Source organism: Bubalus bubalis, chromosome 5 (genome assembly GCF_019923935.1).
Source record: "Bubalus bubalis isolate 160015118507 breed Murrah chromosome 5, NDDB_SH_1, whole genome shotgun sequence".
NCBI lineage: Eukaryota > Metazoa > Chordata > Mammalia > Artiodactyla > Bovidae > Bubalus > Bubalus bubalis.
This window is the reverse complement of record NC_059161.1, coordinates 108,158,073-108,288,377: the sequence shown is the minus strand read 5'-3', so window position 1 is coordinate 108,288,377 and position 130,305 is coordinate 108,158,073. Positions and strand designations below refer to the sequence as shown.

At 37.8% G+C, this 130,305-nt stretch overlaps 6 protein-coding genes, 1 non-coding gene and 3 pseudogenes across 7 annotated transcripts; 6 read left to right on the top strand and 4 right to left on the bottom strand.

Annotated features, from left to right (window-relative positions):
• Positions 1-2,799: 2,799 nt before the first annotated feature.
• Positions 2,800-3,700, top strand: LOC102394309 (annotated as a pseudogene).
• Positions 3,701-11,748: 8,048 nt separating this feature from the next.
• On the top strand, positions 11,749-16,838 carry LOC102392685 (olfactory receptor 147-like). The gene is made up of 2 exons (XM_006046946.3): positions 11,749-11,760; positions 15,903-16,838. Exons 1-2 carry the CDS (start codon positions 11,749-11,751, stop codon positions 16,836-16,838), a joined length of 948 nt encoding a protein of 315 aa, XP_006047008.3.
• Positions 16,839-28,885: 12,047 nt separating this feature from the next.
• On the top strand, positions 28,886-28,991 carry LOC112585291. Its single transcript, XR_003109767.3, has one exon. It is a non-coding gene; the product is annotated as a U6 spliceosomal RNA (small nuclear RNA).
• A 22,494-nt stretch (positions 28,992-51,485) lies between these two features.
• LOC102389320 (olfactory receptor 145-like) lies at positions 51,486-52,473 on the top strand. The gene has a single exon (XM_006056077.4). The coding sequence runs from the start codon at positions 51,541-51,543 to the stop codon at positions 52,471-52,473; it is 933 nt and encodes a 310-aa protein (XP_006056139.4). The 5' UTR covers positions 51,486-51,540.
• Positions 52,474-60,029: 7,556 nt separating this feature from the next.
• On the top strand, positions 60,030-60,973 carry LOC102394867 (olfactory receptor 8B3-like). The gene has a single exon (XM_045165631.1). The coding sequence runs from the start codon at positions 60,041-60,043 to the stop codon at positions 60,971-60,973; it is 933 nt and encodes a 310-aa protein (XP_045021566.1). The 5' UTR covers positions 60,030-60,040.
• A 16,894-nt stretch (positions 60,974-77,867) lies between these two features.
• Positions 77,868-78,797, top strand: LOC102390300 (olfactory receptor 8D2). The gene has a single exon (XM_006056079.4). It carries the CDS (start codon positions 77,871-77,873, stop codon positions 78,795-78,797), a length of 927 nt encoding a protein of 308 aa, XP_006056141.4. The 5' UTR covers positions 77,868-77,870.
• A 4,189-nt stretch (positions 78,798-82,986) lies between these two features.
• On the bottom strand, positions 82,987-83,883 carry LOC102390635 (annotated as a pseudogene).
• A 24,828-nt stretch (positions 83,884-108,711) lies between these two features.
• On the bottom strand, positions 108,712-109,676 carry LOC102401714 (annotated as a pseudogene).
• An 8,632-nt stretch (positions 109,677-118,308) lies between these two features.
• Positions 118,309-119,247, bottom strand: LOC102390964 (olfactory receptor 8G1-like). Its single transcript, XM_006056080.4, has one exon. The coding sequence runs from the start codon at positions 119,242-119,244 to the stop codon at positions 118,309-118,311; it is 936 nt and encodes a 311-aa protein (XP_006056142.3). The 5' UTR covers positions 119,245-119,247.
• A 6,156-nt stretch (positions 119,248-125,403) lies between these two features.
• On the bottom strand, positions 125,404-126,345 carry LOC102399773 (olfactory receptor 8G1-like). Its single transcript, XM_006056028.4, has one exon. It carries the CDS (start codon positions 126,343-126,345, stop codon positions 125,404-125,406), a length of 942 nt encoding a protein of 313 aa, XP_006056090.4.
• Between the last annotated feature and the right edge of the window lie 3,960 nt (positions 126,346-130,305).

Sequence of the window (130,305 nt, the reverse complement as noted above, 5' to 3'; positions counted from 1 at the left end):
TGGATGGCCCCTAGAAAAGTTGGAGCTTTGGATATATTGTGCATCTCTTTCTCTCCCCAGGGAGAATCTATGAACTGGGGAATTTTGTCTCAATCACATGGTTTTGGATCACCATAGGTACACAGCAAGATGTATCTTGCATTTTCTTAACAGCTTCAACATAACTTGTGTCATGCTTGAAGTGTGTGCAGGAAACTTTTAACTAAGTTTTGGATTTTTTACAGAGGGAATCTGTACATAAATTGTTTGAATCAGTGTGTTCATGCAGGGAAGGAGATTGTAGGGCTTGCTCTTCTGTCATCTTGCTGATGGGAAATGGTCATTAATTTTGGCTGTTCCTTGGAGGATGAACAATCCCTACAGCAAAGGGAAAACTTGAGTAAAGTATTGAGTCTATAAGAAACTAAAGACAGATTATATATACAATCCCCTTAGTTCCCTATTACACATAGAAACTGTTCCCTGGGGAATAGATGGAACAAGTTGCCATATCTATATTGGAGTACGTTATATCATTACATTCACATTAAATCCTCTGTGATTTCAATAACCTCAGATATTCAGATAACACCACATTTATGGCATAAAGAGAAAAAGAACTAAAGAGCCTGTTGATGAAAGTGAAAATTGAGAGTGAAAATGTTGGCTTAAAGCTCAATGTTCAGAAAACTAAGATCATGCATCTGGTCCCATCACTTCATGGCAAATAGATGGGGAAACAATGGAAACAGTGACAGACTTTATTTTGGGGGGCTCCAAAATCACTGCAGATGGTGACTGCAGCCATGAAATCAAAAGACGCTTGCTTTTAGAGGAAAAGCTATGACCAAACTAGACAGCATATTAAAAAGCAAAGACAATACTTTGCGAACAGAGGTCCGTCTAGTCAAATCTATGGTTTTTCCTGTAGTCATGTATGGACGTGAGAGCTGGACTCTAAAGAAAGCTGAGCGCCAAAGAATTGATGCTTTTGAACTGCAGTGTTGGAGAAGACTCTTGAGAGTCCCTTGGACTGCAAGGAGATCCAACCAGTCCTTCCTAAAGGAAATCAGTCCTGAATATTCATTGGAAGGACTGATGCTGAAGCTGAAACTCCAATACTTTGGCCACCTGATGTGAAGAGCTGACTCATTGGCAAAGACCGTGATGCTGGGAAAGATTGAAGATGGGAGGAGAAGGGGACAACAGAGGTTGAGCTGGTTGGATGGCATCACCAATTTGTTGGATGTAAGTTTGAGTAAGCTCTGGGAGTTGGTGATGGACAGGGAAGCCTGGCGTGCAGTTGTCCATGGAGTCGCAAGCAGTCAGACACAACTGAATGACTGAACTGAACTGAACTGAATTCCTAGGTGGCCAAAGTGATAATAGTGACCATTTATTTATTTATTTTTTGCTGCTTGATAGGACTGAAAATCATAATCAAAATTATGATCTCTAATTCTGAAAGAATTCTAGGGCACATAAAACATTAGTCACAGATGGCATTTTCTTTGAATCAATGAACAAACTCCTCAGAATCTGAAATTGCCCTTCCAGGACCATTGAGTAAAAACAAGAAGAAAGCCCTGGGATATTCTACCTTAAGAGGGTAAGTTTCTGAATTCCAATTTATATTTGTGTTTTCCTTGTTTGAGATGGAGACTGAAAACCTAAGATATGACAGTTCAGTTCTTATTTGTGCAGTCCAGAGACTCAACTGAATCTTGCAGAGAAATCTTTTTGAGGGAAGAGCAGGGAACGTTTAGAATCATTTACAGACACAAGAGATGCAGTTTCTTAGTAAGTTCCCTCTACGTGGATGAAACTCTCTTTCTTCTACTTTTAAGCCTTTACTCTGTGATATATGGAAGGACTGAGGTTGAAGCTGAAACTTCAATACTTTGGACACCTGATGAGAAGAACTGACTTATTGGAAAAGACCCCGATGCTGGGGAAGATTGAAGGTGGGAGTAGAAGGGGAGGACAGAGGATTAGATGGCTGGATGGCATCACCAACTCGATGGGCATGAGTTTGAGTAAATTCCGGGAGTTGGTGATGGACAGGGAAGCCTGGCGTGTTGCAGTCCATGGGGTCACAAAGAGTCAGACATGACTGAGAGACTGAACTGATATGGAATAGCTTAAGCTCTCCTAGACTTTAGTTCCTCTTGCCTTTTAAAAAAAAAATTAATTGGAAGCAATATTCTTGATTCCTACCATGTATAGTCTCATGTACACTAGAGGCAAAAACCAGGCTTTTGGGGTTGCTGCCAAAAGAAGAGGAGAGGTGAGAAGAGGGTCCAAGTGAATGAAATAATGGTGAGATGAGAGAAGGAAAACTATGTCCTGGTTCACACTTGTTTTCCTTTGTTGTTCAGTTGCTCAGTCGTTTTTGACTCTTTGCAGCCCTATGGACAGTAGCCTGCCGGACTCTTCTGTCCATAGGATTTTCCACAGGCAAGAATACTGGAGTGGGTTGCCATTCCCTTCTCCAAGGGATCTTCCCAACCCACGGGTCAAACCTGCCTCTCCTGTGTCTCCTGCATTGCAGGCCGATTCTTTACCCTGAGTCACCATTATCTTTTTGTATAAAAGGCTAAATTTTGATGCTTTTTGCTACTTAGTTTGTAAAGCGTTTACAAGGGAAATTTATGCCATACATTTCCATAGCAATGGTAAGTAAATTCTATGGGTTCCGTTTGGGCCATCCCAGTGCATACATCACTTTATGTGAGGAGATGTGAGAAATACTCTTTTTTCTCTATGTAAGCGTTCTCCCCTGTTTTCGCAGATCCCTTTAGAGAAGAATGGCTCCAGGGAATGACTTTCATGATTCAGTTCATTTTAGTGGGATTAACAGACCAATCCCTTCTTCAGCTCCCCCTGTTTTTCCTGTTTCTGGTAATGTATATGGTCACTGTGATGGGAAATTTGAGCTTGATCATCCTAATTGGGCTGAGTTCACACCTGCACATCCCTATGCTCTTTTTCCTCTTTAATTTGTCCTTCATAGATCTCTGTTATTATTCTGTTTTTGCACCTAAAATGCTGATCAACATCATATCAAAGAAGATTATCTCCTACATGGGATGCATGGCCCAGCTCTTCACTTTTTGGTATTTCTGAATGCTATGTGTTGACATCAATGGCCTATGATGACTATGTAGCCACCTGTAACCCACTGTTGTAAACATTGCCATGTCCCCTAAAGTGTGTTCCAGCCTTATGCTTGATTCCTACTTGATGGCATTTTCTGGTGCCGTGGTTCACACTCGATACATGCTGAGTCTGACCTTCTGTGATGCAAATACTATCAACCATTATTTGTGTGACACCTGCCCTCTGCTCCAGCTCTCCTGCACAAGTACCTGCATCCTTGAGCTGGAAATTATCATCGTGTCAGGAATCAATATCATTGTGTGCAGTCTCACCATCCTATCTCTTATGGCCTCATTCTCTCCAATATCCTTTACATCAAGTCCACAGAGGGCAGGTCTAAAGCCTTCAGCACCCGCAGTTCCCACATCTTTGCTGTTTCTTTGTTCTTTGGATCAAGTGCATTTGTGTACTCAAACCATCTTCTATGCCCATGAATAAGGGAAAAGTCTCTTCTGTCTTTTACACCAGTGTGGTTCCCATGGTGAACCCCTTAATTTACAGCTTAAGGAACAAAGATGTTAAACTTGCTCTGAGAGAAACCCTGAGGATGGTGAAGTTTTGATCAGAAACATTATCTGTCTGTGCATGTAGTTATAGGACAAGGAGATTCTGTGTGTTTATTTAAATATTTATAGTTAGAATCTTATTTCTCTCATTTTTTTAAAAACATGAATTAAAGAATATTTGAGCCTTCCCTCAATAATTTATTTCTGGTTTTTCTGTCTGTTGCTTCTTTTTCCCTAATCATTTGCATGAGATCTGCTGCAGTTTTCCTTCTTACTAGTAATTTTAAATTAAAAATGTAGTATCTCTGTTATTTTTATTGTCATTTCACACTTTCAGTTTTTACTGAAAAGGAAAATGGTCCCCAAGTGATCAAATTTGAGACACCTCTGATATAATGACAGACCAATGATGAAAATCAGCTAGATAAGACTAAAGTAACATTGTTTCACTGGGGTTGTGCTTATCTGCCACCTGCTGTTAGGAGCATGCATCAGATATTCTGTTTCTACACCCATCTTTCCATTTTCTGACCTGGAAGAGTATGTCTCCTTTAAATGTCAGAGATTTAGGTTTCCATAAAGGCTTTGACTGTAATTTATTTTGTATCTGGTAAGTATTTTACATCAAACTTATTTGGGCTGGAGTGTACTCTTTACTTTTGTACAATGAACTCAGCAAATGACAGATCATCTAAATATATTTTTTTCATGGAAAGTAAAACGAAACTCTGAGTGGCTAATGATTAAACATCACAGGTTCATAAAGCAATCCCACTGCTGGGCATACATACCGAGGAAACCAGAATTGAAAGAGACACGTGTACCCCAATGTTCATCTCAGCACTGTTTATAATAGCCAGGACATGGAAGCAACCTAGATGTCCATCAGCAGATGAATGGATAAGAAAGTTGTGGTACATATACACAATGGAGTATTACTCAGCCATTAAAAAGAATACATTTGAATCAGTTCTAATGAGATGGATGAAACTGGAGCCTATTATACAGAGTGAAGTAAGCCAGAAAGAAAAACACCAATACTGTATACTAATGCATATATATATAGAATTTAAAAAGATGGTAATGACAACCCTGTATGCGAGACAGCAAAAGAGACACAGATGTATAGAACAGTCTTTTGGACTCTGTGGGAGAGGGAGAGGGTGGGATGATTTGGGAGAATGGCATTAAAACATGTATAATATCATATAAGAAACGAATCGCCAGTCCAGGTTCGATGCAGGATACAGGAAGCTTGGGGCTGGTGCACTGGGATGACCCAAAGGTATGGTATAGGGAGGGAGGTGGGAGGGGGGTTCAGGATGGGGAACACATGTACACTCGTGGCGGATGCATTGTAAAAAAAAAAAATTAATTAATTAAAAAAAATCTAGACTAAACAGTTAGCCTTCTAATTTCAAGTCTGCTACTTGTGCAGTCTACCTACATCTACTTCATTCTATTCTATTTGTTTCAGTATGATCATTAATGAGAAGATATTTTTAACTTGAAGCTTAACTGTTGTTTATTCCAGGGGATGTATGAATTTCTCTCATGGTGCATGCTGCTTTTTTGTTGTTTGTTTGCTTATTTAGGCAAAGTGTTTCATGGTTTTCTTTGGGTGGAAAAGGAAGGTTTTTGGACTAGTGTATTGGTGAGATGGGGCTTCCCAGGTGGTGCTGTGATGAGGAAACTGCCTGTCAATGCAGGAGACGTAAGAGATGTGGGTTTGATCTCTGGGTCTGGATGATTCCCTGGAGGAGGGCACGGCACTCCCACTTCAGTGTTCTTGCCTGGAGAATCCCATGGACAGAGGAGCCTGGAAGGCTACAGTCCATAGGGTCGCAAAGTCAGACACAACTAAATGACTTAGCACACACATTGATGAAATGATGGACTCAAATAGGAGGGCATTTTGTGTGTGTCTAAAATTAAGAAAATTGAATTTCAGGTGTTTGAATTTTTTTTTTTTTTTTAAGAGAACAGGATGTGGTAAAGAAAGGAGTCCAGAATCACGTCATGAAGACGGACCTCTACAAGACACATGGCCAGGAAGTAAGAAGTCGCTGTGTGGGAAGTGGTCATAAGGCTTAGGAAACAGATTTTATTCTGATATTGTATTCTTCGATGCTGGACTGTATATGTATTTCATATTATATAAACCTTTGATAAAGTTATAATGTACATGACTGTAAGGTAGTAGGGCATTGGGAAATGATGGTGAAAAAGCTGTGGCCACATTTGGAACCAGGGAGAAAGAGGGCAGCTACAGGTGAGAAAATAGTTAAGAGCATTTGAAATTCAAGTTAGGAAGAAGGAATTTAGAGAGTAAATTGATGGATTTCAAAGCCCCTACCTATGACTCTGCTCTCCTTTCAATAAGGCCCTAGAAATATTATTGAGCTCACAGTGTTTCTCTGAATAGGCTATCAGCTTAAGTTATTTGATTTTTGACAGTTTTTTTGTGGAGCTTAATGTGCTACTTCCATACAGATTTTAAATTACTCAACCTCAAAGTGCAACTGGCAGTATAATGACATCTTGAAAGAAATTCTTGGAGGATACACATATTTTTGCACTGTGTATACTGAAAAAGATGTTGCCTTTTTAATTTTTTAAAGGCAAAAATGCAACCTATAAAAGCCTCAGTATGAAGTGTCAAGGGTTAATGTAAATATTTTCTATGGATGTCAGGCATGCACATGTCTGGGAGAGGCTTCGACAAAGCTTATGGAACCGAAGGTCAGATAGTAGGACCTTTCCCCTCCAATATCCAGTGTCTGTGCTCTGATTACTGATTGTTGCTTCTGAACCAGACCTGCAGACACAGGGGGAGCAGCCACTGTTGGCGCATCTCCCCACCCTGGCTGTAATCCCCTCCTGATCCAGCTGAAGTGACTTCCAGGGAATTTAAAGGCCTGTACCCTTTCCCCTCCCATCCTGTTTTTCTTCTTGGAGCCAGACATTAAAGACTAGGACTTTTGTAAAGTAAGAAGCATATACAGAGATAATAAGAAGATCTCCATATATGTACCTGGAATGATACAGACTCAAAAAGACCAGAGAAGAATTTAATTTTTTTACCTAAACCTGATCCTCTGCACAGAGATGGCCTATAACAATCTAAACTGCAAAAATGAGAAGGGAGTTCTAGATGGCAGGTTGGTAGAATGCTAAGCTCACCCATCCTCTGGAACACATCACATTACCACTATATATAGAGAAACTCTTGCTGAAATCCATGTGGGCAAGAGCAGAACAGCTGTTCTACAACCAAGGTTGTGAAGAATAATCCATATGAGTCTGCCAGGAAGGGGAGACAAGCGATATGGTTGGGACCTTTACCTCTCACCGGGGATAGAGAAGAGGAAGGGGATGTCACAGGCTGGGGAATCCTGCAGGAGCAAGGATTTGGGGCCAGATTTTAGGCACACCAGCCCTGGGGTTTAACAACAGGAAATAAGCCCCCTTTCTGGCTTGAAAACCAGTGGAGATTTACCTGAATGCTGCAAGTAACTGAGACCCTGCTCTTGAAGAGCATGTGGCAGACCTGCTCACTCCCAATCACAGCAGGGAGGCTGCAGATTGAAAACTGCCTGGGATTCCATCCAGCTGGCAAGGATCACCTCAGCATCCCCTCTCCCCAGTCCTAACTGAGCTCCTGCCCCAACCTCTGATGCTCCTGTGGGTGCTTCCCACTAAAGGGGAGGATGGATTCCATTGCTAACAAAAGTGTGCACACTTGGAAGGATGGGCGGTGACTTGGACACTGAGCCTGCAACTGAGCCAGTGTCAACTCATATGTCTCTGCAGGCACTCCAGGAGGAGTGAAGTTGGGTCCAGGGAAGAGAACACTATCACCAGAGTGCACAACCTTGTCAATTTTGGGAGGGGGCAGGGTCAGCTCTGTGCTGTGGCACCAACCCCTCACCACTACTCAGCCACTAACTGAGATGAGGTTGTTGTTATTTAGTTGTTAAGTCGTGTCTGACTCTTTTGTGACCCCATGGACTGTAGCCCACAAGGCTCCTCTGTTCATGGCATTTCCCAGGCAAGAGTACTGGAGTGGGTTGCTATTTCCTGCTTCAGAGGACTTTCCTGACCCAGGAGTCAAACCTGGGTCTCCTGCCCCTGGTAGATTTTTTTTACCACTGAGTCACCAAGGAAGCCTTTAGCACACTACAGAAAAAGCAAAACCAGCTGAGAAGTGCAACCCCAAGCTCTGATACCTTGACCATGGCCTAGAAAAATTAGAAATTGCCATCACATATAGGAGAAATCCACTTTCTCAAGGCTCTATTCCAGCTCCTCAGGCCACACGCCTACCCCTGATAAGGTGGTGAAAGCCACTGAGAACAGGGAAGCCCTTGCTCACACCTGACTCTGGCTCTGGTCCCACCAGCTCCAGCCCTACATCCCACCAGTGCAGGGGCTGCCATCACACCCCAGGAGAAGACACGGTCCTTGCTCACTTCAGATCCAGTTCTCCCACCAAAGCCATTGGACATACATAGACTTCATAGGGACACTCCCATACAAGAAACCACTTTCAAGACTGGAATATGTAATTGCTTTACCTAATGTAAGAGAGACAGAAAAAGTTAAGATAAATCAGAAGTTATAAGAATTTGTTTCAGACTAAAGAGTGAGAACAAGTAAAATCCTGATTAAAACCCTAATGAAAAGTAGATAACTAATTTACCTGATAAAGAATTCAAAGCAATAGTAGTAAGAATGCTAATGAAACCAGGGGAAATAATAGATGAACACCATGAGTATTTTAACAAGGAACTGGAAAAAAACTGTTATAGCTCAAGTATACAATAACTGTAGTGAAAAACACACTAGCAGGAATTAGCAGCATCTTAGTGATAAAGAAGAATGCTTAAGTGATATAGATGACAGAATAATGGAAATCATGTAATCAGAATAGCAAAAAAGAACAACAAATTAAAAAAAAATGAGTAGTTTAATCTCTGTGACAACATCAAGCTTATTAACATTCATGTTCTAGTGGAAGCAGCAGGAAAAAAGAGAAAATGTAAAAGATGTATTTAATGAAATTTTGGCTAAACACTTGAAGGAAACAGCTATCCAGGTTTGGGAATTACGGAGAGTCTCAAACAAGATAAACCCAAAATGAAATACACTATGGCATATCATAATTAAAGTGGCAAAAGTTAAAGATCAAAATAGAATTTTAAAGTCAGCCATAGGAAAACAAAGAATCTCATTTGAGGTAACCCACATAAATCTATTATAAGTTGATTTTTCTGAAGGGCTTCTGCAGGGCAGAAGGGAGTAGCACAATATTTAAAGTGCTAAAGGGAAAAACAAAAAAAAACCCAAAAAACCCTGCAGCCTAGGATACTCTTCCAAGCCAAGACTATCATTCAGAATTGAAGTAAAAATAAAGAGCATCTCCAACAGCAAACACTAAAAGGGTTCACCAGTACTAAGCCAACTACAGAAGAAATGTTAAAAAGTCTTCATTATTGAAAAAGACTACAAGAAGAATAAGAAATTAGAGGAAGGGAAAATTCTATTGGTAAAGACAAGTATATAGTAAAGGCTGTGGATCAACCACTTTAAGCTAATATAGTGGTTAAAAATGAAAATTGTAAAGTCATGCCAAGACATGGAAGAAACCTAAATGTCCATGAAGGACCAAATTGATAAAGATGTGGTAAATACACACAATAGAATACTGCTCAGCTGTTAAAAAGAATGAAGTTTTGCCATTAGCAATAAGTGAATGAACTTGGAGGATATTATACTAAATGAAATAAGTCACTGAGAAAGACAAACACTACATAAAATCATTTATATTTGAATCTAAAAAACACAACAAACTAGTAAATATAAAAATGAATCAGACTTACAGATATAACAAACAAACTAATGGTTATCAATGAGGAATTAGAAAAGGGAGGGGTAAGAAAAGGGTAGAGGACTAAGAGATATAGTTCAGTTCAGTCGCTCAGTTGTGTCTGACTCTTTGGGACCCCATGAATCGCAGCACGCCAGGCCTCTCTGTCCATTACCAACTTCCGGAGTTTACCCAAACTCGTGTCCATTGATCTGTGATGCCATCCAGCCATCTCATCCTCTGTCATCCCCTTCTTCTCCTGCCCCCAATCCCTCCCAGCATCAAGGTCTTTTCCAATGAGTCAACTCTTTGCATGAGGTGGCCAAAGTATTGGAGTTTCAGCTTCAGCATCAGTCCTTCCAATGAACACCCATGACTGGTCTCCTTTAGGATGGACTGGTTGGATCTCCTTGCAGTCCAAGGGACTCTCAAGAGTCTTCTTCAACACCACAGTTCAAAAGCATCAATTCTTTGGCACTCAGCTTGCTTCACAGTCCAAATCTCACATCTATACATGACCACTGGAAGAACCATAGCCTTGAAAGATGGATCTTTATTGGCAAAGTAATGTCTCTGCTTTGTAATATGCTATCTAGGTTGGTAATAACTTTTCTCCCAATGAGGAAGTGTCTTTTAATTTCATGGCTGCAGTCACCATCTGCAGTGATTTTGGTGATTCCCAAAATAAAGTTTGACACTGTTTCCACTGTTTCCCCATCTATTTGACATGAAGTGATGGGACCAGATGCCATAATCTTAGTTTTCTGAATGCTGAACTTTAAGCCAACATTTTCACTCTCCACTTTCACTTTCATCAAGAGTCTTTTTAGTTCCTCTTCACGTTCTGCCATAAGGTTGGTGTCATCTGCATATCTGAGGTCATTGATATTTCTCCCGGCAATCTTGATTCCAGCTTGTGTTTCTTCCAGTCCAGCATTTCTCATGATGTACTCTGCATATAAGTTAAATAAGCAGGATGACAATATACAGCCTTGATGTACTCCTTTTCCTGTTTGGAACCAGTCTGTTGTTCCATGTCCAGTTCTAACTGTTGCTTCCTGACCTGCATATAGGTTTCTCAAGAGGCAGGTAAGGTGGTCTGGTATTCCCATCTCTTTCAGAATTTTCCACAGTTTATTGTGATCCACACAGTCAACGGTTTTGGCATAGTCAATAAAGCAGAAATAGATGTTTTTCTGGAACTCTCTTGCTTTTTTAATGATCCAGCGGATGCTGGCAATTTGATCTCTGGTTCCTCTGCCTTTTCTAAAGCCAGCTTGAACATCTGGAAGTTCATGGTTCACGTATTGCTGAAGCCTGGCTTGGAGAATTTTGAGCATTACTTTACTAGCATGTGAGATGAGTGCAGTTGTGCAGTAGTTTGAGCATTCTTTGGCATTGCCTTTCTTTGGGATTGGAATGAAAACTGACCTTTTCCAGTCCTGTGGCCACTGCTGAGTTTTCCAAATTTGCTGGCATATTGAGTGCAACACCTTCACAGCATCAACTCTTAGGATTTGAAATAGCTCAACTGGAATTCCATCACCTCCACTAGCTTTGTTCATAGTGATACTTTCTAAGGTCCACTTGACTTCATATTCCAGGATGTCTGGCTCTAGGTGAGTGATCACACCATCGTGATTATCTGGGTCATGAAGATCTTTTTGTACAGTTCTTCTGTGTATTCTTGCCACCTCTTTTTAATATCTTCTGCTTCTGTTAGGTCCATACCATTTCTGTACTTTATTGAGCCCATCTTTGCATGAAATGTTCCCTTGGTATCTCTAATTTTCTTGACGAGATCTCTAGTCTTTCCCATTCTGTTGTTTTCCTCTATTTCTTTGCATTGATCGCTGAGGAAGTCTTTCTTATCTCTAAGAGATATAGCTACTATGTATAAAGTAAATAAGCTATAAGAATATCCTGTACACACAGGGACTATAACCAATGTTGTTTAATAAATATATAAAAAAATATAACCTGTAAAATTTGAATCACTCTGTGGTACACCTGAAACTTTTATAATATTGTAGATAGATATCAACCTCCATAAAAAGGTGAAAATTATAAATTCAGTCAGAACTACAACAAATGGGATAGACATGAAAATGTAAAATACAACATCTAAAATAAAAAATGTGGGGGAAGCTAGTAAAAATGTAAATATACTAGAATTTGTTTGAACTTAAATTACTAGAATTTAAAATGAGTGGCTATAGATAAAGGTCAAAGTATATGAAACTAGTGGTAATCATAATAAACAACCTTCAGTAGATATTATAAAAACTAGAGAGAAGGAAGCACAAACATAACACTACAGAAATCATCAAACCACAATGGAAGAGAGCAATAGAAAAAGAGCAGAGGAGACATTCAGAAACATCCAGAAAACAAATAACAAAAGATAGTAAGTAGATACATATTTAGGTGTCAATATACTAAATGCTCCAATAGGAAGACATAGGGTGGCTAAATGGATTTAAAAAACCAAAACAAAGATACAAATAAAAAAGCCTTCTCTGCCTACAAGAGATTCACTTCAGATCTAAAGACACACACAGACTAAAATGAGGGACAGTAAAAGATATTCAAGTCAAGTGGAAAAAAAAGAAATTGGGGAATTCAATACCCATATCAGACAAAGTCATTACAACAAAGTCAGTAGTAAAAGACAAGAAGGACATTAAAAGGATCAATGCAAGAAGAGAATATAACATTCAGAAACGTATATGGACCTATTATGTTTATGTGCTAAGTTGCTTCAGTCGTGTCTGAATTTTTGCGACCTTATAGACTGTAGCCAGCCAGGCTCCTCTGTCTCTGGGATTCTCCAGGCAAGAATACTGGTGTGGGTAGCCATTCTCTTCTCCAGGAGATATTCGTGAACCAGGGATTGAACCCAGATCTCCTGCATTATGGGTAGATTCTTTACCTTCTGAGCCAGCAGAGAAGCCCTTGGAAAAAGGTACAGAGGTTCATCACAAAACTAAAAATAAAACTGCCTTATGATTTAACAATCAGTATATATCTGAAGAAAACGAAACCAGTAATGTGAAAAAATATATGTGACCAGTGTTCACAGCAGCGTTATTTTCAACAGCAAAGATGTGAAAGCCCCTAAATGTGTATCAGCAGATTAATTATGTATATATATATGGATATATACACATACATCATAACTTTTAATGGCTCAATTATACATTTACATTTAATGTAAATGGCTCAATTATATATATATTATATTTGTCATGAAAAAGAATGAAATCTTACCATTTGCAGTCATGTATCTGGTCCTAGAGAATAGTATATTCAGGGAACTAACACAAAGATCAATATGGTATGTTATTAGTTATATGTGTAATATTAAAAAATACAAGAAAAAAATGAATATATCAGAACAGAAGCATTCTCACAGATACAGAGACCAAACTGGTGGTTATCAATGAGGAGAGGGAAGGGGTAAATATATAAATAAGACCTATATATAAAATATATAAAGAAGGATATACAATGAAGAGTATAGCCAATATTTTTATATAGCTTTAAGTGAACTATAAGCTATAAAAATATTGAATCACTATGTTGTACACCTAAAATTGACATAGTATTTTATTTATTTTTATTATTTTTAAAATATAAATTTATTTATTTTAATTGGAGGTAAATTATTTTACAATATTATATTGGTTTTAAATCAAATATACTTCAATAAAAAATCTTTCTTTGACTTCTGATAACTTAATTATAATGTTCCTTGTAGTGGATTTCTTTGGGATCATCTTATTTGGAATATTTTGTTTCCTGGTTCGACATGTCCAGTTCCTTGTACAGATTTGGGAATTTTTTTCAGCTAGTTTTTCTTTGGGAAATCTTTTAGACTATTACATTTTTCTCTTTTGGTGATCCCTGTAATGCCTGTGTGTCATGTGATATAATACATTCCATAAATCTTAGACTTTTGACATTATTTTTCATTCTTTTATCTATTCACTCCATTTACTGAATTGTTTCAATTGTCCTTTTTTCCAAATTCTATAATCCTTTTCTTTGTCTGTTTAGCCTGTGATTTTGACCTTCTACTGAATTTTTCTTTTCAATTATCATGTTTTTGGCTTCATGACTTCTGTTTGGTACTCTTTGAAGAAAAAAGTCACACTTTGTTCATGTATTGTTCTGTGACTACATCGAGCATCTTTATGACAGTTAAAGGAATTCTCTGTCACATAAGCAATATATCTCCATATCTTTTTTCTTTTTTGTACTTAAATACATTTTTTTTAATTTAAATTTATTTATTTTAATTATATCTCCATTTCTTTAGGTCCACTTTGTATGCTCATTTTCTAGGAATGTTTCTTTTTTTAATGTAATTGAACTTTTCTTTATTTTCCCTTGACTTTTTGCACTCATGTCTGCACACAGACAAAAATAGAAAACTATTTTAATCCTCATGAACTGGCCTTGTACCGGAGCTGACCCTATTAATAAGCCTGGTTAGAGAAGGCAGACCTCTCAAACTTGTGATAGTACAATCCACTTTCCTAGTTTTTAGTAGCTCCCAGGAGTCAGGAGAATGTCAGGATCCCATTAGACTCTTAACATGGGAGATTAAAGTCAATTCCTCTGGCAGCCCCTAGGTAAGTTGCGTTAATGGCTGCACAGTGCACCTTTTCCTTTATAAGGAGAAGCTGTAGGAAAAGTATTTTCTACTTCTAGCTGCGTTAAACCAAAGTGAGGTGGGTGGCTACAGAGAGTTTTAGCATAAACTGCTGTCTCTCTTCTCTCTCATCTCAGGCAGCTAGATTATGCCATATCCTGTGCCTGTCCTGCTTTCTGACACAGGCTACACAGAAGCCAGTCTTCTGGATGGCCCCTAGAAAAGTTGAAGCTTTGGATGTATTGTGCATCTCTTTCTCTTCCCAGGGAGAACCTGGGAAATGGCGATTTTGTCCCATTCACGTGGTTCTGGACCGCCATAGGTATATGGAAGACGTATCTTGAATTTTCTTAACAGCTTCAATGTAACTAGTATCATGATTGAACTGTGTTCAGGATCCTTTTAACTAAGTTTTGGATTTCTTACAGACAGAATCTGTACATAAATTGTTTTTAGTCAGTATGTTCATGCAGGGAAAGAGATTCTAGGGCTTGCTGTACTGTAGTCTTGTTGATGGGAAATTGTTGTTAATTTTGCTGTTCCTTGGGTGATGCACTATCCCGATAGTGAAGGATAAAACTGTGTAAAATATTGAAGATATAAGGAACTAAAGACAGATTGTAAAGACAAACCCCTTAGTTCCCTATTACATGTAGAAACTGTTCCCTAGGGAAGAGACTGAACAAGCTGCTTCCATGTCTATAACTGAGTGTGTTGTATCATCACATGCACACTAAAATCCTCTGTGACTTAGTATGCACCAAAAATGATTTTAGAGTCCATTTATTGTTTTCTGCTGCTGGATAGGACAAAAATCATAATCAAAATTATGATCTATAATTCTGAAAAATTTCTAAGGTATATCAGAAATTGTTTACAGGTGACATTTTCTTAGAAAAAATAAAACCAAAGCCCGAGAACCTGAAATTGCCATTCCAGGACCATGGGGTAAAATCACTAAGAAGAAAGGCCTGGGATATTCTGGCTTACAAGAGTGAGTTTCTGAATTACATTTATGTTCATGTTTTCTTTGTCCAAGATGCAGACTGAGATATGACATGATTGAGACTCAGATATGACAGTTCATTTCCTATTTGTGCAGTCTTGAGATTCAACTGAATCTTGCAGAGAAAACTGTTTGAAGGGAGAGCGGGGAATGTTCAGAAATATTAAAGGATACAGGTGATACAGTTTCTTAATAAGTTCCCTCTCCATGGATAGAACACTCTTTCTTCTACTTTTATAGCTTTTACTCTGTGATATATGGAGTAACTTAACCTTTCCTAGACTTTGGTTGCTCTTGTGTTTCTTTTTCTTTTTTTAATTAGAAGCAATATTCTTGGTTCCTAACCTGTAAATTCCTATCTGCGCTAGAGACAAAAGCCAGGCTTTGGAGGTTGCTGCCAAAAGAAGAGGAGAAGTAAGAAGAGGGTCCAAGTGAATGAAATAATGGTGAGATGAGAGAATGAAAATTCTGTCCTGGTTCAAACTTCTTTTCCATTATCCTTTTGGGTGAAAGGCTAAATTTTGATGCTTTTTGCTACTTAGTTTATAAAGCATTTATAAAGGAAATTCTTGTCACTCATTTCCATGGTAATGGTAAATAAATTGTATGGGTTCAGTATGGGCTACCCACAGTCATTCCTAGTACATATGTCAGTTATGTGAGGAGATGTGAGAAATCCTTTTTCCTCTATGTAAGCCTTCTCCTTGTTTTCACAGATCCCCTTAGAGAAGAATGGCTCCAGGGAATGACTCTTTCATGACTCAGTTTATTTTAGCAGGATTAACAGACCAATCAGTTCTTCAACTCCCCCTGTTTTTCCTGTTTTTAGTAATGTATATGGTCACTGTGATGGGAAATTTGAGCTTGATCATCCTAATTGGATTGAGTTCACACCTGCACATACCTATGTACTTTTTCCTCTTTAATTTGTCCTTCATAGATCTCTGTTATTCTTCTGTTTTTACACCTAAAATTCTGATCAACATCATATCAGAGAAGAAGACTATCTCCTATATGGGGTGCATGACCCAGCTTTACTTTTTGTGTTTTTTTGGTATTTCTGAAAGTTATATGCTGACATCAATGGCCTATGATCGCTATGTGGCCATCTGTAACCCACTATTGTATAACACTGCCATGTCCCCTAAAGTGTGTTTCAGCCTTATGTTTGGTTCCTACCTGATGGCATTTTTTGAGGCAACAACCCTCATTGGATGCATGCTGAGACTGACCTTCTGTGATGCAAACACCATCAACCATTATTTATGTGACATCTACCCTCTCCTCCAGCTCTCCTGCACAAGTACCCACATCATTGAGCTGGAAGTTATCATTGTGTCAGGCATCAATATCACTGTGCCCAGTCTCACCATCTTTGTCTCTTATGGTCTCATCCTCTCCAACATCCTCCACATCAAGTCCACAGAAGGCAGGTCCAAAGCCTTCAGCACCTGCAGTTCCCACATCATTGGTGTTTCTCTGTTCTTTGGATCAAGTGCATTTGTGTATCTCAAACCATCTTCTGTGTCTGCAGATGATGGGAAAATATCCTCTGTCTTTTACACGAATGTGATTCCCATGATGAATCCCTTAATTTACAGCTTGAGGAACAAAGATGTTAAGCTTGCTTTGAGAAAAACCCTATGTGTGGAAGAGTTTTGATCAGAGACATTATCTGTCTGCACATATAGTTATAGGACAAGGAGATTCTGTATGTTCAAGTAAATATTTTTAGTCATGGCCTTATTTTTCTATTTTTTAAAATAACATGCCTAAGAAAATTTAATCCTTCTTGTAATAATGTATTTCCAATTTTTCTGTCTGGACTTCTTTTTTCCCTAAGTGATTTGTGAAATATCTCCTCTGGTTTTCCTTTTAGCTAATAGTATTAAATTATAAATGTAACTGTTATTTTCTAGCTTCATTTCAAAGTTTTAATTTTTACTGAAGAAAAATGGTCTCCAAGTGATAAAATTTGAAATACCTTTGATATAATGAGACAGCAATGATGAAAATCAGCTAGATACCGCTAGAGTAGCATCATTTTATTGGAGTTGTGCGTATCTTCCACATGATTTAGAAGCATGTATCAGATGTTTTTTCTGTTTTTACTCCCATTTTTCTATTATCTGACTAGGAAGACTGTCTCTTTTAAAAGATGAAAAGAGATTGAAGCCTTCATTAAGATGTTGATTATAAATTTATTTTGCATCTCTAAATATTTTACACCAAGCTTCTTTGGGCAAGTGTTTTCTTTTTTACTTTTATTCAATGAAACCAGCAAGTGATAGATCATATATATTTATTTCATAGATGGTGAAATGAAGCTCAGAATGGTTGATGATTTAATGTCACAGCTTCATAAAGAAAAATCTAGACTAAAATGTTAGCCTTCTAATTTCAAGTCTGCTACTTTTGTAGTCTGCTTACATCCACTTAATTCTACTTTATTTCCTTCAGTATGATCATTAATGAGAAGACATTTTAAATTTGAAGCTTAACTTTTGTTTATTCGAGGGAAATACATGAATATCTCTCATGATGTTTGTTGCTTTTTTATTGTTGGCTTGTTTAGGCAAAGAGTTTCATGGGTTTATTTGAGTGGGTAAAGAGACCTTTTGGGCTAGTGTATTGGTAAGATGATTGACTCAAATAGGGAGCTTATTTTTTTTTTTTTGAAAAATTAAGAAAATTGAATTTGAGATTTTTTTTTATTAAGAGAATATGACATGGGTGAGAAGAGTCCAGAATCATGTCCTTATGACAGACATCAACAAGACACATGTTCAACAAATAAGAGGTCTTGTGTGGGAAGTATTCATGCACATTAGGAGACAAATAGTGTGAATCTGTATGCTTTCTGTACAGGACTGTAAATGTATTTCACTGTTTATAGGTCTTTGATAAAGCTATGATGTTGACTCATTAGAAAAGACTCTGATGCTGGGAGGGATTGGGGGCAAGAGGAGAAGGGGACGACAGAGGATGAGATGGATGGATGGCATCACTGACTTGATGGATGTGAGTCTCAGTGAACTCTGGGAGTTGGTGATGGACAGGGAGGCCTGGCGTGCTGCCATTCATGGGGTTGCAAAGAGTCGGACATGACTGAGTGACTGATCTGATCTGATGATGTACATGACTGTAAATTAATAGTGCTTTGGGAAATGAAAGTGAAAAAGCTGTGGTCACATTTGGAACCAGGAAAGAAGAAGGCAGCAGGTACAAGTAATAAAATTGTTAAGAGCATTGAAACTCAGTGAGGAAATAGGAATTTAGAGAAGAAAAATGATGGATAAAGAAAGTCCATACCTATGACTCACCTCCCCTTCCCGGAAGGGCCTAGATATTTTATGGATTTCACAGGGCTTCTCTGGATAGGATGAAAGCTCAAGTTATTGGACTTCTTTGAAGCAGTTAAATCAATAGAATTGGAGAGCCTGAGAACAACTAAATCACTCCTGTTTCTGTGGACTTCCAAATGCTACTTCCATATGCATTTTATGGTGCTAAGCCTCAAAGTCCTGCTGGTTAGTATAATGATAACTTGAAAAAAACTTTGGTTAATACACTAAATTTTGGCACTGACTTTATAGAAAAGCATGTTGGATTTTTTTTTTAAATGAAAAATACTACCTTAAAACTCCTCAATATGATATGTGAAGATATAATGAAAATAATTTCCAAGATACTTTAACAATATTATTATATATCATTTTCCTAATCTCCACTCAATATTTGGGTGTTGTGAAATTTAGCATAGCTGATATGTTGAATTTTTTTAAATTTTTAGTTTTTCAGCATGGCTAAATCCCTGTTTTATGGTTAAAATGACCACTCATCTCCTATCTCCTGACCTCTAATATCAACATGCTTCTTTTTCACTGAAAAGATAATATTTATTTAAAATAGTTGATCTTGGTTGGAGTTTCTTTTTTTTTTTTTTTTTCTGTTTCTAGCTTGTTTCCCCTATAATAACAAATGTGTGTCTAAGCAAGTTCATGTGTTGAGCCATTTGGAAATGTTTCATATTTCCATCCACTCACTCTATTAGGTATTTTATAAATATTTGAGGTTTTCCAAAGGTACAACTTCCCTGGTGGCTCAGTATAAAGAAACCACCTGACAATGCAGGAGACTCGAGTTCAATCCCTGGGTTGGGAAGATACCCTGAAGGAAGAAATGGCAACCCACTCCAGTATTCTTGTCTGAAGAATGTCATGGACAGAGGAGCCTGGCGGGCTCCTCTGTGTGGTTGCAAAACAGTTGGCACAACTTAGCAACTGAGCAACAATAAAAACAAAGGGTGGGTTAGTGTGGTCACTAATGTTTAATTTCATGAGCCTAAAAATTCAGAGAAAATGTGTTCATTTTCAGAGAAGATAAACTGTCTTCACAGTTAATTTTATATTTTACTTATTTGAAAAAATTAATAAATATATTTAAAAATACAGTGTGTAATAGTTAAGGGTGGCAATTTAAATTTAAGAGAGGCAAGTTTGCTGATAGTTTATTAATTTAAGCACTTTTTATTTACAATAAGCCTGTCTATCATTTAGATTTCCTTCAAAAGGAGGGAAATCAAGTCAGTATTTCACATGCACAGCACAGTTTTTCTTAATCATTTTTGCTTTTGTGACACAGTATATGAATGACACTGACATCTTTTGAAGGAAGGAATTGAAAGGTTGCTCCTGAGCCATTAAAAATTCTGGGATTCTTGGCCTCCAGAGGAGAAGAATTCAATCCAGGGCCAGTGATGAGGCTAGATGACTCAGAGCATTTATTTAATAAAGTTTTATTAAAGTATTAAGGATATAGAGAAAGCTTCTGACATAGACATCAGAAGGGGGCAGAAAGAGTGCTACCCTGCTAGTCTTAGCCAGATGTTATATAGCTACTAGCAGTCTGCTAATTGGAGAAAGGAAATGTCTCAAAACTCAGAGACTAGCACCAGTCCCCTCATCCACAACATGCATTTTGAGATAACATTGGCAGAAGGTGAGTTGTCCTGGGCCATAAAATGATTGGCATGAATCTTGAAGAAAGGCAGGTTTCCAAGCAAATACAGTCTCATTAACATAGCTTAAGAGAACATTTGCATGAGTAAAACATACTGGTTTGTCAAGTAGGTTTTGAGTCTTAGGTGAACTCACTTGAAGACAGAGTCTAGGGTAAATACATAGTTCATTCAGTTCAGTTCAGTTTAGTCGCTCAGTCGTGTCCGACTCTTTGTGACCCCATGAATCGCAGCACGCCAGGTCTCCCTGTCCATCACCAACTCCTGGAGTTCACTCAGACTCACGTCCATTGAGTCAGTGATGCCATCCAGCCATCTCATCCTCTGTCGTCCCCTTCTCCTCCTGCCCCCAATCCCTCCCAGCATCAGAGTCTTTTCCAATGAGTCAATTCTTTGCATGAGGTGGCCAAAGTACTGGAGTTTCACCTTTAGCATCATTCCTTCCAAAGAAATCCCAGGGCTGATCTCCTTCAGAATGGACTGGTTGGATCTCCTTGCAGTCCAAGGGACTCTCAAGAGTCTTCTCCAACACCACAGTTCAAAAACATCAATTCTTCAGCGCTCAGCCTTCTTCACAGTCCAACTCTCACATCCATACATGACTACTGGAAAAACCATAGCCTTGACTAGATGGACCTTTGTTGGCAAAGTAATGTCTCTGCTTTTGAATATGCTATCTAGGTTGGTCATAGCTTTCCTTCCAAGGAGTAAGCGTCTTTTAATTTCATGGCTGCAGTCACCATCTGTAGTGATTTTGGAGCCCCCCAAAATAAAGTCTGACCCTGTTTCCACTGTTTCCCCATCTATTTCCCATGAAGTGATGGGACCAGATGCCATGATCTTTGTTTTCTGAATGTTTAGTTTTAAGCCAACTTTTTCACCCTCCTCTTTCACCTTCATCAAGAGGCTTTTGAGTTCCTCTTCACTTTCTGCCATAAGGGTGGTGTCATCTGCATATCTGAGGTTATTGGTATTTCTCCCGGCAATCTTGATTCCAGCTTGTGCTTCTTCCAGCCCAGCGTTTCTCATGATGTACTCTGCATATAAGTTAAATAAGCAGGGTGACAATATACAGCCTTGACATACTCCTTTTCCTATTTGGAACCAGTGTTGTTCCATGCGACGGGCACATTTAGCGTGGGCGGCTGCGACCGGCGCAGCACTTAGCACGGCTGAGAGGAGGTACCCCGCGTCCGAGGTCAGGGGCAGAAACCGGGAGGACCCCATGCCCGAAAGGAGGCAGCCAAGAGGAGTTACCTCTTGGTAACGTAGGAGTTACCCTACGTCCGACGTCAGGGGCAGCAGCCGAGAGTGCCAGGCTGCGACGGCACAAGAACGGCCAAGAGGAGCTACCCCATGCCCGAGGCCAGGGGAGGCGGCTGGGAGGAGCAACCCCACCTCCAAGGAGTGGTGGCTGCGCAGGCGCAGGAGGGCCTAGAGGAGCTATTCCACGTTCAAGGTCAGAAGGGGCGGCGGTGAGGAGATACCCTTCGTCCAAGGTAAGGAGCAGCAGCTGCGCTTGGCTGGAGCAGCCGTGAAGAGATACCCCACGTCCAAGGTAAGAGAAACCCAAGTGAAACGGTAGGTGTTGCAAGAGGGCATCAGAGGGCAGACACACTGAAACCCTACTCACAGAAAACTAGTCAATCTAATCACACTAGGATCATAGCTTGTCTAACTCAATGAAACTAAGCCATGCCCATGGGACCCCCCAAGATGGGCAGGTCATGGTGGAGAGGTCTGACAGAATGTGGTCCACTGGAGAAGGGAATGGCAAATACTGGAGTTTCACCTTTAGCATCATTCCTTCCAAAGAAATCCCAGGGCTGATCTCCTTCAGAATGGACTGGTTGGATCTCCTTGCAGTCCAAGGGACTCTCAAGAGTCTTCTCCAACACCACATTTCAAAAGCATCAATTCTTCGGTGCTCAGCTTTCTTCACAGTCCAACTCTCACATCCATATATGACCACTGGAAAAACCATAGCCTTGACTAGATGGACCTTTGTTGGCAAAGTAATGTCTCTGGTATTCTTCAGTATTCTTGCCTTGACAACCCCATGAACAGTATGAAAAGGCAAAATGATAGGATACTTAAAAAGGAACTCCCCAGGTCAGTAGGTGCCCAATGTGCTACTGGAGATCAGTGGAGAAATAACTCCAGAAAGAATGAAGGGATGGAGCCAAAGCAAAAACAATACCCAGTTTTGGATGTGACTGGTGATAGAAGCAAGGTCCGATGCTGTAAAGAGAAATATTGCATAGGAACCTGGAATGTCAGGTCCATGAATCAAGGCAAATTGGAAGTGGTCAAACAAGAGATGGCAAGAGTGAATGTCGACATTCTAGGAATCAGGGAACTCAAATAGACTGGAATGGGTGAATTTAACTCAGATGACCATTATATCTACTACTGCAGGCAGGAATCCCTCAGAAGAAATGGAGTAGCCATCATGGTCAACAAAAGAGTTCGAAATGCAGAACTTGGATGCAATCTCAAAAATGACAGAATGATCTCTGTTCGTTTCCAAGGCAAACCATTCAATATCACAGTAATCCAAGTCTATGCCCCAACCAGTAACGCTGAAGAAGCTGAAGTTGAACGGTTCTTTGAAGACCTACAAGACCTTTTAGAACTAACACCCAAAAAAGATGTCCTTTTCGTTATAGGGGACTGGAATGCAAAAGTAGGAAGTCAAGAAACACCTGGAGTAACAGGCCAATTTGGCCTTGGAATACGGAATGAAGCAGGGCAAAGACTAATAGAGCTTTGCCAAGAAAATGCACTGGTCATAGCAAACACATAGTTCATTAACATATATTAAAATAAACATTTCCATAGAAAAATGCACTGGTTAAGTCAAGGCTTAAGAAAAGTTCAGGTGGAACAAGGTGTCATCATGGCAACACAGAACTTTAAAAGAAACCTCTTTTAAAATTTGTATAGAGAAGGGGAAAAACATCTAACATTTATAGTTTGTTTCCACCTGCTGCTTAAGAGTGGAGAAGGAAATGGCAACCCACTCCAGTATTCTCGCCTGGAGAATCCCAGGGAGGGAGGAGCCTGGTGGGCTGCCGTCTATTGGGTCGCACAGAGTTGGAAATGACTGAAGCGACTTAGCAGGAGCAACAGCTGCTGCTTAAGAAGGAGAGAAAAAAATGTCTGACACTTGCACCCTATTTCCTCCATTTGGAGACACCTGGCCTTCCTGTTACCCTCTCAGAATGGCTCTATTGAAGTTACCACAGCTGATAAGCCATGGGATTCCCCTTTGCTGCTGTGAAAGGACAGAGCTGTACCTGAGACACTGTGAAAACTTCATGTTTGTAAGTTTAACAGAAAATGGTCCTCCAAGTTAAAGAGCAGAAAGAAAATTCCCTGGTTACATTCCAAATTTGTTCAATGTAAATGTTCTCTGAGAGAGCTGATATTATTAATTACTCAAGATCAGGTTTGGAATGAGTGTGATAAGGGTCACTGTGGTTAAGGGTTGATGGAAACGAGAAGTAAAAGGAATTTTAAGTTGTTTATCGGTTTATTTCCTGAAACTGCACTATATTGAATTTCATCCTCTATTTTTCCTTTACAGGGATTACACACACACACACACACACAGTGTCTTCAAGTCTTGTATTTGATGAGATCACTGTCTATTATTGCATGGTGTGCAGCCCACTTTTAATCTTTTCAAGCACGTTCAGGTAGATGGTTCCTGCTCCAGCTCCCAGACTGAGTGAGAAGTACTTACTGAATCTAACCAGAAGGTATAGTTATTGCTTCAGACATTAATTTGCTTAGATAAAAACCCAACAACAGCAATTTTTTTTTTTTTACCCACTGAGTCCCTGGTAATGTGTTGCAATATGCTGTATTTGACAGACATTAAAATGACCATGTAAGAGACTGATAAATGACAGATTTTGATAATGCAACACAATAGAATAGTATCTTACACAGAAATGAATTATAAAATTCACCTTACATAATCAGCATTGCTCCTGACATTTGATTATCTGTTTTATGACCAGAGTTCCTTGGACAGCAATATCAAACCAGTCAATCTTAAAGGAAATAAACCCTGAATATTCCTTGGAAGGACTGATCCTAAACCTGAAGTTTCAATAATTTGACCACCTGATGTGAAGAGCCAACTCACTTGAAAAAACCCTGATCCTAAGAAAGATTGAGGGCAGGTGGAGAGGGGCAAGAGAGGATGAGATTGTTGGACGGTATCATCCACTCAATGAACATGAGTTTGAGCAAGCTCTGGGAACTAGTGAAGGACCGGGAAGCCTGACGTGCTGCAGTCCGTGGGGTTGCAAAGAGTCGGATATTACTGAGGGGCTGAACAACAAAAATGACCATACATTTTCCTCAAATTTCAAAAGAAAAATATGTCATTAATTTTAAAAGGAATTATTAATTAATTGTTTGGAATCATTAAAGGTTGTTAGAAAAATTTGTCATTATTTTAAAAAGGAATTATTAAAGGCTGTTAAAGGAATTATTCTACTAGAATATTTTCACTCACTTCAGAATATTTTAAAGTGAGTCAAATTAACCGTGCATTTTAAGAGATCCTCACAGTAACCCCGGAGAAGGCAATGGCACCCCACTCCAGTACTCTTGCCTGGAAAAGCCCATGGAGGGAGGAGCCTGGTAGGCTGCAGTCCATGGGGTTGCTGAGGGTTGGACACGACTAAGCAACTTCATTTTCACTTTTCACTTTTATGCATTGGAGAAGGAAATGGCAACCCACTCCAGTGTTCTTGCCTGGAGAATCCCAGGGACGGGGGAGCCTGGTGGGCTGCCGTCTATGGGGTTGCACAGAGTCGGACATGACTGAAGTGACTTAGCAGTAACAGTAACAGACTATGGTTCTCTAATCAAGGTGGTGGTGTCATAGATGTGATATACAGGATGTTTTTGTTGTGTAAATGTTGTGTTAGTCGTTCATTCATGTCTGACTCTCTTCAACTCCGTGGACTATAGCCAGCCAAGCACCTCTGTCCATGGAATTCTCCAGGCAAAATATACTGGCGTGGTTAGCCATTTGCTTCTCCAGGGGCTCTTCCTGACCCAGGGACTGAACCTGGGTCTCCCACATTGCAGACAGATTCTTTACCACCTGAGCCTAATTTTATGTACATATATAAAATAAATATAAATGTAGTCATGTTTTACTGAGTTAAATTTAATTTTTTTGTCAAAATATATCCTAAGTAAATTAGTGGGCAATAGTACATTAGGAAGAAATTGAATTTAACTGCAAGTAACAAGTATAGCCAAAGCCTTTGACTGTGTGGTTCACAATAAACTGTGGAAAATTCTGAAAGAGATGGGAATACCAGACCACCTGACCTGCCTCTTGAGAAACCTGTATGCAGGTCAGGAAGCAACAGTTAGAACTGGACATGGAACAACAGACTGGTTCCAAATAGGAAAAGGAGTACGTCAAGGCTGTATATTGTCACCCTGCTTATTTAACTTATATGCAGAGTACATCATGAGAAACGCTGGACTGGAAGAAGCATAGGCTGGAATCAAGATTGCTGGGAGAAATATCAATCACCTCAGATATGCAGATGACACCACCCTTATGGCAGAAAGTGAAGAGGAACTCAAAAGCCTCTTGAAAGTGAAAGTGGAGAGTGAAAAAGTTGGCTTAAAGCTCAACATTTCAGAAAACTAAGATCATGGCATCCGGTCCCATCACTTCATGGCAAATAGATGGGGAAACAGTGGAAACAGTGTCAGACTTTATTTTTTTGGGCTCCAAAATCACTGCAGATGGTGATTGCAGCCATGAAATTAAAAGATGCTTACTCCTTGGATGGAAAGTTATGACCAACCTAGGTAGCATATTAACAAGCAGAGACATTACTTTGCCAACAAAGGTCCGTCTAGTCAAGGTTATGGTATTTCCAGTGGTCATGTATGGATGTGAGAGTATGACTGTGAAGAAATTGATGCTTTTGAACTGTGGTGTTGGAGAAGACTCTTCAGAGTCCCTTGGACTGCAAGAAGATCCAACCAGTTCATCCTAAAGGAGGTCAGTCCTGGGTGTTCATTGGAAGGACTGATGTTGAAGCTGAAACTGCAATATTTTGGCCACCTGAAGCGAAGAGCTGACTCATTGGAAAAGACCCTGATGCTGGGAAAGATTGAGGGCAGGAGGAGAAAGGAACGACAGAGGATGAGATGGTTGGATGGCATCACTGACTCAATGGACATGAGTTTGGGTGGACTCTGGTAGTTGGTGATGGACAGGGATGCCTGGCGTGCTGGGGTTCATGGGGTCGCAAAGAGTCAGACATGTCTGAGCAACTGAACAGAACTGAACAGTGATTATATTACTTTTTTGAGGAGCCTCCATAATATTTCACATAATGGCTGCATTGGTTTACATTCCAACCAGACTCCATGTGGATGTCTCTTTACAGCCTTGATTGTGAACAGGTGTTCTGCTAGTCCCCAGGTTGATTTAGAAATTAATGAAAAGATTCTCAATTTGAATAATAGAGAAATGCAATTCAGAAATATTTGGAGAAGACATAAATGTTTCATTTATTCCCTGTGATAATGGAATTGTTATAGCCTTTGAGAAAACGGTGAAGAGTTCTGACAAAACGTAGTCCACGGCAGAAGAGAAAGGCAAACCACTTCAGTATTCTTGCGTCGAGAACCCCATGAACAGTACGAAAAGACAAAAAGATATGACACTTGAAGATGAACTCCCCAGGTTGGTAGGTGCTCAATATGCTACTGGAGAAGAGTGGAGAAATAACTCCAGAAAGAATGAAAAGACAGAGCCAAAGTCAAAACAGTGCCCAGTTGTGGATGTGACTGGTGATGGAAGTGAAGTCTGATGCTATAAAGAACAATATTGCATAGGAACCTGGAATGCTAGGTCCATGAATCAAGGTAAATTGGCAGTGGTCAAACAGGAGATGGCAAAAGTGAACATAGACATTTTAGTAATCAGTGAAGTAAAATGGACTGGGATAGGTAAATATAACTCGGATGACCATTATATCTATTACTGCTGGCAAGAATCCCTTACAAGAACTGGAATAGCCCTCATAGTCATGAAAAGAGTCCAAAATGCAGTACTTGGATGCAATCTAAAAAATTACAGAATGATCTTGTTCGTTTCCAAGGCAAACCACTCAATATCACAGTATTCCAAGTCATGCCCCAAGCAGTAATGCTGGAGAAGCTGAAGTTGAATGGTTCTATGAAGACCTACAAGACCTTCTAGAACTAACATCCCAAAAAGATGTCCTTTTCATTATAGGGGACTGGAATGCAGAAGTAGGAAGTCAAGAAACACCTGGAGTAACAGGCAGATTTGGCCTTGGAATACAGAATGAAGCAGGCCCAAGGCTAACAGATATTTGCCAAAAGAATGCACTGGTCATAGCAAACACCCTCTTCCAACAACACAAGAGAAGACCCTACACATGGACATCACCAGATGGTCAACACTGAAATCAGATTGATTATATTCTTTGCAGCCAAAGATGGAGAAGCTCTATAGAGTCAGCAAAAACAAGACCAGGAGCTGACAGTGGCTCAGATCATGAACTCCTTATTGCCAAATTCAGACTTAAGTTGAAGAAAGTAGGGAAAACCACTAGGCCATTCAGGTATGACCTAAATCAAATCCCTTACTATTATACAGTGGAAGTGACAAATCATTTCATGGGATTAGATCTAATACACAGAGTGCCTGAAGAACTTTGGATAGAGGTTCATGACACTGAACAAGAGGCAGTGGTCAAAAAAAGTACCCAAGAAAAAGAAATGCAAAAAGGTAAAATGGTTGTCTGAGGTGGTCTTTCAAATAGCTGAGAAAAGAAGAGTAGCTAAAGGCAAAGGAGAAAAGGAAAGACATAAGTATCTGAATGCATAGTTCCAAAGAATATCAAGGAGAGCTAAGAAAGTCTTCCTCAGTGATCAGTGCAAAGAAATAGAGGAAAACAATAGAATGGGAAAGACCAGAGTTTTCTTCAAGAAAATTCGAGATACTAAGGGAAAATTTCATGCAAGGATAGGCACAATAGAGGACAGAAACAGTATGGACCTAACAGAAGCAGAAGATATTAATAACAGGTGGCAAGAATACACAGAAGAACTATACAAAAAGATTTTCATTACCCAGATAATCACGATGGTATGATCACTCACCTAGAGCCAGACATCCTGGAATGCAAAGTCAAGTGGGCTTTAGGAAGCTTCATGATGAGCAAAGCTAGTGGAGGTGATGGAATTCCAGTTGAAATTCAGTTTGAAATTCCAGTATTTCAATCCTAAAAGATGATGCTATGAAAGTGCTGCACTCAATATGCCATCAAATTTGGAAGACTCAGCAGTGGCCACAGGACTGGAAAAGGTCAGTTTTCATTCCAACCCCAAAGAAAGGCAAGGCCAAAGAATCTTCAAACTACTGTGCAATTGAACTGATCTCACATGCTAGTAAACTAATACTCAAAATTCTCCAAGCCAGGCTTCAACTGTATGTGAACTGTGAACTTCCAGATGTTCAAGCTGGATTTGGAAAAGGCAGAGGAACCAGAGATCAAATTACCAACATCTGTTGGATCATCAAAAAGCTAGAGAACTAAAAGAGACTTTTGATGAAATTGAAGAAGGAGAGTCTAATAGCTGGCTTAAAATTCAATCTTCAGTGCTCACTTCAGTAGCTCATATACTAAAATTGGAACCTTACAGAGAAGATAGCATGGCCATTGTGCTAGGATGGCTTGCAAAGTAGTGAAGTGTTCCATATATTAAAAAAAAAATTATTATTTGCCTGATTTTTTAACTGCCACTTGTCTGGGATTTGTCTTTGGTTTCTCATTTTTTGGTTGTTTGTTTTAATCTCACTTAATGACATAGCAAACCACTAGTGGAATCTTCATTCCTGACCAGAGATCAAGCCCTGCGCCTTTGGAGTGGGAGCACTGACTCCAAGACCCTATCAGATCAGATCAGTCGCTCAGTTGTGTCCGACTCTTTGCGACCCCATGAATTGCAGCACGCCAGGCCTCCCTGTCCATCACCAACTCCCGGAGTTCACTCAAACTCATGTCCATCCAGTCGGTGATGACATCCAGCTATCTCATCCTCTGTCGTCCCCTTCTCCTCCTGCCCCCAATCCCTCCCAGCATCAGAGTCTTTTCCAATGAGTCACCTCTTCGCATGAGGTGGCCAAAGTACTGGAGTTTCACCTTTAGCATCAGTCCTTCCAAAGAACACCCAGGACTGATCTCCTTTAGAATGGACTGGTTGGATCTCCTTGCAGTCCATGGGAATCTCAAGAGTCTTCTCCAACACCACAGTTCAAAAACATCAATTCTTCGGCACTCAGCTTTCTTCACAGTTTAACTCTCACACCCATACATGACTACTGGAAAGACCATAGCCTTGACTAGACGGACATTTGTTGGCAAAGTAATGTCTCTGCTTTTCAATATGCTATCTAAGTTGGTCATAACTTTCCTTCCAAGGAGTAAGCATCTTTTAATTTCATGGCTGCAGTCACCATCTGCAGTGATTTTGGAGCCCCCCCAAATAAAGTCTGACACTGTTTCCCCACCTATTTCCCATGAAGTGATGGGACCAGATACCATCATCTTCATTTCCTGAATGTTGAGCTTTAAGCCAACTTTTTCACTCTCCTCTTTCACTTTCATCAAGAGGCTTTTTAGTTCCTCTTCACTTTCTTTCATAAGGATGATGTCATCTGCATATCTGAGGTTATTGATATTTCTCCTGGCAATCTTGATTCCAGCTTGTCCTTCTTCCAGCCCAGCGTTTCTCATGATGTAATAAAACTAAAAGCTGGTTCTTGGAGAAGATAAACAAAATTAACAAACATTTAGCCAAACTCATCAAGAAAAAAAGAGAGAAGAATTAAATCAACAAAATTAGAAATGAAAAAGGAGAGGTTACAAGAGACAATACAGAAATACAAAGAATTATAAGAGACTAATATGAACAACTATATGGCAATAAAATGTATAGCCTGGAAGAAATGGACAGATTCTTAGAAAAGTTCAATCCTTAAAGACTGAATCAGGAAGAAATATAAATTATTAACAAGCCAATTACAAGCAGTGTAATTGAAGCTGTGATCAAAATGTTCAAAAAAAACAAAACAAACAAACAAAAACAAAACAAAACAAAAGCCCAGGACAAGAGGGCTTCACAGTAGAATTCTATCAAACATTTAGAGAAGATCTAATGCCTATCCTTCTAAAAACTCTTTCAAAAAATTGAAGAAAAAGGAGCACTTCCAAACTAATTTTACGAGTGCACCATCATCCTGATAACTAAACCAGACAAAGACAACTCAAAAAAAGAAAACTACAGGCCAATATCACTTTTGAACATTGATGCAAAAATCCTCAACAAAATTTTAGCAAACAAAACTCAGCAGTACATCACAAAGCTCATAAGCCATGATCAAGTTTGTTTTTTTCCAGGGAAGCAAGCATTCTTCAATATACACAAATCAATCAATGTGATACACCACATTAACAAACTGAAAGATAAAAACCATATGATAATCTCAACAGATGCAGAAAAAGCCTTTGACAATATTCAGCACCCATTTATGATCAAAACTTCAAAAATAGTCATAGAAGGAACCTACCTCAACATAGTAAAGGCCATATATGATAAGCCTACAGCAAACATTATTCTCAATGGTGAAAAAATGAAAGCATTCCCCCTAAGATCAGAAACAAGACAAGGGTGCCCAGTTTCACCACTATTATTCAACACATTTCTGGAAGTCCTAGCTACAGCAATCAGAGAAGAAAAAGAAATAAAAGGAATCTAGATCAGAAAAGAAGACACAAAGTTCTCAGTGTTTGCAGATGACATGATACTGTACATAGAAACCCCTAAAGATAGTATCAGAAAATTACTAGAGCTAATCAATGAATTTAACAACCTTTCAGGGTATAAAATCAATACACAGAAATAACCTGCATTTCTACATACTAACAATGAAAAATCAGAAAGAGAAATTAAGAAATCAATCCCATTCACCATTGCAACAAAAAGAATAAACTATCCAGGAAGAAACTTACGTAAGAGGACAAAAGAACTGTACACAGAAAATTATAAGACACTGATGAAAGAAATCAAAGACGACATAAACGGTTGGAGAGATATTCCATATTCCTGGGTAGGAAGAATCAATATTGTGAAAATGACTGTTCTACCAAAGACAATCTACAGGTTCAATGCAATCCCTATCAAATTACCAATGGCATTTTCACAGAACTAGAGCAAAAATTTTCACAATTCATATAGAAGCACAAAACCCCTGAATAGCCAAAGGAGCCTTGAGAAAGAAGAATGGATGGATCAACTTTCCTGACTTCAGATTATACTACAAAGCCACCGTCATCAAGGCAGGATGGTACTGGCACAAAACAGAAATATAGATTAGTGGAACAAAATAGAAAGCCCAGAAATAAACCCATGCACCTATGGGTACCTTATTTTGACAAAGAGGCAAGAATATAAAATGGGGCAAAGACAGCCTCTTCAATAAATGGTGCTGGGAAAACTGGACAGCTACATGTAAAATAATGAAATTAGAAAAATTCCCAATACCATACACAAAGATAAACTCAAAATGGATTACAGGCAGAGATGTAAGACCGGAAGCTATGAAACTCTTAGAGGAAAACATAGGCAGAACACTTCATGACATAAGTCAAACGAAGATCCTCTATGACCCACCTCCTAGAGCAACAGAAATAAAAACAAAACTAAACAAGTGGGACCTGATTAAACTTAAAAGCTTTTGCACAGCAAAGGAAACTATACACAAGGTGAAAAGACAACCCTCAGAATGGGAGAAAATAATAGCAAATGAAACAACTGACAAAGGATTAACTTCCAAAATACACAAGCAGCTCATAAAACTCAACACCAGAAAAACAAACAACCCAATCAAAAAATAGGGGAAATACCTAAACAGACATTTCTCCAAAGAAAACATGGAGATGGCTAACAAACACATGAAAAGATTCTCAACATCTCTCATTATTAGAGAAATGCAAAGCAAAACTACAATGAGATATCACCTGACACTAGTCAGAATGGCCACTGTCAAAAAAGTCTACAAACAATAAATGCTGGAGAGAGTGTGGAGAAAAGGGAATGCTCTTGCACTGTTGGTGGGAATGTAAATTGATACAGCTACTATGAAAGATGGCATGGAGATTCTTTTAAAAACTAGGAATAAAACCACCTTATGACCCAGCTCCTAAGCATACACCCTAAAGAAACCAAAATTGAAAAGCACACATATATTCCATTGTTCATTACAGCCCTATTTACAATAGCTAGAACATGGAAGCAACCTAGATGTTCATCAACAGGTGAATGGGTAAAGAAGTATGATATATATGCAAAATGCAATATTACTCAGCCATAAAAAGGAACACATTAGTCAGTTCTAATGAGGTGGATGAACCTATTATGCAGAGTGAAGTAAGTCAGAGAGAAAGATAAATATTGTATTCTAACACATATATACAGAATCTAGAAAAAATGGTACTGAAGAATTTATTTACAGGGCAGCAATGGAAAAACAGACATAAAGAATAGACTTATGGACATGGGGAGGGGGAGGAGAGGGTGAGATGTATGGAAACAGTAACATGGAAACTTACATTACCATATGTAAAATAGATAGCCAATGGTAATTTGGCTCAGGAAACTAAAACAGGGGCTCTGAATCAACCTAGAGGGTTGGGATGAGGAGGAAGATGGGAGGGAGTTTCAGAAGGGAGGGGATATATGTATACCTATGACTTCCCTGGTGGCTCAGATGGTGAAGCATCTGCCTACAATGCGGGAGACCCGGGTTCAATCCCTGGGTCAGGAATATCTCCTGGAGAAGGAAATGGCAACCCACTCCACTATTCTTGCCTGGAAAATCCCATGGAATTTCAGACAGAAGAGCCTGGTAGGCTACAGTCCATGGGGTCACAAAGAGTCAGACACGACTGAGCAACTTTCTTTCTTTTCTTTCTTATGGCTGATTCATGTTGAGGTTTGACAGAAAACAACAAAATTCTATAAAGCAATTATCCTTCAATTGAATATAAATTAAAAACAAAAAACACCTCAACATTCAGAAAGCTAAGATCATGACATCTGGTCCCATCAGTTTATGGCAAATATTTGGGAGACACTGGAAACAGTGATAGACTTTATTTTTTTGGGCTCCAAAATCACTGCATCTGGTGTTTGCAGCCATGAAATTAAAGGACGCTTGCTCCTTGGAAGAAAAGCTATGACCAACCATGACAGCATATTAAAATGCAGAGACATTACTTTGCCTACAAATGTCCGTCTAGTCAAAGCTATGATTTTTCTAGTAGTCATGTATGGATGTGAGAGTTGGACTATAAAGAAAGCTGAGTGCTGAAGAACTGATACTTTTGAACTGTGGTGTTAGAGAAGACATTTGAGAGTCCCTTGGACTGCAAGGAGATCCAACCAGTCAACCCTAAAGGAAATCAGTCCTGTATATTAATTGGAAGGACCTGATACTGAAGCTGAAACTCCAATACTTTGGCCACCTGATGTGAAGGACTGACTTATTTGAAAAGGCCCTGATGCTGGGAAAGATTGAAGGCAGGAGGAAAAGGGGACACAGAGGATGAGATGGTTGGATGGCATCACTGACTCTATGGACATGAGTTTGAGCACACTCTGGGAGTTGGTGATGGACAGGGAAGACTCGTGTGCTGCCATCCATGGGTTTCCAAAGAGTCAGACAAGGCTTAGCGACTGAACTGACTGACTCACTTCAGAGAAATATTTGATTTATATAACACACAGAAAGACAACCTTCTGGGATGTTATTGAAGTAAAAGTAGTGGCATAAAATGATGTATGTATACTGGTGTTTATTTTGTCATTGATTTTGATGATAAAAACTGGAAGTATATAAAATCTCTATCTATGTGAGATGGTTGGATAAATTACATTTACAGCCTAGATCACTGAAGAGGTTTTGATGAAGTTGTTTTAAATGGTCAGAAATTCTCTTCAAAAACAAGAGGTCAGATGCTCTTTTAAATAATATTTCTTTTAAATCAAGGACATAGCCCCTGTAAATGTATTTGAGTATATCAAACAAGTAAGAAAATATGAGAGGGTATGCTAGGTTTAAACATGTATAATTGGGTTGATGAGCTGGAGGGTAGCTGTGAAAGGAAACAGACTGCTATGTAAAAGGGGAAGGAGGAGGATCCTGGGAAGAGGGCAAATAGGAAGCACTGCAAATATGTCCCCACTTAAAAACAATTGCACTGCCAGAATCTATCTTATATAACTATTTTGGAGCTGTGTAGTCTATTGAAGCCTCCCAACTTCCAGGACACTTGGACAGTTAATTGTGGTTGATTTCAGTCATTTTCACTGCAGTGCAGCTAACCATGCCCAATCACAACTCTCTGGCTAACCCACCTGCATAAGTTCCAGTTGAACTTTGCAAGAATGCTTAAGGGAGCCAAGTGGTAAATAGGAAGTTTTCCTCCAAATATCCACTGTCTGTTCTCTGATTATTGATGGTTGCTTCTGAATCAGAGGTGCAGAGAGGAGAGCAGCCATAATTGGTGCATCTCCCCACCATGGCTTTGCCCCTCCCTAACCCCTCCGCAGCCCAGCTGAACTGAGTTTGGAATTTAAAGACCAGTACCTTTATCCCTCCAATCTTCTTCTTCTTCTTTTTTTTCTTTTTGGTGTTTTGGGAGCCCGGCATTAAAGACTAGGACTTTTAAGAAGCATACACACAAAAAATTAGAAAGTCTTCATGCATGTACAGTGAGAGGTGCAGGCTTAAACAGACCAGAGAAGAACTTGTTTTGCCCGAGACTGACCCTCAGCACAGAGATTGCCTATAACAATCAAAACTGCAAATATGAAAAGGGAGATCAAGATAGCAGAGTAGGAAGACAGTGGGTTCACCTTCCCTGAAGAACATATCAGACTACAACCACACATAGAGCAACTTTTGCTGAAATCAGCCTGGGGAAGGCAGAACAGCTGTTCACCACCAAGGCTGTAAAGAGAGACACACATGGAGTCTGGTTGGAATGTAAACTGATACAATCATTATGCGAAGCATTATGGAGGTTCCTCAGAAAAGTAAAAATGGAATCACTGTACGATCCAGCAACTCCTACTCTGGGTATATATCTGAAGAAAATGAAAACATTAATTCCAACCCCGTTGTTCATAGTAGCATTATTTATAACTGCCAAGATGTGGATTCAACCTAAGTGTCCATTAGTAAATGAATGGGATGAAGCAGATTTGGAATATATATGCAATAGATACTAATCAGTAAAAAAAAAAAACAAAAAACAAAAAAAAAAACACCAAACTTTGCTATTTGGAAGACTGGTGGACTTAGAAAGTTATTATGCTTAGTGAAATAAGTCATATCAGTTCAGTTCACTTCAGTTGCTCAGTCGTGTCAGACTCTTTGTGACCCCATGAATCGCAGCACGCCAGGCCTCCCTATCCATCACCAACTCCCGGAGTTCACCCAGACTCACGTCCATCGAGTCAGTGATGCCATCCAGCCATCTCATCCTCTGTCGTCCCCTTCTCCTCCTGCACCCAATCCCTCCCAGCATCAGAGTGTTTTCCAATGAGTCAACTCTTTGCAGGAGGTGGCCAAAGTACTGGAGTTTCAGCTTTAGCATCATTCCTTCCAAAGAAATCCCAGGGCTGATCTCCTTCAGAATGGACTGGTTGGATCTCCTTGCAGTCCAAAGGACTCTCAAGAGTTTTCTCCAACACCACAGTTGATAAGCATCAGTTTTTCGGCACTCAGCCTTCTTCACAGTCCAACTCTCACATCCATATATGACTCCAGGAAAACTTGACTAGACAAACCTTTGTTGGCAAAGTAATGTCTCTGCTTTTGAACATGCTATCTAGGTTGGTCATAACTTCCGTTCCAAGGAGTAAGCGTCTTTTAATTTCATGGCTGCAGTCACTATCTGCAGTGATTTTGGAGCCCCAAAAAATAAAGTCTGACACTCTTTCCACTGTTTCCCCATCTATTTCCCATGAAGTGATGGAACCAGATGCCATGATCTTCATTTTCTGAATGTTGAGCTTTAAGCCAACTTTTTCACTCTCCACTTTCACTTTCATCAAGAGGCTTTTGAGTTCCTCTTCACTTTCTGCCATAAGGGTGGTGTCATCTGCATATCTGAGGTTATTGATATTTCTCCCAGCAATCTTGATTCCAGCTTGTGTTTCTTCCAGTCCAGTGTTTCTCGTGATGTACTCTGCATATAAGTTAAATAAGCAGGATGACAATATACAGCCTTGATGTACTCCTTTTCCTATTTGGAACCAGTCTGTTGTTCCATGTCCAGTTCTAACTGTTGCTTCCTGACCTGCATACAAATTTCTCAAGAGGCAGATCAGGTGGTCTGGTATTCCCATCTCTTGAAGAATTTTCCACAGTTTACTGTGATCCACACAGTCAAAGGCTTTGGCATAGTCAATAAAGCAGAAATAGATGTTTTGCTGGAACTCTCTTGCTTTTTCCATGATCCATCGGATGTTGGCAATTTGATCTCTGGTTCCTCTGCCTTTTCTAAAACCAGCTTGAACATCAGGAAGTTCACGGTTCACATATTGCTGGAGCCTGGCTTGGAGAATTTTGAGCATTACTTTACTAGCGTGTGAGATGAGTGCAATTGTGCGGTAGTTTGAGCATTCTTTGGCATTGCCTTTCTTTGGGACTGGAATGAAAACTAACCTTTTCCAGTCCTCTGGCCACTACTGAGTTTTCCAAATTTGCTGGCATATTGAGTGCAGCACTTTCACAGTACCATCTTTCAGGATTTGAAATAGCTCAACTGGAATTCCATCACCTCCACTAGCTTTGTTCATAGTGATGCTTTCTAAGGCCCACTTGGCTTCACATTCCAGGATGTCTGGCTCTAGGTGAGTGATCACACCATCGTGATTATCTAGGTCTTGAAGACCTTTTTTGTACAGTTCTTCTGTGTATTCTTGCCATGTCTTCTTAATATCTTCTGCTTCTGTTAGGTCCATACCATTTCTGTCCTTTATGGAGCCCATCTTTGTATGAAATGTTCCTTTGGTATCTCTAATTTTCTTGAAGAGATCTCTAGTCTTTCCCATTCTGTTGTTTTCCTCTATTTCTTTGCATTGATCGCTGAAGAAGGCTTTCTTATCTCTTCCTGCTAGTCTTTGGAACTCTGCATTAAGATGCTTATATCTTTCCTTTTCTCCTTTGCTTTTTGCTTCTCTTCTTTTCACAGCTATTTGTAAGGCCTCTCCAGACAGCCATTTTGCTTTTTTTTTTTTTATATAGAGAAAGATAAAATGTACATTTTTCCTTATAAATGAAATATAAACATTTAAATGAATGAATAACTATGCTGTTAATGTAACTAATATGAGACTAATATAACAATGTAAATCAACTATGCTTTCATTAAAAATTAATTAATTAAATATATTTCTAGAATTAATGTTAAGGAGGTTACCAACTGTGTTTTCTTCTAGAAATTTTATGGTTTCATGTCTTTCACTTACTTCTTCAGTCCATTTTGAATTAATTTTGTGTTTGGTGTAAGATAATGGTCTAATTTTACTCTTTTGCTTGCCACAGATCTTTATTTGATTTGTTTTTGGTAGGTTGTGTTTCTAGGAAAATCTCATCTATACTCTTGGTATAGTTCTTACAGCAATTTTTTTTTTTTTTTCTCTTAAGTTAGTTCCAATATTATTTAAGACAGAAGTCCCCATCAGAGGGAGCTGTTTACTTAGATTTTTGCTGAAACAATTTCCAATTGAGAGTAATTCTCTTCACTGATAGGGACTGTTTCATACCTCATAACTCTATTCCTTAATACACAGGGACAATTAACACATTATTTTTTTTTCACACAAGGTTGTAGTTCTGATACAGAATAAAAGCTTATGTTGAGATACTTGAAATTTTAAGAAATCTGTCCCCTAAAACCTGGTGTTCTTTCTTTCCTTTGCCAAGAGTTATGTTTTAGACTATGTAGATAATTTATCTATATGAACTAGTAAATCTAAGAGAAAACCTTTTTCCTACAAGTCATTGATAGGACTGTTGATATGCATAGTAGGGTAAACCCCAGATAACTGCACTTCTCTTCTAATAATACATGTACGGTAACACTGTGGGATTTGCTAGGACACATTTCTAAGTTCTGTTGCCCAGAAATGCAATTATGCATTGCCTTTGCCCCCAGGATTTCTATTCTTTTTGTCTGTTTAAAAATTCAAAATATGACAAGATTTGACTAAAAGAATATCTCTCAATCATGGCTACTTGCTTTGAAATGTGGAGTTTTGGTTGTTAAAGTGATTCTTGTGAAGAGAGTCTGGTGTCTCTTTTTAATATCACAAACATTTCTGGAGTTTCCTAGCAGAATATCTAATCGCAATTCACATAATTAATAATTGTCTATTTATTTGGATTTTTTTTCCAAAATAGTACATCATGAATTTCCCCTTTCTACCTAATTGTGTGAGTATAGCATTTTCAAAATCCAATGCGATATACTGGAATGATCCTAAACACAGATCTTAGGTTGTTGATACAAAGAATGAAGGAAAAAATTCAAAGTGAAACCTAAAATTAAAATGTCAAACTGTGTAATCTTTGAGTGAAGATTACTATAGACTAACTTTTGTGTCCTCCTGAAATTCATATGCTGAAACCTAAACCTCAATGTGATGGCCTTAGCAGGTGAGAACTGTGGTAGTTGATTACATCATAAGGATAGAGCTCTCATGGATGGGATCAGTGCTTTGTAAAAGAGACAGCAGAGAGGTCTCCTTTCTCTTTGGTCCTGAGAGGACATAGCAAGAAATGACAGGCTGTGAACCAGGAAGAGGGACCTCACCAGACACTGAATCTTCCAAGGCCTTGATCTTGGATTTCCCTGGATCCAGACTTTGAGAAATAAACTTTACTTTTCTATAAATCTCCCCAATCTGTAGATTTTACTCTGTGCGTGCGTGTGTGTGTGTGCACATGTGTGTATTAGTTTTCAGTTATGTCTGACTCTTTGCCACCCTTTGGGCTGTAACCCACCAGGCTTCTCTGTCCTGAATTCCCATGGAATTCTCCAGGCAAGAATGCTGGAGTGGGTTGCCATTCCATTCTCCAGGGGATCTTCCCAACCCAAGGATTGAACATGGGTTTCCTGCATTGTAGGCAGATACTTTAACATGTGAGCCACCAGGGAAGCCCCAGATTTTATTGTAGCAGCCAAAATGGAATCATACAATGTCTTTTAATCTTTTCAATATTTCTCCCTTTAGAGTTGCCTTGCAAAAAATATCCCATATTTGTGGTAGCACAGGTCATTGTTCTGGGTTTTGAATTGTGACCACTTCTTATTCTCTGCAGTTTGACAAATTTCAGAGTCTGGTACTTTCTTTTACTACTAAGGGGACCCCTGCTATATAGGTTAAAATGATACTGTTTTTCCCTACTAAATGTTGTTTATTCGCTAGGTTGTGTCTGACTCTTCTGTGACCCCATGGACTCTAACCAGCAGACTCCTCTGTCCATGGGATTTCTCAGGAAAGAATGCTGGAGTGGGTTGCCAGTTTGTTCTCCAGTGTATCTTCCTGACCCAGGGATTGAACCCACGTCTCCTTTGCAGGTGGATTCTTTTCCACTGAGCCCCTAGGGAAGCCCTACTAAATATGTGTGTGTGTGTGTGTGTGTAAATAAATACATACTTATGTGTTCTTTAGGCTTCCCTGGTGGCTCAGACAGTAAAGAATTCTGCAGTGAAAGAGGTGCGGGTTCAATCCCTAGGTTGGTAAGATACCCTGGAGAAGGAGCAACTTATTCCAGTATTCTTGTCTGGAGAATTCCACAGACAGAAGGGCCTGGCGGACTATAGTCAATGGGGTCACAAAGAGTCGGACATGACTGAGTGACATTCTACATTCTCTCTATTCTAATTTTTAGCTCTATGATTTCTGCTTAGTATTTTTAAGTTTTCTGTATCTTTGTGAAATTCTCACTTTGTTTATGTATTATCTTCTGATTACAGTAAGCGTGATACTTTTTTGAATTCTATGTCAGGTAATTTACATATCCATTCCATTAAATTCAGTTTGGAGTACTTTATCTTAATCTCTTTTAGAAAATATTTCAACTAGTTTTCATCTTCATTGACTCTGCTTTGGTGTCTGCATGTTACACCAAACACTCACCTGTCCTAATTTTCATGGGCTAGCCTTGTGCTGGAGAGAGCACTAATAAGCCTGGCCAGTGTGGACCACTCAGCCTTTGTGTTAGTTCAGCCTTCTCTCTTTGTTCTTGGTGGACTTCCAGGTATTCCAAGTGTGCGTGGTCCGCTCAGTGCTCTAAAACAAGCAAGACCGAAGCCAAGTCCACGTGCAGCCCCCAGATATGCTGTGTCCTGAGATGTATGGTGCACTTCCTTCCTCTCCAGGGAAAGCTGTAAGAGAAGGGTTTTCAGTACTTTGTTCTCTGCTGATCTGGTGAGGGGGAGCTATAGTGGCTTCCAGCCCCAGGTGGTTCTCTCTCATCCAGGATAGCTACTAATTCTTTATCCTGGGTCCCCTATGCTTTCTGACACACAGGCTGTCTTGAAGCCAGTCTCCTGGGCAGCCCGAAGAAAAGTTGGGGCATTGGCCACATAGTGCATACCTTTCCTTCCCCAGGGAGAAGCTAGAGCTGGGGAGTTGGTCCCAACCTGAAGGTTCTTTGGAAGAATAAGTACTATGAAAAGAGGAGTTCCTGAATTTCCCCAACAGTTTCTGTATAACTGGTTTCATACATTACTAGGAGCTGGACCTTTTTAATGACTCTCTGGATTTCTTACAAAGGAAATCTGTACTTGAAATGTTTCTGAATCAGTGTGTTCATGGTGGGTAGATAGTTCTAGGGCTTCCTTTTCTATCATCTTGCTGAATAGGTAATAGGAATTTATTTTCAGCTTTTCCTTGGGGGATGTATAATCTCTATGAAAGTGAAAGTCACTCAGTTGTGTCTGACTCTTTTCAACTCCATGAAGTACACAGTCCATGGAATTCGCCAGGGCAGAATACTGGAATGGGTAGCCGTTCCCTCCTCCAGGGGATCTTCCCCACCCAGGGATCGAACCTAGGTCTCCCGCACTGCAGGCAAATTCTTTACCAGCTGAACCACCAGAGAAGCCCCAAATGTATTTTGTCTGTACCACGTGGCATGTGGGATCTTAGTTCCCCAAGCAGGACTGAACCTGGCTGCCTGCAATGGAAGCTCAGAGTCTTAACCACTGGACTGCCAGAGAAGACAATAATACCTATAGTGAAGGGAAAACTTGAGTAAACATTTGAATCCCTAAGCGACGAAAAACACATAATGGTCATATTTGTAAATAAAATCCCCTCAGGTCCTTATTACACATAGAATGTTTTCCTGAGTAAGTGTCTGAGTAAGCGTCTGCCCTGGGATAACTGAGTGTATGACACCATTACACTCACATGAAATCTTCTGTGGCTTACCAAGTGGCAAAGATGATAATAATAAAAACTAAATTTTGCTTAAAAATTATGAGCTGTAGTTCTGAAAGATTTATGGGGCATATCAGACATTAAGTGTAGGGTGCATCCTCTTAGAAACAAAGGAAAGAAAGCCTCAGAGCCTGAAGTTGCTCTTCTAAGACATGGGGTTAGAAGTCAGATAAGGAAATTGCATGGTTTGATGGCCTAATAAGGTGAGTTTCTGAATCCCACTTATATTAATACCCTCCTTTTGTGATGAGTGTTCAGGGAGCTAAGATAGATGGCTTTCTCTTTCATTTTTAGCCCTGGGATTCAGCAAAACTGGCAGAAGAATATGTTAAAGGAAGGGTGCTGGGAAAGTTTAAAGACGTTATTTCGCTCAGAGAATGCGTTATCTCAATCAGTTCCATCAAAGCACATCTTACTCTTCTATATTTATGGTTTTTACTTTGTGACATGGAGCAGTAACTTAATCCCTCCTAGATTCTGGCCCCTTAGTTTTGGTTTAGAAAATCCTCTTGATTCTCCCTCAACCAAGTGTAATCTGTGTTCTAGACAAGTACCAGGTTAGTGGGGTTGCTGCCTCCGATTTTACTGTGAAGAGAAGGGTCATGTGAAGGAAGAATTGATGAAAGAGAGAAGGGTAACTATGTCCTTGTCCAAACTTCTACACAATACTGTGGATTTTACAGCAGTCATGTTTGCATCTGGAAGTAAAGTGCTTCATGCTGTAGGCTGTTTTGATACTTTTTGCTCATGTAGCTTATAAAGACTAACAAGGTTATGTCCATGTCACTCAGTTTCATGATAATGATAAAATAGGCAACGGTCCACATTGGTCAGGTCTCAGATCTTGCCAGTGCATGCAGCATTTTTTTGAGAACAAATGTTGTGTGAAAGTTGAATTTTGCTCTGTGTAATTCTTTCTCTTCTGTCCACAGATTCTCTTAGAAAAGAATGGCTTCTGGAAATGGTTCATTTGTGACTGAATTCCTTCTATTGGGATTAACAGACCAACCAGATCTCCAACCCCCTTGTTCTTCCTGTTCCTAGTAACATAAAACAGTCACTGTGTTGGGAAACTTGGGCATGGCAACTTTAATTGGGATGAGTTCACATCTGCACACCTCCATGTGCTTTTCCCTCTTTAGCTCGTCCTTCATAGATCTCAGTTATTCTTCTGTGTTTATACCAAAAATGCTGGTTACCTTCATATCAAAGAATAACATTATTTCTTCCATGGGGTTCATGACCCAACTTAACTTTTTGTGTTTTTTTGGTCTTTCTGAAATCTCTGTGCTGACATCAATGGCCTATGTGGCCATCTGTAACCCACTTTTGTATAATGCTGCCGTGTCCCCTAAAGTGTGTTCCAGCCTTGTCCTTGGTTCCTACTTGATGGCATTTTCTGGTGCCATGGCTCACACTCTATGCTGACACTGACTTTCTGTGATGCAAATATCATCTGCCATTTTTTCTGTGACATGCTCCCTCTTCTCGGCTCTCCTGTACAATTACCACATCAATAAGCTGGTACTTTTCATTCTGATGGGCATCAATATCATTGTGCCCAGTCTCACCATCTTTATCTTTTATGGTCTCATCTTCTCCAGCATCCTCCATATCAAGTCAATGGAAGGAATATCCAAAGCCCTCAGCATCTGCAGTTCCCACATAATTGCTGTTTCCTTGTTCTTTGGATCAGGTGCATTTGTATATCTCAAACCATCTTCTGCTGGGTCCAAGGATGAGGGAAAAATCTCTTCTGTATTTTATACCAACACTGTTCCCTTGCTATACCCCTTAATTTATAGCTTGAGGAACAAAGACATTATACTTGCTCTGAAAAATACCCTGAGTATGAGATAGTTTTGATCAAAGAGTATCTGTCTGTGCAGTTGGTTATGTGACAAGGAGATTCTGTGCTGCAATTATATATTATTTATGGCAGCCTTCTAATCCTATTTTTTTCCTTAACCTGATAAAGGAAATTTGAGTCTTTTTTCATAAGTAATTTCTAGTCTTTTTGGAGTGGGTCTCTTTTTTTCTCCCGATTATCAAAATATCTTCTCTACCCTTTTTTTTTTCCTGTTTAGTAATAGCATTAATTAAATCATAACATTATCTCCATCTTTTTATTTCATTGTCACTTTTGAACTTTTTTTCTTTGGAACATTATGCATGGTCTTCAAATAATGGCATTCTACAACAATAGAGTGACATTGTATCATTGAGGGTGTTTTTATCTGCCACTTGCTATTAAAAGCATGAATTAAATATTTCTACTGTTTTCACGCTCTTTTCAAGAATGCCAGAGTTTGAAAGTTCTATGATGACTATCAAGGATAATCCATTTTACACATATAAATGTTATGCTTCAAGCTTCTTTTGGCAAAGAGTTTTTTTTTTTTTTTTAACCTTTGTACAGTCAAGCATAGACATAACAGTTCATCAAACTATATTTATTGTATGCATGCAAAAGTTAAGGTTAGAGTGGTTAGATTTACTTAAGTCACCTAACTTTACAAAGAAAACCTGAAAACAAAAAAACAAAAAAACAAAGAAAACCTGATTTCATATTTGCTACTTTGTAATCTATTTTGCTGTTATACTCTTCTATTACTTTTATTTCAGTAATGGTGGAATATGAGAAAACACTGTTAATTTCAAAGGTGTCTCTGCCTTGTCCCAAGATGATAAATGAATTTCCCTCAGTGTGGCTATCATTTTTAAAAATTATTTTGTAAAAAAAAAGCTTGATTTTTTTTTGTTGTTGTTGTTGGGACCTAGGACAACTTTGGGGCTAATATATTGGGGAGCAGATAGGTTCAAACAAGGAAGTTACTTTTTCTGAAAAAAAAAAAAAATTAAAGACTTGAATTTAGAAAGTTTGTAACTATCTGTAATTCAGGAACAGTACATGTGGGAAAAGGGAGCCTAAATCATGCAATATGTCAGGACTCAGAGAGACACATGGGCGGTAAATAAGAGGCTCCCCTTGGGAGTGGTCATGATACAGTTTCAATGTGAATTTATATCCCATTGAGTATCATAAATACATTCCAGTGTCCATAAAGCCTTGATTAAAATTATAATGCACAATGTCCATATATTGGTGGTTGGAAATGAAGATGGAAAAGTTATAGTCATGTTTGGGGAAGCAGGTAGAGAGAGGACAGCTCTTCAGGAGATAAAATTGTTGTTCAGTAGCTTAAGTCACATTCAGCTCTGTGAGCTGACGGACTCTAGCCTGCCAGGCACCTCTGTCCATGGGATTTTCCAGGCAAGAATACTGGAGTGGGTAGCCACTTCCTTCTTCAGGGGATCTTCCAACCTGGGGATGGAACCTTTATCTCCTGCATTGACAGGCAGATTCTTTACCACTGAGCCACCTGGGAAGCCCCAGGAGATAAAATAGCTAGGGATAACTGGAACTCAATTTAAGAAAAAGGAATTTAGAACAAAGAATGGTAGAAAATGGAAGCCCTTACCTATTGCTTTCTCCATTCTGGAAGGCCCTAGATATATTGTGGAGGTCACATAATTTATTTGGATGATAAAAGCATAATTTACTTGAAGTAAAAGAAAAAATAAACTAAACTCACAGGACTGGAGGACTTGGAAATTACTAAATAACACCTTCTTGTTGGCTCCCACATGATATTTCCATTTGGATATTTAGGTATGAAAACCTTGAACTGCAGTTGGTATGGCAATGAGAAATTAAAGAAATTAAAAAAAAAATATTGGATGAATGAACCAAGTTGTGACCATGACTTCTGGAAAGGATCCTGAATTATTATCATTTTGGGGAAAAAAGGTTAAAAAAGGCAACTCTAAAAGCCCTCAACTCAATGTGTCAAGTGAGAATTTAAATATTTTCTAAGATACCTTTGATGATATTCACCATTTGTCACATTCCTAGTCTCCACTCACTATTCAGTTATTTTAAAATTCAGCATAACTGGTTTGTCTGTTAGTTTTTTGGATGTTGTGATTGATAAATCCTGTCTTAGTTTAAAAAGACCACTCATCCCCTCCCCTGATTCCAATATTAACACAATTTATTTTAACTTTACAAGTTCTAATTATGTGAAATAGTTGATCTTGGCTGCAGCTTTTTGCTTTTTTCCCTTTCTTTTACTTACTCTTCATTTTGAAAAACTTGTTTTCTTTGCTGAAAAAAAAAGTATATATAAACAGGCATAAATAATATCAGTGTTATTTAGAAATCTGTGGACATCACAGAGGTGTGTCCACTAAGTTATATGTTCTATCATAATTTGAGGTGGTCACAAGAGTGGCTGAAACCCAGTTACTAATCTTTCATGAACATCAAAATGCAAATGAAATGTGCTTCATTTACAGAAGATGTTTCCTTGAAAGTAATTTGTCTTTGACTGATTGTAAAAAATTAATAAAATAGTTTAAATAGTATTTGTTATAATAAAGAGTGGTGACATTTCTAAAGAGATAACTTAGCAGAGAGTTGAGCAATTTGAACACATTTTAGTTAGAAATAAGTACAGCGTCTGTCTATTTGAACTTCTTTCAAAAGAGGGTCAGGGTATTTTGCTTGCACAGCATAGTTATTCTTAGTTGGTTTTGCTTTTTTAATGTATGTGAATGGAGGTAAACTATGGAATGTGACTATACTTATGTACTAAACAGAGCTGGAAGGTCTGGTTTTCTAGTTTTTCAAAAATGGTTCTCTGAATCACAGACCAGAAAGTTCTTAAATTACCTCCTGAATAATGGTAGAGATTAACTACCATTAGTTAAAACGGTAAAGAAGAAATAAAGTCACAGATGTAGAGAACAAACTTATGGGTACTAAGAAGGGAAGAGGCTTCCTTGGTGGCTCAGATAGGTAAGGAATCATCCTATAACATGGAAGACCTGGGTTCGATCCTTGGGTCGGGAAGATCCCCTGGAGAAGGGAGTGGCTACCCACTCCAATATTCTTGCCTGGAGAATCCCCATGGACATAGGAGCCTGGTGGGCTATAGTTCATGGGGTTGCAGAGAGTACCTTGGACAAAAAGGACATGAAACCACTCAATCCTAAAGGAAATTAGCCCTGAATACTCATTGGAAGGACTGATGCTGAAGCTGAAACTCCAATACTTTGGCCACCTGATGCAAAGAATGAGCTCATTGGAAAAGACCCTGATGCTGGGCAAGATTTTAGGACATGATGACAAGGGGATGACAGAGGATGAGATGATTGGATGGCATCATCGACTCAATGGACATGAGTTTGAGCAAACTCTGGGAGATAGTGAAGGACAGGGAAGCCTGGCATGCTATAGTCCACGGGGTCACAAAGTGTCAGACAAGGCTGGGAAACTGAACAACAACAAAAAAAATAAGAAGAGGAGGTGAGATGAATTAGTTCATTGGGACTGACATATAAACACTACTATGTATAATATAGGTAACTAATGAGAACCTCTTGTATAGCACAAAAACCTCTATTCAATTCTCTGTAGTGACCTAAATGGGAAGGAAATTAAAAAAAAAAAAAAGAGTGGTTATAGCAATATCCAATTTAAATATACTTCAAGTCCTTTTACATGTGATTTCAAATTTTCTGCTAGCCAAATTAAAAAGATAAAAGAGAAAGATGTGACATTAATTACAATAGTGATTCCTGTAACTCAATAGAGCCAAAATATTATCACTTCATCATGAAACCAATATAAAAATTAAGATATTTTTACCTTTTATTGTACTAAGACTTCAAAGTGTTGTCAGAACAGCCCAGATCAATGTGACACTAAATTTTAAAAATTAAGAGCACTTGCTCTCTGTTTAAATTTCATTAAATTTACAATTGAAGAGACAGAATCCCATACTTAAGTTGTTCCAAACATGTATCTGGGCTATCTCTAGTTGTGGCCTGTGGGGATTACTCTCAAGTTGTGGCTTGCAAACTCAGTAATTGCCTCACTTGGACTCTAGAGCGTGCGCTTCAGTTGTCGTGGCCCAGGGGCTCAGTGGTTGTGGTGAATGGACTTAGTTGTACCAGAACATGTGGAATCTTCCTGTATCAGGAATTGTACCCATGTCTCCTGCATTGGCAGGTGGAATCTTTACTACTGGACCACCAGTAGTAAAGTGGTAGAAGTCCAATGGCCATACGTTTTCTGTCATTTAAAAATAAAATATCTTATTTAGTAACTTTTTCATACTTTTGCAGTTTTATTGAGAAAAAATTGACTGTATACATTTAGTGAAAGTGAAAACTACTCAGTCATGTCTGACTCATTGCAGCCCCAGGGACTATACAGTCCATGGAATTCTCCAGGCCAAAATGCTGGAGTGGGTAGCCTTTCTCTTCACCAGGGGTTCTTCCCAACCCAGGGATTGAACCCAGGTCTCCCGCATTGCAGGTGGATTCTTTGCCAGCTGAGCCACAAGGGAAGCCCAAGAATACTGGAGTGGGTAGCTTATTGCTTCTCCAGCGGATCTTGCTGACCCAGGAATTGAACCGGGGTCTCCTGCATTGCAGGCGGATTCTTTACCAACTGAGCTATCAGGGAAGCCCAGTTTTAGGGAACGTGGTTCAAGATGGTGACATAGGAAGATCCTGAGCTCACCTCCCTCCATGAATGCAGTGATTCTACAGCTATATATGAAACAATCACCTCTGAAAAAGATCTGAAAACTTGCTGAGCACTTTCTTCACCTTGTAAGGTGAGAAAAAGGCCACATAGAGGTAGATAGAACAGGCTGAGATACAGTCTCACTATAAACTCTACCTCGGTGTGGAAACCAAAAATGGTGAGGGTACTCAAGAACCTGAGTTTTTTGCACTGTTCAAGTTCTGATACAGAAGAAAATTGTTATTTCAGAACCATTTAAATTATAAGAAAGCTTTCACCTGAAGACCCATTTCTCCTTTACTCTTTAATAAGAGTTAATTTCTAGACTGTGTAGAGAATTGATGGATTAGAAAATCTCAGAGGGAATATTTTTCCTATAAGTGAGTCATTGATAGGCCAGTTAATTGGGATTCCCTGGTAGCCCAGGTGGTAAAGAATCCACCTACAATGCAGGGGACCCTTGTTCTATTTAGGTCAAGAAGATCCCCTGGAGAAGGCATGAGCTACCCACTCCAGTATTCTTGGGATTCCCTGGTTTCTCAGATGATAAAGAATCCATCTGCAATGAGGGGCACATGGGTTCGATCCCTGGGTTGGGAAAATCCCCTGGAGAAGGGCATGGCAACCCACTCCAGTATTCTTGCCTGTAGAATCCCCATGGACAGAGGAGCCTGGCAGGTTACAGTCCATGGGGTCACAAAGAGTTGGACAAGACTGAGCGAGTAAGCACAGCACCAGCACTGATTTGCTAGGACTCATTTCTGGATGAGTCTGGCTAGTGGTTTTTCAATTTTATTTATCCTCTCAAAGAACCAGCTTTGGCTGTGTTGATTTTTGCTATGGTCTCTTTTGAATTTATTTCTGCCCTAATTTTAAGATTTCTTTCCTTCTACTAACCCTGGGGTTCTTCATTTCTTCCTTTTCTAGTTGCTTTAGGTGTGGAGTTAGGTTATTTATTTGACTTTTTTCTTCTTTCTTGAGGTGTGCCTGTATTGCTATGAACTTTCCCCTTAGGACTGCTCTTACAGTGTCCCACAGGTTTTGGGTTGTTGTGTTTTCATTTTCATTCGTTCCTATGCAAATTTTGATTTCTTTTTTGATTTCTTCTGTGATTTGTTGGTTATTCAGCAGCGTGTTGTTCAGCCTCCATATGTTGGAATTTTTAATAGTTTTTTCTCCTGTAATTGAGATCTAATCTTACTGCATTGTGGTCAGAAAAGATGCTTGGAATGATTTCTATTTTTTTGAATTTACCAAGGCTAGCTTTATGGCCCAGGATGTGATCTATCCTGGAGAAGGTTCCATGTGCACTTGAGAAAAAGGTGAAATTCATTATTTTGGGATGAAATGTCCTATAGATATCAATTAGGTCTAACTGGTCTATTGTATCGTTTAAAGTTTGTGTTTCCTTGTTAATTTTCTGTTTAGTTGATCTATCCATAGGTGTGAGTGGGGTATTAAAGTCTCCCACTATTATTGTGTTATTGTTAATTTCCCCTTTCATACTTGTTAGCATTTGTCTTACATATTGTGGTGCTCCTATGTTGGGTGCATATATATTTATAATTTTTATATCTTCTTCTTGGATTGATCTTTGATCATTATGTAGTGTCCTACTTTGTCTCTTTTCACAGCCTTTGTTTTACAGTCTATTTTATCTGATATGAGTATTGCTACTCCTGCTTTCTTTTGGTCTCTATTTGTGTGGTATATCTTTTTCCATGAACTTGGTGAAAGACTCTCTTAACAAGTTTCTGAATCTTACATATTCGGTGCATAAATTGTTTTTGAATCAGCTGTTTTTGTAGGAAAAAAGAGACTAGGGCTTCCTCTTCATTTCTGTAATCTACATGAACAGAAAATGGGAGATTTGGCCCTCCTTTGGTGAATGGACAATCCCTAAGTGAAAGGAAAACTTGAGTAAACTATTGAATCTCTAAGGGACAAAGGTCAGATTAAGGTACAGGATGCAAATGCAATCCCCCCAGGTCCCTATTATACATAGAGTGTTTCCCTGGGGAAGAGACTGAATAAACTTCTGCCACATTTATAACTGAGTACATTATAGCATCACCCTCACATTAAATCTGTGACTTACCAAGTGGCAAAAATAATAATAAGAATGTTTATTTTTCTCTGCTGCTTGAGTGGACTGAAAGTCATAAACAGAAATTATGACCTATATTTCTAAAAGATTTTGAAGTCAAATCAGAAAATATATGTGAGCCGCTTTCTCTTAATCAAAGGAACCAAAGCTTCAGAACCTGAAATTGCCCTACTAAGAACAGAGGATAAAACCAATGATAAGAAAGCCCTGGGGTTTTCTGGAGAAAGGAAGGTGAGTTTCTGAATTCCATTTATTCATGTCCTTCTTGTTTGAAATTGAAGTTCAAAGATCTAAGATATCGCAGTTTATTTCCAATTTAGCACCTGGAGACTCACATAAAACTTAGAAAAATGTCTATTCAAGATATGGATCAGTGAATGCTCAGAGACACTAGGGGCCTAAAAGAATGCATTAGATCAGTCAGTATAAGTTCCCTCTCCATGGAGGGAAGTCTTATCTAGACTTTTACTCTGCAATGTGGGGTGAAGAGTTAACCTCTTGTAGACTCTGGCCATTTAGTTTTAGTTAAGAAGCAATTTTCTTTGTTCTCACGCCACCAGGTCTAATCTGCTTTAAAGGCCAGCACCTGATTGCTAGAGTCTCTGCCTATAGTCTTACTGGTGAGGGGAGACTCCAAGTGAAAGGAGAAATGTTTAGATGTGGGAAGAATGAGTCAGTCCTCGTCCAAACCTCTCCTTTATCCACTGTTTGTTTTTTATCCCAAGCAGTCAAGTCTGCACAGGGCAGTGGTTTCCTTCCTTCTGTAGGCTAAGTTTTGATATTCTTTTCTACTTCGTTTATAAAGACCCAAAAAAGTGAAATTCCCTGTCACTTAGTTTCAGGATAATGGTAACACAATTCCATGAGAGAGTAGGTAAGACAATTCTGTGAGTCCAGGCTGGGTTACTCTCAGATATCCCCAGCCCAAACAGCACACTTGTGAGAGGAGATATTGTGTGAAAATTGAGTCATTGTTCTCCATGTAACCTTTTTCTTCTGTGCTCACAGATCACCTTAGAGAAGAATGGCTCCTGGAAATGGCTCTTTTGTGACCAAATTCATTCTGTTGGGATTAACCAACCAGCCAGATCTCCAACTCCCTCTATTCTTCCTGTTCTTAGGAATGTACATGGTCACTGTGCTGGGAAATTTGGGATTGATAATGTTAATTGCACTGAATTCACACCTACACACCCCCATGTACTTTTTCCTTTTAAACTTGTCCTTCATAGACCTCTGTTATTCTTCTGTATTTACACCAAAAATGCTGATTAACTTCTTACCAAAGAAGAATATTATTTCTTACATGGGGTGCATGACCCAGCTCTACTTCTTCTGTTTTTTTATCATTTCAGAATGCTATGTGCTGACATCAATGTCCTATGACCGCTTTGTGGCTATCTGTAAGCCACTTTTGTATACAGCTACCATGTCCCCTAAAGTGTGTTCCAGCCTTATGCTTGGTTCCTACTTGATGGCATTTTCTGGTGCCATGGCTCACACTGGATGCATGCTGAGACTGACCTTCTGTGATGCAAACACCATCAACCATTATTTCTGTGACATCCTCCCTCTGCTCGAACTCTCCTGCACAAGTACCTATGTCAGTGAGCTGGAAGTGTTCATCGTAGGAGGCATCAATATCATTGTGCCCAGTCTCACCATCTTTGTCTCTTATGGTCTCATCCTCACCAACATCCTCCACATCAGCTCCACAGAGGGCAGGTCCAAAGCCTTTAGCACCTGCAGTTCGCACATCATTGCTGTTTCTCTCTTCTTTGGATCAGGGGCATTCATGTATCTCAAACCACCTTCTGCTGTGTCTATGGATGAGGGGAAAATCTCTTCTGTCTTTTACACCAATATGATTCCTATGATGAACCCATTAATCTACAGCTTGAGGAACAAAGATGTTAAACTTGCTCTGAGAAAATCTCTGAGTAGGAGACAGTTTTAATCAAAACTGTCTGTGTGCACAAGTAACTTGTACTGTGATATATTGTTTTTAATTTTAATGGAAACCTTCTTACCATATTTTTTGTTACCTTTTTTAACCTAGTATCTTAAAGAAATTTAAATCCTGTTTGAATAATTTATTTCCATTTTTATATATTTTTCTTAGTTTTCAAAATACATATATTCTCTTTTTCTTGCATAGTCATAACATTAAATAGTGAATATATTATCTTTTTTATTATAATTTTTGAAATTATTTTTCCACTGGGAAAAGATGAATGGCCTCCAAATAACAAATTATATAACATTAGACTGAAACCTATCACATGGGTTATTTTTAATCTATCAACTTGCAATAAGGATAAATAAGATACTCTGTTTCTACTCTTATCTTTCCAATTTTCACTTGGCAATAATATACCTTCTTGAAATACCAGAGATTGATGATTCTAAGGGTATCAAGGATAATCCATTTCCCATATGTAAATCTTTAGTGTTAAGCTTCTTTTAGCAAAGAGTTTTATTTTTCACCTTTGTAAGTAAAACTGACACATAACCAGTCATCAAAATACATGTTTTGCATGGGTGGGAAAGTGAAACCAAGAGTGGATAATGATTTACTTAAAGTCACACAGCTTTAGAAAGAAAAATTGTAGACTAAAGTCTTATCATTTTGACTTCAAGTATATTATTCTTCAGTATACTCTATACACTCCTCATAATGTTATTTTATTTCAGTAGAAAACCTTTACCTATGGACTCACTCCTTGTGCAGGACCCTAGATACTATTGAGATCACAGAATTTCTCTATATAAGATGAAAGCTTAAGTTATTTATGATTTAAAATGTTAAACCAACAGGGCTAGATGACTTTTGAACAAGTAGATTATTTCTCATTTTGTTGGCTTCTGTGTGCTACATTCATATGGAGTTTTAGGTACAGAAACATTAAATTGCAGCTGGGAGAATAATGCCAATGTGAAAGAAATATGAGAATAAAGCAAGTTATGACATGAATGTTGGATTTTTTTTTGAAAGCAAAAGTGTGCTACTTTAAAAATCTTCAATATGCTGTATCAGTGACCCTGTAATCATTTTCTAAGATATTTTGAAAAATATTAATTACTAAACACTCTTCTTAATCTCCAGTCAGTATTTATGTATTTTGAAATTTGGCAAAACTGATGTTTGACTTGTTTTTGTTTGAGGTGTTCAGCACAACTTAATCCTTGGCTGATATTTTTAGATGACCACTCATATTTCACTCCCAATTGCAATATGAACATGATTGATTTTTCCTTAACAAGTTCTTTTTTTAAAAAAATTTTTTTTAAATTTTATTTTATTTTTAAACTTTACAATATTGTATTGGTTCTGCCATACATCGAATGAATCCGCCACAGGCGTACATGTGTTCCCCATCCTGAACCCTCCTCCCTCCTCCCTCCCCATACCATCCCTCTGGGTCTTCCCAGCGCACCAGTCCCAAGCATCCAGTATCGTGTATCGAACCTGAACTGGCGACTCGTTTAATATATGATATTATACATGTTTCAATGCCATCCTCCCAAATCATCCCACCCTCTCCCTCTCCCACAGAGTCCAAAAGACTGTTCTATACATCAGTGTCTCTTTTGCTGTCTCGTATACAAGGTTATCGTTACTGTCTTTCTAAATTCCATATATATGTGTTAGTATACTGTATTGGTGTTTTTCTTTCTGGCTTACTTCACTCTGTATAATAGGCTCCAGTTTCATCCACTTCATTAGAACTGATTCAAATGTATTCTTTATAATGGCTGAGTAATACTCCATTGTGTATATGTACCACAGCTTTCTTAGCCATTCATCTGCTGATGGACATCTAGGTTGCTTCCATGTCCTAGCTATTATAAACAGTGCCGCGATGAATATTGGGGTACACATATCTCTTTCCCTTCTGGTTTCCTCAGTGTGTATGCCCAGCAGTGGGATTGCTGGGTCATAAGGCAGTTCTATTTTCAGTTTTTTAAGGAATCTCCACACTGTTCTCAATAGCGACTGTACTAGTTTGCATTCCCACCGACAGTGTAAGAGGGTTCCCTTTTCTCCACACCCTCTGCAGCATTTATTGCTTGTAGACTTTTGGATCGCAGCCATTCTGACTGGTGTGAAATGGTACCTCATAGTGGTTTTGATTTGCATTTCTCTGATAATGAGTGATGTTGAGCATCTTTTCATGTGTTTGTTAGCCATCTGTATGTCTTCTTTGGAGAAATGTCTATTTAGTTCTTTGGCCCATTTTTTGATTGGGTCATTTATTTTTCTGGAGTTGAGCTGTAGGAGTTGCTTGTATATTTTTGAGATTAGTTGTTTGTCAGTTGCTTCATTTGCTATTATTTTCTCCCATTCTGAAGGCTGCCTTTTCACCTTGCTTATAGTTTCCTTTGATGTGCAGAAGCTTTTAAGGTTAATTAGGTCCCATTTGTTTATTTTTGCTTTTATTTCCAGTATTATGGGAGGTGGGTCATAGAGGATCCTGCTGTGATGTATGTCAGAGAGTGTTTTGCCTATGTTCTCCTCTAGGAGTTTTATAGTTTCTGGTCTCACATTTAGATCTTTCATCCATTTTGAGTTTATTTTTGTGCATGGTGTTAGAAAGTGTTCTAGTTTCATTCTTCTACAAGTGGTTGACCAGATTTCCCAGCACCACTTGTTAAAGAGATTGTCTTTAATCCATTGTATATCCTTGCCTCCTTTGTCAAAGATAAGGTGTCCATAGGTGCGTGGATTTATCTCTGGGCTTTCTATTTTGTTCCATTGATCTATATTTCTGTCTTTGTGCCAGTACCATACTGTCTTGATGACTGGGGCTTTGTAGTAGAGCCTGAAGTCAGGCAGGTTGATTCCTCCAGTTCCATTCTTCTTTCTCAAGATAGCTTTGGCTATTCGAGGGTTTTTGTATTTCCATACAAATTGTGAAATTATTTGTTCTAGTTCTGTGAAGAATACTGTTGGTAGCTTGATAGGGATTGCATTGAATCTATAAATTGCTTTGGGTAGTATACTCATTTTCACTATATTGATTCTTCCAATCCATGAACATGGTATATTTCTCCATCTATTAGTATCCTCTTTGATTTCTTTCACCAGTGTTTTATAGTTTTCTATATATAGGTCTTTAGTTTCTTTAGGTAGATATATTCCTAAGTATTTTATTCTTTTCGTTGCAATGGTGAATGGAATTGTTTCCTTAATTTCTCGTTCTGTTTTCTCATTATTAGTGTATAGGAATGCAAGGGATTTCTGGGTGTTGATTTTATATCCTGCAACTTTACTGTATTCATTGATTAGTTCTAGTAATTTTCTGGTGGAGTCTTTAGGGTTTTCTATGTAGAGGATCATGTCATCTGCAAATAGTGAGAGTTTTACTTCTTCTTTTCCAATTTGGATTCCTTTTATTTCTTTTTCTGCTCTGATTGCTGTGGCCAAAACTTCCAAAACTATGTTGAATAGTAATGGTGAAAGTGGGCACCCTTGTCTTGTTCCTGACTTTAGAGGAAATGCTTTCAATTTTTCACCATTGAGAATAATGTTTGCTGTGGGTTTGTCATATACAGCTTTGATTATGTTGAGGTATGTTCCTTCTATTCCTGCTTTCTGGAGAGTTTTTATCATAAATGGATGTTGAATTTTGTCAAAGGCTTTCTTTGCATCTTTTGAGATAATCATATGGTTTTTATTTTTCAATTTGTTAATGTGTTGTATTACATTGATTGATTTGCGGATATTGAAGAATCCTTGCATCCCTGGGATAAAGCCCACTTGGTCATGGTGTATGATCTTTTTAATGTGTTGTTGGGTTCTGATTGCTAGAATTTTGTTAAGGATTTTTGCGTCTATGTTCATCAGTGATATTGGCCTGTAGTTTTCTTTTTTTGTGGCATCTTTGTCAGGTTTTGGTATTAGGGTGATGGTGGCCTCATAGAATGAGTTTGGAAGTTTACCTTCCTCTGCAATTTTCTGGAAGAGTTTGAGCAGGATAGGTGTTAGCTCTTCTCTAAATTTTGGTAGAATTCAGCTGTGACCAGAGTATTTAAATGTTTAGTTCAGTTGCTCAGTTGTGTCTGACTGTTTGCGACCCCATGGGCTGCAGCATTCCAGGCTTCCCTGTGCATCACCAACTCCTGGAGCATGTTCAAACTCATATGCATCGATTCGGTGATGCCATCCAGCCATCACATCTTCTTTCATCCCATTCTGCTCCTGCCTTTAGTCTTTCCCAGAATTAGCATCCTTTCTGATGACTCCATTCTTCGCATCAGTTGGCCAAAGTATTGGAGCTTCAGCTTCAACACCAGCCCTCCCAATGAATATTTAAAACTGAGTTCCTTTAAGACTGACTGGTTTGATCTCTTTGTAGTTCTTCCTTTCTTGAGTTATGTGACTGGCACTGACCGGCTTTGAGGGAAGTTACAGTTCTGCTGAAGGTGTTTAATCTTAGAGTCAACCTTGTAAGCCCTTGGTTTCTCCTGTGCCCATCAACCAGGACAGAACTTTTTCTAAATTGCTGTGAAATTGGATTCTTTTCTACAATGTTGCATCATGAATATATATTTTCTTTCCTAATTTAGCTAGCTAGTGATTTCAAATATTATACAATATATTGGGAAGATTTTAAACATGACATAGAGAACTAAGAAGATGTTTCAAAGAAGCTTATATTTAATATTTCGCATGGCATGATTTTAATTTTCATTCTTCAGAAATTCAGCGCCTAGTGGTTTCTTCCATCTCCCTTTTAAGTTTTGCCCCACTACAAACAAACAAATTATATAATTGTGGTAGCTGCACAAGTCATTATTTTGTTTGTGGATGCCCTCTTTCTTGGAGCATTTTGAAGGCATATTTTTGAGCATTTGGTGCTTTCCTATCAATAAGAGAGAGAACACTCCATTATCTTAGAATGATATTCTTCTCCCTCCTTCCACTCAATATAAGTAGTGTGTTTAAAGATAGACTCATGTAGGTTTATTTTTCACACAAAAACATATATATTTCTAAAATGGGTTGAATCTCCCAAGACAATTGAATGGTCTTTGTTAAGTAAGCATTCTCCTACTTTCTTTTTTATGTTTTTGATAAAGGTAAGGTTTTGTACCATATTTCAAGTGTACAAGATACTAATCAGAACGGTACTTTCAGGCTTCTCATCAAAGTTAACTCTGACTCAATTTCTTCTTGAATTTTAACCAAACCTTAATCATAGTTTTGAGAATTATGTTTTTACTACATAGCTTCAATTTTCAAGTGGGTAATGGAGAACCACTGAAAGTTCTTGAACTAGGGAGGGACAGAGCTGTGTTTTCAGATGTTATTCTAGTAGCATTAATCATGACCAGATAAGACTGAATATGTGGGAAAATGTGAAAATAATAGTTAGGAGCTACTATAGTTCAACATTACACTAGTTCAGTTCAATCATAAGCCAGAAGTTGTGCGGTGGCTGGGGACAGATGGATGCAGGTCACTGTGGTTGCAGATATTATGGTTTAGCACAAGAGAAGTTGTGAATGTATTCTGAAAGCTCTTAGATAAAAATAAGATGAGTTTCATTACCATCTTTCTAAGTTTCAGAAGTATTCATTAAATTCTTTCTGTGTTCTCAGCATTGTTCCAACATTGTTCTTAGTTTCAGGATCCAAATAGTTAACAAGATAGAATAGATGTTTGTCCTCATAGAATATACAGTTTATAGAAAAGTATGAATTAAAGGGGAAAAGTCTGATGAGTATTGTGAAAGAGAATCTACTGAAATTTATGAGAACATGAGTAATAACAGCTGACTTTTATTGACACTCATATGCCAATACTGGACCAACCATTTTAGTTTGTTTTTTTTTTATTTGATTAACACAACAGCTCAACGGAAGAGATGCTATTTTTACATTCCTTATTTTACATAGGAGAACCAAGAGATTCAATAACTTTTCCAAAGGGTTATAGTGTGTAAAAGTGGAAGAAGGAAGGTAGGATTCATAGCACTCTCTAACTCCATAACCCATTCTCTTTTCTATGATGAGAAGAATAGATAACTTCATTTACTGAAATGTTACAGAAAATTAGGCAGCAGGAGAGGCTGGTAGAAATTTCAGGACTATGTTAAAAATATAAACTATAGAAGGGCTATACTATATTGTAAATTATTTCACAGACATCTCACAAAGAGAACAACTGAAATTAGTTGCTGCAACATTTGATGTGTTCAGATAAAGAAATAAAGAAACCTGGAAGTAGGTCTTTTGTAAAAATAGGTCCATTTAGTAAATGTGAATAAAGAGACAAATATAGTAGCTTTCCCATCAGAGGTGTAGATAATGAGGAGATGGGAATTCACTTTGGATCTACCAGTCCCCAGAGTAAAGCAAAAATGAGTGGAAGAGTGAGCCCCTAAGGAACTAAAGACAGATCATGAGCCAGGATCCATAATTTCTTTATTCCATATTGTACATATAATCTACACCCTGGGGAGGAGACCAAGCAAGCTTCTAACCTGTTTTTCACCAAGTGCATTACATCACTGCACTCACATTAAATCTGTGTCTAATCAAGTAGCAAGTATGATAATAAAAGGATTATTTTTCTTCTGTTGCTTGAAAACACTGAAGATAACAGAAATTATAGAAGCTCAGAAAGATTTCCAGGGCATAGGTGAATTAATGTCTAGCTCCTCTCCCATGAAATCAATGGGATCAAGCCTGGAGAATGTGAAATGACATTTCCAGAACCAACAGGGTAAAGACATAGGGTAAGGGAGACAGTCCTGCAGTTTTAAGATCAAAGTTGGGTGAGTTTCTGAATTTAATTTACAATATTTATTCGTTGTTTGGTGTTCAAAGTTCAGGGACCTATTATATGTCCATTCTTTCTTGTCTTGTGTAGCTGAGATGCAAGTAAACTTCTAGAAATATCTGTTTGAGAAGAATCAGAGAATATTAGAGGGGCTCAAAGGACATATCAGTCAGGAAATTTCCTCTAAGTAGGTTGATCTCTCACTCTTCTTCCTTTATGATTTTTACTCTGTGACAAGGTTGGTAACAATTCTCCTAGACTCAGGTCCCCTCATCTTGGTTTAGAAGCAGTGTTCTTGGTTCCTGCCACATAAGGTGTATCTGCATGATAAGCCAGCGCCAGGTTGCTAGGGTCACTGCCTCCAGTTGTACTGGTGAGGGAAGAGTTCAGGGGAATGAGGGAATGTTGAGAAGAGAGTAGAAGAGTTGCATCCTTGTCCATCCTTCTTTTCCCTGGGTTTTTCCAGAGGGTATATTTGCATATGGCATCTCTTGTCTTCCATCTCTAGTATGATTGTGATCTACTTTGCTATATTTGGCTTATAGAAACTCTATATAGGTGAGTCCACATCACTCTGTATCCTGATAATGGAAAAGGCAGTCTGTATGGGACTGAGTCAGGATAGTGTCAGGCGTTCGCAGTGTGTATTCTGTTTTGGAGAATGGGGCACTGGATGAGGTGAGTTGTTCTCTAATGGAACTCTTTTTCCTCTATCCACAGATTCCTTTAGAGAAGAATGGCTCCTGGAAATGGGTCTTTCGTGACTCAGTTCATTTTGATGGGATTAACAGACCAACCAGATCTCCAACTCCCCTTGTTCTTCCTGTTCCTAGGAATGTACATAGTCACTGTGATTGGGAACCTGGGCTTGATTATCTTAATTTTGCTAAATTCACATCTATACACCCCCATGTACTTTTTCCTTTTTAACTTGTCCTTCATAGATCTCTGTTACTCTTCTGTGTTTACACCCAAAATGCTGATTAACTTCATATCAAAGAAGAATATGATTTCTTACATGGGGTGCATGACTCAGCTGTACTTTTTCTGTTTTTTTGTTATTTCTGAAATCTATTTGCTGACATCAATGGCCTATGACCGCTATGTAGCCATCTGTAACCCACTTTTGTATAATGTTGTTATGTCCCCTAAAGTGTGTTCCACCCTTATGCTTGGTTCCTACTTAATGGCATTTTCTGGTGCCATGGCTCACACTGGATGCATGCTGAGACTGACCTTCTGTGATGCAAACACCATCAACCATTATTTCTGTGATATTCATCCTCTGCTTCAGCTCTCCTGTACAAGTACCTATGTCAATGAGTTGGTTGTTTTCACTGCGGTGGGCATCAACATCACTGTACCCAGTCTCACCATCTTTATCTCTTATGGTCTCATTTTCTCCAGCATCTTCCACATCAGTTCCACAGAGGGCAGGTCCAAAGCCATCAGCACCTGCAGTTCCCACATCATTGCTGTTTCTCTCTTCTTTGGATCATGTGCATTTATGTATCTTAAACCATCATCTGCTGGGTCTCTGGATGAGCAAAAAGTCTCTTCTCTCTTTTATACCAATGTGGTTGCTATGATGAACCGCTTAATCTACAGTTTGAGAAACAAAGATGTGAAAACTGCTCTGAGAAAAACTGTAAGCAGAATACAGTTTTGATTAGAAACTATTCTCTTTTTAATTTTAATGATCTTATTAGCGCTCTTATTATTCTATTTTGTATCATATGAAAGACATTTTTGACATTTCAATTTATTTAAACTTATCACAGAGTAGACTTCTCTCCTTATTTACCATTTGCATAATTTCCTTTCCTCACATGTTCCCATTTATTAATACTATTAAGAACATTTACCATCTTATTTATCATTCATTATAATCATTTTGTTTATTTATTAAATTATTTATTATATTTTCTGCATTAGTCTGAACTTAACTTTCCCTGTGGAAATAGAAGACTGGTCAACAAATCATCAAATTAAGGAACATTAGGGTGACATAACTTATGCTTTTGAACTGTGGTGTTGGAGAAGACTCTTGAGAGTCCCTTGGACTGCAAAGAGATTCAACCAGTCCATCCTAAAGGAAATCAGTCCTGAATATTCATTGGAAGGACTGATGCTGAAGCTGAAACTCCAATACTTTGGCCACCTGATGCAAAGAACTGACTCACTGGAAAAGACTCTGATGCTGGGAAAGATTGAAGGCAGGAAGAGAAGGGGACGACAGAGGGTGAGATGGTTGGATGGCATCACCGACTCAATGGACGTGAATTTGAGTAAACTGCAGGAGTTCGCGATGGACAGGGATGCCTGGTGTGCTGCAGTCCATGGGGTCGCAAAGAGTCGGACACGACTGAGTGACTGAAACTGAGGGTGACATAATGTCCCTGGGGATGTCTTATCTGCCAGTTGCCATTAGAAGTATGAATCTGAGAATGTTTCCTCTTTCCATCTCTCCAGGCTTTATGAGCAAGATTATATCACTTTTAATTTCTGAAGTGGAAGACTTCATAGTGACTGTTAAGTATAACCCACTTTGTATCTGTAAGCACTGTGAATGCCTCCTTTGACAAAGGATTTTGTTATCTGCATGTAATGGATTGTCAAAATGTATTCATTATATGGTCATTATATAGAGTGGTTAATGATTTATTTACAATCATATGTGTTTTTAATGAAATAGTCTAGAATAAGTTTAGGTTTCTGATTTCAAGACTACTTGTCTCAATATACTGGGCTTCTATTGTATCTCTTTAATTTTGTTTATGTAAACTTGGCACAGGAAAAACTATCCTAGTTTTTAATCTGAGTATGCTTTGTTTCAGGGTGTTACATGAATTTCTCTCAGAGTGCATATTGCTCTTTTTTAATTTTATTTAAATTTTTGAGGAAAACAGTTCATCGGGGGTTTTGTTATAGTTGTTTATGGGAAAGATAATGCCTTTTGGGCTAGTATACTGGGGAGAAGATTGGTGACTAAGAATGTTTCTTCATTCACAAAATTTAAAAATTAGTTTTTGGAATGCTTGCAATGTTTGTAATTCAAAGAACAGGACATGGGAGAGAAAGAAGCCCAGAAACCTCGCATGAGGCTGGACCTCAACAGATCCATGGCCAATACATAAGAAGACCCTGTGGAGAGTAGTCGTGAGGCTTAGGATCTGCATTTTAATCTGGATGTTTATTCTGTTCCATCTGGTGAAGTGAATATATCCAGTCCATAAAGTTTTTCTAAACTTATAATGCATAGTGACCATATAGCAGTAGTATTTGCAGGAATAAAGGTGAACAAGCTGTGCCGTAATTGTGGAAAACCAGAAAGAAATAGCATACTTTTTCATAAGATTAGATGGTAAGTAGTAATTAAAGCTCAAATTAGAAGGATGGAATCTAGAAAAATATGATAGAAAACAGAAACCTCTATTTATAAGTCTCCTGTTTCTAGACAGCCACAGAAATATTATAGAGATCATGGGATTTGTCTGGTTAGGATAAAAGCTTAAAATGTTTGATATTTAAAGAAAAAGTTAAACCCATGAACCTGCATCCATTTGGTGTAACCTGGGCACAACTAAATCACTCCTGCTTCTGTTGGCTTCCATATGGTACTTTCTTATGGATTTCAAGGCATGAAATTGTAAATCAGTCTGCAGTTAGGATGATGAGAACTATGATAATTTGCAAGAAACATTTGGTGGATGAATCAAATGTTGTGACACTGTGTTTTCTGGAATAGAATGTTGGATTATTTTTCTTTTGAGAAAATAGGGGGAAATGGTTATTAAAATGCTTGTCTTACTTGTGGCAGTTTCAGCATTTTAAAAGATAACTTTAATAATATTTTAAAATTTTTCTTATTTTCTAACCTCCTCTGAAGAGTTAGATATTATGAATTTAGCAACACTGATATGCTTGCTTTTGTTGTATTTTTAGATGTTAAGCATTGACTTACAGTTTTTAACTCCTTGCTATATCCTTGATTTATCATTTTCAGTGTTACTCATACCACATCCCTTGATCTCAATATCAACATATATTATTTTCATGTGCCAAGGCCTATATTTATAAAATAGTTGACCTAGTTGGCAATTTTTTTTCATTTATATTTTACCCCTTTTTTATAAACTTGTCTTACTTATTTAAAAAGAAGTGTATCTAAAGAATTAAATAATAATTACACTATTTGGGAACCCTGTAGGCAAACAGAGGTACAGCCACTCTTTTGTATTTTAGCATTAATTGATGTGCCAAAATATGTTAAAGTTGGTCACAAGATTTCCATTTGAGAAGCCTCAAAATAGAATTTGTTTCATTTTTTAAAAAAATAAACTTTCTGTCAAATTAGATTTAATTCTATCAGAATATTGTGTATAAAATAATATAGAAGTTTAAATAATACTTCTAAACTTTACATTTGGCAATAGTTTAAAGAATCAAGTTAATTATTACTTCTTGTTAGCAACTGAAGCTCTGTGTGTCTGTTTGGACCTAGCTAAAAGGAGGGGAATCAAGTTAGGATGCTTATGTGTATAATATGGAGCATATTATTGTAAAACTTGAACACTGCAACATTTGAAAAATTTCAGATAAAGAAATAAAGAGACCTGGATTAGGACTCTTATGGAAATATGTCCACTTAGGAAATGGGCATAGAGAGGGACTGAAGCAGTGTCCTAGCTTTCCCTTCAGAGGTGAAGATAATGAAGAGATGGGAATTCACTTTGGATCTACCTGAGGGATGTACAGTTCCCAGAGTAAAGCAAAAATGAGTAAAAGAGTAGGTCCATAAGAACTAAAGATAGATCACACACTGGGATCTATAATTTCCTTATTACATTTATATATATATATTCTACACTCCTGGAAAGAGACTTAGAAAGCTTCTACCCAGTTTTTAACCAAAAGCATTACATCATTATACTCACATTAAATCTTCTATGTCTAATTACTAGCAAGTGGGTAATTAAAGGCTTTGTTTTTTCTACTGCTTGAAAGGACTTAATATAATCAGAAATTACACTAGATCATAAACATTTCCTAGGCATTTGTCTAGGTTGTCTCCTTTTAGAATCAAAGAAATGAAGCCCCAAGAACCTGAAGTTACGTTTTCAATACCAGCAGAGTGACAATGCTAAGGGAACCAGCTCTGTGGTTTTCTGAACTAAGAAGAGTGTTTCTGAATTCAACTTACATACCCAACTCAATTTACAGTACTTATTCCTTGTTTTGAGACGAAAGTTGGGGAGCCTAATATATGGCTAGTCTTTCTTATTTTGTGTGGTTCTGAGACTCAAGTGAACTGAGAGAATCTGTTGGAAAGAGATCAGAGAATGTTCCAAGACATGAGTGGGCTCAAAACATGTCAGGAAGTTTCCTGTAAGAGGATAAAGCTCTCACTCTTTTACATTTATGACAAGGGGAGCTACTTAATTCTCATAGACTATCTTCTTGGATTAGAAACAGAATTCTTGGTTCTGACCACATGAAGTCTAATGTGCATTAGAAGCCAGCACCAGGTTGCTAGGGTCACTGCTTGCAGTTCGACTGGTGAGGGAAGAGCTCAAGTGAACGAGGAAATGTTGAGATGAGAGTAGAATGATAGTGCACTAATCCACCCCTCCTCTACCTTGGTTTTTCCAGCAGGTATGGTTGTGTATGGTATCACTGGTCTTCCCTCTGTAGGCCGTCTGTGATATCCTTTGCTATATTTAGATTATAAAAGCTCTAATTAAGGGCAAGTCCACATCACTCCATAAGGTGACAAAGGTGAAGGCAGATTCTATGGGACTAGGTTGGGATAGTGTCAGGGATCCACAGTGTGTGCACTCTTTAGTGCTGAACTTTCCTGGTGGCTCGGTGTTAAGAATCTGTCTGTTAATGCAGGAGATGCAGGTTCAATCCCTGGGTTGGGAAGATCCCCTGGAAAAGGAAATGGCAATCCACTCTAGTATTCTTGCCTGGGAAATCCCGTGGACAGAGGAGCCTTGTGGGCTACAGTTCATGGAGTCACAAAAGAGTTGGACATGACTTAGCAACTCAACAACAACAAAAATATTCTTTTGTAGGATGAGATCTTTTGTGGGAAGAGCTGAGTTGTTCTCCAATGGAACACTTTCCTCCTGTATCCACAGATTCCCTTTGAGAAGAATGGCTACTGGAAGTGTCTCTTTTGTGACCAAATTCATTCTGTTGTGATTAGCAGACTGACTTGATCTCCAACTCCCTCTGTTCTTTCTGTTTCTAGGAATGTGTATGGTCACTGTGCTGGGAAATTTGGGATTGATAATCCTAATTGCACTGAATTCACATCTGTATACCCCTATGTACTTTTTCTTCAACTTATCCTTCAAGGACCTCTGTTATTCTTCTGTGTTTATACCCAAAATTCTGATCTATTTCTCATTGAAGAAGAATATTATTTCTCACATGAGGTTCATGACTCAGCTGCATTTTTTTTTTTTTGTCATTTCTGAATTCTGTGTGCTGACATCAGTGGCCTATGATTGCTATGTGGCCATCTTTGTATATTGTTGTCATGTCCCCTAAAGTGTGTTCCAGCCTTATGCTTGGTTCCTACTTGATGGCATTATCTGGTGTCATGGCTCACACTGGATGCATGCTGAGACTGACCTTCTGTGATGCAAACACCATCGACCATTATTTCTGTGACATTGACCCTCTGCTTCAACTCTCCTGCACAAGTACCTATGTCAATGAGCTGGTACTTTTCATTGTGGTGGCATCAATAACATTGTGCCCAGCCTCACCATCTTTGTCTCTTATGGTTTCATTTTCTCCAGCATCTTCTACATTAGCTCCACGGAGGGCAGGTCCAAATCCTTCAGTACCTGCTGTTCCTTCATCATTGCTGTTTTCTCTGTCCTTTGGATCATGTGCATTTATGTATCTCAGGCCATCTTCTGCTGGATCTCTGGATGAGCAAAAAGTCTCTTCTCTCTTTTATACCAATGTGGTTGCCTTGATGAACCCCTTAATCTATAGCTTGAGAAATAAAAATGTGAAAGCTGCTCTGAGGAAAAACTCTGAGTAGGAGAGATTTTGAATATACTAGGGTATCTGTCTGTGCGGTTGGTCACAGGGGAGAAAGATTCTGTGTTTAATCATTATAATTTTGTTGACAATTTTTTTGTTTCTTTTTAACCAGGTAGAAGGAAATCTGAGTCATCTCTCAATTTATTTCCACTCTGTGTAGAGCCACACTTCCCTCTTACCTAACCAGTTGCAGACTTTGTCACCAGCTCCAATTTATTAATATTATTTAGAAAATTTATTACCTCTTGTTTTTTTCTCAGTTTGAACATGTTTCCCCTCTGGAAATAGAAAAGTACTCTATAGTTGATGAAATCAAGGGACATTAGGGTAAAATAGCATCATTGGGGATGTCTTTGGTATCTCTAATTTTCTTGAAGAGATCTCTAGTCTTTCCCATTCTGTTGTTTTCCTCTATTTCTTTGGATTGATCGCTGAGGATGGCTTTCTTTTCTCTCCTTGCTATTCTTTGGAACTCTGCATTCAGATGCTTATATTATTCCTTTTCTCCTTTGCTTTTCACTTCTATTCTTTTCACAGCTATTTGTAAGGCCTCCTCAGACAGCCATTTTGCTTTTTTGCATTTCTTTTCCATGGGGATGGTCTCGATCCCTGTCTCCTGTACAATGTCACGAACCTCATTCCATAGTTCATCAGGCACTTTATCTATCAGATCTAGGCCCTTAAATCTATTTCTCACTTCCACTGTATAATCATAAGGGATTTGATTTAGGTCATACCTGAATGGTCTAGTGGTTTTCTCCACTTTCTTCAATTTAAGTCTGAATTTGGCAATAAGGAGTTCATGACCTGAGCCACAGTCAGCTCCCGGTCTTGTTTTTGCTGACTGTATAGAGCTTCTCCATCTTTGGCTGCAAAGAATATAAAAATCTGAACACAGTTTCAAATTTGTTCACAGAAACAAAAGCAGTGAACAAGGGCTTTTGTAATTTACTGCTTTCATTCTTGCCTGGTTTTAGTAACATTTGCAAAACTTTTACCAACTTCTGTTAGTCTGTATAAATTATTAGATGAAAAAATATAAAATGGCTGTTAGTGTAGATGTGTGTTGAAAATAAGTACTATGGTGAATGCTGCCTTTCACAGTCTTCTATCAACTTCTCTAGCATCAGTCTGTTTTTCATCATTTTAAGCAGTCTTTGTTAACCCTATTATACTACCTGACACAGTTAATCTTGAAAAATAATTATTTCTCTGCTACCCCTAATAGATTATGAAATCCTATAAAACTCAGACTGTTTTTTTTTTTTTTTTATCTTTGTATTCCTGGTGTTGATGCAGTTTTTGTTTGGAAATCATTCAGTGTTTTATACTCTTAATATTGTAATATAAAATACATTATGATATTTTTTGCTTCTAAAACATAGAACTTTGTGTTTCAACCATTCAGTATGAAGAATATATTGCTTAATATAAAGTTTTAAGAGATAATTAAGATGCTTAACAATTCTGCACTATCTTTGCATCTAAACTTAGTGATATTTTTATTTAAAATTTTCAGAAAGTCAATATAAATGATGCATGTATATTTTATTTTTGTAGTTTTAGAGCATGAATTTATTAAAAATCATTATAAAAGTGGTTGCACCAGCCCCAAGCATCCTGTATCCAGCATCGAACCTGGACTGGTGATTCGTTTCACATATGATATTATACATGTTTCAATGCCATTCTCCCAAATTATCCCACCCTCTCCCTCTCCCTCTCCCTCTCCCACAGAGTCCAAAAGACCGTTCTATGCATCTGTGTCTCTTTAGCTCTCTCGCATACAGGATGACCCAGAGGGATGGTACGGGGAGGGAGAGGGGGAGGGGGTTTCAGGATGGGGAACACGTGTACACCCGTGGTGGATTCATGTTGATGTATGGCAAAACCAATACAATATTGTAAAGTAATTAGCCCCCAATTAAAATAAATAAATTTAAATTAAAAAAAGGGGTTGCAGTTTCATATCTTAAGGCATAAATAAGATATATGAAAGTATTTGTTAACTTCTGACAAGAAACAATTCCACTTTGATTTGACAATGAATTAGGTGAATATTTGTCTTAGAGGTTGTTTGAAATAAGAGGACGATTTTCAAATATTAACACATGGCAAGCATATTGCTTTTCTCATTCCCAAGAGAAATTGTTCAGGGAAATAGAAATCAAGGAATTTTATTGAGGGTAAATGAAAAGCAGAAAGAAATTAAAAGAGTTTTAGAACAGTTAGAGACGTTTTGTTAACACTGGTAGCAATTTCTAAGAATATATCTCAAGGGCAAATATAGCTGGTTGCTTTAGAAATATGCTACTGATGTATTTCAAAGAAGATGATTTTGAAACCTATCTCAGAAATCCCAATGCTTCTAAATTTATCATCCAGGATATTTACATTTTATTTATTTTTACCAAATCTGTCTTATATCTGTTCAAAAGTGATCAACTAATATACCATGTACAGATTTGTAGGTTACATTAAATTATCAGAATAAGATAATATGGAAAAATTAAAAATAGCCACTGTGTATGTCTATTTCCAGAGAAGGCAATGACACACCACTTCAATACTCTTGCCTGGAAAATCCCATGGATGGAGGAGCCAGGTGAGCTACAGTCCATGGGATTGCTAAGAGTCAGACACGACTGAATGACTTCACTTTCACTTTTCACTTTCATGCATTGGAGAAGGAAATGGCAACCCACTCCACTTTGTGTAGCCCACTTTGTGTAAAAAGACATCTTATCAAAAGATGTTCTTGCCTGGAGAATCCCAGGGACGGGGGAGCCTGGTGGGCTGCCATCTATGGGGTCGCACAGAGTTGGACACAACTGAAGCGACTTAGCATAGCATAGCATATGTCTATTTCAAAGTAAATACCATAGCAACACTGCCTTTCATAATTTGGCCTCTATCAAAGCTATAGCATTTTCTCATGGTATATTGCCTCCTTCTAGTCCCTCTCCCCAAAAACCCACTTTTCCCTGTAATATTCCAAATATCTCTTAACTGTGTATATTTGCTTAATGTCTTTCTCTTCTTTGAATTCAATTGCTCCTTCATCTTAGATAATAATACTGGGGTGCCTGAAAAATATGCAAAACTTCTCTGGGTGGAAATTTCTCATTTGTCAGTCTGCAGGGGATTTTCTCAGGGGAAATTAAATACTTAAACAGAAAAGGGAATGATTCAGTGTGAGTGGGAAGTAGCACAAATGACAAACAGATACATTAGAACTTCAACAATTTTTACTGGTAGAATATTAATCTATAAAATATATTGTGGGACTACTTGGACTCCAAGAAAAGAGAATAAGGGGATACTTATTCTCTGCTCTCAGTTTCCTTCCATATGGAGTAGGAGCATTAGTGAAATCACCTCGCCTTTTGCTAGCCATTACCTGATTGGGAAGAACATTTACATTCTCCTTTTTCCTTCACTCAGTCATACCCAACTCTTTGCAACCCCATGGATTGCAGCACGCCAGTCTTCCCTGTCCTTCACCATATCCTGGAACTTGCTTCACTTCATGTCCATTGAGTCAGTGATACTACCCAACCATCTTGTCCTCTGTCATCCCCTCTTCCTCCTGCCTTTGATTTTTCTCAGCATCAGGATCTTTTCTAATGAGTTGGCTCTTCGCAACAGGTGGCCTAAGTATTGGAGTTTCAGCTTTAGCATCAGTCCTTCTAATGAATATTCAGGATTGATTTCCTTTAGGATTGACTGGCTTGATCTTGCAGCCCAAGGGACTCTCAAGAGTCTTATCCAGCACCACAGTTCAAAAGCATCAGTTCTTTGGCATTCATGTGCTCTGTTGTGATCCTCGATCCCAAAGATCAGGCCCTCCCACTGCAGGGAGAAGCATGGTGACCAGAATAGCAACTATATAATCATGTATTAGGAAGTGTTACAAACTTAAAATGTCAACTACTAAAAAAATACTGTGAATATGAATAATTTTACATAAATTTGAAAGCTCAGATACTACCAGTAACTTTGTGTAAAAAGACATCTTATCAAAAACTCATTTTGAAAAATAGTCTGTGCATATGTCCCCTCTTATGGTTAGTTCATGTTAATGAATGGCAGAAATGAAACCAATATTGTAAAGTAATAATCTTTCAATTAAAAATAGCTTAAAAATAGTCTGAATAAACCTTTAAACAATAAAAAAAAATCAAATCAGTATTTTAAAATCTTAAAATTTTGTCTTCACAAAAATTCTGTGGTGGTTTTACATATAGATTCTAACACAACTTCAAGCATAGATATCTCTAATTTATGTGAACATTTTTGAGGAGAAGAACTAGAGGGATAGCTCCCTCAAATTGTTAACAATAACACTAAGAGCTCACCAAAAGATCATAGTATGAGAAAGAACTATTAATAAGGCAACCTAACCTGTTTGGAGGGCTTCCCTGGTGGCTCAGCTGGTAAAGAATCCACCTGCAGTGTGGGAGACCTGGGTTCGATCCCTTGGCTGGGAAGATGCCCTGGAGAAGAGAATGGTTACCCACTCCAGTATTCCAGCCTGGAGAATTCCATGGACTGTATAGAGGCCATGTGTCACAAGAGTCAAACATGACTGACTTTCACCCTGTTTGGAAGCATCAGAAATTTACTTTTGCTGTTATGCTACAGAAATACGTAAATTATCTAGCATTATTTCACAGTTTAGGAAGCTGAGATTTGACCTGGTGACCCAAAGTAATTAAAATATTGAAATCATACGCTACACAAAAGAATTAAATTTATTCCAGAAACAATTATACTTGACACTCTATGTTCCCTTGTTAATTTTATGACAGAAAACAGATGGACTATTAAGTAGAAAAAATTCAAAAGCTTTCCTAGATAGCACATCTCTTTGGGGCTGTCTGAGAACAACTAGAGTGGATTCAGACAAAAAATTTTTGCTAAGAGCAATGTTTGGTGAAACAGTTTGTAAATTCTATTACAGAAGACAATGTATGTATTATTATTGTTTTTTTTTTTTAAGCTCCCAGGTAACTTTTTTTTTTTTAATAAAAATTTATTTATTAATTGGAGGTTAATTACTTTACAATATTGTATTGGTTTTGCCATACATCAACATGAATTATTATTATTATTATTATTTACTTTACAATATTGTATTGGTTTTTATTGTGTTTTACCAACAAAGACCAGTCCCTTGGGTGATGAAATCTTTTTGAGATGTAATTTCTATTTTTTTTTATTTTTGTTTTTTTTTTCATTGATTGCCTAATGCACGTAGGGCCAAATCTTGAGAGATTTGTAGACCTTTGGGAATTAGTTGTTGTGTATTTCTAAGCCCCATCTCAATATTTGCAAACAATATCAAGATGCAGTCTTTGAAGGTTAATAAATAAATATCTTTTTTTAAAATTTATTTTAAGTAGAGGCTAATTACTTTACAATATTGTAAGGTAAATAAATAAATATCTCAAGGTGAGTGTATATCAACTTCTCAGCAGAGAAAAAGTTTAAAGTGTTGTCTGGATTGGTTCTATTTAAACAGCTTAATTAATCATTTTTTCTTCATGATATTAGGTTAATAGTATGAAATAGTTATTCAGTACTTAATATGTACCATTCTTTTTTTTTTTTTACTAACCTCTATTAACTACAAAAATCTTAGGAGACAGATTTTACAGATGAAAACATTGAGTAACAAGTGATATAATTTTCCCAAATCACACAAATCTTAAGTGGTAAAACCAACACATGGTTCTAGGAAGACTGAAGCTAGAGTGTCATTAAAGCTCTAATCAATATGTAACTCTATTCTTTATTTTTTGATATTATACTCATTTAATTTTTCAATGACTGAAGAAAAAGATACATTTCAAGACAAGCCAATTATTTTGAAAACTTTGCCTGGAGAAAGGTAATCCTGAACTTTAAATGTACTTACTTGCTTTTAGTCAGTCTGTAAACTGGATGACAATTTTCTTGATTTAATTACCCAATATCTGCAATTCAGTTTCAATATTTCCTATCAGATGCTCCAGTGAACTAAACGATTTTCACAGAGCCCAATGTTTTAAATTCCTCTTGTCCTGGCTTAACTGAACACCAGATGATCTTTCTTATGTAGATGGAAATTGCTAGCAAAATGGTGCCCTATCCAAGGCAGAACTGGCAAATGCAGCTCTAAATTATCAGACTTAAGTTACTGGGCTGTTAACTGTCATTGTTCAAGTTTAAGAAATTGGTGAGAATATTTAGATATGAAAAGGTCAGAATGCTCAGCTGTATTGTTATTGCTGTTGTTCAGTCGCCAAGTTGTATCAGACTCTTTGTGACCCCATGGATTACAGCACGTCTGGGATTGGCAGCATTTAATGACCTCATCCTTCTGTTGCTCCCAGTGCTTTTCTGAGCAGTTTACTGCAATCTGTTCCTACGACAGCAGGAACAGAGTTGATATAGTGGCTAACAGCTCCTTCTTAAATCTAATCCAGACTTTCCCTTATTCATAGCCTCAAATGTGCACCAAACTCTCGAGCGTTCTCCCAAAGCCACTGTAGAAACACCTGGAATCTCCTGACTGCTTTGCTTTTTAAATTATAATTTAAAAAACTTTTTGCTTTCATTGTTAAAGAGAGTGCCCTTCTTGATGAGATCCTGGAACAAATAATGCTTTTCTTGGTGAATACACTCCTATACTTTCATTACTTGGGTAAGGGTGCCTGTTACTTTGGGGAACATTGGCATATACAGGTAAAGTAAATTCAGAACATGTTTTGTAAGTGTAAGAAATCACAAATGGTAACCCAGTGCTATAAAGTTTTCAAATCTCTGTACAAGTCTTTATCTTCATAGTTACTCTTCCTAGTTGAGGAAACAAAGATTCAGAGAGGGTAAGTGACTTGCTTTAGTCACACAGACTATACAAAATGCTCTTAGCCCCCTCTTCAGACTCTATGTGTCATACAATCATAGCATTTAAGATTTGAAATTAATAAAGATTTTGTTCTAAATCATACAGATATTTTATAACATTTGCTTTGGATATAGAAACAAACAGGAATATCTCCTTTCCACAATATTTGACTTCTATGAAGAATTAAGCTTCATTCTCTACCCAAAAGATTAAACTTTATGAATTCCACTTTCTTGACAAAAATACCCACTCCATCAGATCCTAAAGGGACAGGCATCTACTTTCCCAGTAGTATTTGAGATTCGGGTATTAAGACAATTTTATTCTTCTCTCTCAAATAAAGTTACATCGTAGAAAGAATAAGAACAGGATTTCTCCCATAACTATAACTCTGTATTCCAGATCCTGCAACAAATTAGTTTAGGAAAATGTTATTAGTGTTATGTTATTTTTCAGTGAGAGAAAATAGCAAATCAATATCTGCCCTAAATAATTCTGCGTTAAAAAAGTAGGCCTTTGCAAGAAGAGTTTTCTTAGATTTGTGTATCTCCATTAAAGAAACAAAATTTTAGAATTAAAAAAAATTAATTAGACATACAGACACATACACACAGACATACACATATGCAAATACTACAGTCCATGGGATTCTCCAGGCAAGAATACTGGAGTGGGTAGCCTTTCCCTTCTCCAGGGGATCTTCTCATCCCAGGGATGGAACCCACATCTCCTGCATTGCAGGTGGATAATTTACCAGCTGAGCCACCAGGGAAGCACACTTATACTGTATAGATATTTAAATTTTAATTTTGAATCTTTTATGGGTAACTTGATGAAGGATATAAGGAGCACTATTCTTACATCCTTGAGTAGTTAATGATGCTACTTCCATTTATGATCTCCAAGGATAGGAGCTGGCACTTTTCTGCCTTCACTATTGGTTGTATTATAAAAGTTTAAAAACAGTAGCATTCTAGACCACTAGCTATGGGGGAGAAAAATTCAAAGGGAAACAAAGTACTGTCTTTTTTTCTCTCCCACAGAGAAGCATATTACCTACATATATAGTAGCTATTCACTTTCATTTCATTTGGCATAATAACATTTCACTTCCAGTAAAAATCTCAAATATGTAAATATCTTATTATTCTTGCTTCATTTACTGAATTACTTTGATAGGAAGTTTACATATTGCATTTCATGCTCCCCTGGCATTTTGAGTTAAAGATATTAAAAATTAACTTTCTTTTGGTGATTCAGGGCAATTATTTTTATGCACATGAGCTATTTTGTGCATGTATCTGCATTTTGATACATTCAAATTTTCTCGAGTCCAATATACCTATGCAGTTTGAGGATTTTTTTCCTTTTGTTTTTTTAAGCACTCTTCTGGAGGCCTCCTTTTCTGTTGTTAAGCTGCTCTTCTTGCTATCCTGAGGCTTCTTTCTCATGTCTCCCCTCCTCTTTTAAAATTCTGCCTTCATTCTGATCTCCTCCATGTTTATTAGAAGTATTTCTTAAGGAAAAGAATAACAGGGCACTAAGAGAAACCTAAGTGGATTGACAAATGGAAGAATTTTACTAAATGATAGTGTGACATTTATATTGGTGTCTTCAAGGTATTTGGGGCTTCCCTGATTGCTCAGTTGGTAAAGAATCTGCCTGCAATGCAGAAGACCCTGTTTGATCCCTGGGTTGGGAAGATCCACTGGAGAAGGGAAAGACTACCCACTCCAGTATTCTGGCCTGGAGAATTCCATGGACAATAGAGTCCATGGGGTCACAAAGAGTTGGACTTGACTGAATGACTTTCACTTTTCAAGGTATTTTTACTTACCTTCAGTTTTGTGGTAAATTGTAAGTTACTAGATAAATATCTCCAAACCAGTGAAGAGTTAATGCATATATATTGCTTTTCTTATTCTACTGGACTCCATCAAAGCATAATATAATAATGGGCTTTATTTACTTGACAGATCAGCAACTTGAGTCTCAACATCAGCAGGAATATCTGGACAAGGAAAACAATCTTTCTTTGGTTCTGACCTCTGGACAACCCTTCTTACTGGTAATGATTTTAGTATTAGCTTGGGATTAAAAAAAGATTTTTAGTCAGTTTATGTGTGAGCCTATTAAAAAGTGTAGTACTCAATCCAAAGTGAATCTCAACCCAAAATGTCCCACCTCTCCCTTTCATGGAGTGTTGATTTGGTTTGAATAAGAAAAACCACCTCCTTCAGTCTTAATTCTATTCGGACAAATTCAGAGCATCTTCCTGGAGATGTTTGAATTTCATGGTTTTTGCTAATCTGGTTACTTTGAGTTTTATCCTGGCAACTCTGATTCTCTTTTCTTTTTTTATTTTATTTTATTTTTTAACTTTACAATATTGTATTGGTGTGATTCTCTTTTCTTAAGTTTTATCTAATTTTCTCAATTCAGTACCATGTTGTTTTATTTTTTTTTCTCATATGTTCTTTATTTTTCTTTTCCATTGTTGCTTATTACAAGACATTAAATATAATTCCTTGTGCTGTACAGTATGGCCTTGTCATTTATCTATTTTATATTTAATAGTGCGTGTCTGCTAATGCCAAGCTTCTAATTTATCCCTCCCCTACCTCCATTCCCCTTTGGTAACCACAAGTTTGTTTTCTATGTCTGTGAGTGTGTTTATGTCTCACAAATAAGTTCATTTGTGTCATACTTTGGATTCCACATGTAAGCGATTTCAAAAGATATTTATTCTCTTCTAAAGATATGTGCTCTTAAAGATAATGATCCTGTGTAATTAAGCCTTTTAATCAACACATATATTGAACACCCTTAGCATGTTGTGGAAGGTATAGAGAGAAAATAAATTAAAGCAAAGTTTCATAAATTTTTGCTTGTGATGAAACTGAATTTGTTTTTATTTTTCATGCAAAATAAAATCAAATTCTATATCACTCTATGTACAGAAAATTTTCTCCATTGATTTTTTTTTTCACTCAATGAAAAGTCATTAAGCTTGATTCCTTTAGGTAATAAAGAATGCATGCACTTAAAGCAGGACTGTCTTTCCCCTGATTCCTCTTTAGGGGAAACTAAGTCAGTGAAGGGAAATCCCCAGTTTCTGATATAACAGCTTTGAGAGAGAAAGTTCAGTGCAAGTTTGGCCTCTGATTACGGACAGTAGGGAAGAGCCAGGGATAAAACACTGATTTGTTGATGGCTCAGCAAATATACCTGAAAGCTTATCTTCCTTCTTTGCTGTTCCTTGAACAAGAAAGTTTTAAAATACAGCCTAAGAACAGCCTTTGGCACCTTATTTCTGTTAACCACATCTGCTGACAGGATGAAAAGAGTTCCCTGGCTTAACTAAAGTCTTCCATCCAGAGAACAATAGAGAGATAAGTGGGAGTCTGAATTGATTAAAGACACTGATTGAATTTCTTTTTGTATAAACAATCTCTTTAATAAGTCTATTATGTTTCTAGATTCCCAGTTTTAGAGAATATTATGATGATTCATATAGATGGGTTGAGATATTGAAAAGGATGACTCTCATTTCATTAGAGCTAGATTAGAAGCCATGTTTCAACCAAATTTGAAGGTTCTAATTTATATATGTCAGAGAAAGGGATGGGCAACATTCCTTTAAGTATATTAAAGAAAGACTAATTAGATCTTAAAAGTCTGTGCTTTTTTTTCAAAGTGAGGTAGTTGTTGGCTTAAGCCTGGAGTAAAATGAAAAGGCTATGACTTACAGGGGTTGGGGGGAGGTATTTGCGTGTTAGCACTGAGGCTCTGGGCTATACTTCTAGTCTTTGTCTTTGAGTGCTTGTTTTTTGTTTTTTTTTGTAGATTCTTATTCTTTTTAAATTATTATTTATTTTTAATTGGAGGATAATTGCTTTACAATGTTGTGCTGGCTTCTGCCATACAATAAATTGAATCAGTGATAGTTATATGTATATCCCATCCCTCTAGAGACTCCCTCCCACCCCAACCACTTTAGGTCATCACAGGGTGCCAGGATGGGCTCTACAATGCTGGCTATACTAACTGAGAAAGTAGCATTGAGGTCTATACAGTACCACGTGTAAAATGGGTAGCTTCCCACTAGCTATCCATTTTACACATGAAAGTGAAAGTTGCTCAGTCTGTCTGACTCTTTGCAACCCCATAAACTATACAGCCCATGGAATTCTCCAGGCCAGAATACTGGTGTGGGTAGCTGTTCCCGTCTCCAGGAGATCTTCCCAATCCAGGGATGGAACCCCGGTCTCCCACATTGCAGGCAGATTTTTCACCAGATGAGCCCATTTTATACATGGTAGTGTATATACGTCAATGCTACTTTCTCAATTTGTCCCACCCTCTCCTGCCCCAGCTATGTCCACAAGTCCATTTTTTATATCTGCATCTCTACTCCTGCCCTGCAAGTAGGTTGATCAGTACCATGTCCTTGAGCTTTTAAGAGATCACTGGAAAGGACGAAGACATGGGACAGATGAAAGATGGAACCAATCAAGACAGGACCTTTCATGCTGCTTTGGGAATCAGAAAATAACTCTAATGCACCTATTTTGTCTCACTTCTTTCTGCAGATAATATCTTGTAAGGAATGACTACTTTGAATCATTCTTCAGTGAGTGAATTTATCCTTGAAGGGTTAACAAAATGCCCAGAGCTTCAGTTGCCACTCTTCCTCCTGTTCCTTGGAATATATGTGGTCACTGTGGTGGGGAACCTGGGCATGATCTTCTTAATTGCTATCAGTTCTCAACTTCACTCTCCAATGTATTATTTTCTCAGCCATTTGTCATTCATTGATCTCTGCTACTCCTCTGTCATTACTCCAAAGATGCTGGTGAACTTTGTGTTAGAAAAGAATGTTATTTCCTTCCTGGAATGCATGGCTCAGCTTTACTTCTTCCTTATTTTTGTAATAGCAGAAGGTTATCTTCTCACTGCCATGGCGTATGATCGTTATGTTGCAATCTACAGCCCACTGCATTACAATATTATCATGTCCCATAGGGTCTGTTCCATAATGATGGGTGTAGTATATTCACTGGGCTTATTTGGGGCCACAGTTCATACTATCTGCATGTCAATGTTGTCCTTCTGTGGATCTCATGTTATCAGTCATTATTTTTGTGATATTCTTCCCTTGTTGAGTCTCTCTTGCTCCAGCATCCACATTAATGAGATACTGTTGTTTATTATTGGAGGAGTTAATACCTTGGCACCGGCACTGGCTGTACTCATCTCTTATGCTTTCATCCTCTCTAGCATCCTCTGTATTCACTCCATCAAGGGACAGTCCAAAGCCTTTGGCACTTGCAGCTCCCATCTCATGGCTGTGGTTATCTTTTTCGGGTCTATAACATTCATGTATTTCAAGCCCCCTTCGAGCAATACTATGGAACAGGAGAAAGTGTCCTCCGTGTTCTACACCACCGTGATCCCCATGCTGAACCCCTTGATCTACAGTTTAAGGAACAAGGATGTGAAGAATGCACTGAGGAAGGTGCTTAGGGGAAAGTAGTCACCCCAACAAAGGAGATTTCCACGGAGAGGAAGTGAACCAGAGGAAAAGTTGTCATGAACTCTGTGTTATTTCTTTTTCTCCTCTAGAGACAAAATGCACTGTTACTTATAAAATGTATATTTGTACTTGAGAATGTTTGAGGCATTTTGGTCATTTTTATCAAACAACAAGATTTTCTCATAGCCAATATAATATTTGGAAATTTTACTTGTATTCAAGAAACAGGATTTGGCAGAAGAGGGAGGGCTAGTGAACAACAACAAAAAATAATATGTTGAAGATATCAATTTTGAAAGTGCTTGATAAATAAGTGGATTCAGGGTTGTGTTTGAAAAGAGATGATGTTAACTGATTCAACATCTTGAAAGGCAGAAAGAGAGGTATTTTTAAACTTTCAAGGGAAGCTTTTTTTTTTTTTTCTATCCCCAAGCCATTATAGTGAAATATTGAGAATATTGATATCATGACCGAGCTGTGAGGATGCAGTACTTATAGCAAAGAACCACGTATTGGTGGATTGCGGTGTGTGTGTTGGGGGGAGGGAAGAGAGTCAGACATGACTGAGCACATTGTATATTACATTTCATGCTTTTGTACCAACAGAAGAGAGCATGGATGAACTAAGATTACTGGTAATTACCTCAGAGAGAAAAACTTGTCCTCTAAATTCATATGAAGATCAACCACAGACAAAACTCATCTATGGTTAAAAATAAATAAACAGTAATGATTTGGAGGTGGGGGTGAGCAATGGGCAAGAAGGAACATTCTCAGTTATGGAAATATTTTACATCTTTTTTTGGGTATAGGCTACACAGAGTGTTCATTTTTCAAACTGATCCAACTGTATACTTGCTATCTGTTCATTTCACTGCATGTAAATAATATCTCAAAAATAAACATGAATATAAATTAAATTCTTAATTCCAAAAATGAGAAAGAAATTAATAAAGCAGAAAATGCACCAGAGAAAATAGATAAAGAAAAAAATCATAGAGTAGAAAAACAGACATAATTAAAAATCAAAATTCTAATTTTTTGGAAAAAATGTACAAATATGGTTATATTCATAAAGATAACAGAGAACACATAAATTTGCAAAGTATTCTTCTTTTGCCATTTACCAGCTGAGATCTTTATTTTAGACTCAGAGAATAAGTAAGTCTAAAATTTCCCATTTATTTACCCTAAAAAATTGAGATCCTTGATCATGGGACTTTTGTCAGAATGACATGAGGTAATATCTATAAAGTGGTGTTTAATAAATTAGCTTTTAATATTTTTGAAACTCAGTTGTTGGGTATCAATTTGTCTTTCACTTCCAGCATAGTCCTTGTACTGTGACCTGGGAATAAGAACAAGAACAATTTGTTCAGGCAGAAAAGAGAAAACTGTGGAAGAGGTGTAAGAAATATATTGCATTAGAGACCGAGACCAGACAGGGATATTCCCAGAAGAGAGAAATATATGCATCTAGGAGTTTGACTGCATACATTACCTCTACTTATTTTTCATTTATTTAATTCTTGCTTGTCACTCTTAGTCTCAGAGATTCGTTGAGTCATTCAGTGGATATTGTTTGAACAGCTGTGTGTCATTTGTTACCTTAGGTATTAGAGATAGAAAGGCACACAAGAAAAACATGGCCGTTGTCACCATAAAACTGAATTGTGTTTAATTTGGGAACACACACACACACACAATGCTATCTCATTGGAGAAATGACTCCTCACAATCCATCATGACACTTTAAACAGCCTGGCTTAAGTCCCCTAAGAAAGGAGATGTTTTTTCTATACAACCACAATGCAACTATTCACTCAGTAAATTCAGCATTGACTCAGTTTTAGTGATGAACACATAACCCTCATTTAAATATCCTCAATTGTCCCCAATAATGTGTGTGATAGGTTATTTTTGCTTTGTTTTTTATCTAAGAGCTAACTAAGCATGATATTTAATTGACATTTCCCTTTAGTATATACATAATTTAAAGTCTTTTCCCCAACCTTTTTCAGTCTTTGATGACGTTGGCATTTAAAAAGAACATGGTTTCTTTATGTTACAGATGATCTTTCAGTTTCCATTTGTCTAACTCCTTGCGATTAAATTAAGGTTAAACATCTTTGGCTCAGATGGCTACTTTAGGTGACATTGTGTTATTTCTTTCAGAAAATCACAGCAGAAGGCATGATACATCAATTTGTTCCATTTTTGCTAATGTTAAATTTAATCGTTTGGTTTAAAAAGGTTTCCATTAAAATTTACTATTGTAGAGGTACTCCTTTCCCCTTTGTTATGAATGAGTAATCCGTGACATGATACCTTAAGATTGTAGGTCTCTCTTGTTCTTATTCCCTTAAGAGGGAGTTTCTTTTAACCCATTGATTTTAGTTTCCATTGATGATTCTTACCTAATTCAACTAGTATGGTCATTGCAACTTGATAAGTTTCTATTGTATCATTCAGATGTAGATTTAAACCTGAATTTATATTTATATGTATAAATATATATGTAAATGTTTTATATACAATAAGTATAATATAAAGTATATAAATTAATATATAATATATGATCAATACATATTTATATATACTTTATATATACATTTATATCAGATATAGATTTATATAGATATAGAATGATATCATTCTAATTATATCATTAATTGATGTCATCCTATAAAGAAGTACTTTCCCTTTTCTATTATTTTTAATTTTATTATTGTCGTTGTTATTTTTGTATCAGGAGGGACTCCTAGATCTCATAAGGCATCCATTCTGCTATTTAAATTGTCCTAAATTTGTCCAATAGGGGCTCTTTCCTTTTGACACATCTCCATAACTACTGGGCACTTTCTTCCCCTAGGAAATACTGAGATTCTCTAGACTCATCTTGAATTTTAGATATCCCACCTTTGAATCTGCCATTTCTCCATTAAGCCTTGGTTTATTTTAGTGGAATGTGATGGTTAGAAGCCAAATATCATTAGATAATAGGTGAGATATTTGTTACTTGGATTTCATTGCTTTTAGGCCCATTCAGCAGAAAGAGCAAGAGTCACCCATTAATCAGATCAGGTCTTTTTATGTTCACACCCTCAGTGACTTCCCATTTCACTTAGAAGGACAGTCAAAACTTTCAAACTTTCCCATAAAGCCCTACAGATATTTGCCCTCCTCCCCCACCATCCCTTTGTCACCTTCCATTACTCTGACACTTGTTTTTTCTGTTTAAAGCACACTTTTAAAATTTCTGCTCCTTATATGCAGAGTCCATTTTCTTTTTCATTATTTGTTCCCTACAAGGGTAGGGATTTTGTCTATCTGGCACATAGTTGTCCCTCAAAAACTGATTGATTGACTGGAAGAGTGAACTATAATGGCATGGTGAGGCACAGAAATTATTATGAATAGTGAGAAAATAAGTAGGGGATGACTAAGGAAGTCATCCAGAAGAAAGTCATATTAAGATCCAACTTAAAGTATGCAATAAGTTGGAAAGAAAATATGTGAGTTAAAATTGCAGTGAAAATTTAAAATTATAAACAATTTTGTTTTTTTGGGCCATGCCCATCCTAACCTCCATCCTACTTGAGACCACCCCAAGATGGATCTTATTTTTGATGGTTATAACAATGGCTAGGAATCTTAGGAAAATACTATTTCTTCTTATCTACTACAAATTAGGTAGGGTTGCAAAGAGTCAGATATGACTGCAGCACTCACAGGTTTCCTTAAAATTTTTTACAAAGAAGTGTATATTGCTTCTAAAACTCTGTTGTGTATTAAAATACAAATACCTAAGGGGATTTACATATTTACTTATCATTAGATATTACAACTTTAGAAAGTTTGGTCAGGAGTTTCCAGTTTAGCAAGAAAAATTACAAAAAGAAAGAGTTCTGAGATACCTATAAGCTTACACCAAAGGGTGAAAATGTAGGTAAGAAGTTTGTTTCTTGAGTAGCTAGGAGACTAAAAAGACACTTGGTATTGGGAATAGTAATTGAACAGTAATTGAAAATAAGTTATTCAGATCTTTTAGCTTAAAATGGCTCTTGGTTTGAAAATAATTACTGTTAAAAACAAGCTAAAAGAAAACACAAGATCTATTTGTGCTATTTCTTTTCAAAAGTACTGTTTTCTACATAGACCTGGGGAGTATCCCACCATGCAGAACTCTTTAAATGGATTCATTGACATCCTTGTTCCTAAGGCTGTAGATAAGGGGGTTAAGCATGGAAATCACTGTGGTATAAAACACAGAGGCACCTTCTTCTGCATTGTGTCACTGGTAGATGGTTTAAAATGCATGAAGATGATAGAGCCATAGAAAACCCCAACAGCTGCAAGGTGGGAGCTGCAGGTAATGAAAGCCTTAGATCTGCCTTCAGCTGAGTGTATGCGCAAGATGCTGGGAAGGATGACAACAAGAGATGAAGATGGCTACAGCACATACAAAGACATCGAATCCAACCAAAATCATCACTGAAAGTTCCTTGTAGTCTCTTGAGCAAGATATATTCAGAAGAGGAAGGATGTCACAGAAGTAATGGTGGATGACATTAGTGCCACAGAAGGAGCGACTAGATATGAAGCTGGTGTGAATCGAGGCTCCAACAGCCCCCACTATATACACATGGGTGACCAGTAGGAAACAGACTCTGTGGGACATGGTAACAGTGTAGAGCAAGGGGTTACAGATGGCAACATAACGATCAAATGCCATGGCTGTCAGCATGTAGGAGTCATTAATACCGAAGAAGCAGAAGAAAAAGAGCTGGACCATGCACTCAGGGAAAGAAGTGAAGTTCTTCTCTGACACGAAGTTCACCAGCATCTTTGGAATTATGACTGAGGAGTAGCAGGGATCTATGAAGGACAAATTACTGAGAAAATAATACATGGACATGTGAAGCTGAGAACTGATCCTGATTAAAATGACCAAGCCCAAGTTGCTGACCATGGAGACCATGTAGATCAATAGAAACAGGAAGAAGAGAGGAACCTGGAGTCCTGGCTGATCTGTTAACCCCTCAAGGATGAACTCAGTTACCAAAGAATGATTTCCTGTATCCATTCTTGTCCCAGTGTGGTTCGGGGAAGAGAGTCTCATTGGCCAAATATTGTCATCTGACAGGATTTAAGAATCCAAGATCTGATAGTTTCTAATGGACCCAGAATTTCAGGAAACAAGACACTAAAATCTACTCTTGATCAAAGACTTGCTCAAGATGTTGATGTTTCATTTGGCTTTAGTCTTTACTATTCCCAAGTGACATTTAGGAGTGAAAATCACTTTGTCTTTACAAACTGAATTTTAGATTCCCCTATTAATGGACGGATGAATGGCATGGCATCCAGACAGATAGCTGGATGGTATCACGGATGCAATGGAAAGGAACTTGGGAAAACTTTGGGATATGGTGAGGGACAGGAAGGCCTAGCATGCTGCAGTCCATGGGGTCACAAAGAGATGGTCATGACTTGGTGACTGAACAGCAACAATTAATGGAAAACCACCTTTCTGTAATTCAGGCACCTTTAGAGAAACAGTTCAGTGTTGCTGCCCTGTTTTGTTGATGTTCAATCTGCAGCAATCTATTCCCTCTTCCAATGTCTCAAGGGCGAGTATAACTGGTCTCTTGCTGGTATCTCCTGCATTTCTCCTCTTGGCTTTGGCATCTTTAACACCTTTAATTTGGTCTTCTCTGGCTCCAATTTTAAAGTGCTTATTTCCTCCAAGATATCTTGACTTTTTCTTTGTTTTTTCTTGACTGAGAGATTGAGGAAGAAGTTAAGTAAACTCTTGCCTTAAATCAGACAGTTTGAAAGCAATAATATTTTCACTGCTTTATTTCACTAAATAAACCTTTAAGATTCTGGGGGGCAGGTATGGAGATCTACTGCCATGTGGTCACCAGACAAGCTTTATTAGTTCCTTCATTTATTAAACCTGCCACCTATCAATCTGAAGTAACCTGCCTCTTTTTTCAGTCTCTTTTTGTCCTCTATGAATGGGAGCCAATTTGAGAACCAGTGGAGGGGCAGCCACTTAACAACTTAAGAGGGGTGGGATAGGGTGGCATGAGGTGGGAGGTGGAAGGGAGGACCAAGAGGGAGGGGGCATATGCATACCTATGGCTGATTCAAGTTGATGTATGGCAGAAACCAGTTCAATATTGTAAAGCAAAAAATTTTCAATTAAAAATAAATATTTAAAAATAGATTATCCTGAGTGAAATGAATTAAAGATATCAAAAGACACAAACTTCCAATTATAAGATAAAATTCCTAAGGATATGATGTATAGCATGTTTGACTACAGTTATCACTACTATGGAGAAGGCAATGGCAACCCACTCCAGTGCTCTTGCCCGGAAAATCCCATGGACGGAGGAGCCTGGTAGGCTGCAGTCCATGGGGTTGCGAAAAGTTGGACACGACTGAGCGACTTCACTTTCACTTTTCACTTTCATGCATTGGAGAAGGAAATGGCAACACACTCCAGTACTCGTGCTTGGCGAATCCCAGGGACAGGGGACCCTGGTGGGCTGCCGTCTATGGGGTCGCACAGAGTCGGACACGACTGAAGCGACTTCACAGCAGCAGCAGCAGTACTATACTGTATATCTGAAAGTTGCTAAACAGAGTGGATCTTAAACGTTCTCATTACAAGAAAAAATTGTAAATAGGTGAAATGGTAGATATTAACAAAATTTAGTGTGATAATTTTGTAGTATATACATATATTGAATCATCATATTGTACACCTAAAACTAATACAATGTTGTATGTCTAGATAAATCTGAAAATCAAAGATTGTTCTGTGCAGAGAGAACACCCAAAGACTTTGACAGAGAACATGCTTGGCGTGTTGGAGGAATGCTAGGAGGCCAGTGAGGCTGGACTAGACAGAGCCTGAAAGGAGTGGAGGCTGTAAATTGAGCTGTGTGTGGCTGCAGGTATTTATAAAACCTGTGAATCTCATGTCATGTATGATGGGGCAATGCTGAAGAGTTTGCAGAAGGCAGAGTGTTCTATGCTCTGATGTATTTTTAAAAGGATCTCTCAGGCTCTGGTTGCTCTGTCAAGAATGTTCATTGAAGAGTGAAGAAGGAGATTCAGGGAATTAGATAGGAGATAAAATGTGCTCCTGTTGAGAGATGATAGCTTGGGCCAGATTGGTAGTGATGGGGATATTGAGAAGTAGTCAGAAAAATTGGGGCTGGATTACAAGCTGGATACGGGCATCTGAGAAAGAGTGGCAGAGATAGGATGGAGGATATGGGCCTGAGGTTGGATCAATCGTCATGGTAGAGAGCAGGTTTAGGAGGCAGTTTCCTGTTTTTAATATTTTAATTTGGATGTTTTATTATATGACCAAATGGATATATTGAGTAGGAAACTGAAGGTATGAGTTTGGAGTTCAGAGGTGAGGTCTGTCTTGGACATTATTTTCTGAATCATCAGTGCACTATGACATTAAAAGCCAAGGGACTGGATGAGATCAATCAGGTATGATGTGTACAAATACCTTAAAGCAGTTCCTGGTATGTGAAAAGTTATCAATAAAGTTTGGATTTGCCATTTTTATTGTTATATAAAATATTTTGAACTAGACCTTAAGGATTTTTAGTGCCTTTTCTCCATTCTTTTCCTTTTTCTTTAATTTATCTTATTTTTTAAATTATTTATTTTAATTGGAGGCTAATTACTTTAAAATATTGTAGTGGTTTCTGCCATGCTATGCTATGCTAAGTCACTTTAGTCGTGTCCGACTCTGTGCGACCCCATAGATGGCAGCCCATCAGGCTCCCCTGTCCCTGGGATTCTCCAGGCAAGAACTTGCCATTTCCTTCTCCAATGCATGAAAGTGAAAAGAGAAAGTGAAGTCGCTCAGTCATGTCCGACTCTTAGCGACCCCATGGACTGCAGCCTACCAGGTTGCTCCATCCATGGGATTTTCCAGGCAAGAGTACTGGAGTGGGGTACCATTGCCTTCTCTGGGTTTCTGCCATACATTGACATGAATCAGCCATGGGTGTACATGTGTCCCCCATCCTGAATCCCTCTCCCACCTCCCTCCCCATACCATCCCTCAGGGTCCTCCCAGTGCACTGGCCCTGAGCACCATCTCATACATTGAACCTGGACTGGCAATCTATTTCACATATGGTAATACACGCGTTCAATGCTATTCTCTCAAATCATTCCACCCCCACCTTCTCCCAAAGAGTACAAAAGTCTGTTCTTTTATATCTGTGTCTCTTTTGCTGTCTTGTGTATAGGGTCATTGTTACCATCTTTCTAAATTCCATATGTATGTGTTAATATACTGTATTGGTGTTTTTCTTTCTGACTTATTTCACTCTGCATAATAGGCTCTAGTTTCATCCACCTCATTAGAACTTATTCAAATGCATTCTTTTTCATAGCTGAGTAATATTCAATTGTGTATATGTACCACAGCTTTCTTATCCATTCATCTGCTGACGGACTTCTCTTCTTTATCACCTTTCCTTCTTGATTTACTTCCTACTGCAATTCACCCAGAGCAGTAATCCAACAGAGTAACTGTCATAATGAATTGAAGATAATTCACCACAGACTCTAGGACCTAGAAGACACCTGTACTTAACTGTACACTTTTCTCTCTTCCTTCAAATTCTACCAACACACTGACATTGGCACACTTTTTACCCCTAATTTTTTTCAGTCTTCAAATAAAGCAATACTCTCAGACAGTAGCCTACATTTACACAACGTTCCCTATCTTTTCTTTCTTTTTTAAAATTTTTCTTTGGTTGCATTTACATTCTTTGCATTACTCTCTTTTCTTAGAAAAATCTAAATAAAAAGTACCAAGACTGGGACAAGTTTTAATTCAGTTCTGTTAGAAACTTCATGTTTTTCAAGTAAATGTTAAAAACACATATACCTGTACGGATTGTGACATTAACAAAAATAGTTAGAACTTTCTTTCCTTGACAAAGTATTAGATACAGAGTTCCTTTAACATCTTCTAATCCAAATAGGAAAAGGAGTACGTCAAGGCTGTATATTGTCACCCTGCTTATTTAACTTATATGCGGAGTACATCATGAGAAACGCTGGACTGGAAGAAATAAAAGCTGGAATCAAGATTGCCGGGAGAAATATCAATAACCTCAGATATGCAGATGACACCACCCTTATGGCAGAAAGTGAAGAGGACCTAAAAAGACTCTTGATGAAAGTGAAAGTGGAGAGTGAAAAAGTTGGCTTAAAGCTCAACATTCAGAAAACGAAGATCATGGCATCTGGTCCCATCACTTCATGGGAAATAGACGGGGAAACAGTGGAAACAGTGTCAGACTTTATTTTTTTGGGCTCCAAAATCACTGCAGATGGTGACTGCAGCCATGAAATTAAAAGACGCTTACTCCTTGGAAGGAAAGTTATGACCAACGTAGATAGCATATTCAAAAGCAGAGACATTGCCAACAAAGGTCAAGGCTATGGTTTTTCCAGTGGTCATGTATGGATGTGAGAGTTGGACTGTGGAGAAGGCTGAGCGCCAAAGAATTGATGCTTTTGAACTGTTGTGTTGGAGAAGACTCTTGAGAGTCCCCTGGACTGCAAAGAGATCCAACCAATCCATTCTGAAGGAGATCAGCCCTGGGATTTCTTAGGAAGGAATGATGCTAAAGCTGAAACTCTAGTACTTTGGCCACCTCATGCGAAGACTTGACTCATTGGAAAAGACTCTGATGCTGGGAGGGATTGGGGGCAGGAGGAGAAGGGGACGCCAGAGGATGAGATGGCTGGATGGCATCACTGACTTGATGGACGTGAGTCTGGGTGAACTCCGGGAGTTGGTGATGGACAGGGAGGCCTGGCGTGCTGCGCTTCATGCGGTCGCAAAGAGTCGTACACGACTTGAGCGACTGAACTGAACTGATTCTGACTGGTGTGTGGTGATATCTCATTGTAGTTTTGATTTGCATTTCTCTAATAATGAGTGATGTTGAGCATCTTTTCATGTGTTTGTTGGCCATCTGTATGTCTTATTTGGAGAAATGTGTTTAGGTCTCTTTCCAGCTTTGGATTGGGTTGTTTGTTTTTTGGCATTGAGTTGTATGAACTGCTTATGTCTTTTGGAAATTAATCCTTTGTCAGTTGTTCACTTGCTATTATATTCTCCCATTCTGCGGGTTGCTTTTTCACCTTGCTTATAATTTCCTTTGCTGTGTAAAGCTTTTAAGTTTAATCCAGTCTCATTTGTTTACTCTGGTTTTTATTTCCATTACTCTAGGAGGTGCATCATAGAGAATCTTGTTTTCATTTATGGCATCTAGTGTTCTGCCTATGTTTTCCTCTAAGAGTTTTATAGTTTCTGGTCTTACATTAGGTCTTTAATCCATTTTGAGTTTATCTTTGTGTATGATTTTAGGAAGTGTTCTAATTTCATTCCTTTACATGTAGCTTTCCAGTTTTACCAGCATCATTTATTGAAGAGGCTGTCTTTGCTCCATTGTATATTCTTGCCTGCTTTGTCAAAAATAAGGTACCCATAGGTGCGTGGGCTTATTTCTGGGCTTTCTATCTTGTTCCATTAGTCTATATTCTGTTTTTTTTGTGCCAGTACCATACTGTCTTGATGACTGTAGCTTTGTAGTATAATCTGAAGTCAGGAAGCTTAATTCCTCCAGATCCATTCTTCTTTCTCAAGACTGCTTTTGTTATTCAGGATATTTTGTGTTTCCATATGAATTGTGAATTTTTTTGTTCTAGTTCTGTGAAAAATGTCATTTGTAATTGACAAGGATCACATTGAATCTCTAGATTGCATTTGGTAGTATAGTAATTTTTACAATATTGATTCTTCCTACCTAGGAACATGGAATATATCTCCACCTTTCTATGTCATCTTTGATTTGTTTCATTAGTGTCTTATAATTTTCTGAATACAGATCTTTGTTTCCTTAGGTAAGTTTACTCCTAGATATTTAATTCTTTTTGTTGCAATGGGGAATGGGATTAATTCCTTAATTACTCTTTCTGATTTTTCATTTTTAGTATGTATAAATGCAAGTGATTTCTGTGAATTGATTTTACATCCTGCAAGTTTGCTAAATTCACTGATTAGCTCTAGCAATTTTCTAATACTATCTTTAGGGGTTTCCATGTACAGTATCATGTCATCTTCAAACACTAAGAGTTTTACTTCTTCTTTTCCAATCTGGATTTCTTTTATTTCCTTTTCTTCTCTGATTGTTGTAGCTAGGACTTCCAGAACTATGTTGAATTATAGTGGGGAAGGTGGATACCCTTGTCTTCTTTCTGATCTTAGGGGGAATGCTTTCAGTTTTTCACCATTGAGAATAATGTTTGCTGTAGGCTTATCATATATGGCCTTTACTATATTGAGGTAGGTTCATTCTATGTCCATTTTTTGAACAGTTTTAACCATAAATCGGTGATAAATTTTATAAAAGGCTTTTTCTTCATCTGCAGAGATTATCATATGGTTTTTGTCTTTCAGTTTGTTAATATGGTGTATCATATTTATTGTTTTGCACATATTGAAGAATCCTTTCATTCCTGGAATAAACCCAACTTGACCATGGTGTATGAGCTTTGTGATGTGTTGTTGAATTCTGTTTGCTAAGATTTTGTTGAGGATTTTTGCATCTATATTCATCTGTGTAGTTTTCTATATTCATCAGCCTGTAGTTTTCTTTTTTTGTTGTTGTCTTTGTCTGGTTTTGGTATCAGGTTGATGGTGGCCTCGTAGAATGAGTTTGGAAGTGTTCTTTCCTATGCAATTTTTGGAAAGTGTTTTAGAAGGATAAACATTAGCTCTTCTCTAAATATTTGATAGAATTCTTCTGTGAAGACATGTGGTCTTGGGCTTTTGTTTTTGGAAGATTTTTGATCACAACTTCAATTTCAGTGCTTGTAATTGGATTGTTCATAATTTCTATTTCTTCCTGGTTCAGTCTTGGAAGATTGAACTTTTCTAAGAATCTGTCCATTTTTTTCCAGGTTATCCATTTTATTGCCCTATAATTGTTCATAATAGTCTCTTAGAATCCTTGGTATATCTGTATTGTCTGTTGTAACCTCTCATTTTTCATATCAAATTTTGTTTATTTGATTCTTCTCTCTTTTTTTCTTGATGAGTCTGGCTAAAGCTTTGTCAATTTTGTTTATCTTCTCAAAGAACCAGCTTTTAGTTTTATTAATCTTTACTATTGTTTCTTTCATTTCTTTTTCATTTATTTCTGCTCAGATCTTTATGATTTATTTTCATTCTACTATTTTTGTTGTTGTTGTTGTTCTGTTTCCAGTTGCTTTAGGTGTAAAGTTAGGTTGTCTATTTAATGTTTCTCTTGTTTCTTGAGGGAGGATTATATTGGTATAAACTTCCCTCTTAGAACTGCTTTTGCTGCATCCCATAGGGTTTGAGTTGTTGTTTTTTCATTATCGTTTGTTTCTAGAACTTTTTAAATTTCCCTTTTAATTTCTTCAGTAACCTGTTGGTTATTTAGAAATGTATTGTTTAATCTCCATGTGTTTCTTTTTTTTTTTTGCATTTTTTTTTCTTGTAATTGATGTTTAGTCTTATAGTGTTGTGTTTGGAGAAGGTGCTTGATATGATTTCAACTTTCTTAAATTTACTGAGGTTTGATTTGTGACCCAAGGTGTGGTTTATCCTAGAGAATGTTCCAAGTGCACTTGAGAAGAAAGTGTATTCTTCTGCATTTGGATGGAATGTTCTAAAGATATCTATGAGATCCATCTCATCTAATGTATCATTTAAGATTTGTGTTTCCTTATTAAATTTCTGTTTTGATGATCTGTCCATTGGTGTAAGGGGGGTGTTAAAGTCTCCTACTATTATTGTGTTGCATCAATTTCTCTTTTAACGTCTGTTAGTGTTTGTCCTATGTATTGAGGTTCTCCTGTGTTGAGTCCATCAGTTCAGTTCAGTTCAGTCGCTCAGTCGTGTCTGACTCCTTGTGACCCCAGGAACCGCAGTATGCCAGGCCTCCCTGTCTAACTCCTGGAGTCCACCCAAACCCATGTACATTGAGTTGGTGATGCCATCCAACCATCTTATCCTTTGTCATCTACTTCTCCTCCTGCCCTCAATCTTTCCCAGCATCAGGGTCTTTTCCAATGAGTCAGCTCTTCGCATTAGGTGGCCAAAGTATTGGAGTTTCAACATCAACATCAGTCCCTCCAATGAACACCCAGGACTGATCTCCTTTAGAATGAACTGGTTGGATCTCCTTGCAGTCCAAGGGACTCTCAAGAGTCTTCTCCAACATGCATAGATATTTACAATTTTTATGTCTTATCCTTGGATTGATCCTTTGATCATTTTGTAGGGTCCTTTTTTTAGCTCTTGTAATATTCTTTATTTTAAGGTCCATTTTGTCTGATATTAGGATTGCTAGTACAGCTTTCTTTTGTTTGCCATTTGCATGGGATATAATTTTTTTCATCCTCTAACTTTCAGTCTCCTTGTATCTTTAGGTCTGAAGTGAGTTTCTTGTATACAGCATAAATATGGGTCTTGTTTTGGTATCCATTCAGGCAGTCTGTGTCTTTTGGTTGGAGCATTTAATCCATTTATATTTAAAGTTAGTATTGATATATGTGTTCTTATTGTCATTTTCTTAATTGTTTGGGGTTGATTTTGTAGATCTTTTTCTTCTTTTGTATTTCTTGACTATATATGTCTCTTAAACATTTGTTGTAAAGATTGTTTTGTGGTATTCTTTTCTCTTAATTTTTATTTGTGTGAAAAATCTTTTAATTTCTCCATCAATTTTGAATGAGATTCTGGTGGGGTACACTAATCTTGGTTGTAGATTTTTCCCTTTCAGTACTTTAAATATATCCTGCCATTCCTTTCTGGCCTGCAGAGTTTCTGCTGAAAGATGAGCTATTGAGCGTATGTAGTTTATATGTTACTTGTTGTTTTTCCCTTGCTGCTTTTAATATTCTTTCTTTGTGTTTAGTCTTTGTTAGTTTGATTGGTGTGTGTCTTGGCATGCTTCTTCTTGGGTTTATCCTGTATGGGAATCTTTGTGCCTCTTTGACTAGATTGACTATTTCATTTTCCATGTTGGGGAAATTTTCAACTTTAATCTCTTCAAAAATTTTCTTATATGGTTTCTTTTTCTCTTCTTCTTCTGGGACCCTTTATAATTTGAATGCTGGTGGACTTGATATTGTCACAGAGATCTCTGAGACTGTCCTCAGTTCTTTTCATTCTTTGTACTTTATTCTGCTCTTCAGAGGTTATTTCCACCATTTGATCTTCCATCTCAGTTTTTCATTCTTTTGCTTCAGATATTCTGCTATTAATTCCTTCTAGAGTATTTTTAAATTCAGAAATTGTGTTGTTTGTCTCTATATGTTTATTCTGTAATTATTCTAGGTCTTTGTTAATTGATCTTGCATATTTTCCATTTTGTTTTCAAGGTTTTTGATCATCTTTACTATCATTATTTTGAATTAGTTTTCAGGTAGATTGCCTATTTACTCTTCATTTATTGGTACTTCAGTGTTTCTAATTTGTTCTTTCATTTGTGTAATCTTTCTCTGCCTACATTATTTATTATTTTTTTAAATTTACTGTATTTGAGGTCTCCTTTTCCCAGTCTTCAAGGTTGAATTCTTTCTTCCTTTTGGTTTCTGCCCTCCTAAGGTTGGTCTAGTGGTTTGTGTAAGCTTAGTGTAGGGTGAGATTTGTGCTAAAATTTTTGTTTGTTTGTTTGCTTGTTTTTGTTTGTTTGTTTGTTTGTTTGTTTTTCCTCTGATGGTCAAGGCTGAGTGAGGTTGTAATCCTGTCTGTTGATGATTGGGTTTGTATTTTTGTTTTGTTTGCTATTTAGGTGAGGTGTCAGGCACAGAGTGTTACTGTTGGTTGCATGATGCCAGGTCTTGTATTCAAGTGGTTTCCTCTGTGTGAGGTCTCACTATTTGATTCTCCCTAGGGTTAGTTCTCTGGTAGTTTCAGGTCTTGGATTCAGTGTTCCCACTCCAAAGGCTCAGGGCTTAATCTCTGGTCAGGAATAAAGATTCCACAAGTGGTTTGTTATGGCATTAAGTGAGATTAAAGCAAATACCCAAAAAGTAGAAATCAAAGATGAACCACAAACAAATGGAAGTTACAAAATCAGACAAATAATAATTAAAATACTGGAATATACACATATACCTATATACCCATGAGCAAAGTCAAAACAGTCCAACAAAAAGCACAATAGATTGACCCAGCAAACAAAGGAAATAAAAAAGTATATTTATCAGTTATGAACAAAACTAACTAAAGCACAAACTGGAAAACAAAAGTAAAGCATGGTGTCAAGTGGGGGAATAAAGCAATGAAAACAAAACTAACAAATATGTTAAGAAAGGAAAGAAAGAGAACAAAGATTGAATCAATATGCAAAGTTAAATAGAGGTAGATTAAGAAGATTTATACACATTAAAGATTAACTGCAAAGGGAAAAGAACAGTAAGAAAGGCAAACAAAGGAAAATATGTAGAAAAAGTAAAATGGGCTTAAAAAATTAAAAATTCAAATTATAAAAAAGAGAAAAGAGAAGATGGCGGAGGAGTAGGATGGGGAGAATACTTTCTCCCCCACAAATTCATCAAAAGAACATTTAAACGCCGAGTAAATTCCACAAAACAACTTCTGAATGCCGGCAGAGGACATCAGGCACCCAGAAAAGCAACCCAAGTCTTTAAAAGGAGGTAGGAAAAAATATAAAAGACAAAAAAAGAGACAAAAGAGGGAGGGATGGAGTTCCGTCCCGGGAAGGGAGTCCCAAAAAAAGAGAGAAGTTTCCAAACACCAGGAAACCTTCTCACTGCCGAATCTGTGCCAAGCCTTGGAAGCACAGAGGGCAACATAACAGGGAGGAAAAATAAATAAACAATTAAAACCTGCACATTGCGAGCCCTATGGTAACTCCCCCAGCGGAGAAGCAGCGCAGACACCTGCATCCGCCATTAGCAAGCGGGGCTGGGCAGGGAGGCACGGCACGGGCTGCATCGCAAGGATCTGGCCTGAATACCCAGAGCGTTATCTGAGCGAAATAATTTGGGCTAGCAAACCAGACTGTGGGATATCTACCACGCGAAAAGCCAGCCCTAACCTAAGACACCGCCAGGCCCGTGCACGGAACAAAGGACTGAACAGAGATAGCCGGCGGCAGACCATCCCCCTCCGGTGACAGGCAGCCAGAGCCGGAAGGAGACAATCGCAGCCCCAGAGAGAGACATTATCTATAAAACTGTAAGCAGGCTTCTTTGCTAACTAAAACTTCTTGGGGGTCTGGACGGTCAACATCTGCCTGAGAAGGTGCGCCGGTACACACCTAGATAACCCAGCGGCGGGGAGGCAATAAGTCGCAGCAATCGCGCGCGCCAAACACCTCATCACCTGACCTGCTCGGATCTGGGAAGGGCACAGAACGCAGGCCTAACCGAGAGTCTGTGCCTCTGAGGACTACCCGAGAACCTGAACCTGAGCGGCTTGGACCTGGGAAGTGCAAGCAGCCCAGGCCCGGCCACGGATGGTTCCCGGCAGAGCAACCTAGAGCCTGAGCAGCGTGGGCAGGGAGGCTACACGCGCCGTGAATGGGGGACAGACCCAGTGTGGCTGAGGCACTGCGAGCACACACCAGTGTTATTTGTTTGCAGCATCTCTCCCTACCTCCCCTCAGCGCGACTGAACAAGTGAGCCTAAAAAAAAAAGTGTCCTCCACCACCCCCTTTGTATCAGGGCGGAAACCAGACACTGAAGAGACCATTAAACAGAAGAAGCTATAACAGAGGGAACCGCCTTGGAAGCTACAGGCAATAGATTAAAACCCTGTGGTTAGTACCAACTACATAGGAAGGGGCCTATAGATCTTGAGAAATAGAAGTCGGACCAAGGAACTAGCCAAAAATGAACTGAACCCACAATACTCACAACAAAACCAGAGAAAGTCCTGGATATATTTTTACTATTTTTACGATCATTCTTTCTTTCTTTTTTTTTTTTATTATTTTTTTAATTAAAAAATTTTTTTTAAAGTCCTCTGTTATTCCTTTAATTTTCAATTTTATAACCGATTACTTTGCAAAAAGAAAAAAAAAGAAGACCCTATTTTTTTTAAAGCAAACTTCATATATATATATTTTTATAATTTTTTTGACATTGTTTTTTTTTCCCTTCTTTTATTTAACATTGTATTTTTGAAATTCCAAACTCTACTCTAGATTTTTAATTTTAGCTTTTTGGTATTTGTTATCAATTTTGTACCTCTAGTTTTTTTTTTTTTTTTTTTTAATAATTTCTGTGACCCTTTTTTATTTTTTCTTTTTCTCTGTTTCTTTCTCTTCTTCTTTTAAAAAGCATTGAATATCTGAAATTCCAAACTCTACTCTAGATTTTTAATTTATGCTTTTTGGTATTTGTTATCAATTTTGTACCTGTATTTTCTTTATAATTTATGTGATTTTGTTTGTTCTTGTTTGTTTTTTTCTCTCTCTTTTTCTTTTTTTAACATTGTATTTTTGAAATTCCAAACTCTACTCTAGATTTTTAACTTTTTCTTTTTGGTATTAATTATCAAATTTTACCTATATTTTCTTTATAATTTTCTCGACATTGATGTTTTTGTTTGTTCGTTTTTTCTCTCTTTCTTTTCCTTTTTCTTTTCTTTAACATCGTATTTTTGAAATTCCAAACTCTACTCTAGATTTTTAATTTTTGCTTTTATGTATTTGTTACCAATTTTGTACCTTTAAGAACCCATTCTTCAGTACCCATTTTTCACTAGGGAGCGAGATTACTGGCTTAACTGCTCTCTCTCCCTTTGGACTCTCCTTTTTCTCCACCTGTGTCTCCTCCCTAACCCCTCTCTACTCTACCCAACTCTGGGAATTTCTGTGTGTTCCAGACAGTGGAGAACACTTAGGGAACTGATTACTGGCTGGATCTGTCTCCCTCCTTTTCATTCCCCCCCTTTTATCCTCCTGGCCACCTCTGTCACCTTCCTCCTTCTTCTCTTCTCTGTATAACTCCATGAACAACTCTGAGCAGTCCAATTGTGGAGTGCACATAAGGAAGAGATTACTGGATAGCCCACTCTCTCCTCTATTTATTCCACCCCATCTCATTCGGGTCACCTCTAACTCCCTCCTCCCTCTTCTCTTCTCCATATAACGCTGTGAACCTCTCTGGGTGACCCTCATGGTAGAGAAACTTTACATCTTTAACGTAGATGTTTTATCAATGGTGCTGTATAGAAAGAGAAGCTTTGAAACTACTGTAAAAATAAGACCAATAACTGGAAGCAGGAGGCTTAAGTCCAAACCCTGACTCTAGGGAGCTCCTGACTCCAAGGAACATTAATTGACAGGAGCTCATCAAATGCCTCCATACCTGCACTGAAACCAAGCACCACACAAGGGCCAACAAGTTTCAGGGCAAGACATACCAAGCAAATTCTCCAGCAGCAAGGAACACAGCCCTGAGCTCCAAGATACAGGCTGCCCAAAGTCACCCCAAAACCATAGACATCTCATAACTCATTACTGGACACTCCATTGCACTCCAGAGAGAAGAAATACCGCTCCACCCACCAGAACACCGACACAAGCTTCCCTAACCAAGAAACCTTGACAAGCCACCTGTACAAACCCACACAGAGTGAGGAAACACCACAATAAAGAGAACTCCACAAACTGCCAGAATACAGAAAGGACACCCCAAACTCAGCAATGTAAGCAAGATGAAGAGACAGAGGAATACCCAGCAGATAAAGGAACAGGATAAATGCCCACCAAACCAAACAAAAGAGGAAGAGATAGGGAATCTACCTGATGAAGAATTCCGAATAATGATAGTGAAATTGATCCAAAATCTTGAAATCAAAATGGAATCACAGATGAATAGCCTGGAGACAAAGATTGAGAAGATACAAGAAAGGTTTAACAAGGACTTAGAAGAAATAAAAAAGAGTCAATATATAATGAATAATGCAATAAATGAAATAAAAAACACTCTGGAGGCAACAAATAGTAGAATAACAGAGGCAGAAGATAGGATTAGTGAATTAGAAGACAGAATGGTAGAAATAAATGAATCAGAGAGGATAAAAGAAAAACGAATTAAAAGAAATGAGGACAATCTCAGAGACCTCCAGGACAATATTAAATGCTACAACATTCGAATCATAGGGGTCCCAGAAGAAGAAGACAAAAAGAAAGACCATGAGAAAATACTTGAGGAGATAATAGTTGAAAACTTCCCTAAAATGGGGAAGGAAATAATCACCCAAGTCCAGGAAACCCAGAGAGTCCCAAACAGGATAAACCCAAGGCAAAACACCCCAAGACACATATTAATCAAATTAACAAAGATCAAACACAAAGAATAAATATTAAAAGCAGCAAGGGAAAAACAACAAATAACACACAAGGGAATTCCCATAAGGATAACAGCTGATCTTTCAATAGAACTCTTCAAGCCAGGAGGGAATGGCAAGACATACTTAAAGTGATGAAAGAAAATAACCTACAGCCCAGATTATTGTACCCAGCAAGGATCTCATTCAAATATGAAGGAGAAATCAAAAGCTTTTCAGACAAGCAAAAGCTGAGAGAATTCTGCACCACAAAACCAGCTCCCCAACAAATACTAAAGGATATTCTCTAGACAGGAACCACAAAAATGGTGTATAAAATCGAACCCAAAACAATAAAGTAAATGGCAACAGGATCATACTTATAAGTAATTACCTTAAATGTAAATGGGTTGAATGCTCCAACCAAAAGATAAAGACTAGCTGAATGGATACAAAAACAAGACCCCTACATATGTTGTCTACAAGAGACCCACCTCAAAACAGGGGACACATACAGACTGAAAGTGAAGGGCTGGAAAAAGATTTTCCATGCAAATAGGGACCAAAAGAAAGCAGGAGTAGCAATACTCATATCAGATAAAATAGACTTTAAAACAAAGGCTGTGAAAAGAGACAAAGATGGTCACTACATAATGATTAAAGGATCAATCCAAGAAGAAGATATAACAATTATAAATATATATGCAACCAACACGGGAGTGCCGCAATTGTAAGACAAATGCTAACATGTATCAAAGAAGAAATTAACAATAACACAATAATAGTGGGAGACTTTAATACCCCACTCACACCTATGGATAGATGAACTAAACAGAAAATTAACAAGGAAACACAAACTTTAAATGATACAATAGACCAGTTAGACCTAATTGATATCTACAGGACATTTCATCCCAAAACAATGAATTTCACCTTTTTCTCAAGTGCACATGGAACATTGACCAGGATAGATCACACCCTGGGCCATAAAGCTAGCCTTGGTAAATTCAAAAAAATAGAAATCTTTCCAAGTACCTTTTCTGACCACAATGCAGTAAGAATAGATCTCAACTACAGGAGAAAAACTATTAAAAATTCCAACATATGGAGGCTGAACAACACGTTGCTGAATAACCAACAAATCACAGAAGAAATCAAAAATGAAATCAAAATTTGCATAGAAATGAATGAAAATGAAAACACAACAACCCAAAACCTATGGGACACGGTAAAAGCAGTCCTCAGGGGAAAGTTCATAGCAATACAGGCACACCTCAAGAAACAAGAAAAAAGTCAAATAAATAACCTAACCCAAACCTAAAGCAACTAGAAAAGGAAGAAATGAAGAACCCAGGGCTAGCAGAAGGAAAGAAATCTTAAAAATTAGAGCAGAAATAAATGCAAAAGAAACAAAAGAGACCATGGCAAAAATCAACAAAGCCAAAAGCTGGTTCTTTGAAAGGATAAATAAAATTGACAAACCATTAGCCAGACTCATCAAGAAACAAAGGGAGAAAAATCAAATCAATAAAATTAGAAATGAAAATGGAGAGATCACAACAGGCAACACAGAAATACAAAGGATCATAAGAGACTATTATCAACAATTATATGCCAATAAAATGGGCAACGTGGAAGAAATGGACAAATTCTTAGAAAAGTACAACTTTCCAAAACTCGACCAGGAAGAAATAGAAAATATTAACAGACCCATCACAAGCACGGAAATTGAAACTGTAATCAAAAATCTTCCAGTTCAGGATGGGGAACACATGTATACCTGTGGCGGATTCATTTTGATATTTGGCAAATCTAATACAGTTATGTAAAGTTTAAAAAAAAAAAAAAAAAAAAAAATCTTCCAGCAAACAAAAGCCAAGGTCCAGACGGCTTCACAGCTGAATTCTACCAAAAATTTAGAGAAGAGCTAACACCTATCCTGCTCAAACTCTTCCAGAAAATTGCAGAGGAAGGTAAACTTCCAAACTCATTCAATGAGGCCGCCGTCACCCTAATACCAAAACCTGACAAAGATGCCACAAAAAAAGAAAACTACAGGCCAATATCACTGATGAACATAGACGCAAAAATCCTTAACGGCTGAGTAATACTCCATTGTGTATATGTACCACAGCCAAAATTCTAGCAATCAGAATCCAACAACACATTAAAAAGATCATACACCATGACCAAGTGGGCTTCATCCCAGGGATGCAAGGATTCTTCAATATCCGCAAATCAATCAATTTAATACACCACATTAACAAATTGAAAAATAAAAGCCATATGATTATCTCAATAGATGCAGAGAAAGCCTTTGACAAAATTCAACATCCATTTATGATCAAAACTCTCCATAAAGCAGGAATAGAAGGGACATACCTCAACATAATAAAAGCTATATATGACAAACCCACAGCAATCATTATCCTCAATGGTGAAAAATTGAAAGCATTTCCTTTAAAGTCAGGAACAAGACAAGGGTGCCCACTTTCACCATTACTATTCAACATAGTTTTGGAAGTTTTGGCCACAGCAATCAGAGCAGAAAAAGAAATAAAAGGAATCCAAATTGGAAAAGAAGAAGTAAAGCTCTCACTGTTTGCAGATGGCATGATCCTCTACATAGAAAACCCTAAAGACTCCACCAGAAAATTACTAGAACTAGTCAATGACTATAGTAAGGTTGCAGGATATAAAATCAACACCCAGAAATCCCTTGCATTCCTATACACTAATAATGAGAAAACAGAAAGAGAAATTAAGGAAACAATTCCATTCACCATTGCAACGGAAAGAATAAAATACTTAGGAATATATCTACCTAAGGAAACTAAAGACCTATATATAGAAAACTATAAAACACTGGTGAAAGAAATCAAAGAGGACACTAACAGATGGAGAAATATACCATGTTCATGGATTGGAAGAATCAATATAGTGAAAATGAGTATACTACCCAAAGAAATCTATAGATTCAATGCAATCCCTATCAAGCTACCAACGGTATTCTTCACAGAGCTAGAACAAATAATTTCACAATTTGTATGGAAATACAAAAAACCTCAAATAGCCAAAGCGATCTTGAGAAAGAAGAATGGAACTGGAGGAATCAACCTGCCTGACTTCAGGCTCTACTACAAAGCCACAGTCATCAAGACAGTATGGTACTGGCACAAAGACAGAAATATAGATCAATGGAACAAAATAGAAAGCCCAGAGATTCTTTAACAAGTGGTGCTGGGAAAACTGGTCAACCACTTGTAAAAGAATGAAACTAGAACACTTTCTAACTCCAATACACAAAAATAAACTCAAAATGGATTACAGAAATCAATGTAAGACCAGAAACTATAAAACTCCTAGAGGAGAACGTAGGCAAAACACTCTCCGACATACATCACAGCAGGATCCTCTATGACCCACCTCCCAGAATATTGAAAATAAAAGCAAAAATAAACAAATGGGACCTAATTAACCTTAAAACCTTCTGCACAACACAGGAAACGATTAGCAAGGTGAAAAGGCAGCCTTCAGAATGGGAGAATATAATAGCAAATGAAGCAACTGACAAACAACTAATCTCAAAAATATACAAGCAACTCCTACAGCTCAACTCCAGAAAAATAAATGACCCAATCAAAAAATGGGCCAAAGAACTAAATAGACATTTCTCCAAAGAAGACATACAGATGGCTAACAAACACATGAAAAGATGCTCAACATCACTCATTATCAGAGAAATGCAAATCAAAATCACTATGAGGTACCATTTCACACCAGTCAGAATGGCTGCGATCCAAAAGTCTACAAGTAATAAATGCTGGAGAGGGTGTGGAGAAAAGGGAACCCTCTTACACTGTCGGTGGGAATGCAAACTAGTACAGCCACTATGGAGAACAGTGTGGAGATTCCTTAAAAAACTGGAAATAGAACTGCCTTATGACCCAGCAATCCCACTGCTGGGCATACACACTGAGGAAACCAGAAGGGAAAGAGACACGTGTACCCCAATGTTCATCACAGCACTGTTTATAATAGTCAGGACATGGAAGCAACCTAGATGCCCATCAGAAGATGAATGGATAAGAAAGCAGTGGTACATATACACAATGGAGTATTACTCAACCATTAAAAAGAATACATTTGAATCAGTTCTAATGAGGTGGATGAAACTGGAACCTATTATACAGAGTGAAGTAAGCCAGAAAGAAAAACACCAATACAGTATACTAACGCATATATATGGAATTTAGAAAGATGGTAACAATAACCCTGTGTATGAGACAGCAAAAGAGACACTGATGTATAGATCAGTCTTATGGACTCTGTGGGAGAGGGAGAGGGTGGGGAGATTTGGGAGAATGGCATTGAAACGTGTATAATATCATGTATGAAACGAATTGCCAGTCAAGGTTCGATGGATGATACTGGATGCTTGGGGCTGGTGCACTGGGACGACCCAGAGGGAGGGTATGGGAAGGGAGGAGGGAGGAGGATTCAGGATGGGGAACACAGGTATACCTGTGGCGGATTCATTTCGATATTTGGCAAAACTGATACAATATTGTAAAGTTTAAAAATAAAATAAAATTAAAAAAAAAGAGAGAAAAGAAAAAAAAAGAAGAGAGAGAAACAAACAAACAAACAAACAAAAAAACCCCAGAAAACTTCACAGAACTACAAAAGCCCAGTGTAGAGGCAGAGGTTTATAACAACAATAAAAAGTGTGACTGAATATACACATATACAAAAACACCCTTAGGCAAATACAAAACAGTCCAACAAAAATAAAGTACAATAGATTGACACAGTAAACAAAAGAAACCAAAAATTATATCTACCAGAACAAACCTAACTAAAGCCCAAACTGGAAAACAAAAAGCAGGGTGCCTATTGGAGAATAAAGCAATGAAAATAAAACTAAAAAATATGTTGAGAGGAAAGGAAAGAAAGAATAGATATGCAAAATTAAATAGAGGTAAATAAAGAAGATTTATATACATTAAAGATTATTACTGCAAGGGGAATAGTCGGAAAGCAAACAAATGAATAAATGCAGAAAAATAAAATTAGGTTTAAAAAATTAAAATTAAAAAAGAGAAAAGAAAAAAAATGAAGGTAAACTTCACAGAACTGTAAAAGCCCAATGTAAAGGCAGAGGTTCATAGTAACAATATAAAATGTGACTGAGAAAAAAAAGAAAAAAAAAACAAAAGCTCAAAAGTGTAATTGGATTTCATAGTGCCAATAAAATAAACAACTACAACAGAGGGGGGAAAAGATAAAGAAAAAAAAATCCAAAAGAATCTCCAGAACTACGTAAGAATAATGTTTTTCTTGAGTTACTGCTGTCAGAGTCCTTTCCTTCGCTGGGAGTCACAGTCTACCTCACCTCCCTAGGATGCCCTGCAACACTGTACTGAACTCTGGATCTGCTGTGGGGGCAGCTCAGATTCTAATCTGGTCCTACTCCTGTGTGTTCTTGCCTTCAATGTCCACAGCTATCAGAACTAGTGTGTTTTCTTTTGAGGGAGCTCTCAATGTCCTTTTATATATTCCACACACATGGAGTCTGCCTGGTTGATCGTCTGGATTTAATCTTCAGCTTATACTGCTGGTGGGAAGGTTCTGAGTCATCTCCCTTAGCCACACTGCCTATGGGTCTCAACTGTGGTTTTATTTCCACCTCGGCATGTGGGTCATCCACTGGGGTTTGCTCCTGAGGTCACCCTGGAGTTGTACTAACACTCCTGTTTTCCCCCTAGTTCCTTCACTCTACTGAGTTTTGCGTAGCTCTATATATATTTGTCAGCTGGTCAGGTACTCCTGTCCACTCTCAGTTGGTGTTTTGCATGAACTTCTGTGTCTGAAGGTGTATTGCTGATGTATCCGTGGAGAGTGATGTACTCCATGTCCACCTACTCTTCTGCTATCTTGTTCTCTCCTGACCTCCTTTAATATTCAAAGAAACTGTAGAAAAGGAAGGTGATAGATTTCCTATCCAGCTTATTTAAAATCCATTATAGTGTAAAGAGCACTACAGAATGTTGTCAGCATTATTATTATACATACCTGTGCATGATAACTAATTTTACACTTCCTAATTTTGAACACTGCTAAGTTCTTGCTTAAAACTAGTGCCTTAAATATTGGTTCCCTAACCATTTAAATGTTGAATAGTAACAATTCTCACTTTACAAAGTATTTGTAAGAATTAAAAGAGAAAAATAGAGTGGAATATTTAATATATTAAGTATATTTAATATTACTAAAATTAATATATTTAATAAAAAGAAAGTGGATTATTTAATATATGTACAACAAAGGTCTGTGTAGTCAAAGCTATGGTTTTTCCAGGAGTCATGTGTGGATATGAGAGTTGGACAATAAAAGAAAGCTGAATGCCGAATTATTGATACTTTTGAAATGTGTTGTTGGAGAAGAGTCTTGAGAGTCCCTTGGACTGCAAGAAGATTCAACCAGTTAATCCTAAAGGAAATTAGTCTTGCATATTCATTGGAAGGACTGAATGTTGAAGCTGAAGCTCCAATACTTTGGCCACCTGATGCAAAGAACTGTCTCATTTGAAAAGACCGTGATGCTGGGAAAGATTGAATGTGGGAGGAGAAGGGGACGACAGAGGATGAGATAGCTGGATGGCATCACCAACTCGATGGACATGAGTTTGAGCAAGCTCCAGGAGTTGGTGATGAACAGAGAAGCCTGGCATGCTGCACTCCATGGGATAACAAAGAGTCAGACATGACTGATTTAATATATTGGCTGGTAGATGGTAAGTACTTGAAAAAGTTATTTGTTTTTAAAATTGTCAAATTATGAAATATTGTATATGTATTTTATTGTGTATATATCTATATCCATATCTATATCTATATATATACTAGGTCCTTGATGTAAATGGCAAGTAACTCTGTATTTTATTTTGATATCTATGTTGTCTACTTACTTTGAAAACTCTCAAGTAGCTTGATCTCACAGAACTACACAATTTAAAAAATATATATATAGACAAATTTTATGCACTTCTTTCTCTTTCATCATGATTTTACTTATATACTAGTATTTCATATATATAATCCACAAAATATCTTGCATTTGCAGTAAAATATATCCTACCTTCCCTGGTGGCTCGGACATTAAAGAATCTGCTTGCAATGCTGGAGAACTGGGTTCAGTCCCTGGGTTGGGAAGATACCCTGGAGAAGGAATGGCAACCCACTCCAGTATTCTTACAGTCCATGGAGTTACAAAGAGTAGGAGATGTCTGAGCTACTAAGAACACACACACACCTCCAATTACAGTTCTTCTGTTTCAGTATGATTTTAGGGATGTTATTTACCCATTCCGGAGTTCAGTTCCCACATCTGGAAAAATGTGAATCATAATACACATTTTGAGGTGTTAGTATAAACAGTTAATAATGTTATACGGAATTTTTAAAGAGAACTTCTTGGCACATAGTCAGAAACTAAACAATGCAACTTATTTTGTTCTTTTTCTTTATAGAAGTGGTTCTAATACTGAGCCATGATATAATTATGCCTCACATTGTACCTTTAGAGTTTAACATGCCTCACTTAACAAGCTGTGTTAAATATTCCTGTTGTAACCAGAACAAGGGCTACAAGTAGGTAGGAAACTTTGGAGAAAGGCTAAGAATAAACTATTGGCTTGGAGCTGCTATTTTAGATAATCCTTGGACTAAGACACCAAAGACATTTAAAACAGGTAATGAATGACAGTGATAGCTAATAGCTTCCAAATGGATGTCTGAGATGAGAGGTGGTAATAGAGTTAGAAGAGTTTGGCTCCAGAGATAATTATGTATGATCAAGGAATAGAGTAAAATTAATGGAAAACAATGGAGTTGGAGAAAGGAATCAGGACTCTATTTCCTTAAAATCCTGAAACAGAAGGGAGAAGTCCAGTTCTGGGAAGAGTTCCAGTTGGCAGTGAAAGCAAACCATCTCATCTAGGAAAACAAGGTAGGAATGTGGTATCCAAAAATCATTACTGAATGAGGAGAAAACATGATGGTTGCCCTGTTTCCACTGTTTGGTAAAAACACTTTAGAGGACAAGGGCTGTGACTACCGTTCCAGCTTCATCCCAAGAGCCAGAAGATGTTTCTGCCCTTTTGACTCTTGAGATACTTGATAGATTAGAAATAACTGACAGGAGCTTCCCTGGTGATCCAGTGTTAAGAATCCACCTGCCAATGCAGGAACATGAGTTTGTTCCCTGATCCAGGAAGATACCACATGCCATGGATCAACTAAGCCCACAAGAAGAGAAGTCACCACAAGAGGCCCACAATCCCAACTGGAGAGTAAGCCATACTGACCACAACAAGAGAAAAGCCCATGCGGCAATGAAGACCCAGCACAGCCAAAAAATAAATAACTAATAAAAGAAATAACTGACAGATATGTTACTGAGGTTCTGCTTCCTCAACTAAATAAAAAACTCATCTGGGACTCAGAATTTCTCCAACAAATGGGCTGTTGATTCTATTTAGTCAGTCCCCAAATAACTCTTGTTTTCTCGTTACCCTCCCTGAACCTAGTTTACTTTCAGTGTTGGAAAATGCTTTGCTGAAACTTATCCTAGCACAATGGAGGGATGTTTTTGTTAAGTCTTAAAACACAGGGAAATGAGAGCCTGACTTGCTTAGTTTAAAGAAAGTTTCACACAGGAAATATTTTAATTGGGTCTTTAGTGGGTTCCCTGATGGCTCAGACAATAAAGAATCTGCCTGACGTGTAGGAGACTCAGGTTTGATCCCTGGGCCAGGAAGATCCTCTGGAGAAGGGAATGGCTACCCATTCCAGTATTCTTGTCTGGAGAATTCCATGGACAGAGGAGTCTAGTGGAGTACAGTCCATGGGAGTCACAAAGAGTCAGACACGACTGAGCAGCTAACACTGCATGACTGAGCAGCTAAATACTCTGGAAGGAGCATTTCTGTTAGAATAAAAGGCACAGGGTTTAAGAGAAATGAGCAGAGGAAATGTACTTTCCTTTAAATACATGCATCATCTCATCACCCTGATATGAACTTTTAAACACAATGTTGCGACTGGGTCAAGTGTGGGAGAACTCCTGACTGAACTCTGATCCTGAAAATAAACAAAAGCAGAGCTGAGTTGCCTCTACCTCTCCTTCTTCTCTTCCCATCACCCCTTTCTCTTTCCATCATGCCTTTCTCTTCACATTATGCCCTTCTCTTCCAATCACCATTCACCCTCTTCTCTTCCAATCACTCCTTTCTCTTCACATCACCCCCTTCTATTCTCATATCCCTCTTCACTTTCCTTCAAATCTCTGCCTGGACTAGAATAGCACATATCTCATGCTGAGCTCATTAGACAAAGAAAAAGGAAAGTTAAGGGACAGTACTAAAGTCACAACTTTCTGGTAAGCAAAGGATCCAAAACCATAGACCAATAGCAGTTTAGATTTTGCATGGACTGCTGGTTCTGCTCATGATTATAAAGACAAACTAAAATTGTGAATACTGAAAAGCAACAGAGCTAGTCACCCCTTCACAGACTCCCCCTGGCTACCTTCTTCCCATTCTCTTTCATCTACAACTTCAAATCCCAGTCAAATCTTGTTTTCAGGTTGAAGACAAATAGACAGACTTTGTGGTTGATACAGTTCATTGATACCTATGATTCAGTCATTAGGAGACAAAGGTCCTGAGGTCTCACCCAGAGGTCCTTCTCCTTTAACAATTTCTTTTCATTTCAGAATCCACAGAGTACCACTGGAAGCCATATGGTTGAAACCTTCCAATTTTTTTTTTTTTTTACAATCCCTAGACCTTCAAATGAGGGCTTATCTGATGCAGTCATTTGAGAGGTTAATCATATAATCATATAATAATTATATTTATAATCATATAATCCTCAGCCAAGATGAGGAAGTGTTAGGGTAAGGGAGAAGGGAACGGGAGATTAGGAGGAGAGGAAGACAAAGAGTGAGGGACAGAAGTCCTAGGCTCTTTATTGCCAAATGGGAGCAGTAGGATATCCTATAGAGAAGGCAATGGCACCCTACTCCAGTATTCTTGCCTGGAAAATCCCATGGACAGAGGAGCCTGGTGAGTTGCAGTCCATGGGGTCGCTAAGAGTCGGACATGACTCAGAGACTTCACTTTCACTTTTCACTTTGATGCATTGGAGAAGGAAATGGCAACCCAACAGTGTTCTTGCCTGGAGAATCCCGGGGATGGGGGAGCCTGGTGGGCTGCCATCCATGGGGTTGCACAGAATCGGACACGACTGAAATGACTTAGCAGTAGCAGCAGCAGGATATCCTATTATCCCTTCTGAGTAGGATAATTTATTAGTTGTGTGACCTGGAGCAATTCACCTCATATCCTCAAATCTTAGATTCTTCATCTGTAGTAAAAGGGAACAGAGATAATATCTGTGCAAATTCCTCTCACAAGCAATGTGGAGTCATCTCTATCATTTTTCAGGAATTAGGACCACCTGCTCTAGCACCTTCCTCAGAGAATATTTCACTTCCTTATTTCTTAAGTGGTAGATCAAGGGGTTAAGCATGGGGGTGACAAGGTTGTTCAGGACCTGAACAGTTGCATTAAGCCAGGGGTTAGGGGTGGGCTGCAGGTAGATGAGAACCACTGGCATAAAGGAGAGGAGGATGGCAGTGAGGTGGGCACTGCAGGTGGAGAAGACATGGAGTCGGCCTTTGGTAGATTAGATTTGAAGAATGGAGCAAACGATGCAGCTGTAGGAGGTGAGGATGAGAAGGAAGCAGCTGAGGGGCATGAGACCCACATTCATGAACCCCACCACCTCCAGGGCCAGGTGTCTGCACAAGCCAGCTTCAGCATCCCTGGAATATAGCAGAAGTAATAGTCCACCCTACTGGGGCCACAGTAGGGCATTTGGAATGTGAGCATAGTTAGAAAGGTGGCCTGAATACATCTGAAAAATGAGGTGCCCGTGGCCAGGATGGCACACGCTCTGTGACTCATGATTATTGTGTAGCACAAAGGGTAACATATGGCAACAAAGCAGTCATAGGCCTTTACTGTGTACAGGAAACAATCGGTACACCCCAGGAAGTGGTAGAAGAAGAACACACAGCCTGTGTAGGAGATGGCTCGGCTGTTCCCTGAGAGGTAGAAGAGCATCTTGGGGGAACTCACAGAGGGAAAAAATATGTCACACACAGACAGTTTACACAGGAAGAAGTCCATGGGAGTGTGCAGCTGAGCGGAGGAGACAATTGCCGGTAAGATGAGCAGGTTCCCCATAAGGGTGAAGATGTAGAAGGACAGAAACAGGACAAAGAGCATGGTCTCCAGGTCCTCTGTGTGCGGGATGCCCAGCAGAATAAACTCAGTCACCTCTGAGGTGTTCCTCATCTATGTTAAAATGTTGGGCTTCAAAATAGAATACAGGTCTCCAAGTATCAGCACTGATGTCAAACTGAGAAGCTATTTAACAAAGGATAAGCAATTATTTATTTATCACTGTGTGTATCCTTCTAGGAAGTGTAATTTACAAAACAACATTAATAAACTAAATATTTTTAAAGGAAGATTATAAATATGTAAAGTGACTTTAAATCATTCCATATGAAAATGCTTTAGGTACAAACAAAAACCCAGGTCCAGACAGCTTCACAGCTGAATTCTACCAAAAATTTAGAGAAGAGCTAACACCTATCCTGCTCAAACTCTTCCAGAAAATTGCAGAGGATGGTAAACTTCCAAACTCATTTTATGAGGCCACCATCACCCTAATACCAAAACCTGACAAAGATGCCACAAAAAAAGAAAACTACAGGCCAATATCACTGATGAACATAGATGCAAAAAGCCTTAACAAAATTCTAGCAATCAGAATCCAACAACACATTAAAAAGATCATACACCATGACCAAGTGGGCTTTATCCCAGGGATGCAAGGATTCTTCAATATCCGCAAATCAATCAATGTAATACACCACATTAACAAATTGAAAAATAAAAACCATATGATTATCTCAATAGATGCAGAGAAAGCCTTTGACAAAATTCAACATCCATTTATGATAAAACTCTCCAGAAAGCAGGAATAGAAGGAACATACCTCAACATAATAAAAGCTATATATGACAAACCCACAGCAAACATCCTCAATGGTGAAAAATTGAAAGCATTTCCTCTAAAGTCAGGAACAAGACAAGGGTGCCCACTTTCACCATTACTAGTCAACATAGTTTTGGAAGTTTTGGCCACAGCAATCAGAGCAGAAAAAGAAATAAAAGGAATCCAAATTGGAAAAGAAGAAGTAAAGCTCTCACTATTTGCAGATGACATGATCCTCTACATAGAAAACCCTAAAGACTCCACCAGAAAATTACTAGAACTAATCAATGACTATAGTAAGGTTGCAGGATATAAAATCAACACCCAGAAATCCCTTGCATTCCTATACACTAATAATGAGAAAACAGAAAGAGAAATTAAGGAAACAATTCCATTCACCATTGCAACGGAAAGAATAAAATACTTAGGAATATATCTACCTAAGGAAACTAAAGACCTATATATAGAAAACTATAAAACACTGGTGAAAGAAATCAAAGAGGACACTAACAGATGGAGAAATATACCATGTTCATGGATTGGAAGAATCAATATAGAGAAAATGAGTATACTACCCAAAGCAATCTATAGATTCAATGCAATCCCTATCAAGCTACCAACGGTATTCTTCACAGAGCTAGAACAAATAATTTCACAATTTGTATGGAAATACAAAAAACCTCGAATAGCCAAAGCGATCTTGAGAAAGAAGAATGGAACTGGAGGAATCAACCTACCTGACTTCAGGCTCTACTACAAAGCCACAGTTATCAAGACAGTATGGTACTGGCACAAAGACAGAAATATAGATCAATGGAACAAAATAGAAAGCCCAGAGATAAATCCACGCACCCATGGACACCTTATCTTTGACAAAGGAGGCAAGAATATACAACGGATTAAGACAATCTCTTTAACAAGTGGTGCTGGGAAAACTGGTCAACCACTTGTAGAAGAATGAAACTAGAACACTTTCTAACACCATACACAAAAATAAACTCAAAATGGATTAAAGATCTAAATGTAAGACCAGAAACTATAAAACTCCTAGAGGAGAACATAGGCAAAACACTCTCTGACATACATCACAGCAGGATCCTCTATGACCCACCTCCCAGAATATTGGAAATAAAAGCAAAAATAAAAAAAATGGGACCTAATTAACCTTAAAAGCTTCTGCACATCAAAGGAAACTATTAGCAAGGTGAAAATGCAGCCTTCAGAATGGGAGAAAATAATAGCAAATGAAGCAACTGACGAACAACTAATCTCAAAAATATACAAGCAACTCCTACAGCTCAACTCCAGAAAAATAAATGACCCAATCAAAAAATGGGCCAAAGAACTAAATAGACATTTCTCCAAAGAAGACATACAGATGGCTAACAAACACATGAAAAGATGCTCAACATCACTCATTATCAGAGAACTGCAAATCAAAACCACTATGAGGTACCATTTCACACCAGTCAGAATGGCTGCAATCCAAAAGTCTACAAGTAATAAATGCTGGAGAGGGTGTGGAGAAAAGGGAACCCTCTTACACTGTCGGTGGGAATGCAAACTAGTACAGCCACTATGGAGAACAGTGTGGAGATTCCATAAAAAACTGGAAATAGAACCACCTTATGATCCAGCAATCCCACTGCTGGGCATACACACTGAGGAAACCAGAAGGGAAAGAGACACGTGTACCCCAATGTTCATCGCAGCACTGTTTATAATAGTCAGGACATGGAAGCAACCTAGATGTCCATCAGCAGATGAATGGATAAGAAAGCTGTGGTACATATACACAATGGAGTATTACTCAGCCATTAAAAAGAAGACATTTGAATCAGTTCTAATGAGGTGGATGAAACTGGAGCCTATTATACAGAGTGAAGTAAGACAGAAAGAAAAACACCAATACAGTATACTAACACATATATATGGAATTTAGAAAGATGGTAACAATAACCCTGTGTACGAGACAGCAAAAGAGACACTGATGTATAGAACAGTCTTTTGGACTCTGTGGGAGAGGGAGAGGGTGGGAAGATTTGGGAGAATGGCATTGAAACATGTAAAATATCATGTATGAAACGAGTCGCCAGTCCAGGTTCGATGCACGATACTGGATGCCTGGGGCTGGTGCACTGGGATGACCCAGAGGGATGGTATGGGGAGGGAGGAGGGAGGAGGGTTCAGGATGGGGAACACATGTATACCTGTGGCGGAAAAATTAAATTAAAAATAAGCCATTGGAAAAAAAAAAAAAAGAAAATGCTTTAGTTAAAATAACAGCTTTTGACTAAGTATTTTTGTTATGCTAATTTTTTTTATTTTTAAATTTAAGTCTCAGAAACCTTATTAAGTGAAAGAAGTCATAAAATACATGGGGGTTTTTTAGTAACCTGATCATGTAGCTAGAAAATAACTGATATGAGATTAAAACTCAGGTCTGATTGCAATTAAACTTCTAACATCTCTGCTGTGAAAGCTCCCAGGAAATTTTACTTAGAGTAGCAGAGACATGATGTTCATATTCAAATAATCAGAGAGCTGCTATGTTGATGTGCTTTGTGCTTATCCATGGTGAATACATGTAAAAAAGTGAACTAGTAAAAATTTAGATTTTGTTTCAGTGTAGGAAAAAAAATAATGGCTGAGTTGCCTTGTTAAGTGTTGAGTTCTCATCATGATAAGGGTTTGATTATTTATAGGATGATAGTCTTTCAAATATGAAGAACTTGCATTCCCAGTTTAAATGCAAAGTTTTCCTACTTCCATCCTTAATACCCTCTGAAATTCTTTGTCTTTATTACATTGTTCATTTTCTCAAATATATCTGAAGAGGCACGCATTTAACAAATGATTCTCCTGGTGAGCAGATGGCTTTGATTTAAATATGATAAATCTATCTACCTCTATAAAAATGAGAATTATGAATATAGGTATAAAAGTTACAGTAATAACTTAATACCATTCTTAATGTATCTTAATAAAAGATAGACACATGCCAAGGGAAGGCCAGAATACCACTGAGCAAGAGTCCCTTAAAATGGCAGAAACTCTTTGGGATGGTTTTGTGTTTGGTTTGTAGTTTTTTTTTTTTTTTTTTTTTTTTAAAGGAAGTAAGAATCTGTTGTGTGTGTGTGTGTGTGTATATATATATATATATATATATATATATATAGTTGATTCATGTTGTTATATTGTAGAAACTAACACAACATGCTTGTAAAGTAATTATACTCCAATTTTTTTAAGTATAAAAATGAATTAATTTTAAAAGAGACAAAACCAGAGTTATGTTAATAGAAATATGTCCAGGCACTGCTGAATACTTCATGTACATTAACACCTTTAGTCCTTACCACAATTCTCTGACATAGGTAGGGTTAATTCCTGTTTACATTAGGAAACTGAGGCACAAAGAGTTAAGAAAATTGACCAAGTTCCTACATCTGTTAGATGGTAGAGTCAGATCTCCCACAAAGAACAGTAGGAACATCTACTGAGTTATTGGGCTTCCTGATAGCTCAATTGGTAAAGAATCTCCCTGCAATGCAGGAGACCCCAGTTCAATTCTTGGGTCCGGAAGATCCACTGGAGAAGGGATAGGCTACCCACTCCAGTATTCTTGGGCTTCCCTTGTGGCTCAGCTGGGAAAGAATCCGCCTGCAATGTGGGAGACCTGGGTTCAATCGCTGGGTTGGGAAGATCCCCTGGAGAAGGGAGCGGCTACCCACTCCAGTATTCTGGCCTGGAGAATTCCATGGACTGTATAGTCCATGGGGTTGCAGAGAGTCAGACAGAACTGAGCGAGTTACGACTAAGCTGAGTTACTAATTCTGCCTTTCTAACATTCATTCAAAATTAAATTTAAATTAAAAAAAAACAAAATAATGATAATTTTAAATAAAAATGTTTATATTGCTTATTTTTTAAAATGTAATTTTATTATCTCTTAATTCTCTTCCCTCATGCCTCAGATGGTAAAGCATCTGCCTACAATGTGAGAGAGCTGGGTTCAATCCCTGGGTCAGGAAGATCTCCTAGAGAAGGAAATGGCAGCCCACTCCAGTACTCTTGCCTGGAAAAGCCCATGGACAGAAGAGCCTTGTAGGCTACAGTCCATGAGGTCACAAAGACTCGGGCATGACTGAGTGACTTCACTTTTATAGCTACAGAGAAATTTCATTTCTTGAGGACAATCCCTAAGGGGATATCTCACATTATGGCGCAGCATCAATGAAAATTTGCATCAAGAAATATCAGCCTTTCTCTTTATTTCATTTCTATTTATGAGTTTCAATATTCTGCAAGTTTTGCAGATATTTTCTCCACCAAACTGGCCTGAAATAGCTCACACATAGAAATAAATCCTACCTCTCTAATTGGGAGTTGATTTTTACTTTTGCAAGTTTGTCCATTTACATGAACACAAAAACATTTATTTAAAGTATGTATTCACATATTATTTGTTTTGTAATTGCATGGGTGGGTGGTAGAAATTTGTCAAGAAAATCAAAAGAGGAAAAAGTCAAGTAGGGTTCAAAGACTGATGAATTGAATGTGAATCAGAATGGAGGGATACTTTTTCATATGATTCATACATGTGAAAAGTTATACATATGAAAGAAATATCCGAGTTTGGAAAGGAAGATCTGGGGTTCATTCTAGGTATTGTGGATGATGCTATAGATTTGTATGTTATCCTCTCCAGGGTAAGAGCTGAAACTCTGAATGAGCATACTGCAGAATTAATACCATCTAATGCCATAGTTCTTCTTCCCTTGGTTTATAGACTTTAAGCATTCCTGAAAAGCAAAAAGAAGATAGGCTGATCTGGCTAAATCATCATAAGTGATGGTATTTTCTTTTTTTTTAACTTTATAATATTGTATTGGTTTTGCCATATATCAACATGACTCTGCCACAGGTATACACGTGTATGATTCTAACCAACATCATGAGAACCATTGAGTGTAGTGTCTCTTGGACAATTCAGAAAAGGAATCTTTCACAAATATTTAAGTACAAAACTTTATTAATTATTATAATACTTATCTTCCCTAAACGTCTATCATTTTGTCATTGTAGAAACTCATTTATAATAATAAATGTCTAATTTCATCAACAAAAGAGGCTGCAGGGGCAAACACTGGCATCTGCCTTTTTAAAGCCAGTTTCTTTCCACATTTAAAAACTATGGCATTTCAAATGTTATACAACATTTCCAACAATTCCTGAGACACCATTGAATCATAATAACTTGCCTTAGTGTGCCGATGTAACAGTGTAGCATCTATTATAAATCATATTATTTTCACATACCAACTAGGCAGCAATCAAGTTATTTTCAAGAGTCTACAGATAAAGTTATGACCAACCTAGCTAGCATATTGAAAAGCAGAGACATTACTTTGCCAACAAAGGTTCATCTAGTCAAGGCTATGGTTTTTCCTGTGGTCATGTAAGGATGTGAGAGTTGGACTGTGAAGAAGGCTGAGTGCCGAAGAATTGATGCTTTTGAACTGTGGTGTTGGAGAAGACTCTTGAAAGTCCCCTGGACTGCAAGGAGATCCAACCAGTCCATTCTGAAGGAGATCAGCCCTGGGATTTCTTTGGAGGGAATGATGATGAAGCTGAAACTCCAGTACTTTGGCCACCTCATGCGAAGAGTTGATTAATTGGAAAAGACTCTGATGCTGGGAGGGATTGGGGGCAGGAGGAGAAGGGGATGACAGAGGATGAGATGGCTGGATGGCATCACTGACTCGATGGACGTGAGTCTGAGTGAACTCCAGGAGTTGGTGATGGACAGGGGGGCCTGGCGTGCTGCGATTCATGGGGTCACGAAGAGTCGGACATGACTGAATGACTGAACTGAACTGAACAGATCTGTCTTCTAGATCTATACAGAGTACATTTTGCATAGATGTTCTTTATATTCTTTTATGTGTTTTGAAGATCACAGAAGTTATATTATGTAATAAAATGTTTAAGGATGGGTATGACTGACCTAACAAACCCTTCTTAGAATATGAGAAAGCTGAAGGAAGAAGACCTGCTCATCAACGCATTTCAGTCCAAATGTGTCAGAATATTAACTTTCATCTGGTTCTGATTAAATCTCTGAAGCCACTTTCCAGTAGTTTTGAATACAGGTAACAAAGAAAGTACAGAAATGAATGTGTCTGGTTCTCACATTCTAATACACTTGATTGAACCCATGATGACTTATAAATTATGAATATGAGCATTTAAATACCCTAAATCCAGCATCAGGAAATAAATGTTCACAAATAATTTATACTAATTAACTTCCTTCATGTGTTAAAATGATGTTCAAAATCCACTTGTTATTCAATTCTCTCTCATCAACGTAAATAACTGCTTGTGTAAAAAGCAATTGAAGCTAATATTAAGTCAAATAGAATGATACTTTTGATGCTCCTCTTCTGGGGTTTCACCAATGCAGGAGCCACATGAGATGTGGGTTGCATCTCTAGATCTGGAAGATCCCCTGGAGTAAGAAATGGCACCCCACTTCAGTATTCTCACCTGAAAAATTCCATGGGCACAGGAGCTTGGTAGGCTACAGTCCATGGGGCCTCAAAGAGTTGGACATGACTGAGCAAGTGCATGTGTGCGTGCGCATGCACACACACACGCACACACACATCCAGTGACTGTATCTTCAATTGTAACCCTGAGTTACCTGTATTAGCAACCCATTGACTTGGTAATGGTAAACCTGACATGCCCAGTATATAGAGTAAGTATTCACATATTATTTCTTTTATAAGTGCATGGGTGGTTGGTAGAAATTGGTCAAGAAAACCAATGAGGAAAAAGTCAAGCATGGTTCTTTGAACCCTGATACCTCAAAGATGTTGAATTGAATGTAACTCAGAAGGGAAGAGTGCTTTTTCTTATGATTTGTAAATATGAAAGATTATACATATGGAAGAATTATCTGAGTTTGGAAAGGAAGATCTAGGGTTCAGTCTAGGTTTTGTGGCTGATGTGGCTTCTGGTATAGTGCCAGAATTATGTAATAGTTTCACACTTGTTTTCTAGAGTCCAGTCACATCAGAAACAAGGCAAACTCTAGGATTCTTTGAGTATCACCTAACATTAGCAAAAAAGGATATTGTAAAAAGATTTAAAGAGAATGCATGATACAGTAAGCTGGATAATGAATTATAGTAAGTCAGGTGGTTTTCATTTATCATAAAAAAGTGCCACTTAAGAAAGCAAAATATGAAACCTGGAAATTACTGTTTATCCACCTATCTACATATATATTAGATGTAAAAATAAAAGTGTATACACTTATCTAAAACCATCTTTCTTAACACTGTCTTTGAAAAGCAAAATATTTTAATTTTGATGAAATCCACACTATCAATTTATTATGAGTTATGATTTTGGGATCATATGTAGAAATTTTTTCCAAGCCTAAGGTTGGTTGTCAACACAACTTAATGACTTGAGAAATCAGATATTCACAAGTTAGGATTTGGGAAAGACACTTTTCCAGATTAGATGTGCAAATGTTAGAGATTATACTAATTATACTAATAGCAGTTTTGCTGTTTTCTTTTTTTTTCTTTGACAGGAGAAAGAACATTGGTGATAACTTCTAGAAGATATTTCATTGACAGAAGGTTTTTATCAATTGTAGACAAGAACAGACGGAGGGACGGTGTTGATGGCTTTAGTGGGCCCATGTACCCAGATCATCCTATTTCTTTTAATCTGTATCTCAGTGATGTTTATGAGAGAAAAACTCAGAGACAAATGGCATCACAGGCCATACGAATATGAAATAATGTCAACACAATGCCACTAAATGTATGGATATATGTTAATAAATATATATTGACATGTGGGCTAAAATCAAACATCAACTTGCACAATACAATAGCCAGTTACAGAGACTAAAACTTCATTCTCATATTATTTCTGATCAGAAGAATATTCTTCTCTCTAGTATTTTCTTCAGGGCAACATTGACGTCCCTGTTCCGTAGACTATAAATCAGGGGGTTCAGCATGGGTACAACAATAGTGTAAAACACAGAGGACACTTTCCCTTCATCCATGGAACTGAATGATGATGGCTGCAGATACATGAATGCTGCAGACCCATAGAAAATAGCAACAGCTGAGATGTGGGAGCTGCATGTGCTGAAGGCTTTAGATCTGCCCTTCATGGAAGGAATGTGGAGGATGCTGGAAATAATGAAGACGTAGGAGCTGACAATGATCAGGCTGGGGGCAAAGATGTTAAGTGCACTAAAACATAGAACCAGTAATTCATTGACATAGGTGCTAGAGCAGGAGAGCTTTAGGAGGGACAGAAGATCACAGAAATAATGGTTGATCACATCTAATTTGCAGAAATGAACTCTAAGCGTGCAGCCTGTGTGAGAGAATGCACATATCAATCCCATCATATACACTCCCCAAATGAGGGAGAAACAGGCCTGATGTGAAATGATAATATTATACAGCAAGGGGCTACAGATGGCAACATAGCGGTCATACGCCATTGCAGCCAACATATAACACTCAGAGATAGCAAAAAGGAGGAAGAAGTAAAGCTGAGTTATGCATTCAGGGTAGGAGATGATGCTCTTCTCTGTCACAAAGTTCACCAGCATTCTGGGGGTAATGACAGTGGACTGACAGAGGTCAATGAAGGACAAGCTGCTTAGGAAATAGTACATGGGGATGTGCAAGTGAGAACTGAGCCCAATCAATATGATCATGCCCAGGTTCCCCACCACTGTGATCACATAGATTCCTAGGAAGAGGAGGAAAAGGGGCAGCTGGAGTTGTGGGTGTTCTGTGAGCCCAGCAAGGATGAATTCAGTCACTGAGGAGTGATTTCCAGGGTCCATTTTCTTCTCGGCAGGTCCTAAGTTTAAAAAACAGAAAAATGAGTGTACGTGTGTATGTATGTGTGTGTGTGTGTGTGTGTATGAGAGATAGAGAGGCTTATGCATATATGTATGTGTGTGTGTGTGTGTGGGTGTGTGTGGGTGTCAGAGGCAGAGAATAATTCTGCAGAGATCATTCTTTATCCATCATCAGAGGACATACATAATGAAGGGAATTCTCCAGTATATCCTGCTACTGCAGAATAAACAATCATTCTGGTTGAACTAGAATAGAAATGATAAACTTCAAGAACTTTGTAATTAAGATCTTTCATAATGTTTAAGAGAAACAATAATTTATGAATTTTTAAAGTTAATGAGAATAAATGTTTCTAGTATTATTTCTGAGTATTCATCTTTCCTCCAAATTTCTATGTTTATATATTAATATCATCAATGTCAAATGGCATAGAACTTTCCTTTCATTTATAATAAGTAATATGGTGTATGCTTTCTATAATTAATCAAGAGAGGATTCACAAGTCTTTGAAAAGTAGTTATATTAGTTGGGGTTGTCTTCTTTAGTAACATCTCAACTTAAAATATATGATGACCAGTATCATTTCACCTGAGATCTAATGCTATAATGTCTCAGCTTCCTTCTCCCTGGACTTTGACTCCAGAGGGCAGAAATGCAACTGCTTGGCAGACATCATGTTTATACCTCAATAGGTTTTCCCACCCCATCCCACCCTATAGATTATCTTATTCTAAATAAGATAATCTTCAGTTCAGTTCAGTCACTCCGTCGTGTCCGACTCTTTGCGACCCCATGAATCGCAGCAGGCCAGGCCTCCCTGTCCATCACCATCTCCCGGAGTTCACTCAAACTCATGTCCATCGAGTCGGTGATGCCATACAGCCATCTCATCCTCTGTTGTCCCCTTCTCCTCCTGCCCCCAATCCCTCCCAGCATCAGAGTCTTTTCCAATGAGTCAACTCTTCGCATGAGGTGGCCAAAGTACTGGAGTTTCAGCTTTAGCATCATTCCTTCCAAAGAAATCCCAGGGCTGATCTCCTTCAGAATGGACTGGTTGGATCTCCTTGCAGTCCAAGGGACTCTCTAGAGTCTTCTCCAACACCACAGTTCAAAAGCATTAATTCTTTGGTGCTCAGCTTTCTTTACAGTCCAACTCTTACATCCATACATGACCACTTGAAACACCATAGCCTTGACTAGATGGACCTTTGTTGGCAAAGTAATGTCTCTGCTTTTGAATATGCTATCTAGGTTGGTCATAACTTTTCTTCCAAGAAGTAAGCGTCTTTTAATTTCATGGCTGCAGTCACCATCTGCAGTGATTTTGGAGCCCAAAAAGATAAAGTCTGACACTGTTTCCCCATCTATTTTCAGGGGTGATAATATAATGGCCTAAACACAAGCCATGTACTCCACCACTATGGCCAGGGCATCACTGTACTTAGATTGATCTATACAGAAGCACTAAGTGTTAGGTATGCCAACATTTTAAAAATATAATCATGTATTTTGCACATGCTCTCAAAAGAATTCAAAGATGGTAGAGATGTGGATGAGTAAAGTACATGCAAAATCAAATAAGTAATTTTAGTGTCAATTCAATACTAGTCAACAGTGATATGTTTTTTAAAAAAACAGTGTACCTTTGGTCTAGATTTACAAAGGAAATGAGTAGGTACTAGAAAATAGAAATTCATATTCTTAACACTCAAGCAATATTTGGACTATTGTGTTCAGTTTGAAGTAAAATTCTGTGTGTGGTAAAGTAAAAGCTGCACATAAATATGATCTAAAAATATGATATTTTAAGATGGCTAAAACAACCGAAGATATTTTTTTCCAGCAAAGGAAAAATTCTTGTGACACAGGGCAGTTATCTCAATGTTCATTATATGGCAGTGAGAGGTACTGAACTTATCTTATATGTTCAAGATATTGAGTAAAATTAACTGCTTCAAATTATGGAAAGAAATATTTGGTTTTACAGTAAAGACAAATATCCCTATCATTAGACACACCCCAAGCTGATGATCATAAAAATTTGAGCACAGACTGAGTAACCATGTACATAGCAGGTATTCTTCAAGGGTACACCTAATGGGTAGTTGTAGTTAATGTACTTCAATTATCTTCATTCTAATGGATCCTGAATATGTTAGACATTAGGAGATTGAATCCTCAGCTAAACACCATTCTTGCTGTGTCTTGATATAACATGCTTACTCTCCAACTCTCTGAAAAACAGAAACAATAAAATCTACCTTCCATGTAAATTCCTATAAATGATTCCTATTCCTAACCATAGGACCATCCTATGCTTAGCATGGTCCATACCTTTGGAAAGACCTTAATACTGTCAATGTTATTTTAATTTTGATCTATTGAGTTTGTTCCATTATATCTTTTGGTTCAGTGGCATTCTTACTCCTGCTATGATGGCTGGAGTACGTCTAGGCTGCATATTGTCACCCTGCTTATTTAACTTATATGCAGAGTACATCATGAGAATCGCTGGGCTGGATGAAGCACAAGCTGGAATCAAGATTGCTGGGAGAAATATCAATAACCTCAGATATGCAGATGACACCACCCTTATGACAGAAAGCGAAGAAGAACTAACGAACCTCTTGATGAAAGTGAAAGAGGAGAGTGAAGTATCTGGCTTAAAACTCAACACTGAGAAAACGAAGGTCATGGCATCTGATCTCATCACTTCATGGCACATAGATGGGGAAACAGTAGAAAGAGTGACAGATTCTATTTTCTTGGGCTCCAAAATCATTGCAGATGGTGACCGCAGCCATGAAATTAAGAGACTCTTGCTCCCTGGAAGAAAAGGTATGACCAACCTAGACAGCATATTCAAAAGCAGAGACATTACTTTGCCAACAAAGGTCTGTCTAGTCAAAGATATGTTTTTTCCAGCAGCCATGTATGGATGTGAGAGTTGGACTATAAAGAAAGCTGAGTGCTGAAGAGTTGATGCTTTTGAACTGTGGTGTTGGAAAAGATGCTTGAGAGTCCCTTGGACTGCAAGGAAATCCAACAAGTCTACCCTAATGGAAATCAGTCCTGATTATTCATTGGAAGCACTGATGTTGAATCTGAAACTCCAATAGTTGGCCACCTGATGTGAATACTGACTCATTTTAAAACACCTTGATGCTGGGAAGGATTGAGGGCAAGAGAAGAAGGGGATGATGGAGGATGAGATGGTTGGATGGCATTAATGATTCAATGGACATGAGTTTGAGTAAACTCTGGGAATTGGTGATGGACAGGGAGGCCTTGCGTGCTAAAGTCCAAGGGGTCACAAATAGATGTATACAACTGAGCGACTGAACTGAACTGAACTGATGATGGCTGGAATTTTTTTTTTTTCCTTAAGACATTATCTTGTTCCTCCTTTCTACCTAAATACATACAAAGATCCTGAAATTTGAAGTTTTCACTAAATATAAACTTCCTAAATATTAATATTTTCCAAGGTCTCCAAATGAAGTTTGAATAAATTTTTGTCAGTCAATGATTTATATCACCCAACAACAAAAACTTTTATTTTTATGTCCCACCAGGTGTCACATGTTTTAACTATTATACAAAACAGCCTTTGATAGAATCTCTTTTATGACTCATTATATTTCCTTATTTTCTCTCACACATTCCCAGTGTATCTGATGAAATCTATTCAATAGCCTGGGCCCTTAAGTTAAGGGCTTTAATAATGGAAACCCCATGTAATAAGACATTTTCTGTGAGCTGAGGATACCTTTCTCATATTTACATTTAGTACATGCTTAATTTTGTATCAATTATTATGAGTTACTTATTGGCTTTTCTTCTGTACTAGACTGTAAACTCAATACAGTGCTTGGCACAATACCTTATATACAAGTATCAATAAATATGATTTTTTAATAAAATTATTAAATGGAGTGTAGTGATAAGTTAACATAGACTCAAACAGAAGTGAACAAAGCTCTCACACTACGTGAGTTGAAATGAGTAAACAAAGAAGTACTGGCCATACTTTTATCCAGCGGGGACAGAGAGAAGATTAAGGGAACAATTGCTCCTCAGGGAGTGTGGATATTAGAGTGAGGAGAGATAGAGACAGAAAAATAGCTACTCACATCTTTTCATCTGAGGGACCTAGAACAGAAGATTCAGCTTTCTAAAGTCCTGGACTGGGATTCAGATACATCCCTCTTTGTCCCCAAAACACCAGTGCTGTGTATTCTTCTCCTCTATTTCTCTGTAGGGAAAACAGTTCTGGTGATGCAGGTGGGATAGTTCTAAGTACTAACCTTGCAGGACTTCTTGTTGTTGTAGGGTCATAACCTAGAAGACTCTGTTGTAATAATTTTGAGTCACTGGTCCTGACTTCTGTTGAAGTCAATGGCCCCATGCAAATGATGGTTGATGTGAATGGTGATTTATAATCTGAGTATTGATGCTAAGAGTCAGATGAGGAACAGATAATGCTAATGATCTCCCACTAGGATCACATCCCACAAGTATCAACTCTTGGGAAAAGTTACAATTAGCAATTCCCTTTTCTCCCATTGACTCTCTAGTGTTTAATAGTGTCATATAGTTGTAATTTATCATTTTTGTTAGATTATAGGTTGGAAGCAAGGCTGGGATAGATCTTATTAGAACTCTGGTGAATTTCATGTCAAGCTATTCAGAATTTTAGGAAACTTTTAGACCTGCATTAAAGGAACATTCTAAAGTGATTTCACACCAGAGATTAAAAAAAAAAAAAAAAAAAAAAAAACAGAAAAAATTGTGTGCAATATTTGAACAATTTTTTTTCCTTGACATATATTAACTGTATTTTAGATGCCATGATATATTTATATAGCAGTAGTACTTGAAATATTTTAACATGTAGGCTGCAGGAAGGTTTCAACTCTTTATTATCATAACCCCATGAAAAGTTCCTAACAAGTAGAATAAGTTAATGACTTTATCTAACTCTATAAAAAAGAAATATTGAGAAATAATATAGAGATATGTCACTTAATGTGAAAAAGTTTACTAGTTGTTGTTTGCTTAATCTATATCAAGGTCACAATCTAGGGAGATCTACAACTCTGATTGCAATAATATAGAAAAATGCATCATATTTTCTCTTTGTCTTAAAACCAAATTTATTGAACTATAATTTACATGTGGTAAAATTCTACATACTAAGAATTTTCTCAATATCAATATAGGTGAAGTTCTTCTGTTTGGGTATAGGAAACCATGGTAATCTGGACTGGAGTATTTGAGTTCCAGATACCAATGTATCTCCAGATTTGTTATGTTGACCCATCAGATACCAACCATACATATTATTTTTTAACACATGTAGGTTGCATGCTTGAAAACCCAAGTTTTGTTTCAAGAATATTGGCTTTTTAACTTTTTTCTTTTTTTTAAATATAAATTTATTTATTTTAATTGGAGGTTAATTACTTCACAATATTGTATTGGTTTTGCCATGCATAAACATGAATCCACCACAGGTATACACGTGTTCCCCATCCCGAACCCCCCTCACAGTACTGTCCCAGAAATCAGCTGTTCACAAGTTATATTACCTGCACTGGGGTTTGATACAGAAGCTACTTATGTTCATTCTTCTAAATTTTTGTATAGAAATAATTTATGATGTCATCAGTTTTATTGCAGATCTTTGAAGAACTCGTCAAATATAAATTTACTTGATTTTAACTTTTAAAAGTCATATGTAGCTAATTAGAGAAAGTAATGGACAAAGACAGTATGAGATATATATGGCTTCCCATAAATGTTTTTAAAAAGGAAATAAGAAAGTTGTCAAGGACTTTCTAGTCTCAGGAGCTATCTTAGGTCCCACAGATACGGCAGTAAAATACAAGCATGGGGTAACCTTTATGAACATTACAGCAGATAGTACATTTTGGACAGTCAGCATGCGAGTACACACCGAAAACAATAAATGGCATAGTAGGAGGCACACTGGTTTGAGCAATGTAACAAAGCATGGAATTTTGTTCTTAACTCAGATTTTAAGCTCTGGTAAGGATTTTGAAATAAGAGAATCATACCTCCATTCGGTGTAACAAGCAATGACTAGATCTAAAATATCATGCTCATGTTATGTCTGGTCACAAAAATATTCTTCTGTCAAGCATTTTCTTCAGGGCAACATTGACATCTTTATTCCTGAGGCTGTAGATCAGGGGATTCAGCAATGGCACAACAATAGTATAAAACACAGAGGACACTTTCCCTTGGTCCATGGAGCTCACAGATGATGGCTGCAGGTACATAAATGCTTCAGATCCATAGAAAATAGCAACAGCTGAGATGTGGGAGCTGCATGTGCTGAAGGCTTTGGACTTGCCCTCCGTGGAACGAATGTGGAGGATGCTGGACATGATGAAGATGTAGGAGCTGAGGATGGTCAGGATCGGGGCAAAGATGTTAAGTGAACCAAAGCATAGAACCAGTAATTCATTGACATAGGTGCTAGAGCAGGAGAGCTTTAGGAGGGGCAGAAGATCACAGAAATAATGGTTGATCACATCAAATTTGCAGAAATGAACCCTAAGCATGCAGCCTGTGTGAGAGAATGCACATACCAGTCCCATCATATACACTCCACAAATGAGGGAGAAACAGGCTTGATGGGACATGGTAATATTATACAGCAAGGGGCTACAGATGGCAACATAGCGGTCATATGCCATTGCAGCCAACAGGTAACACTCTGCAATTATAAAAACAAGAAAGAAAAAGAGCTGAGTCATGCATTCAGGATAGGAGATGATATTCTTCTCTGTCACAAAGTTCACCAGCATTTTTGGGGTAATGACAGTGGACTGACAGAGGTCAATGAAAGACAAGCTGCTTAGGAAATAGTACATGGGGGTGTGCAGGTGAGAACTGAGCCCAATCAGTGTGATCATGCCCAGGTTCCCCACCACCGTGACCACATAGATTCCTAGGAAGAGGAGGAAAAGGGGCAGCTGGAGTTGTGGGTGTTCTGTGAGCCCAGCGAGGGTGAACTCAGTCACTGAGGAGTGATTTTCTGCTGCCATTTCCATTTACGTAGTCTCTGGAGGGGAAAGAGTAAAACACTTTAATTGGAGGGAATTCATTATATTCTTTTTCATTTGGAGTAGAGTGCTCTATATAAATGATTCACAGTTTTGGCATCCTCTCCACCTATATAATCACTTAAGTCTGAGTCTATTTATGGAAGGAAAGTACATCTAAATTCAATATTTATAAAGCCTCATTTTCAAATATAATATATTTTCTATTAAAGCATTTAGCCATGTTTATAATCATAAAAACATGCATGGCAGCTTTATGCATAACAATGCAAATTGGAAACAATTCAAATTTATGTCCATCAACTGATGAGTAGATGAGTAAGTCACAGTATAGTATGTACATACATAATCATATGTATATCCACATATATATATATGTATGTGCATATATAAACATATACAGCAACATATAGAGATGGTATCTATAGATGGGATTTAAAGTGTGGCAGAGTCTTTTAATTCATCATCATCAGCCACAAACTGCCTCATCCATCTACCCTATGATGCCATGTCAGTATTACCATTTTCTATTTGTGCCATAAAAATCAACCCTGAATATTCATTGGACAGGATTGTTGCTGAAGCTGAAGTTCCAATACTTTTGCCACCTTATGCAAAGAGCTGACTCATTGGAAAAGACCCTGATGCTGGAAAAGACTGAAGGCTAAAAGAGAAGCAGGCAGCAGCTGTCTGTCTTTTTGTTTTTTTTTTTTTCACATGAAATAGTCCTACCATCTCTCTTTGTCTCTGTTGTGTGGTAAATATGTTCTCTTTTCTTTTCGATCTTACTTAAGCTAGAAATAATCATGCAAACATTCTCCAGTACCTTGTAATTGATTTAACTTTCCCACTTTACATTTAGAAAACCGTTATTTCTAAACAGCACATTTTTAGACCTGAGATATATTGTAAGTCAGTTGATGCACTGAATCATACTTTTTCTCCTCTGTATAGCAAGTAAATTGCATAGTGTTTAGGACATAGGGGGATATAAATGGGATTTTATAAGTAATTCCATACATGAATGTATGAGATATTTGCCTGAATTTTCATGGTATTATTTCCAGACTTATACACTCACCTTTCTTCTTGCTGGAAATCTCAATACCAATTTTTTTTTTTTTGAAACATGCTTCCTTTGCTCAGAAGATAGCTCTGTATTGGTGTCAGGAATGATAGGTACCCAGCTTTCTGCTGTCTTTAGTGTTGAGAGGGCTGGCGCAGCCCCTTTTGAAGCTGGTCTACATCACAGGTCAACATCTCTAATTCTAAGGCTTCAGTGTGTGTTTTTTCAGCCTCAAGGTAGCAAACATCTGCACCTTTCTCAGTTCTCCCCTGAGCGGTTGTGATCACTGTGCTATGAAGGTGTGTCATGGATTTCATATAAGCCAGGCAATAAATAACATGGAGTCAAATACTCTCCAAGGATTTCCTTTTCTCAGAAGACAAGCTCTTGAGAAAGAAGCAGTTGCAGTTGACATATCCCCAGTTGTCTAACTTTTTCCTTCAAGAGGGATTCTCTGTCAATCCTGAACTCAACAATTAGTGATCAAGATTTCTTCACAGGATCACCTGGAGATTTTTTCAAAATAAAATCCTCAACCACTATCAGATCCTTCTCAGGAGTATTCGAGATTTTGAGATTCTGCATCTCATACAAGCTCCTGGCCAGTTCTAGTTGTTCCTAGTTCACTTTGTGAATAAAAGGTTTTAGAGGATTGGGCAACATTCTGACAAGTTATCTTAATGTTAAAATGGCAACAATTCTTAATATGATGAAGTAAATCATTTATCCTTGCAAAAATGTATTTAATCCATTTTACATGTGAATACCAAATACACATATTAATTCAAAGTCAAATCTATATCTTATTGGATTTAAAGCTATGGGGTAAGAATTCAGAATATTGACTTAATTTTTGATTTTTTAGGTGCTCACTATTAATGATTCTAGTGCTAAGCTGCATATATAAAGCATTTTATTAGGCACTTATGTTTCATGTTTCTCCTCTTCTTATATATTGTATTTTCACTTTTTGTGCTAAAACAGGAAAATTGGAAACATACTTAGAAAAGATTGAATCAAGGTAAATTGCACACTCAAGTCAGGAGAAATCTTATAGTTAAATATAAGAAGACTCATTTTTATTTTTTACCAGTTTATGCTTTTGTTACATTGAAAGTAAAAGTCACTCAGTTGTTTCTGATTCTTTGTGACCCCATGGACTATGAGTCCACGGAATTCTTCAGGCCAGAATACTGGAGTGGTTAGCCTTTCCCTTCTCCCTGGGATCTTCCCAACCCAGGGATCGAACTCAGGTCTCCCGCTTTGCAGGTGGATTCTTTACAAGCTGAGCCACAAGGGAAGTTAAAGCTTCTGAATTTTAGATACTCATTTAAACTCATTAAAAAAACTTATCAGGGAAGTTTTTTTTTTCTTTTAATTTCAATACCAAGGTTGAACCCTATGTCAATTAAGTCAAAATTTTAGGTGTGAGGTCAGATATCAATATTTTTCAAAAGCTCCTTAACTTTTAATGTGCATGGGAATAACCTAAGGATCTTGATCAAAAACAGATTCTGATAGTAAGTCTTGTGTATGGTTTGAGATTATACATTTTCAATAAAATCTTTCAGATTTTACCACTATTTCTCGTCTATCGACCACTCTGAGAAACAAGGCTCTAGAAGATCTCTTGTTTTCAATACCTTCCACTGGAGTTCTTTCAGATTCAAGGAAAATCCACCATACCCATGCACCAAAAATCTTTTAGCTTTGGGTTTGCTATGGCTGCAGGATTCTGACATGTTTGGAGAAGAATACTGTGTGTCTGGAATGCCACCGTATAAGTGAACAGATTGAAGTTGCTTCAGTGTGCCAAATAAAAGAAGTGAAAAAGAGAGTTGGAATTTGGTAAAGGTCAGATATAGAAAGAATGTAAACAAGAAGTAAAGAGATCATTCCTATATTATTCAGAAATTAAAAATATGAAGAGATCCATATAAGCCATTCTTTCATTTCTGACAGGTTATATGTTCTGATCTAGCTAATTTATATATGTATTTATATATTCTGGACTGTATATAACAGACTAGGAATCATGCCTAAGGTAGAAGCTGTAATTGTAGCCATTCTACCTTCTTTTATAGTATTGATGAATATTAGGTCAAATATTAGGTCAAATAATATGAAAATAATAAGACAAATCATATGAAAATTAAGTCAAATAATATGAAATAGTTGAAGATGAATGTTTGACATTGATGAATGAATGGATAATGAAATACATGGGTGGTAAATAAAATTATGTTTTATATATATATAAATATATATAAAGTCATAGTCGTATATTTGGACACTATAGTTGAATAAGGCAGCACACTACCCAAAGAATGTTGATCTGTCGGTAATGAGTAAGATGGTTTGAACTGAGAAAAGTCAGAAGACAACTGGGTATTCAGAGTTTCATGTGAATTTATAATTACCAGATGTTAATGCCCAGAAGCTAAAAAGGAGCAATATGAGGGGAGATAAGAGATGTTTCCAAGATAAAACTGACAAGAAATGGCAATTGTCTATAACTTACATGGCAAAAGGCATGAACCTCATGAAAGTAATACAACGTACAGAATTTGGGGTTATTATGAGTAGCTGTTAACATACATTTATTGTGGTAGTTTAGTGGCAAGGTTGTGTTGGATGGACGCTTTGCAAGCCTGTGGACTGTAGCCTGCAATACTCCTCTCTCCATGGGATTTTCCAGGCAAGAATACTGGAGTGGGTTACCAGTTCCTTCTCCAGGGGATCTTTCCCAGCCAAGGGCTGAACCCACGTCTCCTGCATTGGCAGCTGTATTCTTTACCACTGAGCCATGAGGGAAGCACCTGTTACATAAACAGTATAGCACTAATGGTTTAAAGATAAAAATGTGTTGGGCTACTTCTGTA

Coding starts and splice junctions, on each gene's coding strand:
- LOC102389320 (XM_006056077.4), top strand. CDS start 51,541: ATGGCTCCTGGAAATGGCTCTTTTGTGACCAAATTCATTCTGTTGGGA.
- LOC102394867 (XM_045165631.1), top strand. CDS start 60,041: ATGGCTCCTGGAAATGGGTCTTTCGTGACTCAGTTCATTTTGATGGGA.
- LOC102390300 (XM_006056079.4), top strand. CDS start 77,871: ATGACTACTTTGAATCATTCTTCAGTGAGTGAATTTATCCTTGAAGGG.
- LOC102390964 (XM_006056080.4), bottom strand. CDS start 119,244: ATGGACCCTGGAAATCACTCCTCAGTGACTGAATTCATCCTTGCTGGG.
- LOC102399773 (XM_006056028.4), bottom strand. CDS start 126,345: ATGGAAATGGCAGCAGAAAATCACTCCTCAGTGACTGAGTTCACCCTC.